At 43.3% G+C, this 144,179-nt stretch overlaps 1 protein-coding gene and 2 long non-coding RNA genes across 4 annotated transcripts; 1 reads left to right on the plus strand and 2 right to left on the minus strand.

Annotated features, from left to right (window-relative positions):
• Positions 1-45,944: 45,944 nt before the first annotated feature.
• snx21 (sorting nexin family member 21) lies at positions 45,945-110,600 on the plus strand. Of its 2 annotated transcripts, XM_063041537.1 has the most exons (4): positions 45,945-46,133; positions 46,677-46,930; positions 94,829-94,980; positions 107,923-110,592. In XM_063041537.1, exons 2-4 carry the CDS (start codon positions 46,687-46,689, stop codon positions 108,592-108,594), a joined length of 1,068 nt encoding a protein of 355 aa, XP_062897607.1. In that variant the 5' UTR covers positions 45,945-46,133; positions 46,677-46,686; the 3' UTR covers positions 108,595-110,592. The 2 variants fall into 2 exon arrangements, with proteins under 2 accessions (XP_062897607.1, XP_062897608.1); XM_063041538.1 differs by lacking the exon at positions 45,945-46,133 and having other exon boundaries at positions 46,171-46,930; positions 107,923-110,600.
• A 3,792-nt stretch (positions 110,601-114,392) lies between these two features.
• Positions 114,393-118,310, minus strand: LOC134342876 (uncharacterized). Its single transcript, XR_010017131.1, has 3 exons — positions 118,142-118,310; positions 117,238-117,287; positions 114,393-114,525 (listed from the first exon to the last, which is right to left on the minus strand). It is a non-coding gene; the product is annotated as an uncharacterized LOC134342876 (long non-coding RNA).
• A 6,322-nt stretch (positions 118,311-124,632) lies between these two features.
• LOC134342875 (uncharacterized) lies at positions 124,633-129,681 on the minus strand. The gene is made up of 3 exons (XR_010017130.1): positions 129,417-129,681; positions 126,843-126,999; positions 124,633-124,732 (listed from the first exon to the last, which is right to left on the minus strand). It is a non-coding gene; the product is annotated as an uncharacterized LOC134342875 (long non-coding RNA).
• Positions 129,682-144,179: the final 14,498 nt, after the last annotated feature.

Below are 144,179 nucleotides of genomic sequence, written 5' to 3' on the forward strand. Positions count from 1 at the left end.
CAAAGTAAATGGCAGGATATTTGGTAGTGTGGCGTGGCAGAGGGATCTGGGGGTACATGTCCAAAGATCCCTGAAAGTTGCCTCACAGGTAGATAGGGTAGTTAAGAAAGCTTATGGGGTGTTAGCTTTCATAAGTCGAGGGATAGAGCTTAAGAGTCGCGATGTAATGATGCAGCTCTATAAAACTCTGGTTAGGCCACACTTGGAGTACTGTGTCCAGTTCTGGTCGCCTCACTATAGGAAGGATGTGGAAGCATTGAAAAGGGTACAGAGGAGATTTACCAGGATGCTGCCTGGTTTAGAGAGTATGCATTATGATCAGAGATTAAGGGAGCTAGGACTTTACTCTTTGGAGAGAAGGAGGATGAAAGGAGACATGATAGAGGTATACAAGATATTAAGAGGGATAGATAGAGTAGATAGCCAGCGCCTCTTCCCCACTGCTCAATACAAGAGGACATGGCTTTAAGGTAAGGGGTAGGAAGTTCAAGGGGGATATCAGAGGAAGATTTTTTACTCTGAGAGTGGTTGGTGCGTGGAATGCACTGCCTGAGTCAGTGGTGAAGGCAGATACACTAGTGAAGTTTAAGAGACTACTAGACAAGTATATGGAGGAATTTAAGGTGGGGGGTTATATGGGAGGCAGGGCTTGAGGGTCGGCACAACATTGTGGGCTGAAGGGCCTGTACTGTGCTGTACTATTCTATGTTCTATGTTCTATATATTTTTTCGTAAAAAGGACATACTCTCATTCATAACTTTCCTTTTCTCCTGTTCTCTATGGCTCAGTCTACAAATACAAAAACAAAAACAAAATCCCCTTTGCTTTTGTAGCACATTCTCAAATTGCTCTGGCAAGTGCAGATATACTATTTACATATATCCCAGATCCATCTGTTTTTGTTCCAATATTTAAAAATTGTTCTTTTAATGTCGTCTGTATTCATTCCTCCTGCCAAAATGTAACGTGTAACATTTCTCAGCATTAAATTTCATCCCATTGAATTCCACAGCCTGCCTGCAACCCACGGTTTATTCCTCACAATTCCTTAGGCCGCCCAGTCTTAGTTCATCTGCAGGTTTGAAATCATCCTCTCATTTCCCCAAACCCTTATCATTAATTTGCACTAAAAATAGCAAAGCTATTACCAACCCCTGGAGACTTCCAGAGGACATATCCAGTCTGAAGAGCATCTTTTCACCACTGCTCTGTTTTCATTACCACTAAATCCCTATCTGTGCTGCTGTAATCCTTATTCCAAGGCTTTCAATTTTGACGATACACCGTTTACAGTAATAATCTAAAATGTTTAGGACATCGATGGTGCCAGATCTGCAAACTTTCAAAACTATTGATGCTATCCCAGCACATTGTAATCCCGCCCCCCCCTTTTTTTTAGATATTATGGTGTAGATAAATAAATTTCCCCGTTTAAAGGGAGTGGAAGTTGGGTCAGAAGGAAAGCATAGGAACCTAGTCCCAGTGAATTAAATGGGAGAATAGCAACGGGGTGCTGGTGAGTGGGAAGGGAGCAGCTGAGTAGAGGGGAGTGTGGGAACCTGGGCACGGTGAGTGGATGGGGAAACATAATGAACTGGCTGAGCCAGTTGCCACATCTTTGGGATTTCCAAATGGTTGGAAAACGGTTGATTGGAGTTTTACTGTGTATGGTGCCTTCTCAAATGCTCCCTGGTAGCCCATAAGCTCAATGGCAATTCCTGAAGGATTAAGGATAATGCCTATCAGGTTTGGTGGGTCACCAGATGAGTGGGGTGGCTGATTCTGGATGTACTTGTTCTCGATCAGTGGAGTACGGCAACAACAACCTTGCACTCAATGTCAGTCAGAGCAAGGAATGGATTGTTGTCTTCAGGAAGGGGAAGTCAAGGAACACACACCAGCCCTAATAGAGGAATCAGCAGTGGACAGGGTGAGCAATTTCAAGTTCTTGGGTGTCTAATCTCTGATGACCTATCCTATGCCCAATATACTGATGCAATACAAAGAAGACAAAGAAGACATGACAGATATGACAGACGGAGTTTGAGGAGATTTGGTAAGTTACAAAGACTTTAGCAAATCTCTACAGGTGTACCGTGGAAAGCATTCTAACTAGTTGCATCACTGTCTGGTATGGACAGGATCAGAAAAAGCTGCAGAAATTTGCAAAACTTTGCCAGTTCCATCATGGGCACTAGCCTCCCCAGCATCGAGGACATCTTCGAAAGATGATGTCTCAAGAAAAGGCAGCACCCATTATTAAGAGCCCTCATCACCCAGGACATACCCTCTGCTCATTGCTACCATCAAAGTGGAGGTACAGGAGCCTGAAAACACACACTCAATATTTTAGAAACAGCTTCTTCCCTTCCACCATCAGATTTCTGAATGGACACTACCTGTATAACCATATAACCATATAACAATTACAGCACAGAAACAGGCTATCTCGGCCCTTCTAATCCGTGCCGAACTCTTACACTCTCCTAGTCCCACCGACCTGCACTCAGCCCATAACCATCTATTCCTTTCCTGTCCATATAGCTGTCCAATTTAACTTTAAACGACAATATTGAACCTGCCTCAACCACTTCTGCTGGAAGCTCGTTCCACACAGCTACCACTCTCTGAGTAAAGAAGTTCCCCCCTCATGTTGCCCCTAAACTTTTGCCCTTTAACTCTCAACTCATGTCCTCTTGTTTGAATCTCCCCCACTCTCAATGGAAAAAGCCTATCCACGTCAACTCTATCTATCCCCCTCATAATTTTAAACACCTCGATCAAGTCCCCCCTCAACCTTCTACGCTCCAAAGAATGTGGTCTTGTGGTCTTATGTTCGTGGAATTGTAACATGTACGTAGGTACGAAAGCAAGTGCCTTATTAATAATAGCATCACATCGTGAAACCAGCTCCAAGCTGTTGCTGCACTAGGCTGCATGAGAACAAGTTATGTGGTCGGCAGGTAGCAATATGTTAAATTATTCCCAAGCTTCAACTTATCACCCAGCCTGTGAGTAGACATATAAAAATTTGGTTAGGTCACATTTGGAGTATTGTGTTCACTTCTGGTCACCCACATGTAGAAAGGATGGGGAAGCTTTGAAAGGAATGTAGAGGGGGTTCACCGGGATGTTGCCTGGACTACAGGGTATTAGCAATGAGGAGGGTGTGGACAGATTTGGATTGTTTTCTCTGGAGTGTTGGATGTTGAGGAGAGACCTCATCAGGACATAGATGGGATAGATGGTCAAAGTCTCTTTTCCATGGTGGAAATGTTAACTACTAGAGGGCATAGATTTAAGCTGAGGGAGACAAGGTCTAAGGGAGATGTGTGGGGCAAAGTTTTTACATGGAAGGTGGCGTGTGCCTAGAATGCACTGCCAGGGTGCTGGTGGAAGCAGACGCGATTGTGGGATTTAGTAGGATTTAGACAGGCACCTCAACAGGAAATGGTGGACTGTTGCATGGTACTGCCGCCGCAAAGCAACGAACTTCATGTCAGTAACAATAGAACTGATTCTGATTCTGATAGGGACCATGTGCAGCAGTAATTTAATCTGGCATCGTGGTCAGCACAGATCGAAGGGCCCATTTTTGTGCTATACTGTTCTATGTTCTGTGTACCTCCATCAGATCTGCATTGACTTTTGTTTCAACCTGAACTTTGGTTTCCCATTCCTCCTAGGATTCTGCATTGAGGGCAAGCTGACAATGGGAGAGGCAGATGCCATCGTAGTGGAAAAGGATGTGTTTTTATTCCTTTTTTATTTATTTTGAACTTTTGACCCTACTTTACGCACTTTAGAAATTTCTCCAACAGATTGGAGATGTCATGGAAGCTTTAGAGATTTTGAGGTCTGACCCTTACTTTGGAATTCAGATCAATCAGAACCGTATTTGTATTACAGGCTTCTGCTGTGTAATGTGAGAATACGACAACACCAGACCAGCTGTCCCCTGAGCTATAGCTAGAGAAGAAATAGCAGAGCAACAGAGGGGTGCAGTTCGCATTGGCATGCACGGTCTCTAAACAGTAGACAGGCAACTTAACATTTGCCTCAGGAAGTTCAGAGTCCTGCAGCAGGTGCTAGTGGACATGGGCTACCTGTCAGAAAGTAACTGGTTGCCCACTGGACCTGGTAGTCACATTTTGCCATTAACAGGCAAAGACACCAATGTCTACAACTGCCCTGGAATGATCTTCTCCAGGGCTCGCTAAGTACATTTGCAGACTCTTGCCATCACCACACAAAAATACACAGCCCTCGTGCTGGTGGAAGCCAGCTATATCAACTTTATTTTTGATGATGCCAGTTCAATTAGTAATTTCCCACAGCTGAGGCTTTGACTTCATTCCCATGACTACAGGGAATGATCAAGGACAATTAAGTTATGTACAGATTTATATTAATATTATCCAAGAGTGTTATTCAGCCACAAGAGCTTCCACATTATTGAAGATGATTCTGCAAAGTTAGTCCTGATGCGACTGGCCTGTGAATGCCAGCCTCCACAACATCTCTGTATTTATTAATACCACGCAGGAGAACAGTGTGCGTCTGCTCAGTGGGTGGTTCAAACTACCAGACACCAAATGGTTTGCAAGCCTTGCTTGATAGCCAACATCTCCCACCATCCAGACCACGCTCTCTTCTCAATGCTGCCATCGAAGAGGAGGTACAGGAGCCTTAGGAGCCACACTGTCAGGTTCAGGAACAATTATTACACTTCGTCCATCAGACTTCTGACCCAGCAGGGATAACTTCACTCACCACAACACTGAACTGATCACTGAACACAACCTATGGACTCACTTTCAAGGACTCTACGACTCATGTTCTCAGTATTATTCATTTACTTACTTAATAATTGTTATAATTATTGTGCTTGCACAGTTTGTCTTCTTTTGTCCGTTGGTTGCTTCTCAGTCTTTGTTTGTGTGTAGTTTTCATTGATTCTATTGTACTTCTTTGTATCTACTGTGAATGCCTGCAAGAAAACATATCTCAGGATCATATTTGGTGACATATACATACTTAGATAATAAACTTAATTTGAACTTTGAACTTTGAAAACCTGGCACTCCTTGGAGATGGATGGCTCTTCCTCGGCAGAAGAATTCAATGTCCCATGGCTGCTACTGCCCTGACTTATGGCAATTTCCTTCAGTCTCTCTCCAGTTACGCCATGTGCATTTGCAATGTTTGGCAGTGCTTGATGCACTCCCCTCCACTGCTCAGTCTAATCCCTTCATTCTTGAATCCTGGAAAATAAAGACCATTTAGTGAAGTTTAACTAGATGGTTACAGCTGTACATGCATCCAAATGGTTAAATACCAAAGAATAAGTGGATCCAAAATACCATATCATGAAGGTTTAGAATAATCGGAGCCCAAGATCAAATAAAAATAAAGATTAGCTTTATTTGCCACATGCACATCAAAATATCAGAACACACCGTGTTTTGTGTCAACGACCAACAGTCTGAGTATTGTGCTGGGGGCAGCCCGTAAGTGTTGCCACACTTCTAGCACCAGCATAACATGCCTGTAACTCACTAACCCCAACCGTAACCGTAGACCTTTGGTCTGTGGGAGGAAACCCACACGGTCACAGGACGAACATACAAACTCCTTACAGACAGCAGTGGGAATCAAACCCTGATTGGTCATCGCTGGCACTGTGAAGGGGTTGTGCCAACCACTACGGAATCTTGCCACCTCGCAAATTATCATAAGACAGCAAATGGAATGAAGGTGATGCGGGCAAAAGATACTAATCATGGTGAAAGCAAAACATAAACCTAGGTACAGTGTGCCTTTAATGTGAACTCACCACTACTGGGACATTCGAGGGTCTACAAAATTCGAGGTTAATCATTTGAGAAGATCAGTAGGAGGGTTAAGTGGGAGCCTTGCGCTACTCAGTGAAAGTGGAGCTTGGTCTACGCAGCTTCCATCAGCATCACTGGAGTGGCTGCACCGTGAATCAAGCCTCACTCAGCTCTACGGCGCCAGTCTGGGGGCCAAATTAAATCAATATGAGTACAGTATGTCATGTGGGGGTAAGTTATCGGTTGCCCGAGCACTGAGAGAAATGTTTAAATCTTGCTCATAGATATTTAAATATTTCAAAAAGCAAAGCGTTAGCTTTTTCTGATGTCCTGATGAAGGGTCTCGGCCTGAAACGTCAACTGTTCATTTCTGTCCGTGGATGCCGTCTGACCTGTTGAATTCATCCAGCATTCTGTGTTTGTTTCATTGGATTTCCAGCATCTGCAGAATCTCTTGTGTTGATTTACATCATTTTTTAAATGTTTTATAGCAAAAATTAAAATGACATGTTATTAAAATGTTTTAATTAATTAGAATGATAAAGTAACATAAACTGTTTCCTGCACATACCGTCCTCAGATTGATTTTTATAATTCTGTGGGTCGGTGGCTCCATTCAGACTACTGAGGATGTTTTTTACGTGCCAGTCCCCCTGGTGTAAAGCTGATGGGCTGGACGTGAAGTTCACCAGGACCCAGGGAAGGAGGTCATTTACACTGGCATCTGACCTCCAGTTGGTTTTGGGTTTCTGCATGTGGCCGAGCACGTGTCAAAGTCTGAATCAAACCGAAGTGTGAACAGCTGATGCCTGGCAGTTCTCCACGGAACCTAATTTAAGGCAAAAAAGCCTATTTATCGCAAAAGTTTGAAGGATTTAAAGAAGATCTCAGAAGCAGAGTACTCAGTGGAGCACTAAGTTTAGGATTCCACAGCGTAGATAGGTACGGGAAAGACCAGGAGCTTGGTCCCCATTGCTTCATGTTGCAGCCATACAGATGACATCAGATGAGAAACAGGCACAGAAAGAAAATCACAAGCAGATCCCAACCCCCCCCACTCCACCATTGAGGACATCTTCAAAAGGCAATGCCTCAGAAGGCCAGCCTCCATCATGAAGGACCACTACCATGCAGGACATGCCCTCTTCTCATTACTACCATCAGGGAGGAGGTACAGGACACATCCACTCAATATTTTAGGAACAACCTTTTCCCCTCCACCATCAGATTTCTGAACAAACAATGAACCCATGAACACTACCTCAGTATCTTTGCTCTCTTTTTGCACCTTGTTTACCTTGTTTTAATGGATATTTCTCGTTATAATTTAGAGTATATTTTATGTATTGCACTATACTGCTGCTGTAAAACAACAAGCCTGATGGCAGATATCACTGATGTGATATATATCAGATGTGAGCCTCAGTGAAGCTGGAACAGCACAAACCACTTCCAACCACTAGTAGCAATCAAAGTACCTCAGCAGCCCTGTAACAGCAGAGCCATCCCGATAGTGCGACAGACTACTCCCAGTATGCAAAGCCAAAACAGAGCAGGTCAAGTTCACTAGAAAGGTCCTTAGTCTAAATTGAGTTTATCTAACATCAGCTGTCAAAGTTCAAAATATAGCCTGTTATCATCAGGTATCTGTTTACTACAGACACCGTATCAGTTCTACTAATATCATCATAATCTGCCGATCAGATCAAAGTATGATGAATAAAATCAAGTAATTCAAGGAGGGAGAGATAAGTATGAGGATAAATAAAGATTAGAAGATAGTCTTTAACTGTATTTGTAAATGTCAAAGGGAACTAATAAATGTCCTCCGGAAAACAGTCCTTCCAAAATAACTTAGGACAATCCTAAAGTGTTGAAAAATTGCAAGATATATCTTTCAAGCCTTTATTTAATTAAAAATACACTCTTTATAATTGTTGAATGTTGTTCTTTTTTTGTTGCATGTCACACCACAATAAATTTCCAATACAAGTAAATGTACACTCAGTGGCCACTTTATTAGGTACACCTGTACACCTGCTGGTTAATGTATATACCTAATCAGCCCATCAGTGGTAGCATGCAAACATGGTCAAGAGGTTCGGTGGTCTTTCAGACCAAACATCTGAATGGGGAAGAAATGTGATCTAAGTGACTTTGACCATGGAATAATTGTCGGAAAAACGGGGTAGTTTCAGTATCTCAGAAAAGGCTGATCCTGGGATTTTTACCCACAATAGTCTCTAGAGCCCACAGAGAATGGTGTGAAAAACAAAAAAAAAACATCCAGTGAGTGGTAGTTCCATAGGTGAAAATGCCTTGTTAATGAGAGATGTCAGAGGAGAATGGCCAGACTAGTTCAAGCTGACAGGAAGGCAACAGTAACTCAAGTAACCACATGTTACAACAAATAGTCTCTGACAACCAAGTCCAGTTCCCGGCCTTCACGTGCAGCTTAGTTATTAAGCCTGGCGGAACCATTTCTACTGACGGGGAAGGGGCAAAGGCGGGTTACTGGCACTTTAAAACCGATTGCTTCGGGCAGATGGGGCTCGTCAGCCGTGGTTGACAGCTCATCTAGGAGAAGGAAAACCATGATCACAAATCTCCGCTGCCTTGCAGCGATACCCACTCAAGGGGAAGGCTTCGGGAGTAAACCCTGAAGGAAACATTGGAGCTGGAGTCTCTAAGGTAGTCTTATATTGAGTTCAATGCTGACTGGCAACTCCTGCGATGCTGCTGGTACCAAACTGTGTTGGTCTCTGCCGTTCCTCTGGGTTCATCAGATGCGTGGAGAGGGTGAACTTACTACATGGGCAACATCTTGCTCTCTATATCATACTGCCCAGGCTTGTGTATCTAGACAGTTAGGACACAATAATCACGGTCAACTCTGACTGACGAAGGCCCTCACCCCACAATAGTGGTGTGTAGAAGAGCACCTTTGAATGCATTATGTGTCGAAACTTGAAGCCAATGGGCTACAGAAGCAGAAGACCATGAACATACACTCAGTGGCCACTTTATTAGGTGTAGGAGGTACCTAATAAAGTGACCACTGAATATATGTATATGGCAATGCAGAATGGCTTTGCTGTATAGATTCGCATAACATGTAAGCTTGGGACAACCAAAGAATGAGGTCAGTTTTTTTTAGCAGAACGCAGGTCAAGCAATTTGGTGCACAAAGTGAACCAGATAAGGAAATTTTGTGCTTGCTGTATATAACAAATTCATATTTCTTGTAATATTCCAGGAAATGCAAGTGATGGATACCATTGCTCTGTAATAAATATGACTATTCTCATTTTAAGTTGCAGCAATGAAGCCAAACATCGCTCAGTCATTTAGAAAAAGTATGGTAAAATTTTATGGTTTACAGTTGAACTGGCAAACAGATGTGCAAGCTTCTAATGAAAGAAGAGATTCTATGGCAATTAATGTGACTTTTCTAAGTTTATAAAACCATAATAGGAGCAGAGTTAGACCATTCAGCCCATTGAATCTGCTCTGCCATTCTATCATTGCTGATCTATAATCACCCTCAACCCCATTCTCCAATCTTCTCCCTGTAACATTTGACTCCTTTACAAATCAAGAAGCTACAGACCCTATAAAAAGTATTCACCCCCCCCCTTGGAATTTTTCATGTTTTATTATTTTACAACATTGAATCACAGTGAATTTAATTTGGCTTTTTTGACACTAATCAACAGAAAAAGACTCTTTTGTGTCAAAGTGAAAACAGATCTCTACAAAGTGATCTAAATTAATTATACATATAAAACACAAAATAACTGATTGCATAAGTATTCAAGCCCTCTTTAAAATGACACACCAAATTATCACTGATGCAGCCAATTGGATTTAGAAGGAGATCTGCTTTTGGAGACCAGTGTGCAGTCAAGGCGTTTCAAATGATTGTAGTAAAAATACACCTCTGTCTGGAAGGTCCAACTGCTGGCAAGTTAGTATCCTGGTAAAAACAACACCATGAGAACACCAAAAGAACATTCAAAGCAACTCCGTTAAAATGTTATTGAAAATTTAAAGTCACTGAATATCCCAGTGAAGTCAATCATCAAGAAATGGAAAGAATATGGCACAGCTGTAAATCTGCCTAGAGTAGGCCGTCCTCAAAAACTGAGTGACCATGCAGGAAGGGGACTAGTGAGGGAGGCCGCCAAGAGACCTATGACAACTCTGGAAGAGTTGCAAGCTTCAGTGACTGAGATGAGAGAGACTGAGCATTCAACATCTGTTGTCCAGCTGCTTCACCAGTCATGGCTTTTTGGGAGAGTGGAAGAGAGAAAACCACTGTTGATAAAAACTCACATGAAATCTCAACTAGAGTTTGCCAGAAGACATGTGGGATACTCTGAAGTCAGCTGGAAGAGGGTTCAATGGTCTGATGAAACCAAAATTGAGCTTTTTGGCCATGAGACTAAACGTTATGTTTGGCATAAGCCAATTACCACACATAATCAAAAACACACCATCCCTACTATGAAACATAGTAGTAGTTGCATTATGCTGTTGGGATGCTTCACTGCAGCAGACCCTGGAAGGCTTATGAAGGTAGAGGGTAAAATGAATGCAGCAAAATACAAGGAAATTCTGGAGAAAAACCCAATACAGACTGCAAGAAAACTGTGACTTGGGAGAAGATTTGTTTTCCAGCAAGACTTTGACCGCAATCATAAAGCCAAAGCTAAGCAGGAGTGGTTTAAAAACAACAAAGTTAATGTCCTGGAGTGGCCAAGTCAGAGTCCAGACCTCAATCCAATTGAGAATTTGTGGCTGGTCTTGAAAAGGTCTATTCACTCACAATCCCCATGCAATCTGGCAGAACCTGAGCAATTTTGTAGATGAATGGGGAGAAATTGCAGTGTCCACATGTGCAAAGCTTATGGAGAACTATCACACAGACTCAAGGCTGTAATTGCTGACAAAGGTGCATTTACTAAGTACTGACTTGAAGGGCTGAATAATTATGCAATCAATTATTTTATGTTTTATATTTGCAATTGATTTAGATCACCTTGTAGAGATCTGCTTTCATTTTGACATGAAAGGGTCTTTTTCTGTTGATCAGTGTCAAAAAAGCCAAATTAAATCCATTGTGATTCAATGTTGTAAGACAATAAAACATGAAAACTTCCAAGGGTGGTGAATACTTTTTGTAGACACTGTATCAATCTCCACTTTAAATATACCAAATGATTTGGCCTTCACATCTGTCGGTGGCAATGATTTCCACAGATTCACCACTCTCTAGCTCAAGAAATTCATCCTTATCTGTTCTAAAGAGAAATCATTGTATTCTGAGGCAGTGCCCTCTGGTCCAAGATTCCTCACCACAGGAAATATCCTCTCCACTTCATTCAGACCTTTCAATATTTAATAGATTTCAATGAGACCCCCCCACCCCCATTCTAAGCTTCAGCGAGTACAGTCCCACAGCCATCAAACACTCCTTATACGTTAACCCTTTCATTCCTGGGATCATTCTTCTGAACCTTCTCGGAACCCTCTCCAATGCGAGGACATTCTTTCTTAGATAAGGGGCCCAAAACTGCTCACCACCATATTCTAAATGCAGTCTGACCAATACCTTATAAAGCATCATTCTAAGAGAGATTAAGAATCTTGCAACAATTCATTGGAAGGTATTCAGGAAAGTATTTATTGTACTCAAAGTTAAAAGTAAATTTATTTTCGAAGTACATATATGCATTTACAGGAAAAATAAATTGTATAGAATTTTTGAAAATCTACATAAACAAAGACTGACAAACAACCAATGTACAAAGGAAGATAAATTGTGCAAACAAACAAAAACACTGAGAATATGAGTTGTAAAGAGTCCTTGAAAGTGAGTTTGTAGGTCATAGAATCAGTCTGAGTAGTGGTGAGCGAAGTTATCCACACCGGTTCTGGAGCCGCATGGTTATAGGGTAATAACTGTTCCTGAAGCTGGTGGTCTGGAACCTAGGCTTCTGTACCTCCTGCCCAATGTTAGTAGTGGGAAGAGTGCATGGCCTGGATGGAGGGGGTCTTGGAGGATGGATGCTGCTTTCTTATGGCAGCACTCCATGTACTATAAATGTACTCAGTGGTGGGGAGGTGTTCTCCTGTAATGGACTGGGCTACGTCCATCACTTTCTGTAGCCGTTCTGCTCCTCGGCATTGGTGTTTCCATACCAGGAGGTGATGTAACTAGTTAGGACACTCTCCGCCATGCACCTATAGACTTTGTCAAAGTATTTGGTGACATACCGAACCCACGCAAACGTCTAAGAAAGCAGTTGTGCTGTTGTGCCTTCTTTGTAATGGCACTTACATGTGAGTCCCAGGACACATTAACTCCAAGTAACTTAAAGCTATTGGGCCCTTTCCACTTGCACTTCCCTAATGAGGACTGGCTCATGCACCTCTGGCTTCTTCCTCCTGTAGTCGATAAACCTTTCTTCGGTTTTGCCGACACTAAGCGAGAGGTTGTTGTGTGGCACCACTCAGTCAGATTTCCAGTCTCTCTCTCATATGCAGATTCATCACCACCGTCAACAACAGTGGTGTTGTCAGAAAACTTAAATGTGACATTGGCTCTGTACTTAACCCACTCAATTATTGGTATAAAGCGAGTAAAACAAGGGACTAAACACACAGTCCTGTTGTGTACCTGTGCTGGTGGTGAGTGAGGAGGAAATATTGTTGCCAATCCTTAATAGCTGGGGTCTGCCAATGTAGAAATCAAGGATCCAATTGCACAGGGAGGCACCGATACCCAGGCCTTAAAGCTTAGTGATGAGTTTCAAGGCAATTATATTGTCGGATGCTGAGCTGTAGTCAATGAAGAGCATCCTGATGTATGCACCTTCATTGTCCAGGCATTCCAGAGCTGTGTGAAGGAACAGTGAAATGGCATCTGCTTTTGACTTTTCATGACAGTAAGCAAATTAGAGTGAATCCAGGTCACTCCTCAGGGAGTGACCAAACTCTCAAAGCACTTCATCATAGTGGACGATAGTCATTGAGACAGGTTTCCACATTCTTCTTGGGCATCGGTACGGCTGAAACCGAATTAAAGCAAGTGGCTACCACAGACTGCTGAAGGGAGAGGTTGGAGATGTCCAGCCAGTTGATTAGCACAGGTCTTCAGTCCTCAGCCAGTATGCCGTCTGTGCCAAATGCCTTCCGTGGGTTCGCCCTCATGAAGGATGACCTCAGAGACTAAGATCACAGGGTCGTCAGGATCGGTGGACGTTCAAGAAGTGTACTGTTGGTCAAAGTGGGTGTTATGCTTTGGTCTGACCACCAAGGGGCGCCACAACCCTCCAGGCTCTGATGCTCCTCCTCCCTGATTATTTGTTGATTATTTTCATGTGTCTCATTTTAGTTCTCAATGTGCCTGTGCCTTGTTTCGTTTCTCTAAGTCCCTGCTGTTTTGCCTTTGCTCTGTCTTGAGTTTTCCTACCCTGTGTGTAGTGATTCTACAATCCACAAATAAAGATTCTTTGTTTAACTCCAAGCTGGTCTCTTCTGCACTGGGGTCCACCTGGTGTAAGTCTCCCCTGGATGAAGATATGGAACTTCACCATAATAATCCCTAACCAACCCCAGCATGGCAACCGTCCCCGTTACAGCGAGCATACTACTGAAGATGAATTTCAGTATTTGCTCTTGTTTATGGAATCTCAAGAGCGAAAAAGCTTCTATATAATTTGCTTTGCTAACTTAGGCTATAGTATGCAGCCTGGCAATGTCGTGAATTTTATCAGTTCACAGAAATAGATTAAAAATAATAGCACCTAGCACTATTTCCAGTACAAGGAAAACATATTTTTGTTCGCCACTATTCGAGATAGTTCACTCACAAACATTTCAGACAATAATGTATGCCTTTAAAAACTGACCTACAGATAACATGGCAGAGAGTATTATAAGTGTAAACTTACTGTATGTTTAATGATTTTACAAGTACAGTTTAATGATGTTAATTTGAAATAAGATCAGCTTGGCTAATTTTATTCTGTCAAATGTATTGCCCATACTTTATCTGCTTCATAATTAAAACCATGAAGATGTTTTCCATTCAATATTTTTAGCTTTGACTATGTGGAAAATGGAAACAGCCAGAGGAAACCCACGCAATCACAGGGAGAACATACAAACTCCTTATTGATAATGGTGGTATTGAACCCAGGTCTTTGGCACTGTAACAGCATTACGCAAATTGGTATGCCACCGTGCTGCCCATCCACCCGCAGTATTGTGAACTCTTTTTCATCAAATGATGTTTGCATATCAATAAAAATAATTTGGCCTGTATATTAATAATAAAACTAACCAACTCGAAAAGCAGGAAAAAGCAGGAAGATATGGTATACAAAGGTAAGCTAACCAATAAAATTAAAGGGGATACCAAAAGTTTCTTCAGATATATAAAGTGTAAAGGAGAGGTGAGAGTGGATATTGAACCCTTGGAAAAGGATAATGGAGTGGTAGCAATGGCGGACAACGAAATGGCGGACGAACTGAATAAATATTTTACATCAGTCTTCACTGTGGAAAACACTAGCAATATGGTGAAAAATCTAGACCATGAGGGGTCAGAAGTGTATGAAGTTGCCATTAACAGGGAGAAATTTCCTGGGAAACTGAAAGGTCTGAAGGTAGATAAATCACAGGACCAGATGGTGTACACCTCAGGGTTCTGAAAGAGGTGGCTGAAGAGATTGAGGAGGTATTAGTTGTGATCTTACAAGATTCAGTCGATTCAGAAATGGTTCCAGAACACTAGAAAATTAAAAATGTCACTCCACTCTTCAAGAAGGGAGAGAAGCAGAGGAAAGGAAATTATAGGCCAGTTAGTCTGCCCTCAGTGGTTGGAAAGATGTTGGAATGGATTATTAAGGATATAGTTCCGGGTACTTGGAGTACAGTTCGGGTACAGTGTCAGGAAGTGAATGGTCATGCACTTTGGTAGAGGAAATAAAAGGGTAGACTATTTTCAAAATGGAGAGAAAATTCAAAACTCAGAGGTGTAAAGGGACTTGGGGGTCCTTGTGCAGGATTCCCTAAAGATTAATTTGCTGGTGAGTCCATTGTGAGGAAGGCAAATGTGAAGTTAGCACTCATTTCAAGATGAATTGAATATAAAACTAAGGATGTAATGTTGAGGTTTTTTAAAGCACTGGTGAGGACTCACTATGTGAGCGGCTTCGGGCCCCTTATCTTAGAAGGGATGTGCTGACACCGGAGACAGTTCAAAGGAGGTTCACGAAAATGATTCCAGGATTGAATGACTTGTCTGAGGGCTCAGGGTCTGTATTCACTCTAATTCGGAAGAATGAGTGGTGACCTGATTGAAACCTATCAAACAGTGAAGGATCGGGATAAAGTAGATGTGCAGAGGATGTTTTCTATAGAATGGCGGACCAGACTGGATGGGCTGAATGGCCTAATTCTGCTCCTAAGTTTTATGGTCTTATGGTCCTACACCTCCTCCCTCACTACCATTCAAGGCCCCAAACAGTCCTTCCAGGTGAAGCGACACTTCACCTGAGAGTCTGTTTTGGTCATCTACTGTCTCTGGTGTTCCCGGTGTGACCTCCTGTATATCACTGAGACCTAACGCAGATTGGGAGACTACTTTGCCAAACACCTAAGCTCTGTTCGTCAGAACAAGCGGGATCTCCCAGTGGCCACCCACTTTAATTCCACTTCCCATTCTCATTCTGACATGTCAGTGCACGGTCTCCTCTACTGTCACAGTGAGGCCACACTCAGGTTGGAGGAATAACACCTTATATTCCGTCTGGATAGCTTCCAACCTGATGGCAAGAATATTTATTTCTCAAACTTCCGGTAATGCCCCCCACCCCTTCACCATTCCCCATTCCCATTTCCCTCTCTCACCTTATCTTCTTGCCTGCCCATCACCTCCCTCTGGTGCTCTTCCCCCCTTTTCTTTCTTCCATGGCCTTCTGTCCTCTCTTATCAGATTCCCCCTTCTCCAGCCCTGTACCTCTTTCACCAATCAACTTCCCAGCTCTTTACTTCACAACCTCCCCCCGCCCACCCCGGCTCCAGGTTTCATCTATCACCTTGTGTTTCTTCCTCAACTCCCCCAAATTCTAATTCTGATTCCTCATCTTTTTTTTCTCCAGTCCAGATGAAGGATCTTGGCCCGAAACGTAGAGGATAGGAAGGTGGGCAGAGGGGGTGGCGTGGCTCTGCTGGTAACGGTAAAAGAGCCCTGAAGGCAGTTATATACAGGCCTCACAACTGGGATGTGGATGACAGATAACAATGGGAATTGGAAAAGGTATGTCAAAAGGGCAATGTTATGATAGTCGTGGGAGATTTCAACATGCTCGTTGATTGGGAAAATCAAGTTGGTAATGGATCTCAAGAGAGTGAATTTGTTGAATGCCTACAAGGTAGCTTTTTTAGAGCAGTTGGTCATTGAGTCTACTGGGGGATCAGCTATACTGGATTGGGTGTTATGTAATGAACTGGAGGCGATTGGGAGCTTAAGGTAAAAAAACCCTTAGGAGGCAGCAATCACAATATGATTGAATTCAACTTGAAATTTGATAGGGAGAAAGTAAAGTCTGATGGGACAGTATTTCAGTAGACTAAAGGAAATCACAGTGGTATGAATGAGGAGTTGTCCAAAGTAATTGGAAGAAGATGCTGGCAGGGATGACAGCAGATCAACAATGGCATGAGTTTCTGGGGAAAATGAGGAAGGTGCAAGATAGACATATTCTAAAAACAAAGAAATAGTCACATGGCAAAATTGTACAACTGTTTCAAGGGAAGTCAAAGCTAATGTAAAAGCAAAAGAAAGGGCATACAGCAAAACAAAAATTAGTGCGAAGTCAGAGGATTGGGAAGCATTTAAAAACCTACAGAGAACAACTAAAAGAGTCATTAGGAGGGAAAAGATGAAATATGAAAGCAAGCTAGCAAACAATATCAAAGTCAATAGTAAAAGCTTTTTCAAGAATGTAAAAAATAAAAGAGAGATGAGAGTGGATAGAGAACCACTAGAAAATGAAGCCAGAGAAATAATAACAAGGACAAGGAGATGGCAGATGAACTAAATGAGTATTTTGCATCAGTCTTCACTGTGGAAGACACTAGCAGTGTGCCAGATGTTGAAGGGTATGAGAAAAGAGAAGTAAGTGCAGTTACTATTACAAGGGAGAAGGAGCTCAAAAAGCTGAAAGACCTAAGGGTACATAAGTCACCCAGACTAGATGAACTGCATCCTAGGTTCTGAAAGAGGTAGCGGAAGAGATTATGCAGGCATTAATAATGATCTTTCAAAAATCATTGGACTCTGGCATGGTGCCAGAGGACTGGAAAATTGCAAATGTCATTCCACTCTTTAAGAAAGGAGGAAGGCAGCAGAAAGAAAATTATAGACCAAATAGTCTGATCTCTGTGGTTGGGAAGATGTTGGAGTCAATTGTTAAGAATGAGGTTATGGAGTACTTGGTGACACAGGACAAGATAGGACAAAGTCAGCATGGTTTCCTTAAGGGAAAATCTTGCCTGACAAACCTGTTGGAATTCTTTGAGGAGATTACAAGTAGCGTAGATAAAGGGGATGCACTGGATGTTGTATATTTGAACCTCAGAAGGCCTTTGACAAGGTGCCACACATGAGGCTGCTTACCAAGTTAAGGGCCCATGGTATTACAAAAAAGTTACTAGCATGGTTACAGCATTGGCTGATTGGTAGGAGGCAGTGAGTGGGAATAAAATGATCCTTTTCTGGGGGACTGCCAGTGACTAGTGGTGTCCGTAGGGTTCGGTGTTGGAACCACTTCCTTTTATGCTGTGTATCAATTATTTAGATAATAGAATAGATGGCTTTGTTGCCAAGTTTGCAAATGATATGAAGATTGGTGGAGGGGCAGGTAGTCTTGAGGAACAGGTGGGCTGCAGAAGGACTTAGACAGATTAGGAGAACGGGCAAGGAAGTGGCAAATGAAATACAATGTTGGAAAATGTATAGTCATGCACTTTAGTAGAAGAAATAAATGTACAGACTATTTTCTAAATACGGAGAAAATCCAAAACTCTGATATGCAAGGAGACTTGGGAGTCCTTATGCAGAACAACCTAAAGGTTAACTTGCAGGTAGAGTCAGTGGGGGGGGGGGGGCGGTTCTAAGATGGCTCCTCTAAAATAACCCATACACCACGCACAAGAAATGTGAGTTCCATAAAGGCCAGGTGTAATTTTGGGGCTATATACTTACCCCATCCAGTGTTAAAATGGACCCTGGTAAAGTTCAGACAGTTACGGAGTGACCCAATCCATCTTCAGTCAAACCAGTGTGGCGCTTCATGGGATTTGCGAACTTTTATCACCGCTTCATTCAGAATTTCGGCTCTATCATGTCTCCCATAAATGCAATCACCAGGACCTGCAAGATTCAATTGGACAGACGATGCCAACCAAGCATTTTCGGAGTTAAAGCGACATTTCATCACTGCCCCATTGCTGCAACAGCCAGACCCATCTCAGCCATTCATTGCAAACACGAGGAATTCTGCTGTGGATGCATCCAATGTAGGCATTGGAGCTGTCCTCTCTTAGCGCTCGTCTGCGGATAGCCGGCTACCCCCTTGTGCCTTTCTTTCCCGTCACTTAACTCCAGCTGAGAGGGACTACGATGTTGGGAACCAGGAACTTCTGGCTGTCAAGGAGAACCTGGAGGAATAGCGACACTGGCTGGGGGGGGGGGGGTGGTGGTAGAGCATCCACTCTTGGTCTAGACAGATCACAAGAACCTCTCCTACATTCAGGATGCAAAGAGACTCAACTCTCATCAAGCCCATTGGGCTCTCTTCTTCACCCGGTTTAATTTCATCCTCGTCTATTGTCCCAGCAGCAAGAATACCAAGACCGATGCTCTCTCCCGGCAGTTCGATGGATCTGAGGACAATGCCAACCCAGAGCCCATTCTTTCTCAGTCAGGTATTGCTGCTCCGGTGATCTGGGCAATAGCGGCAGAGGTGAGGGCCGCCCAACAATCAGATCCAGGCCCGGATGGGGGACCTCCCAACCGGCTGTTTGTCCCTGCTGCGGTGCGTTCCAACGTTTGGAATGGGGTCACTCCTCCTGTCTGGCTGGACATCCGGGAACTCAATGGACCCAGGAGTTTATAAAGAGACTATTTTGATGGCTATCTACTGTATGTCTCAGGATGTCCACGACTTTGTATCTGCCTGTCCCACCTGCGCTCAGAACAAGACACCCCAGTGTCCAGCGGGTCTGTTATGTCCACTGCCTGTGTCTCACCACCCCTGGTCCCACCTCTCAGTAGAATTCATCACTGGGCTACCCCCGTGTAATGGAAACACTACCATTTTAGTTATTGTGCATCGATTTTCCAAGGCTGCCTGCTTCTTTGCCCTCTCTAAACTCCCATCAGCTCATGATATGGCCACACTCATGTTTCAACATTTGTTCAGTCTCCACTGCTTCCCTTAAGACATAGTGTCTGATCATGGACCCCAGTTCACTTCCCACTTTTGGCAGAGTTTCTGCTCTCTTGTAGGAGCCATGGCTACCCTCTCATCTGGCTTCCACCCCCAATCCAATGACCAGACTGAGACTGAATCAGTTGGAGACAACCCTGTGCCGTCTTGCCTCTTCCAACCCCACGTCATGGAGCTCCCAATGGGTTTGGGCAGAAATCGCCCACAATAACTCCAGTCATCCTCCAGAGGTATGTCCCCATTTGAATGTCAGAAGGGATTCCAGCCCCTCCTCTTCCCTGATCAGGAGATTGACGTAGGAGTTCCTGCTGCTGAACAGCTGATCTAGTGCTACGAGTGCACGTGGAGGTGAGCCAGGGCTTCTCTGCTGTGCACTCTGAGACAACATGCCCGGCAGACTGATATACCCCACTGACAGGTAAGGCCATTCAAGCCAGGAGAGGAGGTCCGGTTGTCATCAGGGGATCTTCCCCTGAAAGTCAAGACCTGCAAATTGGCTCCGCACTACCTGGGATCACTTGTAGTGGTAAAGTTTATCAACAAGGTCTTGTACTGTGAGATTATTTTTAAGAATGAGTCTTTCTTTGACTAAAAAAAGAGAGGATGGATTTATTTTTAATAATGGACTGCAAACTTGAGTGGATTCATCACTAAAATCATGAAGGATATTTACATTTCTAATATGTACTTTTCAACAAGCGTTTTATGTATCTCAATTCCCATGAAGATCTGGATATTCTGATTTGCACAACCCAGATGGCAATGTGGAATGCTCATAAGTTGAGGAAAGACATCGGTCAAAAAAGCTAATTAGTTTTTTAAAAAAATAAAGGTTACACTGCCCAGCTGTTCCTTGTCACTGTCTGCATAAATGATGCCAGTGAGAACAATATTAAAGTCAACACCCATTACCGTTTAATGCAAGATCAATGATTTGATTAGAATTAATTGAATTGCCTGTAAAATCTTTTCTATTCAGTTAAGGAAATACCAGCAGCCTGTTGAGTGCTTACCACTTGCGTCTATGTCTTTGCTAGTTGCTTGCTTTGTTCACAGTAGTCCCCTTAAGTTTTCATACAATTAGTGCCTACTTTAATAGATATCTCCTGTACCTAATAAAGTGGCCACTGAGTGTATGTTCATGTTCTTCTGCTGCTACAGACCAGCCACTTCATGGTTTGAAATGTTGTGCTTTCAGAGCTGCTTTTCTGCACGCCACTGCCGTAACATGTGGTTATCTGAGTTACTGTCGCCTTGAAACAGTCTGGCTATTCTCCTCTGACCTCTCTCTTTAAAAAGACATTATCACCCACAGAACTGCTGCTCGCCGGATGTTTCTTATTTCTTGGCACCGTTGTATATAAACCCTAGAGACTGTTATGCATGAAAATCCCAGGAGGGCAGCAGTTTCTGAGATACTCAAACTACCCCGTCTGGCACCAACAATCATTCCGCTGTCAAAGTCACCTAGATCACATTTCTTCCCCATTCTGATGTTTGGTTTGAACGACAACTGAGCCAAACGTATCAGGCACCCCAAACACGAGGAAATCTGCAGATGCTGGAAATTCAAGCAACACACACACACACACACACACACAAAAAGAAAGACACCCCAAATCCCTTCTCCCATACAAAAAAGTGAACCGAACGGATCAGGCACATCGACCCTCCCTGCATAAAAACAACGAGAAAATCGGGCATAAAAACATAGAATATACAATCTATAAGACTGAAAATAATATTTTATAGTCCAAGTCCACATCCAAATGGCTGAAGCTGGGCAAAACTCTCCACAGCGCCAGGCTCTCCCCTCTGGTAGCATAGCAGAGCGAGCAAAAGACAGGCAGCTGCTGCTCAACCTCCCACACTCTCTTTGAATCTCCCTCGTTGCTTTAGTCAGCAAACAGTGAAAGCTTTAATCGACGAAAAGGAGCCAAACATCAGCTTGCTCCTCGTCCTGCAGCCTGCCCGCTATGAGGTTTCCCCAAGATCTTTTCTCAATCCCTCAAAAGAAAGCATTTCTCCAGCATACCCAGTCTTTATCAAGCTTATGTCCTTGTCATACTACAGTCACCGTCCCCTATTTTCCTTTCTTTTATTTCACTTCTCCACTTTGACCCATTCTCCATTACCACATCCAGCAGAGAATGCCCTTTTATTGCATTTCTACTGATGGAATAAGTCTAAAGGTTTTACCTACTTTTTCTGATCAATTAATTTCTGGGTAGCTGATAGAATTCCGATGAGCATTGTTCTATGTGCAGTAGGTTACTCAGTTGTTTGGATATTTCCTCTACACCTCCCCTTTACTACTCTCTGGTCTGCCCTACTCTCCTAGTTGTTGTGGCTGACGCTTTTTAAATTTTTTTCTCTCTCTAACCACAGGGACTCCACTGTGCTGTTGACTGTGTAACCTCTCACCGTCATGCTGTTGCAAATAGGTAACATCATTCCTTCTTCCTTCTGTTCCCAGTTTGTTTTATATTCTATCATATATATTCCCTGCCATAATCTTTATGAGGGCACTGTATATAGATGTTCCCTATTCAAAGTCCAAAATCAAAATAAAGTTATTATCAAAGTATCCATCTGTCACCATATACGATCTTGAGCTTCATTTTCTTGCAGGCATTCATAGGTAAAGAAATACAATAAAATTTGTGGGAAAACATAGGTAAAGATTGACAAACAACCAATGTTCAAAAGAAGACATATTGTGCAAATCTAAATGAATAACTTAAATAAATAAATAAGCAAATAAGCAAATAAATAATAAATAGCTAAGTAGATAAATACTATTTTATTCTCACTATTATACAGTATAGTGTGGATTCCAGTTAATTTGGACACACCAGGACCAGTATGTTTTGGTCCAATTAAGCGGCTGCCCCAGTTAGCTGAAGTTTCATGCAAATAGTTAAAAAAAAATTTTTAAAAGACAAACTGAGTAACAAATTATTTATTTAAATTAAATACAGAACAAATTAGAACACTACCAATACTACTACAGTACTATAAAACTGTATTAGTTCCTAATAGTTAATGACAGGGGAATTCATCCAGTGTGTGCTGCCATGATCTTTTGTTTGACTGTAAATGCAAACAATCAGCGCAGACACTGAGTGTAGATAATGGACAGCCTTCATACAATGCTTTTAACAATTGCATCCTCCAAATCTTCACTTTCATTGGAACATTTAAGACGATTGACGATACCTTCAAATTCTTCATAGTTTATAGTTCCTAATTTGAAGCGGTGATGACACCAGCAGATGATACTACCACGGGCAGCATCCTCCAGATGATCCATGAAACTGTTACTTTCATTTTTTAAAATGTATTTTTCTCTTAAATGTGTGTCTGGTACGATTAAAGCCTGTGATCTACAGTTTGATGGAGTGTTTTTCAGGCCGATTGAGCAATCTGGCACTTTGCTATCTCCAAGAAAGTTCTGGGAAGTGAGCAGCCTTGAGACCAAGAAGTGAGCCCATGATCAACTCCACTTCTCACTGATCTCACTGATTAAAGCATCAAGGAAAATTGAAACCACCAAGGCAAGTGCAAAAGATGAGCAAGTGTTCAGCACTGTCTACCAGCCTCTTGCTCATTACTGCCAGAGGAAGGTGACTGAGTTTGATGGTCTTTCTCTCCCTCCCTCTCACTGCTCCCGAGGGAAGGTCCCTGCATTCGAAAGGGTTCCCTCTCCCTTGATATGTCGGAGGATGGTACTGAAGTTCTGGGTCTGTAGTTGGTGGAATGGACCATAGTTCCTGGTCACTCCTTTTTCTGTTGCTATTTTGGGCGCCTTTGAATTGGAGTGGCCTGCAGATAATTAGATTAGATTATGAGGACACGCAGTCCTCTTTTATTGTCATTTAGTAATGCATGCGTTAAGAAATGATACAATATTCCTCCGGTGTGATATCACAAAACACAGGACAGACAAAGACTGAAAAACTAACAAAAACCACATAATTATAAAATATAGTTACAACAGTGCAAACAATACCATAACTTGATGAAGAACAGGCCATGGACACAGTAAAAAAAAATTCAAAGTCTCTCGAAAGTCCCTCATCTCACACAAACGGGAGCAGGAAGAAAACTCTCCCTGCCATGCCTGACCACAGTCCGACTCTGAATCGTCGGAAAACTTCGAACCTCCAACCAGCCTTCCGACACTGAGTACCAAGCACCATCTCTGCCGAATGCTTCGACCTCAGCTCCAGTCGCCAGCAGCAGACAAAGCTGGGGATTTTGGGGCCTTCCCTCCGGAGATTCTTGATCGTACAGTGGCAGTGGCAGCGAACCGGGCATTTCAGAAATTTCTCCGGATGTTCCTCTGTGCTTCTCACGTCTGTCTCCATCAAATCAGAATTGTGCACGGCATCCTACTTACAAATACGATATCATTTCACTGGAGAGCTGCGCGCGCTGCATCGCACCGCCATCTTCTCCTCCTGCCAGCACCGAGCTGAGCAGAATATGAGCCCTTTAGGTTTTGTGTTTTATATTCTGTGTTTTCACTTGTTCTTTCTTGTTGCCGTTTGTGTGATTTGTTTTTTGCACATGGGGCTTGATGTTCTTGGTACAGTTTGCACGATTTGTTTTTTGCACATGGGGCTTGATGCTCTTGGTACAGTTTGCACGATTTGTTTTTTGCACATGGGGCTTGATGTTCTTGGTACAGTTTGCACGACTTGTTTTTTGTACTTGGGGCTTGATGTTCTTGGTACAGTTTGCACGATTTGTTTTTTGCACATGGGGCTTGATGTTCTTGGTACAGTTTGCACGATTTGTTTTTTGCACATGGGGCTTGATCTTCTTGGTACAGTTTGCACGATTTGTTTTTTGCACATGGGGCTTGATGTTCTTGGTACAGTTTGCACGATTTGTTTTTTGCACATGGGGCTTGATGTTCTTGGTACAGTTTGCACGACTTGTTTTTTGCACTTGGGGCTTGATGTTCTTGGTACAGTTTGCACGATTTGTTTTTTGCACTTGGGGCTTGATGTTCTTGGTACAGTTTGCACGACTTGTTTTTTGCACTTGGGGCTTGATGTTCTTGGTACAGTTTGCACGATTTGTTTTTTGCACATGGGGCTTGATGTTCTTGGTACAGTTTGCACGATTTGTTTTTTGCACATGGGGCTTGATGTTCTTGGTACAGTTTGCACGATTTGTTTTTTGCACTTGGGGCGTGCTGGATGGAGTTGGGGTTGATGTTCTTGTTGCCATTTGTGTGATTTGTTTTTTTGCACGTGGGGGGGTGTTGATGTTTTTCTTTGAATGAGTTCCATGGTTTTCTTTGTTTTGTGGCTGTCTGTGGAGAAGATGAATCTCAGGGTTGTATACTGCATATATATTTGAATAAATGTACTTTGAATCCTTTGAAATAATTTCATTTTTGCTCCCAGTCGTGTCTGGCATCTTCAAGCCTGAATGTTTGAAACCACAGTGAGCAAAGCAATTCTGAGTAGCCTTACTGCTTATTTCTCACCAACTATCAGTGGCAAAAATCACTGCTTTTTAAACACAAACACATGTGACTAAAGCCATCTAGAAACTGCTCGCTCTAATCACTGTGTGGTATCTAAAGGCCACACAAGTCCATGTGACCAATGCTTGTTAGAAACTGTTCAGCAATAGTTTCCTGTCCCAATTATGCGGTATAGTGTCCTAAATAAACGAATGGAATCCCGACAATTTTCTCGATTCACTTTTTGTTCTTTGTTATCCCAAATAAGCAGCTGTCTCTATTAACCAATAGCCTAATTAACCAGAATCCAGTGTGTATAATGCTGAGAGATGAGTTATAGGGTCCTTGAAAGGGAATCCATAAACTGTGGAATCAGTTCAGAGTTGAGGTGAGTGAAGTTATCCACATTGGTTCAGGAGCTTGATGGTTGAAGGGTCATAACTGTTCCTGAACTGGGTGGTGTAGGACACAAGGCTTCTGTACCTCATACTTGACAGTAGCTGTGAGAAAAGAGCATGACCTGGATGGTAGGGGTCCTTGATGTGGATCCTGCTTTCTTGTAAGTGTGTTCAATGATGGGGAGGGCTTTGCCTGTGGTGAACTGGGCTGTATCCACCACTCTCTGTAGACTTTTCCATTCCTGGGCATTGGTATTTCCATACCAGGCTGTGGTTCAACCAATCTCCACAGTGAATCTATCTATCTATCTATGTCTTCCACGATATATTAAGTGTCTCACTTCCCTGATGTATTATGGACACTGTGCCCATGTGTGTACAGAGTTTATTTAATTTTAACATCATTTGAAAACTTTTTGTTGTTTCCATTCTAACTCTAACCCAAATATTGCACTGTACTGCTGCCACAAAACAATGAATTTCACAACATATTAGATTAGATTAGATTAGATTATGAGGACACGCAGTCCTCTTTTATTGTCATTTAGTAATGCATGCGTTAAGAAATTATATAATGTTTCTCCAGAATGATATCACAGAAACACATTACAAACCGACTGAAAAACTGACAAAAACCACATAATTATAACATACAGTTACAACAGTGTAAAGCAATACCGTAATTTGATAGAGAACACACCATAGGCACAGTAAAAAGTCTCAAAGTCTCTCGAAAGTCCCATCATCTCAGGCAGATGGTGAACCTCCAGCGCCGCAAACTTGCCGATGCAGCATCCGACCACAGTACGACTCCGAGTCCGTCCAAAAACTCCGAGCCTCCGACACCGAGCACCGAGCACCATCTCTGCCGAGTGCTTCAACCCCGGCCCTGGCAACAGGCAATAGCCAAAGCCGAGGATTTGGGGCCTTCCCCTCCGGAGATTCTCGATCGCACAGTAGCAGCGGCAGCAAAGCAAGCATTTCAGAAGTTTCTCCAGGTGTTCCTCTGTGTTTCTCACGGCTGTCTCCATCAAATCAGGATTGTGCACGGCCCCTAGTTACACATACGATATCATTTGCAACAGCCGCGCACGCTGTGTCACGCCGCCATCTTCTCCTCCCTCCTCCTATCATTAACATATGCTAGTGATGTTAAACCTGATTCTGATTCCTCTTACTCTCTTGCTTTTGTTACCTTTAGTTTGGTCCGTCTCTGCTGTCCTTTTAGGGTTAATTAATTTTTAAGTTTGTATCCCTTCTTGTGGGTCATTTCACTGTTTAACAGGTTGGAAATCTTTGCCAGCTCCACATTCAGTCTCTCCATTAGGACATTCTGGTTCAGATGAAGTAAATCCCATTGGACACCGGTCCCTTGGACTGCCATTCTGGTGCCATCTGTCCTTCATCAGCCACGGTATAAATATATAAAGAACAACCTGTGACTGCCGGGATTTGTGCCTGCTCATTTAATAATTCAGGGATTATTAACCTACAGGTGCTTCTTCAAGAGATTAAAAAGTTAAAAAGTTCTTCAAGAGATTAAAGATTAGGACAACATTGTTATGTAGTGGTTACACAGTTGATTTACAGTGCAAATGATTGCTGATCATGGTTCAAATCCTCTGATTGCCTGTAAGGAATTTGTACTTTCTCCCCATGCCTGCGAACAGAAATGAGCACAAAATGCTTTTCCCAGAAAGTAGTGATTCTGTGGAATTTTCTGCCCAGGGAAACAGAGGTGAGCTCATTAAATCTAAGACACATTTAGATAGGTTTTTGCATAGCAGGGGAGTTAAGAGTTCCAGGGAAAAGGCAGGCAGGGAGCTGAGTCCACGGCCAGATCAGCCATGATCTAATTGAATGACAGGGCAGGATCAATGAGGCAGATAGCTGACTCCTGCTCCTATTTCTTATGTTCTTATCAAAGAGAAATGTGAAGAACCATCATCGCAGTACCGGGGAGTGAGAGAGAGCGAGAATATTGTTTTAGACCGAAATGAGAATTATTATCCTTTACACTGGAATCAGTTTTCTTGCACCAACTTGATTAAACAAATTAGGATGGCACGGTAGCATAGTGGTTAACCTAATTTCAGCGACAGTGACCAAGGTTCAATTCTGCTGCTGTCTGTGAGAAGTTTGTATGTTCTCCCTGAAGCAGCGCAGGTTTCCTGCAGGGCTTCATTTTCCTCCCACATTCCAAAGATGTACGGGTTAGTAGGTTAATTGGACACACGTAATTGGATGGCATGGAGTCGTTGGGCTGGAAGGACCTGTTATCTCTAAATGTTTTAAAATTAAATTGAATGCATGAAATAAATAACCTTTGGTGAATCTTCTAATATTTCTGTTCATTGTTGTTTAACAAGCAATGAACAAGCCAAATGAAAATGTCATTCTGTGTGTGTGTATATATACCTCTGTGTTTGTCTGGGTCTGTGCATGAGTGAGTGTGTGTGTGTGTGTGTGTGTGTGTGTGTATGTGTGTGTATACATGTGTGTGTGTGTATGTGTGTATGTGTATGTATGCGTGTGTGTGTGTACGTGTGTGTGTGTGTGTGTGTGTATGTGTGTGTATACATGTGTGTGTGTATATGTGTGTATGTGTATGTATGCGTGTGTGTGTGTACATGTGTGTGTGTGTGTGTGTGTGTGTGTGCGCGCGCGCGCGCACGCCTCTGTCTTTGTTTGTATGGGTGTGTGTGTGTGCACGCCTGTCTTTGTTTGTTTGTATGGGTGTGTGTGTGTGTGTGTGTGTGTGTGTGTGTGCGTGTGCGCACGCGCGCACATGTGTGTATATGTATGTACGTGTGTGCGTGGCGCCTCTGTCTTTATTTGTATGGGTTTCTGTGTGTGTGTGTGTGTGTGTGTGTGTGTGTATACACCTCTGTGCTTGTTGGAGTTTCTGTGTGTGTGTGTGTGTGTCTGTGTGTATACACCTCTGTGCTTGTCTGAGTTTCTGTGTGTGTGTGTGCGTGCCTCTATGTGTATGTGTATATATACCTCTGTGTTTGTCTGGGGGGGTGTGTGTGTGTGTGTGTGTGTGTGTGTGCACACATGCACCCATGCACCAACTGACTCTTTATTCAATTACAGTCTGTTTCTCACAAGGCAGAACAAGTATTTAAACAACACTGACAAGGACAGCACATCAATCTATGCACAAATGCATTTGAATTAAAACTTTAAGGTTGGCACAGTTGTGCAGCAAGGAGTGTTCCAGTCTAACAACTCCAACCACCAGGGTCTGTTCCAACCTCTGGTGCTGTCTGCGTCGAGCTTGAACATTCTCCCTGTGACTGAGCCCGTTCCTCCCGCCACTCCGGTTTTCTCCTGCATCCCAAAAGAAATGTAGATTGTTTGATTAACTGTCCACTAAAATTGTCATTATGGACCACCGACTGTAGAGTTTAGTGACAGAATCCAGGGAGAATCAATGGGAATGTGGAGAGGATAGGTTGTGAGGAGAATTAATCAGAGTGTGGGATTGCTCTGTGAGCTGACACAACTCAAAGGGCCTTTGAATAATAATGGAATGTGAAATGGAAATTAAACTAAATTTGTGAACCTTTTAATTATTGTGTAATGTAAGCTTCTAAATGTTGAATGTTTGAATATTTAAATTTAAATATTTATAGTACATGAAAAATTGGCATATCAAATGGCATTGTGGGCAATATTACATTCATAGCCCCAAGGCTAAAAGGCAAAAAGTCTTAAAAAAATGTAATTGTTTAGACACAGCAAGATGAATAAAGTTCCAGCTCTTTCTTCCTTTTAATACAAAGTTATTATTTTATTTTTCCATGCATTTTTAATAGATCATGCACTCATAAAAATGCATTATTCTGATAAAATAGAGGAAGGCCTCGGGGTCTGACTTGACAGGGATTAGCTGCCCTACTTTCAGTTATCGATTGCCTTCTGTGAGTCTTTTCACTTTGCCTGACTACAACTTAAAGCAAGCAGAGTATCATTTGTCACAGCACCAAATGTCTTTCATGGTGCAGCTGGAAATAGCTGTCTGATCATTCCTCAGTCTCACTGAAAGGCTCCCAGCTGTCAGCTAAATATTTTCCTAGCATCCGCAAGGATCAATGTGTCTTCGTTATGCAGTGTACTCAGCTGCCTATTACATTAATGTAGAGATTTGTGATTTTATTTTCCTTTCCGTTAATATTGTTCCATTAACAGTGAGCTGCCGCATCTGTGAAATCTGTTACTTTTCAATTAAACATTTGAACCTGGTCTCTGAATTAGACAAGAGAAGAACAGAGTCATTGTGTGCCATGCAGAGATTGAATCAAGCATATCTAAAGAGGAAATGGAGAGGATATAGAAGTTTTAAAAATATCTCTGTTTGCCCCTTGGCAAATTCCTGGGATGTGGTTTTATTAACAGCTACCAAGTGTTCATGTTAAATGACAGAGAGAAAAAAAAACAAGGGTGAACCACAGAATAGAAAGAATGAGGAGCTTGAGCTGGAACTGTACACAACTGTTCAGCTCATGGGGAATTCAGAACCAGATTCAGAATCAGAGCCTGGTTTATATTACTGTCTCACATGACGTGAAGTTTGTTGTTTTGAGGCAGCTGTAGGGTGCAATGACATAAAATTACTATAAATTACAGAATAAATAGTGCAAAGAAAGGAACAATGAGGTAGTGTTCTATAGTTCATGGACCGTTCAGAAACCTGATGACGGAGGGGAAGAAACTGTTCCTAAAACTTGGACGGTAGAAATGAGAAGCGGGCATGTCCTGGATGGTGAGGGTCCTTAATTAAGGACCCGCGTTATCTGGGGTATGCCTTCTTCTCATTACGACTGTTAGACTCCGGTACCTCCTTCCTGACATAGTAATGAGAAGAGGGCCTGTCCAGATGGCAGGGTCCTTAATGATGGCTGACATCTTCTTAAGGCACTGAGGCAAAAGTCCAACACTTAGGGGACAAGAATGAAGCCTCCCTGCCCTTTCAATACAGTGTGTATCCTTGGACATTAAGTTCCCAGCTATATTCTTCTTTCAGCCATGATTCAGTGATGCCTATATCATTGCCAATGCGTAACCGTGCTACGAGTTCATTGATGTTATTTCATATAGTGCGCGCATTCCGATACAACACCTTTAGTCCTGTATTCACCCTTATTTGATTTTGTCCACCTTTTACATTGCAAATCATCCTGTTGACTGCAATTTTGCCCTGTCAACAGCCTCTCCTCACTACACATTGCCCCTGTCTGTAAATCAACTAGCTCATTTTCAGCACTATCACTCTGGTCCCCATTCCCCTGCAGTTGAGATGTACTCTATATTAAGCTGGACTTTATAGCTAAGCAGGGAGGAGTGGTGTGTATTTAACATTTCAGTAATGTTTGAGTAATATTGTAAATACATTGTTTGATTAAGCATTCTTGTTCATTGAAAGAATTCATAATGGGTTATATGTAATACTATGTGAATGGCATACGTCATCACGCCATCACCTCACACGTGCACGCATCACTTACAGTAAAATCAAAACTAAGGTCTGTTGTCCTAGGCTCCCATCTCAGTCATTAGTCATTAGCCATACTTTACTGATCCCGGGGGAAATTGGTTTTCGTTACAGTTGCACCATAAATAATAAATAGATTTTTCTCGCAATTAGTTTTATGTTTTTGAGTTACAAAACGTAACAAGTGTGATGGATTTGAGGAAAGCATTGAAAGGCATGTGAAAGAGAATAGGTCACAGGGGAAGGGGACCGATGAAATTGCTCTGAGAGCTGGCATAGTCTCGTTGGTCCAAGTAGTCTTTTCAATGATGCAAGAAAACATGAAATAGTGATCAATGGACTTCAGGTGTGTTCACTTACATATCCAGTCTAAGTGTTGGGAGCCTTGCAGACTGCTCAACAGAATCCTCACTGATTTCACTTGATACAAAAGACACATTTCATTGTGTTTCAATGTATATGTGACAAATAAAGATAACCTTTTTAACCGAGGAAGTAAAACAAGCCAACACAATAATCATAAAGTGTTCACACATACTGCCCATTAATTATGTTCTTTAGCAAGACACACAAAATGCTGGAGGAACTCAGAGTTCAGGCAGCATCTATGGAGGGAAATGGACAGTGAATGCTTTGGGCCCAAATCCTTCATCAAGACTAGAAAGGAAAAGGGCAGAAGCCAGAATAAGAAGGTGGTGGGAGGGGGAGGAGTGCAAGCTGACAGACAATAGATGAGCAACATACACAAAATGCTGGAGGAACTCAGCAGGTCAGGCGGTATCCATGGAAACGAATAGATAGCCGACGTTTCAGGCCGAGACCCTTCTTCAGGAAGGGGGGAGGATGCCAGAATAAAAAAAAGGTGGGGGGAAGGGAAGGAGGCTAGCTGAAAGGTGAAACCAGGTGGGTGGGAAAGGTCAAGAGCAGGAGAAGAAGGAATCTGGTAGGAGAGGAGGACCATAGGAAGAAGGGGAGGAGGAGGGGACCCAGGGAGAAGTATTAGGCAGGTGAGAAGAGGTAAAAGATCAGAGAAGGGAACAGAGGATGGGACAGGGAACTTGTTAACCTTAAGGAGAAATTCATTGTCATGCCATCACGTTGGAGGCTAACCCAGACAGAATATAACGTGTTGCTCCTCCACCCTGAGAGTGGCCTCATCTTGGCACAAGAGGAGGCCACCAACCAACACGTTGGAATGGGAATGGAAATCGGAATTAGATTGTTTGGCCACTGGGAAGTTCCGCTTGTGGCAGCCAGTGCAGAGGGGCTTGACGAAGCAGTTCCCCAGTTTATGACGGGTCTCACCAATATAGAAAGGCTACATTGGGAACACTGAATGCCACAGATGATCCCAGGTGATTTGCAGTTGAACTGTTGCCTCACCTGGAAGGACAGCCTGGGGCCCTGAATGGAGGTGAGGAAAGATGTGAGTGGAGGTGCAGCACTTAGGCTGCCTGCTGAGCTAAGTGCCGGGAGGGAGATAAGAGGGGAGAGGCGACTGGACAAGGGAATCGCAAAGGGAGTGATTGCTGCAGAAAGCAGAGGTGGGGGGGGGTGAGGTAAGGATATGTTTAGGGGTAGGATCCCTTTGGAGATGGTGGAAGTTGCGGAGGATAATGTGTTGGATGCGGAGGCTCATGCGGTTGTCGGTCAAGAAGAACTCTATCACTATTAAGGCGGCTGGAAGACATGCAGGAAATGGAAGAGGTGCGGGTGAGGGCAGCATCAACAGTGGAGGGAGGGAAAGCCTGTTCTTTAAAGAAGGTGGACATCCCTGATATCCTGGAATTGAAAGCCGTGTCCTGGGCACAGGTGTGATGGAAGTGAAGAAGCTGAGAACAGGGAATAGCACTTTTCAGGAGGTAGGGTGGGAAACAGTCTCGTCATGGTAACGGTGGGAATCAGGTTTATAAAAGATGTTAGTTGACAATTTGTCTCCAGAAAGGGAGACTGAGAGATTGGGGGGCGGGACGGGGGGTGGGGGAGGTGTCAGAGATGAACCAAGTGAATTTAAGGGCAGCGTGGAAGTTAGAGGCAAAGTTGATGAAATTGACTAGCTCAGCATGGGTGCATGAAGCAGCACCAATGCAGTCATCAAAGTAGAGGAGGGAGAGTTGGGGAGTATAACCAGGGAGGGCTTCGAACATGAACTGTTCTACAAAGCCAGCGAAGAGGCAGGCATAGCTGGGACCTCTGCGAATGCCCATTGTGACCTCTTGAGTTTGGAGAAAGTGGGATAAAATTATTCAGGGTGAGAATCAGTTGTGTCAGATGGAAGAGGGTGATGGTGGAGGGGGATTAGTTGGTTCTTTTGTCAAGAAAGAAGCAGAGAGCTTTGAGCCTTCTTGATGGGGGATAGAAGTGTTTAGGGACTGAACATCCATGGTGAAGATGAGGAGCTCAGGTATCATGAGCCCAACTGAGAGGGAGAGTGTGGGCTGGTGGGGGAGCAAGGACAAAAGGAAATAATGTGGGAAGGTAATTGTAAACATTTTTCAGAAATACGATTACCCTAATATGGATTTCCAATTTTACCTACACTGCACTTTCTCTGTAGCTGTTATACTTTACACTGCATTGTTATTGTTTTACCTTATTCTGTCTCAATAAACTGTGTAGTGATCTGATCTGTATGAACAGTATGCAAGACAAGATCGTCACTGCATCTTGGTGCATGTGACAATACGAAACCAATACCAATGCGGTTAATATATTGCATAACGCTGAGATAACGCCACCCAAAAGTTATCCTTAAATATAAAAGCCAACACTAGATGGCAGCAAAGACAATTTTAGTTTCCAATCATGTCTTAGAACATCGAACATAGAATAGTCCAGCACAGTACAGGCCCTTCGGCCCACAATGTTGTGCCGACCCTTAAACCCTGCCTCCCATATAACCCCCACCTTAAAATCCTCCACATACCTGTCTAGTAGTCTCTTAAACTTCACTAGTGTATCTGCCTCCACCACTGACTCAGGCAGTGTATTCCACGCACCAACCACTCTCTGAGTAAAAAACCTTCCTCTAATATCCCCCTTGAACTTCCCACCCCTTACCTTAAAGCCATGTCCCCTTGTATTGAGCAGTGGTGCCCTGGGGAAGAGGCACTGGCTATCCACTCTGTCTATTCCTCTTAATATCTTGTATACCTCTATCATGTCTCCTCTCATCCTCCTTCTCGCCAAAGAGTAAAACCCTAGCTCCCTTAATCTCTGATCATACTGCATACTCTCTAAACCAGGCAGCATCCTGGTAAATCTCCTCTGTACCCTTTCCAATGCTTCCACATCCTTCCTATAGTGAGGCGACCAGAACTGGACACAGTACTCCAAGTGTGGCTGAACTAAAGTTTTATAGAGCTGCATCATTACATCGCGACTCTTAAACTCTATCCCTCGACTTATGAAGGCTAACACCCCATAAGCTTTCTTAACTACCCTACCTACCTGTGAGGCAACTTTCAGGGATCTGTGGACACGTACCCCCAGATCCCTCTGCTGCTCCACACTACCAAGTATCCTGCCATTTACTTTGTACTCTGCCTTGGAGTTTGTCCTTCCAAAGTGTACCACCTCACACTTCTCCGGGTGGAACTCCATCTGCCACTTCTCAGCCCACTCCTGCGTCCTATCAATGTCTCTCTGCAATCTTTGACAATGCTCTACACTATCTACAACACCACCAACCTTTGTGTCCTCTGCAAACTTGCCAACCCACCCTTCTACCTTCTGTATTCCTTATTACAGGGTCAGTACCAGAGTCAGAATCAAAATACGTCATGGAACTTGCTAACTTTGCAGCAGCAATACAATGCGATACATGATAAGTATAGAAAAACCTGAATTACAGTAAGTATATGCAACATATATACTGTATATTAAATATATAAATTAAGGTAAGTGCAAAAACAGAAATTTAAAAAAATATTGAGGTAGTGTTCCTGGGTTCAATGTCCATTCAGAATTTGGATGGTGGAGGGGAAGAAGCTGTTCCTGAATCGCTGAATGTGTGCCTTCAGGCTTCTGTACCTCCTTTCTCATGGTGACAATGAGAAAATGGCATTCCTGGGTGCTGGTGATCCTTGATGACGGAGGCTGGCTTTCTGAGATATCGCTCCGCGAAGATGTCTTGGATACTATGGTGGCTAGCACCCAGAATGGAGCTGACTAATTTTACAACTCTCTGTAGCTTACTATGTTCCTGTGCAATTGCCACCCTCCGCCCCATTCCAGATGGTGATGCAGCCATTCAGACTACTCTCTGCAGTACATCTGTAGAAATTTTTGAGTATTTTAGCTGACAAACCAAATCTCCCCAAACTCCTGATGAAATATAGCCACAGTCATCCCTTCTTTATAGCTGCTTTGATATGTTGGGACCAGGTTGGATCCTCTGAGATCTTGACACCCAGGAACTGGAAACTGATCATTCTCTCCCCTAAGGATTGGTTTGTGTTCACTCGTCCTATCCTTTCTGAAGTCCACAATCAACTCTTTCGACTTCCTCACTTTGAGTGCAAGGTTGTTGCTGCAACACCACTCAGCTAGCTGGTATATCTCGCTCCTGCACGCCTTCTCGTCACCATCTGAAATGGTTGTATCATCAGCAAATTTATAGATGGCATTTGAGCTGTGTCATGATTTTTTTTTTTGCAGCATCAGTACAGTGTAAGATGTAAAGATTACTAGAAGTCACATAAATAAATAAATATTGCAAAAACGGATTAACGAAGTGGTGTTCACGGATTCATGGACTGTTCAGAAATCTGATGGCAGAGGGGAAGAAGAAGCTGTTCCTAAAATGATGAGTTGGGGGGTGGGTTTCTGTACCTTCTCACTGATAGTAGTCCGTGATGAGAAGAGGACAGACCCCTTATGGTATGGGTCTTTAATGATGGATGTCATCTTTTTGAGGCACCTCCTCTTGAGGATGTTCTCCATGGTGAGGAGGGCTGTGCCTATGCTGAATCCACAACCATCTGTAGCCTCTTTTTATCCTGTGCACTGGAGCCCCCACAGGCTGTGAGGCAATCAGCTAGAAAGCTCTCCACTGTACATCTGTAGAAATGTGCAGGTCTTTGGTGACATAACAAATCTCCTCAGACTCCTACTAAAGTAAAGCCATTGGCATACCTTCTTCATCAATGTGTTGGGCCCACTCGAGACCCTCTGAGATGCTGATGCCTAGGAACCTGAAACTGCTTATCATTTCCACCACGGTCAGCTTCCTGGTCTATGATCATCATTATGTCTATCTATACTCATCTATTAATTTGCTCTACACCTTGTTCATTCAAGTACTGTCCAGATTCCTCTTAAATGTCATTCCCGTTCCTGCCTCCATCACCACCTCCAGCAGCTCATTCCAGATTCCAACTACCTTTTGGATGAAAAGTGTACTGCTCTGATCCCCTTTGAGCTGCCTGCCCTTTCCCGGAGCAGCATGCAGAAAATGCTGGAGGAACCCAGCAAGTCTGTCAGGAATAAAGAGCTGATGGTTTGGGCTGAGACCTTTCATCAGTATATTCAGACCCTTCAGAACTGATGAAAAGTCTTAGCCCAAAATGTTGACTCTTTTTTCTGGAAAAGCTGCTTGGCCTGCTGAGTTCCTCCAACATTTTGTGTGTGTGTATCTGAATTTCCAGCATCTACAGAATATCTTTCACCATAAACCTATGTCCTTGAGTTTTAACCACTCCTACCATTGCAAATAAACACTATAACCCTATCCATGTCTCTTATAATTTATGAGCCTCTGTAAGGTCTCCTCTCAGTCTCCTTCACTCTAAGGAAAACAGACCCAGTCTACCCAATCTCTCATTATATAAAAGTTTCGCAAACCAATGCAACAAATGAGGTACTGGTATTGTTACCAATTATATAATTATGTTGCCTCCATCCACTTGTATATGTTAAAGAAACGTTTGTTTCATCTTGTATGAATTATCTAGATCCATTTCATCTCAAATTACTTTGCATAATAATTAACATGAAGAGGTATCTTGGTCAGTACAGACAAGGCCTCATGGTGGCATTCCAACTAGCATGACACTATCGCCAGAGTTCGGAGTTCAATTCCGGTACCGACTCTAAGGCGCTTTTACATTCTCCCTGTAACCACATTGCTTTTCTCCAGGCTCTCTGGTTTTTTCCGACACTCCAAAGATGTGCCAGTTAGTAAGTTAATTGGTCAATGTAAATTGTCCTGTAATTAGGCTGGTGTTAGGTGGGTTGCTGAGTGGTGCAGCCTGTTGGTCCGGAAGGGCCTGTATCTCTAAATAAAATAAAATAAAGTTAAGCATAGTCTTGTTTCCATGTTGTATGGCCCTATGGCTCAGGGGCTCATTGTCAAGTCACTAAAGTGAGAGAATTTTTGACTTTAGTGAATGGTGTGAGGAAAATAACAACTTAAATTGACCAACAGGAATCAGCAGCCATAATGTGTTGTGCTGCACACATGAGGCAGCTAAACAAGACAAGAAACCATAGTATTACAGGAAAGAAATGAGCATGGATGGAAGATTGGTTGACTGGCAGAAGGTAAAGAGTGAGAATAAAGGGGTCCTTTTCTGGCTGACTGCCAATGATTAGTGATATTCCCTAGGGTTAGGTATTGTGTTTGCTACCTTTCACATAATATATTTAATGATCTGAATGATGGAATTGATGGCTTTGTGGCCAAGTCTGTAAGTTATACAAAGATAGGTGTCTGTGCTGATTTTGTACGTTTACAGCCAATCAAAAGAACATGGCAAATGAATTCCTCCTATTTGGAACTGATACACAGTTTTATAGAACTGTAGAGATATTGATGGTGTTCTAATGTATTCTGTATTTCATTCAGATACATAAATTGCTACTCGGTTAATCAGTAGTTTGTCTTTTTTATACCTTTTAACTATTTCCTACTTTTTATTAGTTATTAGATGAATTAATGTAAGACTGAAGCTGTAGTTTAATCCTTTGTACTTTTTAACAAATTCATGTAATTTTCACAGTATGTGGTGGTTTGTCCCCACTTACTGGCAGAAGGCATTATAACAGTTACATATGCCTTTTTATTTTTCATTGGCTAAATATTAGAATATTACGCATGTGATGTAATTATGCAACCAGCGATTGGTTTATTTTTATCTAAGGAATTTTGTCTTAACTCGATGATAGAGGTGACCAATTCTTCAGAGGTGCCATCTTTTCTTTTTCATCTTTTCATCTTCGTCTTCTTTGCTTGAATCTCTGCTTTGCTTCCCGGCTTTTCACTTAGTTGGCTTAGTCTTTGTATGTTTGTTTAAACTTTAAAATAAATAATTGTTCAGAATTAAGATTGCTCACCATTCTTAAACCCCAGAAGAACTTTAAGGATTAGAACAGAGATCCAACAATACTAGGTGTAATTAGTGGTCAAACTAAATTAGCATTTCAATTAGCTAACAGCATATTTAAGTGGCGAACAAAAAAATCATTTCCCATGGCTCACTCTTTCTGGCTAACAACAAAGTAACTGCAAGCATGGTTACTCATTTGCTTCTACCATGCCACAACCCAAATGACAGATTACTATAATAAACATGCCACAAAATATAACACAGACAGAAAATAGATCCATGGCTTCCACAGACCAGAAAATAGATATATGGCTGCTACATCCCAGCCCCAAATTATGACTCTATAATAATTACAACTACATACTACTAAAATATGAGACATGAATTCTTCAAGACAAACATCTTAACATTTATGCAAATATTTTTTCTTCATTCTTCTTCCAGTCAAGTCATGTAACAGTCATCTAGGCCAGAGGTTACCACCACTTAGCCTAGTGCAGAATGTAGTTTGTAATATATGGATTGATCTCTTTTAGAGCAATGACTCGCCTTAGCACTACTCATGGACTGATAACTTATCTATGCGCACTGATCTGTTGTCTATGCATGCACATTGATCTGTGCTCTGTCTGTCTGTCTCTCTCTCTACAATATGAGTACACAAGTTAACCTGATCTCCCACGCATGTGCTTTTATTTATTTGATATGTAGTTGTACAGACACAACAAATTGGTGACAAATACGAACCTAAAAGTCTGGACAGAGATACCGAGAGGAAAGAGTTAAACAGTATGGACATGGCACAGACACTAACAAAGGGATACACGAGTAACTGCACAGTACACAGTGAAAGACGACAACTAGAAAAGTTAAAGTAAAAAAACAGGAAATGATGGCCTTAGTCGCGAAAGTTGACGAAATTGATAGTGCTAATGAGGACTGGGAATCATATATTGAGACAGTGAACAGTATTGTAATGTGAACAACGTTGACTAGGAAAATAAAATCTCTGCACTTCTTAGCTTAATGGGTACTAAAACATACAGGCGCTTATGCAACTTAGTAACTCCTGAAAAGGCAGCAAGTAAGATGTTTGATGAAATTATTACAAATTTTTGCACCCAAAACTGCTGGTAATAACTGAGAGATTTAGATTTAACAAAAGGAACCAGTCAAAGAATGAAAACATTACTGAATACATTGCAGAACTGTGCAAATTTTCCCAGTACTGTGACTTTAGAGAAGGACTTTCTGACGTATTAAGGGTTAGGTTTGTATGCGGCATGCATAGTTAAAACACTCAAAAGAGGCCACTGTCAGAAAGAAACTTAACTCTAAACCAGCCATTGACCATTGCAATAGCAAAGGATGCAGCAGAACTACAGAAAAGGAGCTTAGAATATGAAATGCACAAAATGTCCCTGAATGGTGCGAAAAACCAAAAATGTTATCGATGTGGAAAATCCTTTGACTGTTGTTTCAAAGAAAAAGTCTGCAGGAAGTGTCACAGCCAAGGTCACATAGAGCCAGTGCGCAAGTCAGACAAAAACGACAAACAAAGAGAAAAACCATACAGAGTTAAAAGATTCAAACACAAAGCTAAACAAATGCATAAAGTGACTAAATGTGAAGCAGAATTGGACAACACAGAGTCTGACAAAGGTGAGCGGCCATGTCTAGAACTGCATAGCATCACTGAAGCAGATCACAAAATCATCTGGTTCAAATAGATGTATCCGGTGTAAAACTGTAAATGGAGCTGGATACAGAATCAGCTTTGGCTATAAATTTCAGAGGCTGACTACAACAGACTGTTTTCTAAGCTACCAGTAGAAAGGACCTCAGTGATGCTAAAGACCTACACCGATGAAGAAGTGTCTCCCACAGGCAAACAAAGAGTGCCGGTGATGTATGGAGGCCCAACACAGAAGTTAGAACTTCATGTATTGAAAAGTGTTGGGCCAGCACTTTTTGGACATGAATGGTTGAGAAAAATCCAACTAGACTGGAACACAATCAAAGCTCCCAGTATGACATCAACAGGCAACAAAAGCCCAAATGCTAGCACTAACCAGAGACTGGTACAGCCGCATAATGCTAGTGAGAAGCTGTTTGAGAAGGGTATTGGTACACTCAAAGGCATGAAGGTCAGAATTGAACTGGATGAAGCAGCTACACCAAGATTCCATAAAGCGCATCCAGAGCCTCACATACTATGTCCTGATGTAGATGCTGAACTGCAGAGCTTGGAGACATCTGGCATTCTCTCCAAGGCTGAGTGGAGTGATTGGGCTGTGCCCACTGTCCCGGTGATCAAGAAAGGGAAGGCAGGAGCTTCTCGCATATGCGGGGACTTCAAAGAGAGCATCAACCTGGTGCTGTGTACTGTGCAATAACCTTGCCACAAATAGGAGACATTTTTGCATCTTTAGCTGGTGGGGAGAGATTTTAAAAAAGACTGACTTGTCACAAATCTATCTGCAAATGGAGATTGAGGTGTCAAGCAGGAAGTTCCTCACAATCAACACTTACAAGGGGCTGTTCCAGTATAATTGTCTTGTCTGTGGCATCACATCAGCTCCAGCAATCTGACAAAGAGCAATGGAACAAGGCTCCAGGATATTCCAGGAACACAATGTTACCTTGATGATATCATTGTGACTGGCAAAAATGATGAAGAGCACCTCCAGAACCTTGGTAAAGTGTTTACCAGGCTGAGTGAGTATGGTCTGCGCGCAAAGAGCGTGAAATGCGAGTTTTTCAAGCATGAAATCTCATATTGTGGACATATCATTGACAAGTATGGCTTACATAAGTCACAAGAGAAGATTGAAGCAGTGCTACAGGCTCCTAAACCAGAAAATGTGTCACAACTCAGGTCATACTTGGGTCTTGTAAAATATTACCACCGGTTTCTCCCAAACATTGCTACTATGTTGCACCCACTGGTGAAAGTGTTGCAGAAAGGAGCAAAGTGGGAATGGTCAGAAAGATGTGAAAGAGCATTCAAGGAAACAAAGAGACTAATAACATCAGATGAACTGGTCACCCATTATGACCCACCTCTGCCCATCAGCCTGGAATGCAATTCATCCCCTTAAGGCATTGGGGCCATTTTGTCACACATTATGAAAGATGGATCTGAATGCCTGATTGCATTTGTTTCAAGATCACCGACAAGGCAGAATGCAACTACGTACAGATCGACCGAGAGGACCTTAGTCTAGCATGGGGAATAAAGAAGTTCCACCATAAACTCTACAGACAAAAGTTTACCCTAGTGACAGATTACAAGCCCCTTGTGTCCACTTTCAATTCCAGGAAGGGAATTCCAGTGATGACTGCTACCCAGTTACAATGTTGGATACTATTCCCGGGAGCACACACTTATAACATAGAGTTCAAAGGTACCAAACAACACAGCAATACTGATGGCTTGTCACGTCTACCACTGTTGGCAACAGAAGGAAAAAAGCCCTCATATTGTGACCCAGCAGAAGTGTTTCACACAGCATTGGTGGACCAGTTGTCGATAACAAATTCTGAGATACAAAGGGAAACAAGGAATGACCCGACGTTGACTAAAGTCTATGACATCACCATGCCAGGATAGCCAGCTCATGGTAATGCTATGTTTCCGAAGTTCTCGGTGAGGTGAGACCATCTGTCCATATGTGAAAGAATGCTGACGTGTGGATTTCACGTTGTGGTTCCCTCTAAACTGTGCACTAGAGTGTTAGAGAATCTGCATGAGGGACACCTGGACACAGTCAAGATGAAGAATCTCACCCGGAGCTACACGTGGTGGCTGGGAATAGATAGACTGATTGAAGACTTGACCAAAAGCTTTTCAGGATGCACAAAATTCAAAATGTATCCCTACAGGCACCATTACACCTGTGGGAGTGTCAGCCTTCATCATGGTAACGAGTATGTATTGACTTTGCTGGGTCATTGATGGACTCCACGTTTCTGATTGTTGTGGATGCACATTCAAAGTGGCCAGAGCTCATACCAATGAAGTCAACCACATCAGAAAAGACTGTTTCCACTCTGAGGATATCCTTGCCAGCAATGGCTTACCTAAACAAATTATGAGTGACAACGGACTGCAATACACTTCAGAAGAGTTCAGAAGATTCATGAAGAAAAATGGCATCAAACATTTCAAGTCAGCTCCTCACCATCCAGCAACGAATGGGTTAGCTGAAAAGTTTATCCCAAACTTCTAGAGGTCCATTAAAGCTATGGACAGGGAGGATATTTCTCAACAGCACAAGGACAATTTCCTTTTTGTGTAACAGAACTCTGTTCATGTGATGACAAATTAAACACCTGCTATGCTGTTCATGAGCAGGAATCTGAGATCTCACATGGAGCTCCTGAAACCAGATCTACAGAGGAAAGTACAGAATAAACAGTTCATCCAGTGAAGCTGCAAGGACTTCGAGGTTGGACGGGAAGCCCTAGTGTGTGATTACCGAGAAGACAAGTGGGCTTGTAGCTACAAGATCTGGACCACTGATGTACACAGTGGATGTTGGAGATCAGATGTGGAGACGTCATGTGGACCAGATAATGGATGCTCAGCCAAAGAACACAACTGAGTTGACTGCATCCAACAACAGACACAATGCAGCCACGGGACTTGCCTCTCAGTGATGATAAAGTCACTATCAGCAACATGACACCTGAGACAGAGAAATTTGTCTTTGACAAGACACCTGCCGAACCTGATGCCACTCCACAGGTCCAAAGGCTCTATCCTGAAAGAAACAAGACTGCCACCTGAAAGACTGAATCTTTAGTATAGTGAAGTTTGTTATGGACTATGGACTTTTTTATGAAGTTTGTGAAAGCATGTTTATCTGAATATGGGTTGTGAAAGTGAAGTTGAATATTTTATGACATCTACAGTTTTATGCCACATTAATCTAAAGGGGGAGGAAGTGTACTGTATGGATTGATTTATTTTAGAGCAATAACTCCCCTTAGCATTACTCATGGACTGATAACTTACCTACATGCATTGATCTGTTGTGTACACATGCACATTGATCTGTGTTCTCTCTCCCTTCCCCCCCTTGCTTCAATGTGAATACAAAAGTTAAAGCAATCTCCCTTGTGCATGCTTTTGTTTGATACGTAGTTGTACAGACACAACATATCTCCTTGAACCTCTGCCTCCTGTAGAAGACAGATCTTGGTTATAGGCCTGTCTAGGCAGCTGGTCTTGGTCTTGATGTGCACCTGCTGCACAACTCCTCTTCTATGAATGACTCTTCTGGCGATCCATGAGTTTTGAGGCATTATGTCATCAACAATAAGCGCAATAACTCATGGGACGAAATTGCGTTTCATACCTGACCATTTCAGACATTCCTGCAATTGTGGTAAATACTCATTGACCCACCATTTCCAAAACAAGTTTGACATGTATTGGACCTGCTTGTATCTACAATGAGCATAAATGTCTTCCTTTTGGAACTCTCCTGGTGGTAAGGATGATGAGATCTTCGGAAGCAGCACATGGTTGGGTGTTAATGCTTCCAAATCATTGGAATCGGGGGATGCTTTAGGAATTGGATGACTGTTGATAATAGCCTCAACTTCACAAAGCAATGAATGGAAACTCTCTTCGTCAAGACCCATACCTTCATAGTGGAATTAAGGACCTTTCACACAGACCTGATCAACTTCACCCATGTTCCTCCATGATGTGAACCAGCCGGGGGGGTTAAAAATCCACAATTCCTTTTTGAAGAAGGACATTACTAATCCATGAATGATTCCACTTCTCAATGGCTTCTCGCAACTGACACTCAGCTCCAACAAAGTTTGTCGCATTAGCAGAGTGCAGTTCACAAACCTGTATTTGTCTTGCTATAACGCAGTGACGTGAATTAACAAAGGAATCTGTGTCTAAAGAAGATGTCACTTCAATGTGAACAGCTCGTATAGCTAGACAGGTAAATATGACCCCATATCCCTTCAACATACTCCTTCTGCTCTTCACCTCAAAAGGTCCAAAGTAGTTCACTCCTACACGTGTAAACAAGGTTCATCCACAGAGACTCTGTCCAGAGGTGGATCTGCCACATACTGGCATCCTGTGGCTGCATACAACCATCAAAAAGTAATACACTCAGACAGGTTTCATCTTACAGCTGTACTCACACTAGCAATCCAGTATTTTTGGCACAACCTAGATAACACGTGGTTACGGCCACCATGTCCCACCTCTTGATGTACATGCCTCAGAATGAGATCTAAGATATGATCCTTTGACAGTATAACAGGATGCTACAACCCTTCAGACATGGTTACCCTACTAAGCCGTCCACCAACTCTCAAGACACCATCTTCAAGTACTGGATTGAGCTTGAAAATATGGCTGTTCCTTTTCACTCTTTCTCCCCTTTGCAAACTTGCAAATTCGTCTGGAAATCTCTTTCTTTGGAAAAATTCAGTGATCTCCATTTCAGCCTTTCTGATCTCCTCCGCTGAGAGACAACCTCGGCCGATCTGACCTTCGACTTTCTCAATCTCTCCTTCCAAAGAATACCATTGTTTTTCTTCATCTAAGACAGACTGAGCAAGAGCAGTGTACAATTGCTTCCTCTTCCAGCTGAAAAACTAGATGTTAGATGGTTCACAAAAGTTCTCACCATCTAAGCCAGTTGAAATGTTGACTATTTATTCTCTTCCATAGATGTTTCCTGGCCTGCTGAGTTCCTCCAGCATCTTGTGTGTGTTGCTTCACAGGAAAAGTCTTCCTCACAACAAGCCTTGCCACCATCCAGACCATGCCCTCTTCTTATTGATGCCATTGGGAAGGAGGTACAGGAGCCTTGGGTCCCACACCACCAGTCATTACCCTCCAACCACCAGGCTACTGAACCAGCATTGATAACTTCATTCACGTCAACTCTGAACTGATTCCACAACTTATTGACTCACTCTCAATGAATCTACAACTCACATTCACGATTAATATGTATATTTGCACATTTTTCCCTTCTTTTGCACATCAGTTATCTGTCTGCTTTTGTGTGCATTTTTAATCGATTCTATTGTTTCTTTGTACCTAATGTGAATACTGGCAAGAAAATGAACCTCACGATAACATACACCAAGTGTACATTGATAATAAATTAACTTTCAAAAGAGAAAATGTTGTAAATTCACATCAGGCAGCATCCATAGAGAAAGAAACAGCGTTGATATTTCTAGTTAAATGGGAGTTAACTCGCCAAGTTAAATTGCGTTCAAAATGTTCATTGTAGCTGACAGTGACAAACTTATCGGTCGATATGTTTGACCACAAACAGCGCCGAGACTTTGTGCCTCGAAGCTTTGAGCTCATATTATTTTTTGTTTATATTAATCAAACTGGGGAAGGATATGGAATGGACTTTGAAACAGATCTTTCTCAGAGACATTAGCAGACAAATCCAGCCACCCCCCTCGACCACACACACACACAACGGGAACTCTGCATACGTGGAAAGATTAATGCAAGGGACGGCGCACGTCCATTCAGCGATGGCGTCCCTGTTTGATCCTTTCCACAATCCTCGATTGGCAGTCGCAATCATTTTTTAGTCGAGAAACCCCCATCTACTCAGCAAAGCAGGGTTTCCGGTCAATACTCATGTTAAACCATTGCAAACTTTCACGTCAGGGTACCAGGCTGAGTGATGCTTTACTCTCAATGAACTTTCTGCGTCCAACTCATTCCCTGAGGTTTTGTTTACTGAAGTACTGTGTTTACTTTCCGTGTTAAATCACGGTCGCTACATTCCCCTCCTGCCCCGGCCTCGGCCTTCGGTGGCAGTCCCGCCTCTCTCGGCCGTCGCGGGATGGAGGGAGGGAGCGAGGGAGGATGGATGGGGGTTTGGGGGGTACACACCGGCGGCCGGCAGCAGCCGGGAGTTGGGCGGCTGCACCGAAATCCTGCCAACGCCAGCAGTGGGCGGTTCTTGTGTTGAGTCAGGCGAGAGGCGGGGAACGTTTCCCCGGCGGAGAGGGAGCGGAGCCGGCCATGAAACCTCGGTAGCTGTCCAGGTGAGTCCCAGGAAAGCAGCCGAGCTCGCGTCGCACGTTGGTAGCGGCGGACGCACGGTGCGAGGCCGGGCCTCTGACTTGCCCCGGCGAGGGGGATGGATGTGGAGGAAGGGGGGGGGGTTGTGAGCCGGGCGAGGCTGCCCGCTCCATTTGTGTGCTGACCAACAACCCTCCCTCCGCTCGACTCTAATTTATTTCTTGCTAAACCCGTATGCATTGGCTGAATGTCTTCCATAGACTGGTCGTTAAGCAGCAGCTTCCTGCCTCCCGTGGGCGGCTCCCGGCCAGCGCCTTCTGTTGTGGAGAGTAACTTGTTGCCTTGCCTCTCCAGTGGGGTTAAGCGCTGTGTGTTACTGCAATTCCACGAGTACTGGTAATACAATGTCGCAATACACTCTTTAACTGGAAACATTTAATGTTCATGCAAAATTCGACGTTCTGATAAAGTTCAATTGCTTTACCCCAGTGCATTGCATCTTCGAATGAGTGCTGCTTTAAGAGTGCACCACTCGGCTGTAAACAGTTACGTGCTCTTGCTTGCAGAGTGCAGGACATGGCCTCGAAACTTCTCCACAGGTTTCGGAGGAAAGCTGAGAAATGCGGTGTTGCTGATGAAACGGCGGAAGACTTTCCCGAGAGATCGGAACTTTACGACGAGACGGACGGGGTGTCCGCCCGCCTGAGCGGGACGCTGAGCTTCGGGGATTCGGATGTAGCGGAAGAAAACGGGGCCCAAGCTGTGGACAGTGACACTGATTTTTTATGCAGCTTTGAGAGTGATGAGCTTGAAAGGACAGGTAAAAGTGGTATCTTATTTCTTTTAAAGATTTGGAAATTCTTAAAGCTGGAATTGGTTTATTATTGTCACATGTAGCAAGATACAATGAAAAGCTTTCCTTGCATACTCATCATTCAGATCATTACACAGTGCATTGAAGTGGAACAAAGTAAAACAATAACAATGCAGAATAAAATGTAACAGCTAGAGAGAAAGTGCAGTACATGGAGACAATAAGATGCAAGATCATAACGAGGTAGATTGTGAGGTCGAGTCCAACTTATCATACCAGGAAACTTAAATAGTTTTATAACAGTGGGGTAGAAGCTGGTGTCTTGTGGTATCTCTGGAGGGGAAGGCCTCGAGTCCTCGGCTTTACTTGTTGCTCGGCAGCCGGGATGGGGTCGAAGTGCTGGGTGTCGAAGGGCTGGTGAGAGGCTTGGAAGTTTTCGGACGGACTCATAGTCGGCTGTGGTCGGGTGCTTCCAATGCATCGACAGTTGTCGGTGCCTGAAGGCTTATGGCAGAGAGAGTTTCTCCCTTCTGCCGCCTGCTATTGGGGACTCTCAGGAGTCGATCGGAAGTTTGAGACTTTTTTTAACCATTCCCATGGTCTGCTCTTTATCAAATTATGGTATTGCTTTGCACTGCTGTAACTATATGTTATAATTAGGTGGTCTTGTCAGTGTTATTCTTTGGTTTGTCCTGTTTTTCTTTGTGATATCACTCTGGAGGAACATTGTATTATTTCTTAATGCATGCATGCATTTCTAAATGACAATAAACGAGGACTGAGTGTCCTCATAATCTAATCTAATCTAATCTTCTGCCCCATGGAAGAGGGAAGAGAGAATGGCTGGGGTGAGTGGGGTCTGATTATGCAGACCGCTTTACTGAGGCAGAGGGAAGTGAAGACTGAATCCATGGAGGGGAAGTTAGTCTTCACGGTGTTTTGAGCTGTTTCTACAACTTTCGACAGTTCCATGAGTGACGTGCAGAGCAGTTGACAAGTCGTGATGCATGCAGACAGGATGTTTTCTATGGTGCATCAATTAAAAGGTGGTAAGGGGCGTCAGGAGCTAAATGTCTTTAGCCTCTGAAAGTGCGGGTGTTGGTGAGCTTTTTTTTGTTTGTGCTTGGATCAGGTTGGTGAGGTTCACTCCTAGAAACTTAAAGCTCTTAGTCCTCTGAACCTCAGCACTTTTGATGAAGACAGGAATGTGTCACCCTCCCTTCTCCCCCCCCCCCCCCGAAATCAATGACCAGCTCCTTTGTTTGCTGACATTGAAGGAAAGGTTGTTGTCTGGACACCATGTCACTAAGCTCAATATCTCCTTCCTGTAAATTGCAGATGACCGTACTGGTGCTGTCTATGTTAAAGAATTTACCATGTACAATTTCTGGCTTTGTGTACTAAAGTTAAGGAAAGCATTAGTTTCCTGATGAAGTTGTCGCTGACACTTGCTGCCAATAAAGTTCTCAGGTTCATGTGGGAAATAGCCGAAAGAGTGAAAAGCGTACTGTGTTATCCAATGGTATTCATCAATAGTTGATATCTCCTCTTGCTTACCCCTGGAAAAGGTCTCCACTCAGGCCCATCAGGCCATTATCTCCTGCACCATCACCAAACTCAAGATCTATGAAGATCTCCTATCCACTGCCACCAACTTCAGAGTTCTTAACCGCACACTGCTCATTTCTACCTCCTACCAAGATCCACAAACCTGACTGTCTGTAGGCCCATTATTACTGCCTGCTCCTACCCCACTGAACTTGTGTCCGCATACCTCAACTCTATTCTATCCTTCTTGGTTCAGTTCCTTCCAGTGTACACCTGTGACACTTCAATCACATGCTCTCAATCTTAAAAACAACTGTCAATTCCCTGGAGCTGATTACTTCATTTTCACCATGGATGTTTCTACCGCCCCCCCCCCCCACCAAGAAGGCCTCAAAACTCTCCGCTTCTTTCTTGACGACAGACCCAACCGGTTCCCTCTGCCACCACACTCCTCCATCTGGTGGAATTGTCTCTCACACTAAATAATTTCTCTTTCAGCTCCTGCCACTTTCTCAAAACCAAAGTGTAGCCATGGGCACCCACATGGCTGCCCACGCTCTTCCCCCCCCCCCAGCTATGCCTGCCTTTTTGTGGGCTGTGTGGAATGGTTCATGTTCTAAACTTCACTAGTAATGCCCCCCTAACTCTTTCTGCGCTATAACAATGACTGCATTGATACTGCTTCATGCACCCATACCGAGCTGGTCAATTTAATCAATTTTGCCTCCAACTTCCATCCTGCCCTTAAATTCACTTAGTTCATTTCTGACACTCCCCTCCTCTTTTCTTGATCTGTCTCCATCTCTGGAGCAAAACTTTTATAAACCTAACAACTCCCACAGCTATCTTAGCTATACTTCTTCCCACCCTATCACTTGTTTTAAAAAAAAATGCCACTCCATTTTCTCAGTCCCTTTGTCTTCACCACATTTGTTACCAGGATGAGGCTTTCCTTTCCAGAACATCGGTGATGCCCCCCCCCGCTTCAAAGTATGGGGTTTCCTTCCTCTTCCATTGATGTATCTCCTCCAGTTCCCATCTTTCTCCCACCTTAATACAGATAGAATTCCTCTTGTCCTTACCTACCACCCCAAGAGCTTCCATGTCCAACATGTCATTCTCTACAACTTCCATCATCTTCAATGGGATCCTACCACCAAAGAAATCTTTACCTTCCCCCTATCCGCCTTCCACAGGGATTGCTCTTTCTCCATTATTCCCTTGTCCATTCATCACCTTGCACTAATCTCTTTTCTGTCACTAATCTCTGCAAGCAGAAGAAGTGCTACACCTGCCCATTCACCTCCTCTGTCACCTCCACTCAGGTCCCCAAACTGTCCTTCCAGGTGAGGCAACACTTCACCTGCAAATCTGTTGGGGTCGTCTACTGTATCCAATGTTCCCAACGTGTCCTTCTCTACATTGTTGAGACCCAATGTACATTGAGGGGCCACTTGATCAATCACCTTTGTTCCATCCACAACAAGCAGGATTTCCCAGTCGCCAACATTTTAATTCCAAACCCCATTCCATCATTCTGTGGCTTCCTGTACTGCCTTGATGAGGCCACGCCCACAAAATGTTGGAAGAACTCAGCAGGCCAGGTAGCATCTATGGAAAAAGTACTTCTTGATGAAATATCGACTGTACTTTTTTCCATAGATGCTGCCTGGCCTGCTGAGTTCCTCCAGCATTTTGTGTTTGTTGCTCGGATTTCTAGCATCAGCAGATTTTCTTTTGCTTGCAATTTGATGAGGAGCAGCACCTCGTATTCTGTCTGGGTAGTCTTCATCCTGATGGCATGAGCATTGATTTCTCTAACTTGCTGGAATATTTACAACTCCCCTTTCCCTCTTCCATTCCCCACTCTGGTGCCCCTCTTAACTCTCTCATATGCCTGTCACCTCCCCTTGGTGCCCCTCCTCCTGTTTCTCCCATGGTCCACTCTCCTCACCCTGTCAAGATTCCTCCTTCAGCCCTTTACCTTTTCCACCCCTCACCTCCCAGCTTCTCACTTTCTTCCCCCCCCCCCACAACCCACCTGGCTTCACCTGTCACCTTCTAGTTTGTAATCGTTCCACTCCCCCCCCCCCACCTTCTCAGTCCGGTTTCTTCCCCCTTCCTTTCTTTCCAGTCCTAAACATTTGGCTGTTTATTCCTTTCTGTGGATGCTGCCCAACACGCTGAGTTCCTCCAGCATTTTGTGTGTGTTCACCAGTATTTGAGACTTCAATCCCATTTTTGCAGCATTTCCTTCTTAGGTAGTTCCTTAGGAGGACTTCAGTTTTGTAGATTCTCACGTGGCTGTTTCTACCTCCTGCAGGGCAGGTGTTGCTTGGCAGGGATGAGGTTCACCAGTTTGAGAGGAGGTATGCACCTCCTGCTATTTATACTGGGCCTCTTTGCTCGTATCAGTTCCCCATGTCATCACGCATGTTCCTGCTCCACTCTGAGTGGTCAGAGGACAGCGATTCTCAATAATTATTGGAAATGTTGTGTTTCTCCCAGAGGATCTGGGAACATCCTGAGTTTTTCTTTCCCCTCTGTCCACCCAACAGAGGGCAGAATAGAGAATCTGATTTGGAAGTCTCGTGCTGGGCATGTGAAAGCCATGACCTACCCAGTGGAACTGTCTGTGCATGATGAGAGCCTCAGTAACTGGGATGCTGGCCTGTGTGAGGACATTAACATGAGGTCACGTATTCTACCAGTAGCTTTTTGGTGATGACATGGAATCTGTTCAGTACTGGAAGCAGTCCACATCTCAGGTTCAGGAGACCAGCATGTGCCAAGAGGCTCCAGGCAGTCACTGATATAGAGTTAATCAGTTTACCACTTCCATTGTCTGTGTGCAGCCATAATAAGAATATTGTTGTCTGTTATATTATAATATTGAGTTGAGAGTTAAAGGACAAAAGTTTAGGGGTAACATGAGGGGGAAGTTCTTTACTCAGAGAGTGGTAGCTGTGTGGAACGAGCTTCCAGTAGAAGTGGTTGAGGCAGGTTCGATGTTGTCATTTAAAGTTAAATTGAATAGATATATGGACAGGAAAGGAATGGAGGGTTATGGGCTGAGTGCAGGTCAGTGGGACTAGGTGAGAGTAGCGTTCGGCACGGACTAGAAGGGCCGAGATGGCCTGTTTCCGTGCTGTAATTGTTATATGGTTATATGGTCTGAACCTCTGCACTGCTGGCTGAAAGATTTGGTACTGAAATAAGGGAAGGATAAGGCTTGATACCGTTTCACTTGGTTGTGTGGAGACAGGGACCATGACACCTTTCACCTCCCCATTTGTCTGTGACGGCTGTCTTCGCCGTGACCAGAAAATCGCCACACTAAATGGGAGAATATCCCAGTTTCATCAGATTAAGGATGGCAAGTAGTTTCTCAAGTCTGTAGTCACTATGGTTACCACAGCCACCGACAAAGGAGAGCCTGTCTCCACTGTCCCCTGGATTGGGCCCAATTCCACTGCTCCACGTGCAGAGGCTTCTCTAGCTGAGCCAAATGACCCTGGATTCAAATGGGAGCCAGGCCCAAGGCATCAACCAGCTCAACTTCCTGCTTAGTGGAGCCTTGGTCTGTTGTATTATCGCTCCACTCCTCCACAACAAGAAATCCAACTACAGAATAGATTCAACATCCTGGATAAGAAGAGTTTCCCGCACTGTCTCGTCTCAACCTCCAACTCCTGGGGTATCAGGAACTCAATCATGAGTGGCGAAATGCTCCAGATCGCCAGTAGGTACCCCTCAGCCTCCACTGCACCCTAACTGGGGTAGCTTTTGGGCTACCTCCCGGGTTGCAACGCTACTGCAGATTCCATTGTCTTCTCTCCCACTTCCAACAATGCTGATAATCATGACCCCATCACCAGGAAGATTAATTCAAAGCTGTTTGTTTTCGTGTTTGTCTGTGATATAACGTGCGAGCTCCCTTACCTGCTAACTGAGCACCCCTCTGTGAAGGGGATCGTTGACCATGTTGGTACAAATGACATTGGTCAGCAACAGTCTGAGCTGCTCAAGTCGTGACTTTAGTGGTGCCTTGAATTTCTAGATATCAGTGGCAAGGACATTTTTATCTCACACTGGGTCATGGCTCTGGGGGTTTTAGGAGGCTCCTCCTCTACATGATAGGCTTCAGATGCAATGCGGTGCAGTGAACTTGGGCTTCATTGGCAATTTTAATCTATTCTGGCTATGCGCCACATTTTTTAAACCCAATGGTCTTCACCCATGCAGTCTCGGTTCATGGATGCTGTCTGCAAACATACTCCACTGCACCCTGGTAAACCCACGTGGGTGACTGTTTACAGAATGGCGTGTGTGATCCTTCCCAAACTACTTTCTCCTCACCATCCAACTGTTCTGTTAATGTTACCCATTCTATTCAGACCATTGTCACTGCAAAGGCCTCCAGACTGGACTATCCTATTAAAGGTGTTAACAGAGATAATCTACTTTTTAAAATCTACCTCCCCTGTTCGTACCACTCCAGGTTACTCTGTTTAAGCTAGCTTTTCAAAATGTGAGATCCCTTTTAAATAGGACTTTTATTTGAAATGATTTTATTACCTCCAAAGGCCCTGATTTTATGTTCTTAACTGAGATCTGATTAAAGCCAAATGGGTACAGCCAGTTATCTGAACTGGGTCCCCTGACTATCACAGTTACTGTATACCAAGGCCCAGTGGCCCAGTGCCACGGTGTTCAAAAAGCATCTTAGATACAGTCGACTGTGTGTCAACAATTTTTCAAGACTGAAGTACATGCGTTTAAAATTTATGGCACCAGTCCTGTCCTTTGCGTTATCATTTATTGCCCTCCTAAATCTAATGCTTGCTTTCTCTCAGAATCAGGTTCAGCATTAATGCCAACAGGTCTCAGTTTTAATTCACCTAGATTTATGTGCTGCCTTTGACATAACTGACCATGACATTCTAGATATCCTTAAGCACTGGGTTGGTCTCTGGTAGTACATTCAATTGGTTTTGCTCATATCTTAGAGATTGTTTTCTGTCTTGGAGAGGAGCAGTTTTCTAAGAGAAACAATGTACTTTTTGGTGTTGCTCAGGGAAGTTGTCTGGATCCCCTGCTCTTCTCTTTACACCTGAGGAGACATCATTGCAGAGCTTAAACTTCTGTGTAGATGGCACACAATTGTATATCTCGGATGAGCCCGATGATGATAACACCCTGCCTTGTCTGACTTCCGGGATGGCTGCAACAGACAAATGTTGAGTGATAATTTCCTGAAACTCAATAGAGATAAAACCGGTTGGTCCCAAAGCTGGAAGAGATAAGCTTACTTATAAACTTGGCAACTTGGCCCACGTTAAGTAAGTGACCAGAGCAGCATTTCTACGTGATGAAAGGTATGTCTGTTTCTGTCATGTGAAACTAGTTCATGCCTTTATATTGCATAGACTGGATTAATGCAAAGCATTTTTTACTGGCCTTCTAGAACAATCTGTTGACAAACATCAACTCACTCAGAATACCACTGCTAGACTGTTAACTAAAACCAGAATGAGGGAGAGTATCACTCCTGGCACTGAGTTCCTGTATCTTGTAGAATTGATTTTAAAGTTCTCTTATTTATTTTTAAAGCTCTCAATGGTCTGGGACCAAAGTACATCACAGAATTGCTTTTATTTTGTAATCCTGCTTGAGTTCTCAGGTCTTCTTCCGTCAGCCTCTTAAATGTAAACAATCTTCCTTGAAGGTAGTGCAGGCACGTGGCCAAATGGTTAAGGCATTGGACTAGCGACTTGAAGGTTGTGAGTTCGAGCCCCAGCGGAGGACATGTGTTGTGTCCAGGCGCAGATCCATGGTCTTGCAAGACTAACGGATGCCTTCCTTGAAGGTTAATTTGCAAGTCAGCCTTTTGGAACTAAGCTTCTAAAATAATAAGGGATGCACAGTCCGTTGACACTTTTAAACTCCATCTCGAAACCTGTTGACTTAACCTTGCTTTTAATTAATGTCTTTTTGTCTTTTATTTTCTTGTTTGCACATTATCTCATTGTAAAGCACTTTGAACTACAATGTCTATATGAAAAGTGCTCTAGAAATGAGCATATTCTATTCTATATGTGGTTGATGTACACAGTCTGCAGAATGTTTACTGGTCAGTTTGTGATTCTGTTTTGTCGACTGGTCAGCGAGTCACCATTGCTGTCAAGTATCCCCTAAATCACTGTCTTATTTGTCATGTGTACACAAAAAAAAACAACAAACTACATCATTAGCATCTAATCAAATCAGCGTGGATTGTGCTGGGCATGCATCACCTCGCTTCAGCGCCAACATACCATGCCCATACAGTGCAACTCACTAACTCTAACTCGTAGTCTTTGGAAGGTGGGAGGGAACTTGAGCACCTAAAGAAACTTGAAAGCCGCATCGTCACAGGGAGAACGTATTAATTCCTTACAGATGGTAGTGGGATTTGTACCCCAATCTCTCAGCTGGCACTGTAATAGCATTACGCTAACTGCTACACTGTTGTGCCACCCCACCTTTGGAGTATTCTTTGCAGCTCTGATAATCCCACTAGGAAGGATGTGGAGGCTGTGGAGAGGGTGCAGAAGAGAGTCACCAAAATTTTTCTCTAACTGTAAGGAGAGGTTGGACAAAGGTGGATTGTTTTTTCTGGAATATTAAAGGCTAAGAAGTAACTTGATAAAAACATATAAAGTATGAGGCATAGATAGGATAGTTTTTCCTCGAGCAGAAATATTAACTGCTAGAGGGTTACATTTAAGGTGAGAAGAGAAAAGTTCAAAGAAGGTTGATTGATGTGACAAATTTTATTTACACAAACTGGTAGGTGGCTGGGTGCTTCTGATCAGAAGCAAAAGCCCTTGGGACTTGCCTCCCCGCCTCACTGGCTGAGTGGTAGGTGCTTGGAACAGGGGAGGTGGCAGAAGCAAAAATGAAAGAGGGCTTTAGACAAACACCTGGACTGACGGCAGTAGGAAGGTATGGATTGTGTGCAGGCAAATGGGATTTGTTTAATTTGCCATCATGGTCAGCATAGACATGATGGGCCAGAGGACCTGTTTCTGTGCTGTGGTTGTTCTGATTTTTGTTTTGTCTTTTTCACCATTAATCCTTCAATTGTAGTACTTCCTGTGCCAGGTGTGACATTGAATTCTTTAGCTCGTATTTTCTGCTTTAGTTTCTGTCTCAGGAAGGCATTGGTTGAAGATTCGGCGGGCTCCAGTTATTTTGTTCTGGGTGTGGGCCAAATACCATTCATTTCCATACCAAGATCCAATTACAGTCTATGTGCAAGTCTGAAAGTAGTGAAGAGAAAGCATTGTTTATTCACCACCGCCTACAATATCTGGGTTATGTTCTCAATCAAAAGCAAAACTTCTGTGGTTTCTAGCCCTAAAGCAATTGCCTTGAAATTGGCAGATCATTTAGTTCCATTTTCTGATGGTTTAACACACCATAGTTCAGTTTTAATTTGAGGAGTTGTCAATAACCACAGCATTCTAAAGGGTGAGGGTGAGCAGCCAGAAGTTATGATACTGAACATAATGGTACCAACAATGTTGGCAGGAAAAGGGATGAGGTCCTGAAGTTCAAAGTAAATTTATTATCAAAGTACATGTATGTCACCATATACAAACTCCGAGATACATTTTCTTGCAGGCATATTCAATAAATCCGATAACTCTAATAGAATCAGTGCCCACAAGAAGTGAGTCCATAGGTTGTGGGCACAGATCCGTGAAGTTGCAAGTGAAATTGAGTTAAGTTATCCCCTCTGGTTCAAGAGCCTGATGTTGAGGAATAATAACTGTTCTGGAACCTGGTGGTGTGAGTTCGGAGACTCCTGTATCACTTTCCTGATGACGGCAGTGAGAAAAAAGCATGATCTGGGTGGTGGGAATTCCTGATAATCGATGCTGCTGTCTGCGACAACACTCTGTGTAGATGTGCTCAATGGAGGGGAGAGCTTTACCCATGATAGACTGGGCTGTATTCACTACTTTTTGTAGGATTTTCCATTCAAGGGCATTGGTGTTTCCATACCAGGTAGTGATGTACCCAGTCAAAATACTCTGCACCACACATCTATAGAAGTTTGTCGAAGTTTCGGATGTTGTGCCGAATCTTTGCAAACTTCTAAGGAAGTAGAAGCGCCATGTGCTTTCTATGTAATTGCATTGCCCATTGGGCCCAAGATATGAAATGATAACACCAAGGAGTTTAAAATTGCTGACCCTTTCCACCTCTGATCTCCTGGTGTGGACTGGCTCATGGACTTCCAGTTTACTCCCCCTGAAGTCCATAATCAGCTCCTTGGTTTTGCTAACATTGAGGGAGATTTGGAAGGGTAAATTGGGAACAGATGTACTCATGGAAATGCACAACTGAAATGGGGAGATTGTTTAGGTAGCACGAAAACTGCTAGAGTAACTCTGCAGGTCGGTTGACGTATTGGGTCGAGACCCTTCAGGATTGGAAAGGAAGGGGGAAGAATCCAGAATAAGAAGGTGGGGGGAGGGGATGTTGTACAAGCTGGCAGATAATAGGTGTGTGGGGGAAGGGGGAGTGGAGTAAGACTTTGGTAGGTGATAGGTGGAGGAGGTAAAGTGATTGGCACCTTCCCAGTGCACAGGTTTAGATGGGACGGACTTTGTTAGCCATGTCCAGGAAGGTTTCCTGGCACAGAGAAGAAATGTGATAGAGGAGAGTAAACCATGGGAGTAAGGGAAGGAGGAGGGGCACCAGAGGGAGGTGATGGGTAGCAGAGAAGAGAAGGGGGTGAAAGAGGGGAACCGGGATGGTGAATGGAAAAAGAGAGAAGGATGGGGGAGAAATTACTGGAAGTTAGATAAATCAATGTTCATGCTGTCAGGTTGAAGGCTACCCCAACGGACTATAAGGTATTGCTCCTCCAACCTGAGAGTGGCCTCATCAAGGCAGTCAGAATGGGAAGTAGAATTAAAATGGGTGGTCACTGGGAAAACCTGCCTGTTGTGGCAGATGGAATGAAGGTGCTTGAAAAAGCAGGCCCCAGTCAGGTCTCACTGATGTCGAGGAGTCTGAACCAGGACAATTAGATACTGTATGGTAGACTCCCATTCTGACCTAAGACCATAAGATATAGGAGTAGGAGTAGAAGTAGCCACCTCCAACGGGATCCCACCACTAAGCATATCTTTCCCTCCCCCCCTCTCTCTGCATTCCGCAGGGATCGCTCCCTACACAACTCCCTTGTCCATTCGTCCCCCCCATCCCTCCCCACTGATCTCCCTCCTGGCACTTATCCGTGTAAGCGGAATAAGTGCTACACATGCCCTTACACTTCCTCCCTTACCACCATTCAGGGCCCCAAACAGTCCTTCCAGGTGAGGCATCACTTCACCTGTGAGTCGACTGGGGTGATATACTGCGTCCGGTGCTCCCGATGTGGCCTTTTATATATTGGTGAGACCCGACGCAGACTGGGAGACCGCTTTGCTGAACATCTACGCTCTGTCCGCCAGAGAAAGCAGGATCTCCCAGTGGCCACACGTTTTAATTCCACATCCCATTCCCATTCTGACATGTCTATCCACGGCCTCCTCTACTGTAAAGATGAAGCCACACTCAGGTTGGAGGAACAACACCTTATATTCCGTATGGGTAGCCTCCAACCTGATGGCATGAATATTGACTTCTCTAACTTCCGCTAGGCCCTACCTCCCCCTCGTACCCCATCTGTTACTCTTTTTTATGCACACATTCTTTCTCTCACTCTCCTTTTTCTCCCTCTGTCCCTCTGAATATACCTCTTGCCCATCCTCTGGGTCACCCCCGCCCCCGTCTTTCTTCCCGGACCTCCTGTCCCATGATCCTCTCGTATCCCCTTCTGCCTATCACCTGTCCAGCTCTCGGCTCCATCCCTCCCCCTCCTGTCTTCTCCTATCATTTTGGATCTCCCCCTCCCCCTCCAGCTTTCAAATCCCTTACTCACTCTTCCTTCAGTTAGTCCTGACGAAGGGTCTCGGCCTGAAACGTCGACTGCGCCTCTTCCTATAGATGCTGCCTGACCTGCTGCGTTCACCAGCAACTTTGATGTGTGTTGCTTGAATTTCCAGCATCTGCAGAATTCCTGTTGTTTGCGTAGAAGTAGGCTATTAGGCCCAGCGAGTCTACTCTGCCATTTCATCATAACTGATCAGCCCCAATTTCCTGCCTTCTCCCCATATCTCTTCATGGCCTGACTAATCAAGAATCTATGAGCCTCTGCCTTAAATATACATAAAGACTTGGCTCCACAGCTGTCTTTGTCTGTGGCAAAGAAATCCACAAATTCACCACACTGTGGTTAAAGAAATTCCTCCTCATCTCTGTTCTAAAAGGGCACCCCTCTATTCTGAGGCTGTTCCCTCTGGTCTTAGGCTCTCCCATCATAGGAAACATCCTCTCTACATCCACTCTATAAAGGCCTTTCACCATTTGATAGGTTTCAATGAGGTCACCTTTCATTCTTCTGAGCCATCAAATGCTCTTCATATGACAGGTCATTCAATCCTGGAATCATTTTTGTGATGTCAGCACATCCTTTGTAAGACAAGGGGCCCAAAACTGCTCACAATACTCCAAGTGAGGCCTCGCCAGTGCTTTATAAAGCCTCAATATTACATCCTTTCTCTTATATTTCAGTCTTCTTGAAATGAATGACATGCTGGTCTGTAGCCTTTCATAAGGCTCATTCAGAAAGCCTGGTGGAGGCTTGGGGTCCAGGGTAACTTTGCTGTGTGAATTCAGAACTGGGTTGTCTACAGAAAGAAGAGGGTGGTAGTAGAGGGAGTATTTTCTGCCTGAAGGTCAGTGACCAGTGCTGTTGTGCAGGGATCTCTCTGAGACCCTGCTCTTCGTGATTTTTGTGAATGGCTTTGATGACTTGGAAAGGAGGGAGGAGAAGATGGCGGCGCGTGCGGCCATTCCGAATGAATATCGATTATGTGTAACTAGGGGGCCGTGCACGATCCGGATTTGATGGAGACAGCCATGAGAAGTGCAGAGGAACATCTGGAGTAACTTCTGAAATGCCTGCTTCACTGCCGTTGCTACTGTGCGATCGAGAATCTCTGGAGACGAAGGCCCCAAATCCTCGGCTTTGCCTATTGCCGGGGCCGGAGTTGAAGCGCTCAGCAGAGATAGTGCTCGGTGTCGAAGAGGTGGTCAGAGGCTCGGAGTTTATGGACAGACTCGTAGTCGGATGCTTCCTGGATGCTGCATCGGCAAGTTGGCGGCACTGGACGTTTACCGTCTGCGTGAGATGATGGGACTTTCAAGAGACTTCTTGAGACTTTTACTGTGCCATGGTCTGTTCTTACCAAATTACGGTATTGCTTTGCACTGTTGTAACTATATGTTGTAATTATGTGGTTTTTGTTAGATTTTTAAGTCGGTTTGTCATGTGTTTTCGTGATATCATTCTGGAAAAACATTGTATCATTTCTTAATGCATGCATTACTAAATGACAATAAAAGGGGACTGCGTGTCCTCATAATCATAATCATCATAACGAGGAAGTGGAAAGGTGGGTTAGTAAGTATGAAGATGACACACAGAATGCTGCTGTTGTGGATAGAGTAGAAGATTGTTGTAGGTTACAACGGGACATCGATGGAATGCAGTGATAGATCAAGTCAGGTGAAGGGGGAGTGATGAAGTGAGAAGCTGGGTGGATGGGGTGGGGGTGATAGGTGGGAGAGGTGACCTATCAACTGCCGGCTTATACTCCTCCCCACCCCCACCGTACATTGGCTTCTTCTCCTTTCCAGTCCTGATGAAGGGTCTCACTCTAAAACCCTGACTGTTTTCCCTCTCCATAGATGCTGCCTGACCTGCTGAGTTCCTCCAGCATTTTGTGCGTGTTACTCTGGATTTCCAGCATCTGCAAAATCTCTTGTATTCTCTCAGCCCTTGAAAATTCCGGGGTTCACTGTAGTATTGCTTTGTAACATCTTTTGAAGAAAGAATTGGAGGTATATTAGAGTTGCAACAACTTCCAATAGTCTGGAAAATCTGCAAATGTTGAGTGTGCCAGATTAATGGAGTTTTACTGTAAAATGGTTTGTTATTTGGTACCTCAAGAATCTGGATGATCCTTAATTGTGTGCAATTTATGTTAATGAATTGAGCAAAGACACGGGATATATTATAGCCAGATTTGTTGAAGATGCAAAGACAGCAAGGAAAGAAGACTTGGTAGTAGTGTTATTGAGGACTTCCTTTCCAAAGCAAATAGCCTCTGCGTCTGACTGTCTTTATCACATCTTTTTATTCAATACTGAACTCATTAACAATGCAGCTTCCTTGATGCTTGGGGCATTGCATTTATCACTTTGACTCAAAACCTATCAGTATCTAATATGAAAGTGTTACAATGCTTGTGTGCCTTTCTAATTAACTTCAGTAATTGACTACTCTTGTAATGGATTGAAAGCAGTTTTAAATACGCAAGCAAAGGAGAAATCAGACATTTGTGAACTCACATCAGTTAGCTATGCCTCCATTAATCAGCCCTCATCAAGAGTATCTGAAGATGGTCACATGGAATCACAATCATGAGGGCAGAATGGGAACATAGTAGGTGTTTAGTGAGACAACAACATAAAGGATAAGTAGCAGACTCTAAAATTTCAAAGTCATTTGACAAGTTCCTTTTAACTAAATTCAAATATAAGCAATTGGCTCAAAGAGAAAGTAATTTAGAGATGGGAGAAATCAATTGGATGACAGACTGATTCAATGCAAACCAAAGATACTAATCTGTACTATTTAGAAATGATAGAATGAATTGGATAGACGTAGGGTAAGTTCAATGCAAGACCTACAGCACAATACAAGTCCTTCGGCCCACAATGCTGTGCCGAACATGTACTTACTTTAGAAATTACCGAGGGTTACACATAACCCTCTATTTTTCTAAGCTCCGTGTACCTATCCAGGAGTCTCTTAAAAAGACCCTATTGTATCCACCTCCACCACCCCCCAGCAGCCCATTGCATGCACCCGCCACTCTGTGTTTGGGAAAAAAAAAACAACTTACTCCTGACATCTCATCTCTACCTACTTCTAAGCGCCTTAAAACTGCCCTCTCATGTTAGCCATTTCAGCCCTGGGAATAAGCCTCTGCCTATCCACATGATCAATGCACTAACATCAATAATAAGTGATGCCGGGAATGAAATCTGTCGAAGAATGTTACAGCACAGAATGAGGCCATTCAGCCCATCATGCCTCTGCAGTAGGAAGTATGAATGATGTTGGAGAACAAGCTGCTGGTTGGTTTGATTCTGAAAATATATAACCATGAAACAAATTAACCATAAGAGCCAGAATTGCATGGACAATATATTAGAGTTTGGATCAGTGAAATGAAAATCCACAGGACTGTAGATTGCTCTAGCATTGTGCCAATTGGTAGGTGCTGATTCTGTTGTGTTGGACCCAAGGGACATGTTCAAGGATTGTGAGCAGTGCAGAGACAAACTGCATACGCGATCTCACTGCTTCATGTGCCATTTCACACTTTTCTACAACAGTCTGGAGTTTTGGGCTGTTGCGATACCTTTAGTACAGTTCCTCCTCGGGTTACAAATGCGTGACTTCTCCAGCCAATGCTTACAAGCAAGTATGTGGGAGATCAAAAAGATGAATTTGCAAGCACTGTGAGGTTGCAGGCATCTTCTGCTCTGCAAGAACATAGAACACAGAAATTTACAGCATATTACAGGCCTTTCGGCCCACAATGTTGTGCCAACCATGTGACCTACTCTAGAAACTGCCTAGAGTTTCCCTGGTGTATGGCCTTCTATATTTCTAAGCTGTGAACTCTCTGCACAGCCACATTTCTGATTTTGGAACTGTCCAGATTATGAACAGTTCACAGGAGTGGAACCGTCTTGTTACCTGGGACGACCTGTACCATCAGGCAGCCATTAAGGAGTTTCCACATTTGTATTTAAAGGTGGACATTGGTTTACTGTTGTCACATGTACCAAGATAGAGTGAAAAACTTGCATATAGTTTATACACATTGCAGTGAGGTAGAACAAGATAAAATAATACTAATGTGTAAAAACTACCAAAAATATGCAGTGCGGGTAATTGATTAAAGTGAAAGATCACAACAAGGTAGATTTTGGGGCCCAGAAACCATCTTATCATACAAGAGGTCCATTTAAGAATGATAACAGCAGGATAGAAGCTGTCCTTCAGCTTGGTGGTGCGTGCTTTCGTACTTTTGTATCTTCTGCCCAATGGGAGAAAAGAGAATGTCTGAAGTTGGTGTCAGTGATACTTTGTCCTCCACAGAGTGATAGAGTCCCCCCCCCCCGCAGGGAATTTTAATTTTGAACTTTTCAAAAGTCTTTGATTCAGAAGGGAGTTATCAGATTCGGTTGCTCGTTTAGAAATTCATCTACCATGGCTTGTAACATCTGCTGCAAGCCATGGTTAAAAACACATGAATTTACCACTGACCCAATCCATTAATCCAAGGTTGGGTTAATTGAAACTACATCATTGACACAGCGTGATTTCTCAGTTACTGTCAGTGCAATATTGCGCTAATCCAGAGGGGAACTCTTTAGAACGAATCTGCAGGATGAGTGATTTTCTGGTGTTAAGTCTTTCTAAATTGTAAAGTTATACCTCAAATATTAAACCGTGTCCAATTCATGTTGTTGCAGGTTAGGATAAAGACAAAGAAAGGCTCATAGAGGATAACACACAGAATGTTGGAGGAACTCAGCAAGTCAGGCAGCATCTATGGATAAACAGTTGAGGTTTTGGGCTGAGGCACTGAATCAGGAGAGGATGGAGTGTTTCAGTCACATGTAAGAATAAAAATGTGTATTTACATAAGCACCTTTCGACCCATATGGCCTCCATACCAGAACCAAAGCCATTCCAGATAGTAGTTATTTATGGCTGGAGACAGCTTCCGTCACCGTGGACTCATTCACTACGGTATGAGAGAAAATGGACCAAAAACAAAATATCCATAAAATAAAGAACCTCTACACAAAATCCCCACAACACAACTCCACGCCCAACAAAAAACTCAGCAGGAAGGTGTAGAAAGGGAGACCACTCCAGATCACATGCCTTTCCTGCTGTTCATAAGGCATTGGTCAGACCACATTTGGAGTGGTGCGAACAGTTTTGGTTCCCCTGTCCTTTATCTAGGATGAGTTAGCATTACAGAGAGTCCAGAGGAGGTTCACAAGAATGAAAGGGTTAACACAGGGAGCGTTTGACTCTGGGACTGTACTCACTACAATTTAGAAGATTGGGGTGTGGTGGGGTGTATTTAATTGAAACCTATTGAATTTTGAAAGGCCTAGATAAAATGGGTATAGAGAGGATGTTTCGTATTGTGCTGCCTACGACCAGAGGGCATAGCCTCAGAATGAAAGGATGTCCCTTTAGAACAGAGACAAGGAGGAAATTATTGCCAGAAAGTTGAATCTGTATAATTCATTGCCACAAATGGCTGGAGAGACCAAATCATTTAAAGCGGGGAGAAGGCAGAAGAATGGGGTTGAGAGAGAGAGGAAATCAGCCATGATGGGTTGGCATAGCAGACTCAATGGGCTGAATGGCCTAATTCTACTTGAATCTTCTGGTCTTATAGAAGTCATAGAAAAGTACAGCACAGAAACAGGCTATTCAGCCCATCCAGTCTGTGCCAAACTATTTAAACTACCTACGCCCATCCACCTGCACCAGGACCATAGCCTTCTCTACTCCTACCATCCATGTACCTATCCAAACCTGTCCTAAGCATTGAAATCAAACTTGCATGCACCACATGCTTGCAGCTCGTTCCACATTCTCATGATTCTCTGAGTGAAATGATGACTTGAGTGTTATTCCTGAATTCCTGCCAAGCCACAGTACCCTTTGACCTCCTTGCTTATCAAGTATCTGCTTGTCTGTGGTTTAAAAACCTTGCAAGATTTGCTTGCACTGCCCTTCTGAGTAAGGGGAGTTTCAAAGACATTAAGCTCCCTGAGAGAAGGAAATTCTGAATAGTGGGCCCTATGTTTAGATTCTCCCATGGCATGGAACATCCTCAGCACATCCATTCTGCCAGGATGCCTCAGGATCTTCTGTGTTTTTATCATCCTCTCTCACTCTTCTGAACTCCAATGGGTACAATCCAACCAGCCCAATCAGTCTTCATAAGGCAACTCGCCCAGTGTAGGTGAAAGTCTAGTCATTACCATCCTCGCTTAAGTGGCAGTAGTAGTGCAATCACTTGAGTCTAGCATGGTGGGGTCATACAAGGTTGTCTATTGTTGGGACCTCGGGCTGTGGAGGCCAGTCTGGAATCTACATAACCAGGATGTTAGGGTGGGTTTCCTTAATGGAGAATGCCTGTGTATGACTTTGCTTAATGTCGGCAGGCTGCTACATGGGCAGCCACCACACGGTCCTTAACAGATCGAGGTCAGGGTGCAGTGGCATTCAATGCAAGACAGCTGAGGGCCCTTCACTGCTGCAGCCTTCCAGTCCCTTCACTACCATTGTGATGTGTCACTATCTTCTGCCATCTCCACCGTTGAGACCTTGGTTGGATTACTCTTTGTCTGGAACCTCCCACTTGACCTTACCACCAAGGGTAACCCAGGAGCTAAGTACAAGGTGGCTAAACTCCAGATGGCGTCACTCTGGGGCCTCACGAACTCGCAAGCCTGTCCACTACAACAAGGTAACAAGCCTCAGAGAAATCCCTTCAATCAGGTGACCAACATAGTACACAATATCCCAAGTGAGCTGTAGCCATTGCCTAAAATAACTTCGGCGAAGCTTCCTTCTCTTATTCAGTTCCCTTTGCAATAAACAAGGTTTTTGAATCACTGTATCTGCCAGTTACTTCAGACGTATGTATTGAAATTCATTGTTTGGTGGCAGGGTACTGTGCCAGACACTTAAAATTGAATCAGAGTCAGGTTTTAGTATCACTGACATATGTCGTGAAATTCGTTGTTCTGCAGCAGCAGTGCAGTGCAATACAAAATAAAAAGATCCATAAATTACAACAAATAGAGAAATTAAATGTGCAAAAGAGAGCAAAAATAAAAAGTGAGGTAGTGTTCATTGTCTATTCAGAATTGCGATGGCGGTGGGGGAGAAGTTCCTGAAACATTGAGTGTGTGTCTTCAGTCTCCTACACCACCTCCGTGATGGTAGCAATGAGAAGAGAGCATGATAGATGGTGCCATTTTGAGTCATACCTTTTGAAGGTGTCCTCGATGCTGGGGAGGCTAGTACCATGATGGACCTGCCTGTTTGCAACTTTCTGCTGCTTTTTTCCAATCTTCTGAAGTGGCCCCTCTATACACTATGGTGATGCATCAGTTAGAATGCTTTCCACAGTACATCTGTAGAAATTTGCGAGTCTTTAGTAATGTACTGAATCTCCTCAAACTCCTAATGAAATATACCTACTGTCACGCCTTCTTTGTAATTGCATCAATATGTTGGGCCCAGGATAGATCCTCAGGGATATTGACAGCCAGGAACTCAAAACCACTCAGCTTTCCCACTGCTGTCTACCTGTCCCCGGTGAGGACTGGTGTGCCCCTTCCTGAAGTTCACAATCGACTCCTTGGTCTTACTGACATTGAGTGCAAGGTTGTTGTTTCAACACCACTCAACCAGCTGATCTGTCTCACTCCTGTACGCCTCCTCGTCACCATCTGAAACTCTGCCAACAATAGTTGTGTCATTGGCAAATTTATAGATGGCATTAGAGCTGTGCCTAGCAACATAGTTGTGGGTGTAGAGAGAGCAGAGCAGTAGGATAGCATGCAACCTTGTGGTGTACCGGTGTTGACTGTCAGTGAGGAAGAGATGTTATTTTCGAAATGCACTGACTGTGTCTCCCAATGGGGAAGTCGAGGATCCAGTTGCAGAAGCTCAGGTTTTGAAGGTTGTGGGTTTGCATTGAGGGAGTGATGGTATTGAACGTTGAGTTGCTGTCAATAAACAGCAGCCTGAAGGAGGTTTTGCTGTGGTCTAAGTGAGTCAGTGGCCGAGTGAGGTTGCATCTGCTGTAGACCTGTTGTGGCAATGAGCAAATTGCAGCTGGCCCAGGTCCTTGCTCAGGTAGGAGCCGGTTCATGACCAACCTCTCAAAGCACTTCATCACAGTAGATGTGAGTGGACGTGGGTGATAGTCATTGCGGTAGCTCACCCTGCTCTTGGGCACTGGTATGATTGTCATCCTATTGAACTGCAGCAATGAGAGACTAAAGGTGTCATTGCGAGGGTTCACCTTCTTGAGAAATGTTCTGACATCAGTGTCCACAACAGATTATAGGATCACCAGATGCTGCAGGTATTGGCATAGGTGTAGTTTTATTCTTATAACTAGAATGTTACAGTAACAATGAATATTGTTAAAGGGGAATAGTGAGGTAGTGTCCATGGGTCATGCAGAAATTTGATGGCAGAGGGAAGAAGCTCCACCTAAGATGTTTTTGTTTGTTTGTTTACACTGCTGATTCAGTAAGGGCAAAAGATGGGGTTGTGTGTATCATGATGAACTCACTGTGGTGGTTTTGTCATATTCGTGTTCCCCTGACCTGGAATGCTTAACGATCAAGTGCCGACCATTCTATTTTCCAAGAGAGTTCTCCTCTGTGATCTTGACCACAGTTTACATACCACCATCAACCAACTGTAATCAGGCATTTGAGATACTGCATGATGCCATCACCAAACAAGAACCAGTCCATCCTGATGCATTTCAAATCATAGAATTCAACCAGGCTTGTTTGAAGAAATCTCTGCCCAATTACCATCAGTATTTAACCTGTAGCACCAGGGGTCCCAACACATGAGACGACTGCTATACAATAATAAATGCCTACCATCCACACCCAGACAGAATTTCGGGAAATCTGGTCACTTTGCCGTCGTTCTTCTACCTGTATACAGGCAGAGGCTAAAGAGCAAGGCTCCAGAGATTAATACAACAAAGAGGTGGTCATGGGAGGCAGAGGAGCAGCAAATGAGATCACTTTGAGTCGGTGGACTAGGCCTTACCCAAGGACTCGTTAGTGGATCTGAATGAATACACCATGTTTGTCATGGAGTTTATAAAAACAGTCGTAGACAAGTGAGTCACCACAAAATCATTCAGAGTCTTCCCCAACCAGATACCCTGGGTGAACCAGGAGATCAGAAATCTGCTAAGGGCCAGATCAGTGGCACTCAAGTCTGGCGATCAAACAAGATACAAAAGGTCCGGGTGCAATCTTTGGAAAACCATCTCATGGGCGAAGTGGCAATTCCGGACTAAACTTGAATCAATGAGGGATGCTGGACAGCTGTGGCAGGGCTTGAATGCTATTACCTCTTACAAAGTGAAACCAAGTGACATAGATGACAACGGGGCTTCACTTCCAGATAAGCTCAATGCCTTCTAAGCTTATTTTGACTGTCAAAACATGGAGGAGCCTTCATGAACTCCCAGAGCCCCCAGTGGCCATGTGATTTCAGTCTCTGAGGTCAACATGAGAGCATCCTTCAGGAGAGTGAACCCAGGGAAAGCATCCAGCCCAGATGAGGTACTTGGTCAAGTACTAACAACCTGTGCTGATCACCTCACACATCGGCAGTCTGAGGTACCCACTTGCTTCAAGCAGGCCTCAATCATATTGGTGTCATATTGGTTTTATTACTATTTAATTATTTATGGTGCAACTGTAACGAAAACCAATTTCCCCCGGGATCAATAAAGTATGACTATGTCTAAAAAGAACGTGGTAACCTGCCTCGATGACTATCACCGTTAGCACTTTCATCACTGTGATGAAACACATCAACTCCTGCCTGAGAAGTGACTTGTATCCGCTCCAATTTCCCTACTGGCACAACAGGTCCACAGCTGATGCCATTTCATTGGCTTGTCACTCAACTCTGGACATCTGGACAGCAAAGATGCATGCATCAGATGCTCTTTATCAACTACAGCTGGCATTCAATACTATAATCCCTTCAGAACTAATCAATAGGCTTCAAAACCTTGGCCTCTATCTCCTTGTGCAATTGGATCCTCAATTTCCTCACTTGCAGGCTGCGGTCAGTTTGGTTTGGCAACAACATATCCTCCACAATCTCCATCGGCGGAGGTACACCACAAGGCTGTGTGCTTAGTCCCCTGCTCTACCTGCTTTACATTTATAATTGTGTGGTTAAGCACAGCTCTAATGTCATATTTTAAGTTTGTTGTTTGCCGATGTTTGTTGTTTGGTGATAAATCAGCATACAGAAGGGAGATTTAAAATCTGGCCACTACATCAACCTCTCGCTCAATGTCAGCAAGAGCAAGGAGCTAATTATTGGAGGAAGAAACCAGAGGTCCAGGAGCTCGTCCTCATTGGGGAATCGAAGGTGGAGAGAGAGTCAGCAACTTTAAATTCCTTGGTGTTATCATTTCAGAACATCTGTTCCGGGCCCAGCACATAGTGCAATTACAAAGAAAACACAGCCGTGCCTCTATTTCCTTAGAAGTTTGCAAAGGTTTGGCATGACATCTAAAACCTTGACAAACTTCAGTAGATGGCGAAGAGTATATTGACTGGTTGTATGGAAACACCAATGTCCTTGCACAGAAGATCCTACAAAAATTAGTGGATACAGCCCAGTCCGTCCTGGGTAAAGACCTCCTTTCCATCAAGTACACCTACATGGAGTACTGTGATAGGAAAGCAGCGTCCATCATTAAAGACACCCCCACCCGCATCCAGGCCCTGCTCTCTTCTTGCTGCAGCCATCAGGAAAAAGGTACAGGAGCCTCAGGACTCACAGCACCAGGTTCAGGAACAGTTATTACCCTTTAACCACCAGGCTCTTGAACCAGTGCAGATAACTTCACTTGTCCCAACACTGAACTGTTCCCACAACCAATGAACTCACTTTCAAGGACTCTTCTTCTCATGTTCTTGATATTTATTGCTTATTTAATTATTATTGTTTTCTCTTTTGTATTTGCACAGTCGGTTGCCTTTTGCACGCTGCTTGTTTGTCTGCCCTGTTGGGTGCGGTCTTTCATTGACTCTGTTATGGTTTTTGGATCTGCTGCATATGCCTGCAAGAAAACAAATCTCAGGGTTGTATATGGTGGCACACTGTATATGTAATTTAATAAATCTACTTAGAGCTTTGAACTATAGAGATACGGCACAGTACAGGCCCATTGAACCTGCAGTGCCCGGTTATCCTACTACCCTCTGTGTTTTTGGGTAGTGTGGGGAAACCTCCTTACGGACAGCGGCAGGAAATGAACACAGGCCGCGGGTGCTGGATCAGCATTACACTAACCCCTACGCCACTGTGCAGCCCTGAGCTGAGCTGAGCGTGAGCTTTCAGGCTTCTGGGCACATGTGGGTGTTGCATCTTTGAAGGGTGCTATATAAATGCAATTTTTAAATTAATTCTTTAATTATTTCTATAAAATTTAATCTGTAAAAATTAATTCACTGATTTTTATAGATGCGCTGTAGAAAGCATTCTTCTAGGGTGCATCACAACCTGGTATGGAAGTTGTCCTGCCCAAGACCGGAAGAAGCTGCAGAAGATCGTGAACACGGTGCAGCACATCACACAAACCAATCTTCCGTCTGTGGACTCACTTTACACCGCACGCTGTCGGAGCAGTGCTGCCAGGATAATCAAGGACACGACCCACCCAGCCAACACACTTTTCATCCCTCTTCCCTCCGGGAGAAGGCTTAGGAGCTTGAAGACTCGTACGGCCAGATTTGGGAACAGCTTCTTTCCAACTGTGATAAGACTGCTGAACGGATCCTGACCGGGATCTGGGCCGTACCCTCCAAATATCCGGACCTGCCTCTCGGTTTTTTTGCACTACCTTACTTCCCATTTTTCTATTTTCTATTTATGATTTATAATTTAAATTTTTAATATTTACTAATTTTTACTATTTTTAATATTTTATATTTGTAATCCAGAGAGTGTGAAGCACAGAATCAAATATCACTGTGATGATTGTACGTTCTAGTACCAATTGTTTGGCGACAATAAAGTATAAGGTATAAAGTATAGTGACTGTACCATTACATCCTCTCTGAGCTTTTGTCTTCCTTCCTAATTTGCAGCAACCTGAATTGCACATATTTGATGTTTAACCTTGAAATTTAGAAAAGCCTAACACCAAAAAAGCAGGGAAGTTATGTTCCAAAGTGATGAGGGATGTCAAATGAATTCATTCTTGAGTTCGGGTTTGTTAATCCAGCTTCATAATTGCACCTAAAGTGGTAAGTGATTTAATTTTAAACAGTAACTATGGATATGTCTTCTGTATGTCTGAGGATGGAGATATCAGAACCGGTATCTGACAATGTGGTGAAATTTGTAGTTTTTGTGGAAACTGCCTTATACCTAGCACTGCATATGAGTTGGGTCATTTACATCATTCTCCTGCTGTACTGAAGAATATTTAACCCACTGTGGTCACAAGTCCACTACTTGGCCTAACATCACCTAATGCTTTAATAAGTTATTTCATAAGAGCAGAGCATGACGATTGGGCCGTTGATTTATTTTTTTTTGGATGGTAGCTGATCTCTACCTCCACTCCATTGATTGGTCTTTGAGGATGTTATATCCAGTTGTGTAGGCTTCCACACTCAGTTGTAGGAAATGCATAGTGGGAAGTGGTGGTTAAGTCAGCAAAGTGCAAAATTCCGAATGTATTGTACAGTATTCCGGTCTGAGATGTCCATCTGGGGAAGGTCCACCCTGGGGAAATGCAGTTAGAATATTGATCCTGTTGTGCAGAAAGTTAGCTGCCATTAAACACTTTCTACATCTCTTTCCCCCTCCACTGCACCCCTTGCTTTCTGCAAGGATTGCTCCCTCCTTGATTCCCTTGTCCATTCATCCCTCTCCCGGAACGTATCCCTGCAAGCAGCCTAACTGCCACACCTGCCCATATACTACCTCCCTCGCCTCCATTCAGGGCCCCAAACAGCCCTTCCACCTGAGGCAACACTTGGCCTGTGAATCTGCTGGGGTCATCTGTTGTACCTGGTGCTTCTGATGCGGCCTACTCTACATTGTTGAGATGTGCCGTAAATTGGGGGACTGCTCCATCTACCAAAAGTGGAACTTCCCGGTGGCCAAACATTGTAATTCTGATTCCCATTCCCGTTCTGACGTGTCAGTCCATGGCCTCCTCTTGTGCCAAGATAAGGCTACCCTCAGGGAGGGGGACCAGCACCTTATATTCTGTCTGGGTAGCCTCCAACCTTATGGCATGAATATCAATTTCTCCCCTCCCCCTTCCTCTATACCCCAATTCAGCCTATTTACCTCTTCTCACCTGCCCTTGGGTCCCTTCCTCTTTCCCTTTCTCCTATGCTCCACTGTCCTCTCCTATCAGAATTCATCTTCTCCAGCCCTTTCCATTTCCAACACCTGACTTCAGCTATCACCTTCCAGCTAGCTACTTCCCCTCCCCCCACCTTTTTATTCAGGCATCTTCCCTCTCCCTTCTCAGTCTTGAAGGGCCTTGGCCTGAAATATTGAGTGTTTGTTTACCTCCATACATGCTGCCTGACCTAATGAGTTTCCCTAGCATGTTGCGTGTGTTGTTATTATGTTCTGCATTTATATAAGTATATTAGACAATTAGTATATATTCTGCAAATAATGTGGACAAACTGTTTCATCGATACAAAGTGAAATGGTGTTGTTTTATGGAGGAAAGAGGAGCAGAAGAACTGGACAAAATCATCCAGAGGATGGTTTTGAATCATAGTGGAGTTTGTGGTCATTTGCATAATACATGCTTACTCTGGTTCAATCAAAAACTTGCCAGATAATGGAGATCTGATGAGGCAGCAGCACCAATGGCGTGGAAGGGACGTGCCTGTAACGTACTGGGCACAGTCTGGCTTGAATGTGTACCAGACCACTGTGCAACCTGTGGAGATACTTTCAACAGTACATCCGTAGAAATTCAAACCTTAATCTCAAAGTGAAGGTCCCGGTTAATACACAGGAATTTAAAGCCACTGACTCTCTCCACCACTAGTTTTCTCCCCCTTGTAGATTGGCTCATGTTCAATCTCCTTCCCCTTTACTGAAGTCAGCAATCAGTTCTTTACTTTTGCTGACATTGAGCGAGGTTGTTAGCACCACTCATCCTGGTGATCTGTCTCATTCCTGTGCACTGACTCATCGCCACCTGTGATTTAGAGTTGGAGTCATAGAGGCCTGGCCTTCTGCCTAGACCCATCTACCGGCAGCCGGAACATATCCCTCCACACTCCCCTCATCCAGACTTCTCCAACAACGGAGGTGCTCTTGGTGAACTTGTACATTACACTGGAGCTGTGTTTAGCCACGCAGTCGTGTGAATAGAGAGTAGAGCAGGGGGCTAGTACACAGTCTGGTGGGGCACCTGTGCTGATGGTCAGTGAGGAGAAGGAGCTGTTGCCAGTCCTTACTGATGTCTGCTGATGAGGAAGCTGGGTATCCAGTTGCAGAGGAAGATGCAGAGGCTTGGGTCTTGAAGCTTGATGGAGTGCTTGGATGGGACAGCTCTGTTCAGCTCCAAGCTGTGGCCTGACATGCGAGCTCCTTTGTCCAGATGGTCCGGAGCAGAATGAAGAGACGGAAAAATCATCTATTACAGTTGTAGGCAAACTGTATGTGGAAGGCAAGTGGATCTAACTCATCTCTGATGTGGGGAGAATGGTGAGGAGGAATGTTTAGACGGATTTCTCAACAGTGCACCAGGGATTAGGATGGTAATGGGGTAGGTCAGAGAAATGAAGGTATCATCCAGCATGATTAGATACAAGGTATTCAGCCTCACACGGAACTCAGGGCACCAGAAAAGATAGCAGTAATGGCGAGTATAAAGGGTTTGGGGTGGAAGGGAGTGTATTTAGTAAAGTGTTGTGGGGTTTGGTGCTTGTCTTTGTGATGTTGTGAAGGGGAAGACTGCCCCACAGAATTTGTGCCAGATGCTGAAATATTTGGTGTCACTGGATGGAGGAACTGGAGATGAGTTGGTGATTAGAGCAGGAACAGTGTAAGTGCGCGAGCTTTGAGTGGGGGTTTCAGCAAGCGGGTTTGAAACGAAGGTCAATAATGTCTGTACAGAGGGAAACTTAATATCAGTGAGCATTGGGAGAACAAACAACTCTTGGGTTAGAAGCTTTGAAATGCGTTCATGCCCCAAGAATTTCAAGCCCTTATTTAGTGCCAAAGTCAGACGTGACTATGTATGTGATTAGAATCTATTGGATAAATGGAGAAGTTAGAAATTTCTAGAGCTTAGACAATAGGCCCCCAGCAGCGGAGATCAGCTGACTTTCTGTTCTCTGTGGATTCGAACAGGGCTGTGGGGAATGTTGCCTACTTCACTTCTCCAGTGAGACTTGATTGCAGACCTCAGAAACTGATTTCAGCCGTTCCCAGATGTCAGATTAGTTAAATCCAAACAGAGTGAAAGCAGACTGAGGAGAGGCAGACAAAGAGCAATAACACTAAGAAGAAAATAATTCCCTCTGCTTTTAGGGCTGTAACACTCTCATGTTCAAGGCCAAATAGACTGAAAGTATTTTTCACAACTTCCGGCTCTTGTTGTTTGATTGTAAACACTAATGGGTTCAGGAAGTCAGTTTTGCAACAGTGCTGGAGAGAGATAAAACCTTGGATACTGGGCAGAGGTCAACATTCAGAGTGAGTGGCCTATGTACAACAAGAATTACTTGCATCAGTATATCCAATACACTGCTGCACAGGCCACACTGCCTTCTACTAAGCTGTTGCCTCTCCCTTTTTTTCTAAGTTGAAGCTGTCGATATGAACCCTCCCCTCTGACTCACCGCTTCCCAACGCCCCCCCCCCCCCGGCAAGTTCTAAATCCTCCCGGGCATGAAGGTTTTTTTCCCTGAGTACTGGGCGGCATGGTAATGTAGTAGTTAGTCAGCTGTAAGGTTGGAGTTTGATATCTGTAAGGAGTTTAAACATTCTCCCTGTGACCCTGTGGATTTCCCATGGGTGCTCCAGTTTCCTGCCACCATTCAAAGATGTATAGGGTTAGTGAGTTGCGGACAGGCTGTGATAGTACCAGAAGCACAGTGACACTCTAGATTTGATGAAAAATGGCACATTTCACTGCGTTTTGATGTGCATGTGGGGGTGGGGGGAGAAAAAACTAATCTTCCTCTCTTCAATTCTGGATCACTGCACATTCAAGGTCACGTTCAAGTTTATTGTCATTCGACTGTACATATGTAGGCCTGTGACTAGTGGAGTGCCGCAGGGATTGTTGCAGCATGTCGTCTATACCAAAGATCTGGTTGATAATGCGGTTAACCGGATCAGCACATCTGCAGATGACATGAAGATTGGGGGTGTAGTGGACCGCGAGGAAGACTATCAGAACTTGCAGTGGGATCAGGACTAGATGGAAAAATGGGCAGAAAAATGGCAAATGGAATTTAATGCAGACAAATGTGAGGTGTTACACTTTGGAAGGATCAGCCAGGGAAGGTCCTGCACAGTGAGCAGTAGGGCACTGAGGAGTGCGATAGAACAGATGCATCTGGGAACACAGGTCCATAATTCATTGGAAAGTGGCATCACGGGTAGATAGGGTCATAAAGAAAGCTTTTAGCACATTAAACTTCATCGATCAAAGTATTGAGTACAGGAATTGGGACGTTATGTTGAAGTTGTATAAGACGTTGGTGAGGCCTAATTTGGAGTATAGTGGGCAGTTTTGGTCACCGACCTACCAGAAAGATGTAAACAAGGTTAAAAGAATGCGGAGAAAATTTACAAGGATGCTGCTTGGGACTGGAGGTTGTCAGTTATGAGGAAAAATTGAATAGTTTAGAACTTTATTCCCTAGAACATAGAAAGATTGAGGGGAGATTTGATTGAGGTATACAAAATTGAGGGTTATAGATAGTATAAATGCAAGCAGGCTTTTTCCACCGAGGTTGGGCAAGTCTACAAATAGAGGTCAGAGGTTAAGGGTGAAAGGTGAAATGTTTAAGGGGATCATGAGGGGAAACCTCTTCACTCAGAGGGTGGCAAGAGCGTGGAATGAGCTATCAACACACATGGTGGATGTGATTTTGATTTCAGTATTTGAGAAGTTTGGATAGGTATCAGGATGTGGAGGGCTATGGTCCATGTGCAGGTTGATGGTCACGCAGTCTAAGTAGTTTGGCATGGACTATATGGGTTGAGGGGACTGTTTCGGCACTAGTTTTCAATGACTCTATCTATGGTGGTTGTCCCTGGTAGAAAAAGCCATTGTACCAGGGCAGTTCTCCAGGACCAGTGGCACGACCAAGCGTCACAAGCTGGGGTCTTCCTTGGTTGCAGTGGATGACCATGACATCATCTATGTCTTGTCATGCCCTTCGATCTCCACGGAGCGTTGCTGTATCACCTTCCAGTCCATCGGATCTCACTGTAGATCTCATCGCCCAGTCCGCCAGAGCTGACTTAGGGTGCGAGGACAGACACATCCCTAACTCACCGGGATAGTGACTGCCTGTTGAAACAGTGTACCAGAGTATGGCCACTGTCACACGTGAATAGCTACTTGGAGTTACAAGTGAGAGCTAGGTGGTGTCCGGGGGACCAAAGTTGTGTAAGCTGCCCTGAAATGGACAAAGCAAACCCCTTCACCAGAGGTGTTCCCCCTCCCTGGTTACCCCATACATCCCACACATGTATATAGCCAAACAAAACAATGTTCCTCAGCTTCCAAGGTGCAAATCACTGTAAGTATATCACACACAGCATATTAACACAATAAATGGGTCCACGATAGCCTCACAGTTATCACAGCGCTATTTAGCTGGGGTGTCGGAGTTCAGAGTTCAATTCCAATGCCATCTGTAAGAGGTTTGTACATCCTTTGAGCGCTTGGGTTTCTCCAGGTACTCTAGTTTCCTCCCACATTCCAAAGACATACCAGTTAGTAGGTTAATTGGTCATAATAAATTGTCCTGTATTTAGGCTAGTGTTAAATGGGTGGCTTGCTGGGTGGTGCAGATTGTTGGACGGAAGGCCTGTTCCACACTGTATCTCTAAATAAATATAACTGATTTTTAAGAAGTACTCTGTTGACATAAAGTGCATATGCACTACTACTACTACTACTACGTCGACTCAGGCCTGGGGGCCGGCGTCGGCACGATGACGGACTCTCCACTTCTCGCTGTCTCTCATCAGTGTGTTCTGTTCATCTACATTAGCCGCACCGCTGTCTCCTAGGAGCGTGTTGACCATAGTCTTGGGAGGGCGCCCAGGGTTCATCCTCCCGTGCTTGGGCTCCCATGTGATGACTAGGCTGGCAGGTAGCTCGGGGTGGCGTAGACAGTGCCCCGCTAGTTGCAGTCTTCTCGCCTCGATTTTAGTGGAGAGCATCGGTAGGTTGTTATAGAGCTCAACGTTTGTCATGTGCTGTTGCCAATTCACGTCAAGAGCCATCCAGAGCATTCGTGTATAGCAACCATCTAGAGACTTCCACATCGTCTTGGTGAGTGTCTACGTCTCGCATCCGTACATGAGAATGGACTCTATGACTGCCATGAAAATCCTCTCTTTAAGCCCTCTGGTCAGGTTCGACTTCCAGATTTCCTTCATGTCATTCATAGCCCTCCACGCCAGGGCCTTCCGTATCTTTATGTCCTTCTCCAAACTCAGCATTCTTGACACGAGGTACTTGTGGTCAAAGACTTTCTTAATGGTATCATTCTCTATGGTCTTGAGAGTACCTTTGTCGCAGTTAAATGCCATGTATTCTGTCTTTCTAGCGTTTAGGTGAAGTCCAACTTTATTGCATTATATTTCCACTTTTGCCAATAGTTGCTGTGCTTCTCCATCTGGTCAGAGAGCAGGACTCTGTCATCTGCAAAATCACAATATATGCAACATATAGTTAAATATAGAACAGTATACTGCTGCTGGCGCTGTCATAATTAATCTGCACTGAATGGTAGCAAGGTGTTGAGAAGTCTCTCAGCCTGGTGGAAGGAGCTGTTACACAGCCTAACAGTCCTTGATCTTGTACTGAGGTGTCTTCTGCTGATGGTACAGGTCAGAGATTGTGAGCTGGATGGGAGAGATCCTTGATAATGCTGAGTGCCTTGCAAAATGAAATTCGTCCGGTGTGTGTCATGGATGGGGAGGGAGAAAGGGAGACCCTAATGATTCACTTAGCAGTCTTCACAACCTTGTGTTCACTCACAATTGAAACCTTTCGTCACGTGACTTACAGAGCATGGCTGAGGGAGGCCTTTTTGTTGATGCAATGCTAAGCTGAGATCCTCATTCAGATAAATGCAAAAGATTCCACCATGAAGCATGAATGTATTTTGGATCAAAATTACTCCTAACTGACAAAACTGGAAACACTTTCAGTAATGCACTGTTTTTGGGATTTGCTTTGTACAAGTGGGCTGCTACCTTTGTTTTAACATAGAAACATAGAAAATAGGTGCAGGAGTAGGCCATTCAGCCCTTTGAGCCTGCACCGCCATTCAGTATGATCATGGCTGATCATCCAACTCAGAACCCTGCACCAGCCTTCCCTCCATACCCTCTGATCCCCCTAGCCACAAGGGCTATATCTGACTCCCTCTTAAATATAGCCAATGAACTGGCCTCAACTGTTTCCTGTGGCAGAGAATTCCACAGATTCACCACTCTCTGTGTGAAGAAGTTTTTCCTAATCTCAGTCCTAAAAGGCTTCGCCTTTATCCTCAAACTGTGACCCCTCGTTCTGGACTTCCCCAACATCGGGAACAATCTTCCTGCATCTAGCCTGTCCAATCCCTTTAGGATTTTATACGTTTCAATCAGATCCCCCCTCAATCTTCTAAATTCCAACGAGTACAAGCCTAGTTCATCCAGCCTTTCTTCATATGAAAGTCCTGCCATCCCAGGAATCAATCTGGTGAACCTTCTTTGTACTCCCTCTATGGCAAGGATGTCTTTCCTCAGATTAGGGGACCAAAACTGCACACAATACTCCAGGTGTGGTCTCACCAAGGCCTTGTACAACTGCAGTAGTACCTCCCTGCTCCTGTACTCGAATCCTCTTGCTATAAATGCCAGCATACCATTCGCCTTTTTCACCGCCTGCTGTACCTGCATGCCCACTTTCAATGACTGGTGTATAATGACGCCCAGGTCTCGTTGCACCTCCCCTTTTCCTAATCGGCCACCATTCAGATAATAGTCTGTTTTCCTATTTTTGCCACCAAAGTGGATAACTTCACATTTATCCACATTAAATTGCATCCGCCATGAATTTACCCACTCACCCAACCTATCCAAGTCACCCTGCATCCTCTTAGCATCCTCCTCACAGCTAACACTGCCGCCCAGCTTCATGTCATCCGCAAACTTGGAGATGCTGCATTTAATTCCCTCATCCAAGTCATTAATATGTATTGTAAACAACTGGGGTCCCAGCACTGAGCCTTGCGGTACCCCATTAGTCACCGCCTGCCATTCTGAAAAGGTCCCGTTTATTCCAACGCTTTGCTTCCTGTCTGCTAACCAATTCTCTATCCACATCAATACCTTACCCCCAGTACCATGTGCTTTAAGTTTGCACACTAATCTCCTGTGTGGGACCTTGTCAAAAGCCTTTTGAAAATCCAAATATACCACATCCACTGGTTCTCCCCTATCCACTTTACTAGTTACATCCTCAAAAAATTCTATGAGATTCGTCAGACATGATTTTCCTTTCACAAATCCATGCTGACTTTGTCCGATGATTTCACCGCTTTCCAAATGTGCTGTTATCACATCTTTGATAACTGACTCCAGTAGTTTCCCCACCACCGACGTTAGGCTAACCGGTCTATAATTCCCCGGTTTCTCTCTCCCTCCTTTTTTAAAAAGTGGGGTTACATTAGCCACCCTCCAATCCTCAGGAAATAGTCCAGAATCTACGAGTTTTGAAAAATTATCACTAATGCATCCACTATTTCTTGGGCTACTTCCTTAAGCACTCTGGGATGCAGACCATCTGGCCCTGGGGATTTATGTGCCTTTAATCCCTTCAATTTACCTAACACCACTTCCCTACTAACATGTATTTCGCTCAGTTCCTCCATCTCACTGGACCCTCTGTCCCCTACTATTTCCGGAAGATTATTTATGTCCTCCTTAGTGAAGACAGAACCAAAGTAATTATTCAGTTGGTCTGCCATGTCCTTGCTCCCCATAATCAATTCACCATGATAGAACATACTTTATCCAGGCAGAGTAGTATTATGCTCACTGCATCTGCAACAGACAGGATTTCCCGGTGGCTGATCATTTTAATTCCGATCCCCATTCCTACCTGTTGGTCCACGGCCTCCTCTACTGCCATGATGAGGCCACTCTCAGGTTGAAGGAGCAACACCTCATATTCCCTCTGGGTAGCCTCCAACCTGACAGCATGAATATCAATTTCTCTTAACTTCTGGTAATTTCTTCCCCCTCTCCTCCTCTCTTTTCCCATTCCCACTTTGGCCCCACTCTTCCCTTTACTCTCTTCACCTGCCTATCACCTCCTTCCTCCTTCTCCCTTCTCTTTCCCCCATGGTCCACTCTCCTCTCCTTTCAGATTCTTCTTCAACTCTACATTTTTCATCTATCACCCCCCCCCATTTCTCACTTCATCCCCCCCACCCATCATCTTCCCCCTCTTGTGGCTTCACCTATCACCTTTTAGCTTGTGCTCCTCGCCCTTCCCCCACCTTATGGCTTCTTCCCCCTTTTCCAGTCCCGATGAAAGGTCTCGGCCCAAAACGTCGACTTTTTATTCATTGACATAGATGTACTGAGTTCATCCAGCCTACTACGGGTGCTACTATACGTCCCAAATGTTGAAAAATTAGATAAGGTGGATGTGGAGAGGATGTGTCCTATGGTGGGGGTATCCAGAACTGGAGGCACAGCCTCAAAATCGAGGGGCGACCTTTTTAGAACAGAAGTAAGGAGGAATTTTTTTTAGCCAGAGAGTAGTGAATGATTGGAATGCTCTGCCGCAGACTGTGGTGGAGGCCAAGTCCATGAGTATATTTAAAGCGGAAGTTGATAGTTTCCTGATTGCTCAGGGCATCAAAGGTAATGGCAAAGGCAGGTGATTGGGGTTGAATGGGATCTGGGTCAGCCATGATGGAATGACAGAGCAGACTCAATGGACTGAATCGCCTAATTCTGCTCCTATGCCTTACGGTCATATGCATTAATGAAGAGGTCATTGGCTGAAATATTCTAGTGAAGTGCCAGGCTCTACCACTGAACAGTTTCCTCACTGACTTTGAATGAACGGAAAAGGAGAGTGTTTTCTAAAGTTATCCCGTTACTCCATCAAATTCAGCAATGTTTGCTGGTAAAAAACACGTGAAATTAATGGCTGCCTGTTGTACCTCCTAAACACACACAATTCTACTGACCTCAGTGGAGTCAATTCTTCCATTTCCCATCAGATTTGATTCTCTGCACCATACTGCAGAATGAAGCCCACATTGTGGTTTAACAAAACAGGAATTAATGTGGAGCTCTGAATAATATTAAAACCATGATATTCCTCTTTTATTTAAGTGTGATGAGCTGTAAAGGACACTGCAATGTTGGCATTTCTCATACGCTCGCTCTCCCATTCGCAGACTGACATTCCCATTGCAATAAAACATTCCGTCAATTGTTCCCGCTGTATTGAATTTTTCTGCATAAACTAGAGTATACAGTATTTCGAATCTTTATGTGTCCTGTGCAGACTGAAACCTTACTTCTTCCAGAGGTGTATAAGCATAGATAGAGTGGACAACCGTGCCTTTATCCATGAGACTTGCGAGCAGAATTAGGCCATTTGGCCAATTCAGACTTCTGTGCCATTCAATTGTGGCTGATTTATTATCCTTGTCACATTCTCCTGCCTTCACCCCATAACCTTTGACGCCCTTAATAATCAAGGACCAATCCACCTCCACTTTAAATATAGCCAATGACTTGGCCCCCACAGGTGTCTGTCCTTTTCCCAGAGTGGCAATGGCTAGTACCAAAGGATATCCTTTTAAGGTGAGTGGAGGAAACTTCAGGGAGGATGTTAGAGGTCGTGTTTTTTTTTACACAGAATGGTGGGTGTCTGGAATACACTGCCAGTGGACGAGGCTGATACATTAGGGATACTTAAACATAGAATAGTACAGCACAGTACAGGCTCTTCGGCCCACAATGTTGTGCCGACCCTCAAACCCTGCCTCCCATATAAGCCCCCACCTTAAATTCCTCCATATACCTGTCTAGTAGTCTCTTAAACTTCACTAGTGTATCTGCCTCCACCACTGACTCAGGCAGTGCATTCCACGCACCAACCACTCTCTGAGTAAAAAACCTTCCTCTAATATCCCCCTTGAACTTCCCACCCCTTACCTTAAAGCCATCTCCTCTTGTATTGAGCAGTGGTGCCCTGGGGAAGAGGCGCTGGCTATCCACTCTATCTATTCCTCTTATTATCTTGTACACCTCTATCATGTCTCCTCTCATCCTCCTTCTCTCCAAAGAGTAAAGCCCTAGCTCCCTTAATCTCTGATCGTAATGCATACTCTCTAAACCAGGCAGCATCCTGGTAAATCTCCTCTGTACCCTTTCCAATACTTCCACATCCTTCCTATAGTGAGGTGACCAGAACTGGACACAGTACTCCAAGTGTGGCCTAACCAGAGTTTTATGGAGCTGCAACATTATCTCGTGACTTTTAAACTCTATCCCTCGACTTATGAAAGCTAACACCCCATAAGCTTTCTTAACTACCCTATCCACCTGTGAGGCAACTTTCAGGGATCTGTGGACGTGTACCCCGAGATCCCTCTGCTCCTCCACACTACCAAGTATCCTGCCATTTACTTTGTACTCTGCCTTGGAGTTTGTCCTTCCAAAGTGTACCACCTCACACTTCTCCGGGTTGAACTCCATCTGCCACTTCTCAGCCCACTTCTGCATCCTATCGATGTCTCTCTGCAATCTTTGACAATCCTCTATCCTATTTAAGAGACTCTTCGATTAGTTAGGCAGATTTTGAAAGAAAATGGAGGGAAGGGTTAGATTAAGGGATAGTTCAAAAGGTTGGCACAATGTTGTAGACTAAAGGCCCCGTTCTGTACTGCTCGGTGTTGTACATGCAAACATTATTACATATACTGTGGTAAAGGTAGTGGTTGCTAACATTAGGAACCTTTTGAATATGTGTAAATACTTTCCAGGACCAAAGGATATCCCAAAAGCCGATGAAATAATTTTGTTGAAGTATTGCAGATGGTGGCTGTCCAACCTGATGAGGGTAACTGGTGGAAAACCTCAAGTGGTCAGTAGGTGGAGAGGACTGTGTAAAGCGAGATGGGGCTGCAAGAGTTCAAGATGAACAACCTCCATCCAGAACTGAAAAATATTCAAGGTTTAACCGTATGCCCAAGAGAGTCCGTGTAATGGAGGGTAAAGAGAAAAGAAAAGAGCTCGTGCAGGGTGAAGGTTAGGAGTGAGTTAGAAGCAAGAATGAGGACAATATATTGTACTTATAGCAGCCTGTACAATACCAATTCCTCGGAGAAGGCTTAGTGAACAAACGTACAAATTAGCGTTGCATGTTGGCTCCTCAGCCTCTTGCACTTAGCCCACCATGTAATAAGATCATGGCTGATCTCCTCTTTTTACCAGCCACTGGTCACCTACTAAGCTCTTGCTCTTCAAGAATATGTCTACCTCTACCTTATTTATTCAAAAGCTCTCCTTTGAGGGAGACAGTTTCAAAAACTCAATAATCTCCTTATAAAAATAAGGAATCTGATATTTAAGGATGGCGAGGTGATTTATTTTTCTTTTCGGGGCCCCTGGTTGCAAAGTCTTACACAGGTGGATGTATCCTTTCTCTATCCACCCAGCTGAGACCTGTTAGGGTCTATTATGTTTCAATCAAGGCTGCTGTCAATCATCTAAAACTGCAGAGGATGCAAGACAAACTTGTCCAACATTTCCACAGTTGCTGCTTGACCTGTTGTGTACCTCCAACAACTTGTTTTAAACTAAGTCTGTTAGAAGAGGTATAGATAGGGTAAATCCAAGCAGGCCTTTTCTATTGAGGTTTGATGAGACTAGAACTAGAGGATAGATAGTTTTGGCTGAAAGGTGAAATATTTAAGGGAACATGGGGGGGAGCAACTTCACTCAGGGTGAGTGTGGAATGAGCTGCCAGCAGAACTGCTGGATGCCTCTTTGCTCAACATTTAAGAGAAGTTTGGGTAAGTACATTGATGGGAAGGTTGTGGAGGGCTCTGGCCCAGGTCCGGGTCGATGGGACGAGGCGCAATGATGGTTCAGCATCGACTAGATGGGCCAAAGGACCTGTTTCAGTGCTGTAGTGATCTGTGACTCTATGACTACTGGGCAAAAAGTCCAAGCACGCAAGCCATGAGGCGTAGCCCCAGCCCCAGGTGTAGTAAATCTTTGAATTGTTTTTAATGCATTAATGTCCCTTTTTAAATGGGGGGAGGAATATGGCACAATACTCCACAAATGATCTCACCATTGCCCTTTAAAATTGCAGCATAACATGCTGTGCTTATCTTCGATATCCCTAGCAACAAACAGTAACATTCAGTAGCTTTCCTTCTCAGTCACTTGTTCGTTTTCTGCCACTCACGTATTGCCTACATTCTTGCATCCCAGAGCTCTGTAATCTCTCACTATTTGGACAATATGCCTCCTGATAATAAATGGAGCCATTTGATATTTATCCCCTCCTAAAATAGACCTGTTTACATTTTCCCACCTTGGCAGATTTGGCTCCTCACTTAACAAATGTCTATTGCTGTAGTTCATAATTGAAGAACAGTTAAGAAGCTGAATGTCAAATTCCCATCAAGATGAATGAAAGTCTTGGAGAGTCTCATGGGGTAAAGAAGGGAGATGATGCTTTCCTTGACAAAGTTGTCTGGATCAAGCGGTTACACTATCTATGAGTCTGAGCACTCAGTGCTGAGTTGGGGGGGGTTTCTTCATTCGGGAGGTTGTGAATCTTAGTAATAGTGTGCTCAAAGTGCTGTGAAGGGTGTCACCCTCAAAATAAAGATAGATATTTGGATATTAAGGGATGTGGGGTACCGAAGGAAAGGGGCACCAAAGTAACAGATAATTAAATTATTGAATAAATTGGCATAAGGGTCAAATGGACTCGTCCTATTTTCTTACGAAGATACCAGATGTTTGCTGGAAAAGACACGGAAGGCTATGATCCAAGTGCTAGTAAATGGGATTAATATAGATGGGGACACAGTGGTCAGCATGGGTGTGATGGGCCGAAGGGCCTACTTCTGTGCTGTATGACTATCTGGAATTGATACAATGAAAAGCTTGTCTTGCATATTGTTCATACAGGTCAAATCATTCCAGAGTGCATTGAGGATAGGGCAAGGGAAATCAGTAACGGAATGCAGAATAAAGTGGTACAGAAGTACAATGCAGGTAAACAGTAAGGTTCAAAATCATAGTGATGTGGATTGTGAGGTCAAAAGTCCATCTTATCATACTAGGGAACCATTCAGTAATTTCCTGATGAGGAAGCTGTCCTTGAGCCTGGTGGTAAATGTTTTTTTTTTGGATTTTTGTATCTTCTGCCCAATGGAAGAGAGGAGAAGAGAGAACATTCAGGGTTGGTGGGGTTTTTCTACTAGCTGCTTTGCTGAGGGAGCAAGAAGTGTAGCCAGAGTTGATGGAAGGGAGGCTGGTTTCTGTGCTGTGCTGAGCTGTTTCTTGTGGTCACGATCAAAGCGTTTGCCATATCAAGCCGTGATGTAGCCAGACAGGATGCATTCCAAGGTGCATTGATTAAAAATTGGTTAAGAGTCTGCAGGACATGCCGAATTTCTTTAACCTCCTGAGGAAATAGAGGTGTGCTTTCTTGGCGTCTAATGTATCTATGGAATTTATGGATGGTTGATTGCAAAGGCCTGAAAGTACAGGCTGAAGGACAGCTTCTACCCCGTTGTTAAAGGATGATTTCTGCCTTGTTGTTATAAGACCTAGTACAATAAGATGGACTCTCCATCTCAGTCCACTTCATTATGATTTTGCACCTTATTGTCTACCTGTACTGCACATTCTGTGTACTGTAACACTTTATTCTGCATTGCTATTGTACCTCAGTGTACTGGACGATGAATTGATCTGCATGAACAGTATGCAAGGCAAGCTTTTAAGTACCTCAGTACATGTGACAATAATAAACCAATTTATCAGAAGGGAGAAACATGTGGAGAGGCCAAAGGAAGTACAAATGACCCAGGCAGTATGAATGGTACAATGAATTACTGCAGAATACGAGTGTACAGGTTTGCTCTTGTACTGTATGTCACTTACACCTGAAGTTTGCATGCTCATGGATTCAGGGAATAGTGCTTGCCTGGCGAATTGCTGGAATATGGCTCAGACAGAGGACTGTTTCCTGCATTAAGCTATCGAGATTTCTTGAGTGACCACAGTCAAGAAAATGGGACACTGTAATTGTTATATGGTCAGCATGGACTTGATGGGCCAAAGGGCCTGTTTTCTTGCTGTATAATTCTATTACGAAATAACTTGTGATTCACACAAAGAATCCACACCATGTATGCAATTTCCCTCACTGGGAGGGTGGTCACTGTTGTTGACAATCCAGGGTCTGCATTGCCCGCTGATAGTTACCTGAGGTGATGACAGTGTACGAGACGTAAGACTTGGGAGCAGAATTAGGCCATTTGGTTCATTGAGTCTGTTCCGCCATTCCTCTATGGCTGACTTTATTTTCCCCCTCAACCCCATTCTCCTTGCTTCTGCCACTTTGATGCCCTTACTAATCAAAAAGCTATCAACCTCCGTTTTAAATCCTGTTTTTAAGTGGAACATATTGGGACCAGCACATTTTGGCTCAATTAAGCAGCTGCCCAATTAGGTTAAGTTTCATGGAAATAGTTAAAAAGGTACATTTTTTAAAAAAGGATGAATTGAGTAATAAATTGTGTATTTAAATGAACTACAGAACAAATTATAACACTATTAACAGTACTATAATACCAAAAAACCGTATTAGTTCCTAATATTTATCAACAGATAAGTTTATCTTGTGTACATCATGAACAAAGTCAGTGCAGACACCTAATGTAGATAATGGACTGCCTTCATACAATGCTGTTGACAATTGCATCCTCCAAATCTTCAGTTTCTTTGGAACATTCAAGATGATTGTTGATACCTTCAAATTCTTCGTAGTCCCTCGTTGAAGTAGTGAATTCATTTTATTTTCACTCCTGGCTGCATCTGGCATCTCCAAGCTTGAATGCTTAAAACCGCAGTGAGCAAAACAGTTCAGAATTGTCTTATGGCCTATTTCTCACCAACTAACAGTGCCAAAAGTCACTGCTTTTTGAACATAAACACACACGACGGACACTTTTTGAAAACTGTTCTCTCTAAACGTGCTGTCATGACTAATGGCCACCCAAGTGCACGTGATTGACACTGTTAGAACCTGTTTGGCAACAGTTTCCTGCTCCAATTGAGTGGCATTGTGTCCCTAATAAATGAGGGGAATCCTGGCACGTTTCTCAATTAGATTCCCGTTAATTGGGCCAGTGACTTGGTTTCCACAGCTGTCTGTCGAAATGAATTCCGCTGATTTCACTGCCCGCTGATTAAATGGGGCCCAAAACTGCTCAGCATGCTCCAAGTGCAGTCTGACCAATGCCTTATAAAGCCTCAGCATTATATCCTTGCTTTTACATTCTAGTCCTCTCGAAATGAATACATCCCCCCAGTGGTTATGTGCTTTGACAATCTTTGCCGCTGGGCACGTTGCTCTTTGGAGATATGGTATAAGATACTTTAAAAACGCAAACAACAGGAATTCTGCAGATGCTGGAAATTCAAGCAACACATATCAAAGTTGCTGGTGAACGCAGCAGGCCAGGCAGCATCTCTAGGAAGAGGTACAGTCGACGTTTCAGGCCGAGACCCTTCGTCAGGACTAAATGAAGGAAGAGTTAGTAAGAGATTTGAAAGCTGGAGGGGGAGGGGGAGATCCAAAATGATAGGAGAAGACAGGAGGGGGAGGGATGGAGCCAAGAGCTGGACAGGTGATTGGCAAAAGGAATACGAGAGGATCATGGGGCAAGAGGTCCGGGAAGAAAGACAAGGGGTGGGGGGGGGACCCAGAGGATGGGCAAGGGGTATATTCAGAGGGACAGAGGGAGAAAAAGGAGAGTGAGAGAAAGAATGTATGTATAAAAATAAATAACGGATGGGGTACTAGGGGGAGGTGGGGCACTAGCGGAAGTTAGAGAAGTCGATGTTCATGCCATCAGGTTGGAGGTTACCCAGACGGAATGTAAGATGTTGTTCCTCCAACCTGAGTGTGGCTTCATCTTTACAGTAGAGGAGGCCGTGGATAGACATGTCAGAATGGGAATAGAATGTGGAATTAAAATGTGTGGCCACCGGGAGATCCTGCTTTCTCTGGCGGACAGAGCGTAGGTGTTCAGCAAAGCGGTCTCCCAGTCTGCGTCGGGTCTCGCCAATATATAGAAGGCCACATCGGGAGCACCGGACGCAGTATATCACCCCAGTCGACTCACAGGTGAAGTGATGCCTCACCTGGAAGGACTGTTTGGGGCCCTGAATGGTGGTAAGGGAGGAAGTGTAAGGGCATGTGTAGCACTTGTTCCGCTTACAAGGATAAGTGCCAGGAGGGAGATCAGTGGGGAGGGATGGGGGGTACGAATGGACAAGGGAGTCGCGTAGGGAGCGATCCCTGCGGAAAGCGGGGGGGGGGAGGGAAAGATGTGCTTAGTGGTGGGAACCCGTTGGAGGTGGCGGAAGTTGCAGAGAATAATATGTTGGACCCGGAGGCTGGTGGGGTTGTAGGTGAGGACCAGGGGAACCCTATTGTTAGTGGGGCGGCAGGAGGGTGGAGTGAGAGCAGATGTGCCTGAAATGGGGGAGATGCGTTTGAGAGCAGAGTTTATAGTGGAAGAAGGGAAGCCCCTTTCTTTAAAAAAGGAGGACATCTTCCTCATCCTGGAATGAAAAGCCTCATCCTGAGAGCAGATGCGGCGGAGACGGAGGAATTGCGAGAAGGGGATGGCATTTTTGCAAGAGATAGGGTGAGAAGAGGAATAGTCCAGATAGCTGTGAGAGTCAGTAGGCTTATAGTAGACATCAGTGGATAAACTGTCTCCAGAGATAGAGACAGAAAGATCTAGAAAGCGGAGGCAGGTGTCGGAAATGGACCAGGTAAACTTGAGGGCAGGGTGAAAGTTGGAGGCAAAGTTAATAAAGTCAACGAGCTCAGCATGCGTGCAGGAAGCAGCGCCAATGCAGTCGTCGATGTAGCGAAGGAAAAGTGGGGGACAGATACCAGAATAGGCACGGAACATAGATTGTTCCACAAAGCCAACAAAAAGGCAGGCATAGCTAGGACCCATATGGGTGCCCATAGCTACACCTTTAGTTTGGAGGAAGTGGGAGGAGCCAAAGGAGAAATTACTAAGAGTAAGGACTAATTCCGCTAGACGGAGCAGAGTGGTGGTAGAGGGGAACTAGTTGGGTCTGGAATCCAAAAAGAAGCGGAGAGCTTTGAGACCTTCCTGATGGGGGATGGAAGTATACAGGGACTCCATGTCTCTTGGAATACTTGGAATACTCCAAGTATTCCACGTCCCATTCACATTCTGACATGTCTATCCATGGCCTCCTCTACTGTAAAGATGAAGCCACACTCAGGTTGGAGGAACAACATCTTATATTCCATCTGGGTAGCCTCCAACCTGATGGCATGAACATCTACTTCTCTAACTTCTGCTAGTGCCCCACCTCCCCCTCGTACCCCATCCGTTATTTATTTTTATACACACGTTCTTTCTCTCACTCTCCTTTTTCTCCTTCTGTCCCTCTGACTATACCCCTTGCCCATCCTCTGTTCCCCCCCCCCCGTCTTTCTTCCCGGGCCTCCTGTCCCATGATCCTCTCATATCCCCTTTGCCAATCACCTGTCCAGCTCTTGGCTCCATCCCTCCCCCTCCTGTCTTCTCCTAAAATTTTGGGTCTCCCCCTCCCCCTCTCACTTTCAAATCTCTTACTAACTCTTCCTTCAGTTAGTCCTGACGAAGGATCTCGGCCTGAAACGTCGACTGAAACACTTCCAATAGATGCTACCTGGCCTGCTGCGTTCACCAGCAAATTTGATGTGTGTTGCTCTAGATAATCCCTTTTAGAAGTTCAGAAATGAGGCTCCTTCCTGCTGTCCAGCTTGAATTTCTTACGTATGACTTATGCAGTGCTTTACTGATGTGAAGGCCCTTAGTGTGTGAAGTGAAAATCAAGTGGGAATTGGTTGTATCACTGTGTGCACTGTGTACCTCAGGTGTATGCATTTGATGTGCATCAAACTACCCCATAAAATATTGCAAGCGCTCAAACGCACAGGGCAGTGTACAAAGGTGATACCAAGAAACCGCACGAGATAAAGGAATCCCCATGTCCTGCACCATGGCGCCATAGCAGTTAACGTAACTATTACCGCACCAGCCACCCAGGTTCGATCCTGCTGCTATCTGTACGTTCTCTCTGGGACATACGTAGGTTTTCTCCTGGTGCTCCAGTTTCCTCCCACATTCCAAAGACATGGATTAATTGGTCACATGGTTGTAATCAGGCAGTGGGGGCTCAATGGACCAGAAGGACCTGTTACCGTGCTGTAGGTCGAAATAAATAAAATCCTGTTGAGCGACTGAGGCCCGACATCCCTGTGGAGCATAAACACAGTTACATAAAAGGAGCTGCAGACTACAGTGTGTGAATCTCTCTGGATGGACTGAGGAAGGCCACTGTCAGGAGAAAACTCGGGGTTTGCGTTGCATGCTAAAAGAGAAAGGGAAGCATTCCCCACTCTTTGAACGGAGCAGCTCTTTGAGAATAAGTGAGGCAGTGAGTTGTAAACTGACAGGTCCAAACTTGTATAAATGGGACGAGCTTCGATTGGAATCTTAGTTGGCACAGACTGGTTTGGCCAAAGTGCCTGTTCTATGCTGTATGGGTCTGTATCAACCACACCACCACCAGGTTCAGGAATAGTCGTTACCCTTCAAACAGCAGACTCCTGAACCAGCGTGGATAACCTCACTCACCTCAACACTGAACTGATTCACTTTTAAGACTCTACAACTGGTGTTCTCAGTGTTGTTTGACACTGCCTGGCCTGCTGAGTTCCTCCAGCATTCTGTGTGTGTTGGTCAGTATTGTTTGTTCATTTCGTCTTCTGCACACTGCCAGTCTTTGTTGTTGTTTTGCCATTGATTTTGTTGCATTTCTTTGTTCTACCTTGAATGTCTGCAAAAAATGAATCTCAAGGTAGTGTATATGATTACATATACGTACTTTGATTATAAACCTACTTTGAACTTTGCCGCATCCTGAGAAAATAGGGCTGCTCTGACCTTTGTCTCCACAGTCAAACCAGTCTAATATTTAAAAAAAGTTTGGAATAAATTTGACAAATGACAGATCTTTCTAACTCCTTAAACAAATTGTAATGTACTGTGCACAAACTTGGTATTACACAGAACACTTACACATGCTAATTGAGATAGTCATACTTTATTGATCCCGGGGGAAATTGGTTTTTGTTACAGTTGCACCATAAATAATAAATAGTAATAAAACCATAAATAGTTAAATAGTAAAATGTAAATTATGCCAGGAAATAAGTCCAGGACCAGCCTATTGGCTCAGGGTGTCTGACCCTCCAAGGGAGGAGTTGTAAAGTTTGATGGTCACAGGCAGGAATGACTTCCTATGACGCTCTGTGTTGCATCTCGGTGGAATGAGTCTCTGGCTGAATGTACTCCTGTGCCCAACCAGTACATTATGTAGTGGATGGGAGACATTGTCCAAGATGGCATGCAACTTGGACAGCATCCTCTTTCCAGACACCACCGTCAGAGAGTCCAGTTCCATCCCCACAACATCGCTGACCTTACGAATGAGTTTGTTGATTCTGTTGGTGTCTGCTACCCTCAGCCTGCTGCCCCAGCACACAACAGCGATAAGAGCACTGAAGATCAATGTTTGAATTTCCAGTTACCATTTAAAAAGTTAATTTTAAAAAAAAGACTTAAGCTCCCTTGCAACACACACAAAATGCTGGAGGAACTTGGCTGGTCAGGCAGCCTCTAAGGAGAGGAATAAACAGTCGACATTTCAGGCCAAGACCCTTCTTCAGGACTGGAAAGGATGGGGAATATGACAGAATACGGTGTGGGTTAGGAGCACAAGCTGGGAGGTGATAGGTGAATCCAGGTGGGTGGGGGAGGATAGATGAAGTAAGAAGCTAGAAGGTGATAGGTGGAAAAGACAAAAGACTGGAGATGAAGCAATCTGATGGGAAAGTGTGGACCATGGAAGAAAGGGTAGGAGGAGGGGCACCAGGGGAGCTGACAGGTAGGTCAGAGGGCTTACTTGCTTTGTTTTAATCTACATTCTTGTTAATGAAGTAAAACACTCAGTCTCAATTATAGTATTATGCCAGTTCAGTATTCCGGTAAGAAAGTGATCAATGCAATCAGCACTGAGGTTAAATTGTCAATGTTAGCAATACAACTGTACTATAAGACTTTAAATTAATTTTTATTTCTGCCATTAATCCAGAAGAGGTTCACAAAAATTATCCTGGAAATGAAAAAGTTAATATATGAGGAGCATTTAATAGCTTTGGGTCTGTACTCAATGGTGTATGGAAGAATGGGCGGCGGGGGGGGGGGGTTCTACCAATTATTGTAAAGCCTTGATAAAGTGGACATGGAGAGGATGTTTCCAATATTGGGGTAGTCTAGATAAAGTGGACATGGAGAGTGGACAAAGTTGATAAAGTGGACATGGAGAGGATGTTTCCAATATTGGGGTAGTCTAGATAAAGTGGACATGGAGAGTGGACAAAGTTGATAAAGTGGACATGGAGAGGATGTTTCCAATATTGGGGTAGTCTAGATAAAGTGGACATGGAGAGTGGACAAAGTTGATAAAGTGGACATGGAGAGGATGTTTCCAATATTGGGGTAGTCTAGGACCAGAGGGTACAACCTCAGAATAGAGGAGCATCCATTTAGAACAGAGATGAAGAGGAAATTCTTTAGCCAGATAGTGATGAATCTGTGGAATTCATTGTAACAGATGGCTATTGAGGTCAAAGTCATTAGCTATACTTAAAGTGACATTAGTAAAGTTCTTGATTTAGTAAGGGCATCAAAGTTTACTGGGAGAAGACAGGAGAATGGAGTAGAAAGGGGAAATAAATTAACTTTGGAATAGCAGAGCAGAATAAATGGGCCAAGTGGCTTAATTTTGCTCCTACAGTATGTCTTGTAATCTCTTGTGTTTTATGTCCTTTCAAGAGTGGAGAATTTAAGGACAGGGTCACACTTTTTGTGTCTATGTTTGAACCTTCTCTGGACCTAGTAATGTGGATGTCAGGAAGGTAGAATAGATAACCGGCTCCCAGGCCATTGCAACTCTTTATCTGCTTTTAAGAGGCACAGCAATGGTTAGCTGCAGTCATACATAGAGATTTTCTGTATCTACTGGCACTGTGGCCTCAGTTCAAGGATGCAGTGAGTCAGCCTCTGAATCATCAGCAGTCTGGAAGTTTTGGACACATTCAAAAGGCTTTCTGGATTGTTTGTGCTTTTTCATAGACAAATAGTTAGCTGATGTCAATGTTGCAAAACACAGCAGCCAATTGGTGTATGGTAAACACCCACAAACTGAGTTCTGGGGCATTGTTTTTGATAAGTTTGGGTAGACGATATTGGGCAGAACACTGGCAGTAACTTAGCAAAATAGTGCCATGGGCATTGTTTAGTATAGCTCCTGCCTTACAACTTCAGAGACCCAGCTTCAGTCCTGATCTCTGGTGTAGTCTGTGGACAGTTTATAAGTTGTCCCTGTAACAGGGTGAGTTTCTTCCAACAATGGTTGTAAACTGTCCCAAGAGTGGTGGAATCTCATTGAAGGGGAGATGACTTGGGGAGAATGAGAAAAGGGGAGTGCAAATGAGTGGTTGGTGTGGTGCTAATGGGCTGAAGGAATCGTCTTCATGCCGTGCGAGTCTATGAGATATGCCTCAATCTTTGCCTATACTCCAATGTGGTACTAAAGTTAATTTTGCATTTTTTTTTACTGGTGCTACTTTCCAAGTGAAGAATTGGGCAGAGATTCTGCTTTTGTAGATTCTATAAAATGTACCATGGAAATACTTTCACTGACAGCTGAGAGTTAAGACCATAAGACATGGGAGCAGAATTAGGCTATCGAGTCCATTCTATCATTTCTTCATGGCTGCTCCCAGATTCCATTTAACCCCATACACATGCCCTCTCACCATATCCCTTGATGCCCAATCAGGAATCCGTCAACTTCCTCTTAAAATATACCCACAGACTTGACCTGCTGCAGTCTGTGGCAGAGCATTCCACAGGTTCACCACTCTTTGGCTGGGGGAAAAAATGCCTCCTTACTTCTGTTCAAAAAGGTCACCCCTCAATTTTGAGTTCTGGATACCCCCACCAGAGGGAACATCCTCTCCACATCCTCCTCATCTCGTCCTTTCAACGTTCAGTAGGCTTCAATGAGATCCCCATGCATTCTTCTAAATTCCAGTGAGTATAGGCTCAAAGCTGCCAAATGCTCCTTGTATGTTAACCCCTTCATTCCTGGAATCACTCTCGTGAACCTGCTCTGGGCTCTCTCCAGTGACAATTCATCCTTTCTGAGATAGGGGGCCCAAAACTTGACAATACTCCAAGAGGGGCCTGACTCATGTCTTATAAAGCTTCAGCATTATCTCCTTGTTTTTATATTCTATTCCCCTTGAAATAAATGCCAACATTGCATTTGCCACCTTTACCACAGACTCAACTTGTAAATTAACCTTCTGGGAGTCTTGCACGAGGACTCTTAAATCCCTTTGCACTGGTTAACACCAGTCTCCTGGCTAATATTTATCCTTCCATCAAAGATGTTGGCTGCACCTGTTACAATTGTGATCACAAATCAACATTTGAACTGCAAAGTACATTTGGAATTTCTTCAGATTGTGAAATGCTTCAATGTTTCCTTTCTTTCACAGATGGTAAATGCCCAGGAAAGTACGTGATTGAGGTGCTCCAGTTTCAAATATTGTTAAGACATGCAACATACAATTCACCTCTTTTGTTTTGTAGAAAATCCCTTGGGTGAGCTTAAACACTGCAATCTGCTTACAAAGCACCTTCAGGAAAGTTGGAAGAAGGCCAAGGTGAAGTTTATTGAAGAGAAGTTGATTTTTGAGGTCACAAGCGCTAATGTCATCCAGGACTCGTCTTCCAAATATGTGGTGAGAGTTGTTTCTGTTGAGTGGATTGTACTGATTTCTGATTAGAGATGCCCTGCATGCATGTGAGTGAATTGTACTCTGAGCCCCGTACTGCCAACCCCTAACTGATCCAACATGGTGCTGGGCAGACAGCTGAAACTGGGAGGTGTAGCAACAGCTATGTCAGACCCATCACAAGAGCAGGGTCTCCTTTTCTCCGAATGCAGAAACGATAAGAGTACAGGGGACTAAATACGATGGCACAGTAGCATAGTGCTTACTCCATTGCTGTTACAGGGCCAGCAATCTGTGATTGGGGATTCAGTTCCACTGCTGTCTGTATGGTGTGGGTTCCCTCCCACATTCTAAAGACATGCATACGGTTAAGGATAGTGAATTGTGGGCATGTTGTGTTTGTGCCAGACATCTAGCGATACCTACAGGCTGCCTCAGCACGATCCTTGCTGATTAGATTTGACACACACACACATTTCACTGTATGTTTTGAGGTATTGGTATACAGGTGACAAATAAAGCTAATCTTTATATTTTAAAAGATGCTGGGTAATCCGCACTTTTAAAAATTGCTGTCACGATTCCCCATAATTAATGTTCTGGATGCCAGATTGGTCAGAAACCCAGCTTGACTGATGAGTGAAGTGTTGTGTCTACAAAGTCAATTCTGAGAATTGTGTGATATCTCTCATCCTCTGATTCTTCAGCCCTTCCACTGTCTGCAACCCACCTAGCAAGAGTGCAGTGGAACAGTCTCTGTGCACTTGGATGAGTAAAGCAATAGCACTCAGCTATCATTGATTCCATAATAGAAAATGCAGCCAGCCTGTCTAACAGCCCAGCTGCATTCAGTCACTACACACAGATAGTGTTTCCCATCTACATAGATGTTATTCCCTCCAAACTAGTTTTACAACACCTCCCAACACATGATTTGCAACAGTACAAACAAAATTCCTGCAAGGGAACAAGTTATGATTGATAGTTCCAAATCTTTTAATGAATTAGATTTTCTTATGAAATCTAACTCCAGTCTTCATAAGGACGTGTCTAAATTTGTATATGTTTCTGGCATTGAATTTCTCTTGATTTCCAGCATCTACAGAATCTCTTGTGTTTCTTTTAATGAATTGATTACATGTATTTTACCTGGTTTTGTCCTTTAGCTGTTTAGTATTTGATTATTGTTTTGAAAAAAATCTTTTCAATCTTTTAATGACTTGGAACAGAAAGATTGAATTTTTGACAGGCTTGACAGTCAGCTAAAGCAGGATAGTGGCTTAGTAGCACCCCTCACCCAACTGCAGCAAAATGGTGATACTTTCCCTCGTGTAAGTTCCTTGGTCACAAAGGGACTGCAATTGAGGATCAGTTGGGACTTTACTGTAACTTGATATTGGAGTTACACTCAGTTATTTTGCCCTGGTCTTTGTGGTAAATATTATAAACCTATTTAAAGAAACAAGACAAATTTAAGGGAGAAAGGAGTAAAGGGTTATGTGGGGTGAGGGAGATGAGTCAGAAGGGGAAGTTATGGCCTCTTAGTGTTGTAGAAACAAATCCTTGTAACTATATTTCCTCTTCTGTCCTTCTCCAAAAAAAGACAACATCCCATATCTCCTGACTTTATATGGAATAAAGCAAAGCAGTTCTGAAGAGGGCATCCTGTTATTTTAGTAGTTAATGAACCACACCCTTGCATACACCACAAACCGGCCCTGCAGACATACCATGCCTGGTAAGTTGTGTAACACCAATCATTTTTAGAATTCCAGCTTTTGCAGCTGCTCTGCTGCGAATGAAATGTAGCACACAATAAGACACTGACTTTTCCTTATAGCTTCACTTTATTAATCATGATTAGTTCAAACAACTTGGATTCCCTTTGTAGCTGAAACAATAAATCTTTCGTTTTACATCAGTTTACTTTCACAACCTCTAAAACTCACTCCTTGTATTCAGATATTCCCTGCTTTAAATGAACCTGGCTGGGGTTGCACTTGGGAAGTACCCCTCTGAGTCTCTAACTCAGGATTATCTTCATTGGTGGGTGTCTGGGTCACTGCCATCAGCTTTCCTATCGGATATCTTTTTAAACCCTTCTCCACATCACGTCTGGACACTTGCTTGATGCTGATGCCTTCAGTTTAATATCACTGTAGCTACCTGGTCTTCAAATATCAATTCAGAACATAGAACTGTACAGCACACTGCAGGCACTTTGGCCCACAATGTTGTGCCAACTTAAATTTGCCAAGTTGTCAACCTGTCTCTTTCACAAGATATTACTTCCCAGAACATCCCATTTGTTGGTTCTGTTCTGGTGATAGTTCACAGTGGGATGTAAAGTTATCTCAGTGATGTTGATAATGTGACCCTCCTTCCCTTTAATGTACTGTTTTAGAACATAGAATAGTCCAGCACAATACAGGCCCTTTGGCCACATTGTTGTGCTGACCCTCAAACTCTGCCTCCCATATAACCCCCCACCTTAAATTCCTCCATACACCTGTCTAGTAGTCTCATAAATTTCATTAGTGTATCTGCCTCCACCACTGACTCAGGCAGTGCATTCCACGCACCAACCACTCTCTGAGTAAAAAACCTTCCTCTGATATCCTCCTTGAACTTCCCACCCCTTACCTTAAAGCCAGGTCCCCTTGTATTGAGCAGTGGTGCCCTTGTTTTGATTCTCAACATCTCCTCCCAGACTTGTCATCTCATCTCTGTTAATACCTTTGCTGCTTAAGGAACAATAGTTTGACTGAATGAATTCCATAAATTTTCATAGTGGAATTTTTTTTTAATCAATTTGACAACTTGCCAGAAAATGAATTGGTCTGTCTGTTGCCGGCAACATCTGGATAACATTCATTCATTGGCTGAAAAGTGACAAGTAGCATTATGGGTAGATAGGGTGGTAATGAGAGCTTTTGGTACATAGGCCTTCATAATTCAGAGCAATCATTATAGGAGTTGGGGTGTTATGTTGAAGTTGTATAGGAGATTGGTGAGACCAAATTTGGGGTATTATCTGCAGTTCTAGTCACCTGCCTACAGGAAACTTATCAATAGGCTAGAAAAATGCAGAGAAAATTTACAAAGATGTTGCCCGCACTTGAGGACCTAAGTCATAGGGGAAGGTTGAATAAGTTCGGACCTTATTCCCTGGAGAGCAGGAGAATGAGGGGAGATCTTGTAGAGCTATACAAAGTTATGAAGGGTATGGATAGATTGAATGGTTGCAAGCTCTTCCCCCTCAGCTCCAGTGAGACTAGAACTAGAGGCTGTAGGTTTAAGATGAAAGGTGAACTATTTAAGGGGAACTTCTTTGCTGGGGGTGGTGTGAGTCTGGACAAGCTGCCAGTGTAAGTGGTATGTGTGGGTTCAGTTGTAAATTTAAGAGAAGTCTGCATAGGTACATGGATTAAAGGGGTATGGAGAGCTATGGTCCTTGTGCAAGTAGATGGGACAAGGTGCATAGGGGTTGTTTCTATCACATGATACAAGAGCAGCAGATGCACATGAAAGCCATCTCCAGTAAGTTCTGTTCTAAGGTCATTCTGACTTGGAAATATTCTGCATATCCTTTGTGTTGAAATCCTGGAGCCACTAACATTACTGTTCAGAGTCCTTCCATGCATGGACTCCCCTGGGATTATTAAAATAAACCATAAACAGATTTGCATAAACACGAGAGATTCTGCAGATGTTAGAAATCTTGAGCAAAGCACACAAAAAGCTGGAGGAACTTGGCAGGCCACGAAGTATTAGCCTGAAACATCGACTGTTTATTCTCCTCTATAGATGCTACCTGACTTGCTAAGTTCCTCCAGCATTTTGTATGTGTTGCTCAGGATTTCGAGATTGGACATTTTCTAAGAATTCTCATTTTTACCTTATTCATTGAAACAAATGGAAGATTAGCTACTTGCATCTTTTACAAAGGCTTTTCATTTCTGATCACATTTCCAAACAGACTTGCTCTATAACAACCTCTGCTTGTTCCTCAATTGCAAAAACTAAAGCCAATCAGATTTTAGAAGTTCATCTTGACTGTCCATAAGTCAAATTTTATTTGTAGACAACTTAATGATGTTTTCCAAACAAACTACTTTGATTTATTCCTTTTTTTAACAGAAGGGATGTCTTTAAAAGAGAGTTTTAGAAATCTAGAGCTGTATGTATAAAATGCTGAAGACATGGTTGTAGGTAATGGAGCAAAAATGGTTGGGGTGAGAGGTCAGAATTGGGCTAGATTGTAGGTCTAGAGGGCAAGGTACCCTTGCAAATTAATTTAAATACTATATTCTGTTCTTTTGGTAGATTTAATAAATTTTAAGTGATGCATGCTGAGAAATTCACTTGCAAGTTGTTACATTCTTCAGTATCACACAATTTATTTCTCTGGTTTTGACAATGTAGTTAACTATTCCATTGGCTTTGTTAATTGATACTATGACATTTTTGTATGTGGAATCTATTGAATCCTTGGTTTGCCTGTTTTACCACCTTCCCTATTTGCCATTCACTTTTTTTCCTTACAAGGAATATTTTATATTTCTTGCATTTAATTTCCTGCTGTTTTAGCCTGTATTTTGGGAAACTCATTCTGAACCTCCTGAACTAATTTCATCCACTGACTCCTATTTTATACCCTTTCTAAACTGTAATAATTTTCATTGGAATTTCTTCATCAAAGTTACCAATGTAAATTCAAAGCAGTACCGGATCCATTTGAACACTGAGACATTCCACTTAGCCCTGACCATGCCAGCCCAGAATTCCTAAATCAAACATTTAAAAAATTACCATCACATTCTATTTCTCACCATTTTTTTTAGTTGAACTAAATGTTTCTTAGGGATGTTCTCAGTGGTGGAATGTATAATCTTTACTGTGGTTGATTTGGGTTTCACTTCCTCAAACTGGACAAAATTCTTATAAAGCATTTTTGCTAGTTGTCTGCTTATGCCTTGTAACTGATTCTGCTATTTTGCATAGAATGGAAGTAAGACAAATTGATTTTTGATTTTGGATCTGTGATGTTTCACAATTTCTGTGTAATTATATTTTGTCTAAAAGTGGAAATGTTCAGACTGTCTGGATTGCACGAGCTCCTTTTTATTTCAGAACATAGAACACTAAAGCACAGAACAGACCTGTTGGGTCAAGCAACACATACAAAATGCTGGAGGAACTCAGCAGGCCATGCAGCATCTATGAAAAAGGATATTGCTGACGTTTCATGAGATTGAGAAAGGGGAGGGAGGTGTCGGAAATGGACACCCTGCCCTCAAATTTACCTGGTCCATTTCCAATACCTCCCTCCCCTTTCTCAATCTCAACGTCTCTATCTCTGGAGACAGCTTATCCACTGATGTCTATTATAAACCCACAGATTCTCACAGCTCCCTGGACTATACCTCTTCCCACCCTGTTACTTGTAAAAATGCCCTCCCCTTCTCTCAATTCCTCCGCCTCTGCCACGTCTGCTCTCAGGATGAGGCTTTTCATTCCAGAACTAAGGAGATGTCCTCCTTTTTCAAAGAAAGGGGCTTCCCTTCCTCCACCGTTATTGCTGCCCTCAACAACATCTCTTCCATTTCATACATGTGTGTTCTTACCCCATCCTTCCACCACCCTATTAGGAATAGGGTTCTTCTTCTTGTACTCACCTACCACCCCACCAGCCTTCACATCCAGCACATAATTCTTTGAAACTTCCGCCATCTCCAACGGAATCCCGCCACCAAGCATGTCTTTCCCTCTTTCCCCCACCCCCTCCTCACATTCTGCTTTCTGCCGGGATCGTTCCCTACATGACTCTGGTCCATTCATCCGTCCCCACTGATCTTCCTCCTGGCACTTTTCCTTGCAAGAGGAGCAAGTGCTACACCTGCCCCTACACCTCCTTCCTCACTACCATTCAGAGCCCTAAACAGTCCGTCCAGGTGAGGTGACACTTCACCTGTGAGTCTGTTGGGGTCATATACTGTGTCTTTTGCTCCCGGTATGGCCTCCTGTATATTGGTGAGACCCTACACTCTGTCCACCAGAAAAGCGGGATCTCCCAGTGGCTACTCGTTTTAATACCACTTCCCATTCCCATTCCAATATGTTTATCCATGGCCTCCTCTGTTGTCGTGATGAGGCCACACGTAGGTTGGAGGAACAGCACTTTATATTCCGTCTGGGTAGCCTTCAACCTGATGATATGCACATCGATTTCTCAAACTTCCAGTAATGCCCCATTTCCCATCCCCTTTTCCCTTCTCACCTTGTCTCCTTGCCCATCCATCAACCTCCTCTGGTGCTCCTCCCCCCCTTTTCCCACTTTTCTTTCTTCCATGGCTTTCTGTCTCTTTCACCTATCTACTTCCAAGCGCTTTACTTTATCCCTCCCCCTTCAAGTTTCACCTATCACCTTGTGTTTCTCCCTCTCCTCCCTCCACTTTTTAAAACTACACCTCAGCTTTTTTTCCCCTCCAGTCCTGCTGAAGGGTTTCAGCCCGAAATGTCAACAGTGCTCTTCCTGGATGCTGCCTGGCCTGCTGAGTTCCTCCAGTATTTTGTGTGTGTTGCTTGGATTTCCAGCATCTGCAGATTTTCTCTTGTTTGCCTTTGACCCATGATGTTGTGCCAACTTTTTAACCTACCCTAAAATCAATCTAACTCTTCTATCCTACATAACTCTCCAATTTCTATCCTCCATGTCTTTTCCAAGAGTTTCTTAAAAGTCCCTAAAATATCTGGAGCTGCCACCACCTCTAGCAAGGTGTTCCACACGCCCACCACTCTCTGTGTAAAGTTCTTGCCTCTGACAACCCCCATACTTTCCTCCAATCTCCTTAAAATTATGCACCCTTGTATTAGCCATTTTTGCCCTGGCAAAAAGCCTTACAATCCACTTGCTTTATGCCTCTTATCATCTTGTACACCTCCATCAAATCACCTCTCATCTCTCTTTGCCCCAAAGGGAAAAGCCCTAGCTTGCTCAACCTTTCTTCATAAGATAATTTCGTAAGTTGAAAGACTGATAGCACTCCAGAACCCATGTGTGTTTAATCACATTTGAAGTAAAATGTAATTGTATGTAAATGATATTTCAGTAGGTTTCAATAGGTACACGTAATGTCAGAGAAATGTATACAATATACATTTTGAAATTCTTTTTCTTGGCAAACATCCACGAAAACAGAGGAGTGCCCCAAAAAATGAATGACAATTAAACATTAGAACCCTAAAGCCCCCCCCAGCTCCCCCTCCCATGCACAAGCAGCAGCAAAGCAACAACCCCCCTCCCCACCAGCAAAAAGCATCAGCACCCCCCACAAAGCACTCAAGCGTGCAGCACAGATCAATGAAGATACAGACTTGCAGTACCCCCAAAAATGACACGTTCACGGGTCCTCTGGTTGAGATTCTAAATTGGAAAAAAGGCCAATTTTGAGGATATCAGAAAGGATCTGGCAAGTGCGGATATGGACAGGCTGTTTTCTGGCAAAGGTGTACGAGGTAAGTGGGAGGCCTTCAAAAGTGACATTTTGAGAGTACAAAGCTTGTTTGTGCCTGTCAGAATAAAAGGCAAGAATAACGGGTTTAGGGAACCTTGGTTTTTGAGAAATATTGAGGCCCAGGTTAAGGGGGGGAGGAAAAGGAGGTGCATTGCAGATATAGGCAGGTAGGAACAAATGAGGTACTTGAGTATAAGAAATGCAAGAGAACACTTAAGAAGGAAACTTCAGTGATAGTGCACTAGAAGTGTCCACTTTTATATTCATTCCTTTTCAATTTAAATGTAGCATTCCAGTGTCACCTTTTTATTGGCTCTGGTTCAGGGCCACAATCCATATTATTCTATGGTTTTTGCCTCCCAGCCTTGTGTATTTGTTCCTTTCAACTGTGGTCCCTTTCTAACTAGATGACCCAGACATCAAAGGCTGATTTATACTTGTGCATCAAATGTACGCCGTAACTACAGCGTAGCCTCGAACCCTACACCGTATCTACGCTGAACCCTACGCTGTAAACTAACGCGCACCTCTCCCAAAATGTAATTGCACGTCGCGGTGTCGCAGACCACAACAACCGTGATTGGTCTGCTTGGTAGCATCGCATTTCCTCCTGCGCTGCACTAGCTTGCCATTGGGTGACTGAAGGGCAGGGAAGGAGCTCTGGCTGCAATACTTTACAGACCTCCGAAATTATGGAGGTCCCTGTGCTTGATGCCAGTTTGTAGCTAGCTGCTACAGCCTATTGACTTCCACCTGAAGCTAAAACTTGAATGGTGATTGCCAGTCTCTGAGTACAGGTGTTCCCTGCTTTCCGAACGTTCTCTTTACGACATTTCACTTTTACGAAAGACCTGCATTAGTACCTGTTTTCGTTAACCGAAAGAGGATTTTCACTTTTATGAAAAAGACGCTCGCTTTAAACTTGTGTTTACACCAAGAAAGACTACCATGACCATGAAGCCTTCCGCGTACAGTGTGTGCGCATGTGTGACGTGCCAATTTTTTTTTGACAAATTGATTTTGGCTCAAACTTCCCAATTCTGTTAAGTGACACTACACTGTACATACAGAAAATTCACCCTCCTTCAGTTTCAGTCACCATTGTTTGAAGTTTGAGTTTCTTCGTGTTGAGTTTCAACACGAAGAAACTCAACACATTGGCATAGATACCCCACCGCCAACTAGCGTTTTGGCAGTGAATTGCAGAGCGACGCAGACACGCCAACACACAAGTATAAATGCTCACAACAGCGTAGCCCACTTGCGTAGGCTATGGCATAAGCTAGTACGCACAAGTATAAATCAGCCTTTAGGCTACGTCCACACTAGACCGGATAATTTTGAAAACGCTGGTTTCGCGTAAAAACAATAGGCCTCCACACCAGGCATTTTTGAAAATATCTCCGTCCACATCAAAATGGGTATTTGGGCGAATCTCCTCCTACTGGGCATGTGCAGGGCACATCTACAGAAAACAAGCAAAGAGGAAATGGTATACTTGGTGCGTGTTTGTCCAGTTACAGACTGGAAAAACTTAAAAGGAAATTGCCAAACAACGGACCGCTGTTGGCTCTCGCTCAGGAGGACTTAGAACATAGAATAGTACGGCACAGTACAGGCTCTTCAGCCCACAATGTTGTGCCGACCCTTAAACCCTGCCTCCCATATAACCCCCCACCTTAAATTCCTCCATATACCTGTCTAGTAGTCTCTTAAATTTCACTAGTGTATCTGCCTCCACCACTGACTCAGGCAGTGTATTCCACACACCAACCACTCTCCGCATGAAAAAACCTTCCTCTAATATCCCCCTTGAACTTCCCACCCCTTACCTTAAAGCCATGTCCTCTTATATTGAGCAGTGGTGCCCTTGGGAAGAGGCGCTGGCTATTCACTCTACCTATTCCTCTTAATATCTTGTATACCTCTATCATGTCTCCTCTCATCCTCCCTCTCTCCAAAGAGTAAAGCCCTAGCTCCCTTAATCTTTGATCATAATGTATACTCTCTAAATCAGGCAGCATCCTGGCAAATCTCCTCTGTACCCTTTCCAATGCTTCCACATCCTTCCTATAGTGAGGCGACCAGAACTGGACACAGTACTCCAAGTGTGGCCTAACCAGAGTTTTATAGAGCTGCATCATTACCTCGCGACTCTTAAACTCTATCCCTTGACTTATGAAAGCTAACACCCCATAAGCTTTCTTAACTACCCTATCTACCTGTGAGGCAACTTTCAGGGATCTGTGGACATGTATCCCCAGATCCTTCTGCTCCTCCACACTACCAAGTATCCTGCCATTTACTTTGTACTCTGCCTTGGAGTTTGTCCTTCCAAAGTGTACCACCTCACACTTCTCCAGGTTGAACTCCATCTGCCACTTCTCAGCCCACTTCTGCATCCTATCAATGTCTCTCTGCAATCTTCGACAATCATCTACACTATCCACAACACCACTAACTTTTGTGTTGTCTGCAAACTTGCCAACCCACCCTTCTATCCCCACATCTGTGTCATTAATAAAAATCATGAAAAGTAGAGGTCCCAGAACCGATCCTTGTGGGACACCAATTCACAACCCTCCAATTCGATTGTACTCCCTCCACGACCCTTTGCTTTCTGCAGGCAAGCCAATTCTGAATCCACCCGGCCAAACTTCCCTGGATCCCATGCCTTCTGACTTTCTGAATAAGCCTACCGTGTGGAACCTTGTCAAATGCCTTACTAAAATCCATAAAGATCACATCCACTGCACTACCCTCATCTATATGCCTGGTCACATCCTCAAAGAACTCTATCAGGCTTGTTAGACACGATCTGCTCTTCACAAAGCCATGCTGACTGTCTCTATCAGACGATGTTTCTCTAAATGCCCATAGATCCTATCTCTAAGAATATTTTCCAACACCTTTCCCAGCACAGACGTAGAGCTCACTGGTCTATAATTACCCGGACCATCCCTACTACCTTAACAACTGAAAAAACAAATACTGGAGCGTATGGAGGCAACCGACAGGGAGTTCACGGACAGTATGACCCGGCTGATGATGAACATTGAAAAACTGACTAACTCTGTTGCAGAGGGATTTGCAATGATGAGGAATATGACGGCACCCCCCCCCCCAAGTATTTTTCACCGCCACAATACCAGCCTCGCAGCCACTACAATCGCTACACATACGGACACACAGACCTCCGGGTGGCCCCACCAATATCTTCCCCACTCCCACAGAGGGGTCACCCTGGAAACATTTCCTACAGCCGTAATCTCTTCACCGATGAAAGGGATGACAGCTACAACTAAATGCAATAAGGCTTGTTACTGGGCAAAAGTGAAATTTGCTGTTACCTCATTTGTTTGCCTTTACTTTTGCCATGTCTTTCTGTATTATTTTGCTGTATTTAACATGTGCAATAAAACGAGTTACTGGGTAAAAGTGATTTTATTTTTACCTGAGTAAAAGTGAAACTTACATTTTCTTTTTTTGGCCTTAACATTTTCACGTCTATGCCAAACATAAGCTACTACTTAAAAATGACATTTTGGAAGTAGTGACAATTGCATCTATTGAATGTTTGCACAAGCAATACATTAATAAAACACCTTGTTAAATGAATAAAACGTGTCTGCATCAGTGTTATCTTGTATTTCCATACAATGTTACATTAGGCTGTTACACATCTATCGGCAGATATTGTTGTTGTGGTGTTGGAGGTTGCGTTCAAGAAAACAATGAAATGCCGCGCTGTCGCCACCATTTGTTCCGGCACGTCATGACAACGTTTTTTAAAAAGCTCTGGTTACCCCATACACACTACACCGCCCAACCGGCGTTTTCAGATTTAAACACTCTGAAGACCGTTTTAGAAAAGTTTGGTTTTCAGGGGAAGAAAACACCATTTCATTATGGACGGAGGGTCAAAACGAAGAGAAAAAGCTTCGGTTACGGATTTATCTGGTCTAGTGTGGACATAGTTTTACATTAGATTAGATTTTTTCCTTCGGTAGGTCTGGCAATTTACATAATAAATAGCTACTTATCTGAGAATTGTCCCAAGTTTCGCAGGTCATTACCTGAAGCTCCTTATGTCAACATTCAATTGCTCTGATTAGATTATCTCAGAGCAAGAATAATTACACAGTGCACAAGATGGTGGGGCAGCGGGGTGGGGCGGGGGTGGAATTGCAAAGACAGTCTCAAAAAATGGATGTCTCCTTTCACTGTCCTTGGCCCATTCAAATTCAGTGTTTAAGGAGAACAATAGGGAAAGCTTCACTCAGCAGGTAGTAAAAGTGTGGAGTCATCTGTCAGTGCAAGTGGTCGATGCAATTTCAATTTCAACGTTTAACTGAAGTTTGGATATGTACTTGGACGGGAGGGGTACGGAAGGCGATGGTCTGGATGCAGGTTGATGGGACTGAGCAGTTTAAGTGATTCAGCATGTTGTTTTCTGTGACTCTATGCTCGAGGAAATTAAATAGAGTCCAACCTTATAATGAAAAAAATGGACCTTTTGTACCCTTCTAAATTGCTGCACACCCAATTAAGTGTTTCTGAGATCAGGTCACGTTGCAGTGTAAACAGTAGCCAATTGAGCGAAGCACACAATCAATAATGCAATATTGACCAGATAATTTGATTTCAGTGTTGGTTGAGTAGTAACTATTGAGAACCTCTCTATGCTTTAAGATAATACCAGAGGATCTTTTAAGTTTGTCAATAGGGTTTTAGTTTACCTTCATCAGAATAGTTCACTAAAGACGCCCCTCAGCCTTCTGATTCAGAAGCAGAATTGGTAGTCAAAGTAAATTTATTATTAAAGTACATGTATGTCACCACATACTACCCTACGATTCATTTTTTTGCAGACATTTGTAGGAAAATAAAGAATACAGTAGAATTTATGGAAAAAACTATACATGTACATGAAAACTGACGAATAACCAAAGTGCAAAAGAAGGCAAATTGTGCAAACCTATTTAATATTGAGAGGCCTGGATATGGTGGATGTGGAGAGGATGTTTTCCATAGTGGGGGGGCCTAGGACCAGAACAGAAGAATACCTCCCTTTAGAACAGGTGAGGAGGAATTTCTTTAGCTGGAGGGCGGTGAATTTGTGGAATTCACTGCCACAGACAGCTGTGGAGGCCAAGACATTGGGTATATTTACAGCAGAAGTTAGTAGGTTCCTGATTAGTAAGGGCATCAAAGGTTACAGGGAGAAGGCAGATGATTGGGGTTGAGAGGGATAATAAATCACTCATGATGGAATATGAATATATAATACTAGTAGCAGGGAACCATGACTGTGTTTAGTGGATCATATTCTTAGTGCTGACAGTTATTGCAAATACTGTATATCATGTTCAAAAAGACTGCAACAAATGTTTTTGAATAGTTTTTGATATGTATTTTATCTTTTCCAAAGGCCTACACCATACATGTGATTAGGTCGGGATGTTTCGATGAAGACAAGGCTCTGATTGTTCGGCGTTACACCGATTTTGCAAAGTTGAATGAAACACTCCACAAGCATTTCAGAGAAGATATGGGGAAGGTCATCTTTCCAAAGAAGAAAATCCGGAAAAACTATACACATGAAACCATTGCAAAACGCAGTCGGGCTTTTGAACAATATCTCCAGCATATCTATTCAATTGCAGACATTCGCAGGTCCAGAATTTTTCTGGAATTCTTTTACCTTCGAGATTTAATAGTGGGTCAAGGATTACTACGGGGCGGCATGTGTGAGGATGCTATGGAGACATTAATCAATGCTCTACACTTGCAGCAGAAGTTGTGCGCCTGTGACACAAGCCATTTACTCTTCACTCTGGCTTCTATTTGTGTGTGTTACCAAGAGCAAGATCACCTTGAAGAGGCCCAAGCTTACTGTGAGCGGGCCTTGCAAGGTATCGAAGACCAAGAAAATCATCCTTTACTTGTGCCTTTACTTCATTCCAATATCAGGCTCTCCTGGAAGATAGCTAAAGACAAACGCCAATCTGAAGCAAGACTCCAACAGGTCCAAGAGTCTGGAGTCGATGTTTTAAACCAACCTACTCTCAAAGAACACCTTATTAAATATTTCTTAGAATGAATTAGACACTATTCTATAAAAGGACAGAGGAAGAAAGGGTAAGCAAAAATAAAAAAAAATACATTTAACTGTAGTGCCTTTCATTACTTCAGGACACTTTAAAGCACTTTACAGACAATGAAAAGTTTCTGAAACGTAAAACACAAAAACCGATGTTGACCAGCTAATATACTTTCACATGTTTAATTGTAGAATTAAACCAGGACAGAAGGGAATTCTTTGTCTTCAGTAAAATAGTGTAGGATATTTTACAGCACCAGAGAAAGCACACAGAACCATGCATTACAGTTCATTGGTCTGGTTGGTGAATTCATCAACAGTTATGGAGGGTAAATCCAGAATCTACTAAACCTGTTGGGAAAGAAGTCAAACAGGGGGTGGCTTTTTCCCCCATTTGTTCATTTAGTATAGATCTTTTGTTATGAACTTTAGATGAAGAAAATTGTGTATTTTATTTCAGCAGGGACAACCAGAAGATGTAGGCATTGTAAATTTGCTAACAAGCAGTTGGTTTATGTCTCTGTTGTTTAATTTAAACTTTTCAATTTCCATCCTGTCAGGGGGCAATAGAGCCAAAGATACCAGGAGATAATTAAATTCTGTGGAATACAAGGATCAGAACTATGGTTGGGATATTGCTTAAGTGAGTAACAAAATCCGTCTTGGCTGAGAAATTTGGAATTGACTTGGTTTAAGCAACTTTTTCTGGGGAAAGAATGAACTGATTTCCAGAACCCTAGGTAATTGTTTCCTGATATCATATTTAAGCATGAATTTTAGGTTTATATTCTTTTATAGATTTACTTTCAGAAAGCACTTCAATCTAGCCAATCATATCTTTTGATACTTTTCTCCTCGTAATCAGTCTGGGAGCATGTTGGATGATGGATTAGTCCATTGTTCACAAATGGGACCGACAGAAGATTCATGAATCATAGATGATTGCTTTCTCATTGTGAGTACCTGTAGTATCCTTATCAGAGAAATTATTAGTTATTCTGAATGAAATGTATTAATTTGCATGGACCCAAAGCTGCCAAACTACCAATTTTCTGTTTTGGGTTTTTATGGTGATTTCTTAATTCAGGGAGTATATTGTCCTGTTCAGGATGGAGTTAATACACACCTTCAGTGAAGACTATTCTTAACAACAACACTGCAACAGATTATAAAATTATGTGGAGCAGTCACAGCAGGAGGTGATTCATATATTTTCGTATAATGATTATGTAGCCATAGCTACTGAAGCTGTTCCCAGTATATTCAATTTAAAATTGTGAGCAAAGGATAAATTTCATCCCTGTATTGCTGTAATTCTACCACGTCAAACAAAAGTACAAACCTCAGAGATTTATTACTTACAGCTAGAGGTGGAGATAAATTGTACAATTCCATTATTCAAAGATTGACCAAAGTGGCCTGCTCTCAATTATTGTTTATCTCTCAGTCAAGAAAACTGTTTGACTTGATCGCATATTATCTTTTTGGGATCTTGCTGTCATAAATTCTTTTACATTTTCCTAAAATTACAAAATGTTTTAGACTTCCTTGGAATACAAATGGTATTATGTAAATGAAGGTTCCTTCTAAACACATACTCTTTAGGTAATCTGATGACTAACTTCCAACATTATCTGAATAACATTTTAAGAGTGGATTATAATTTTAAAATGGTGTAGTAATATCTCATGAGAATACATTATTCTGACTATTTTTGAAGAACATATGGATAGAAGTTTAAACTTTATAGAGTACAGAGGCAGATTTAAATCTTATGAAAAGGATAGCAAAATATATTTTGAATATTGGATAATCTCAATATTGAATAATCTTGTTTTAAGCACTTATGTGAACTGTAATTGACAAGTTATGGAATAAAATGGATTCATCTTAACAAATCGCCTAAAAAACTTGAGTGCAAGCAGAGTGATCCAATATATTTATCTGTATGCGCCTCAAAAATGAGCAAACCTTGATTTATCTGAGTGTTTAAACAATTTTCTAGGACTAAGTACCATGATCTTGTGCACAATAACGATGGTATTTTAAATACACAATTATGTTGGTAACACATTTCCTAAAATTGAAAGAAGGTCTTCAGTGCATGTCATATACACAGTCCACTGGACATGTGCAGTAAAATCAGATAGTGCAAGTAACATTGAAATATGTATTCTTTTGCTTTCTTATTTCACATACATTCAGGCTACCTGTAAGTTTAAACATACTCTGGATTTATTTGATGGACAGCATGGAAGTGTACAGATTACCACAACGCCGTACACTACAGGCAACCCGGGTTCAATTCCTGTCGCTATCTGTTAAGGAGTTTGTATGTTCTTTCCATGACCATGTAGGTTTCCTCTGGGTGCTCCAGTTCCCTCCCGTGGTCCAAGGACGTACCGGTTGGTAGGTTAATTTGTCATTGTAATTGTCCGTGATTTAGACTAGGGTTAAATTGGGGATTACTAGGCAGCCCACCTTGAAGGACCAGAAGGGCCTGTTACACACTGTATGTCAATAAATAAATAACATGGACAGCTACCATGCAATCCAAATGCACGCATCTTCTTCCAAAGAAGTTGCTTTAATTACCAAACACCTTGCCTCAATAGATTCTATTAAATACACTGCCTTGTTAAAGTATTCAGCCCCAACCCTTTGGTTACATGAGTTTTACAACCGGGGATTTTAATCCATTTAACTGGGTATTTTTATTTGTGAATCACATGCTCCTTTTTTCATAGGAGAGCCCAAAAAAAACCAGCAAAAATTGTAAAGCATGAAAAACTAAAAATTTAAAACAAATGTCAGCAGTTCAGAAGTATTCATACCCCTTTGCTCATTACTTAGTTGAACCATCTCTAGCAGCAGTTCAGCCAGTAGTCTTTTTGGATAAGTCACAATGTGATGGAGCAAGATTTGCTTTTCGTACTTGCAAATTTCTTCAAGCTGTGCCAGGGTAGTTGGCGAGTGGTGGTGGACAGAAATCTTGAGGTCTTGCTGGAGATGTTCAATCGGGTTAAAGTCAGGACTCTGACTGGGCCACTCAAGGACATTAATTATCTTTATTTGAAGCTACTTCAGGGTTGCTCTGGTAGTGTGCTATGAATCATTGTCCTTCTAAAAGATGAACTTCCTCCCCAGTTTAAGCTTTCTGACAGGAACTAGCAAGTTCGTATTCAGGTTCTCTGCATTTAGCAGCTTTTAGCTTCTCATCAATCAATGACCAGATTTCCCCACCCTATTACTGAAAAGCTCCCCGTAACATGAATGCTCCCTCCACCATACTTTACAATAGAATGGTGTTACCTTGCTGAGGCCAGAAAAGTTCCACTTTAGTCACATCTGACCATAAGACCTTCTTCCTCATCTTTACAGCATCTTCTAAGACTCTTAAGTGATGCTTTGCAAAGTCTTTACCATAAGAGCATAGGACATGGGAGCAAATTAGGCTATTTGGCCAATCGAATCTGCACTGTCATTTCATCATGGCTGATCCATTTCCCTCTTAATCCCATTCTCCTGCCTTCTCCCCCGAACCTTTTATACCTTGACTAATCAAGAAACAATCAACCTCTGTATAAAATACACCCAATGACCTGGCCTCCACAGCCACATGTGGCAACAAGTTCCACAGATTCACCACCCTCTGTCTAAAGAAATTCCTCCTCATCTCTTTTCAAAATGGACTTCCTTCTATGCTGAGGCTGTGCCCTCTGGTCCTAGACTCCCCCACCATAGAAACATCCTCCCCATATCCAGTCTATCTAGGCCTTTCAATAAGATATTGACAGATTTCAATAAGATCCCTCTCTTCTAACTTCTAGCAAATACAAGCCCAGAGCCATTAATCACCCTTCATATGATAAGCCTCTCATTCCTGGAATCATTTTTGTGAATTTTCTGTGACCCCTCTCCAATATCAGCACATCTATTGTTAGATTAGGGACCAAAATTGCTCACAATACTCCAAGTGAGGTCTCCCCCTTGACTGCCTTGTTTTCACGTTCTAGTCGACTTGAAATGAATGCTAACATTGCATTTGCCTACCTCACCACTGCTCAACCTGCAAATTAACCTTTAGGGAGTCCTGCATAAATGCCCTTTGCACTTTGGATTTTTAAACATAGAAACATAGAAAACCTACAGCACAATACAGGCCCTTCGGCCCACAAAGCTGTGCCCAAGATGTCCCTACCTTAGAAATTACTAGGCTTGCCTATAGCCCTCTATTTTTCTAAGCTCCATTTAGAAAATAGACTGTGCTTTTATTCCTTCTACCGAAGTGCAGGACCATACACTTCCCCACGCTGTATTCCGTTTTCCACTTCTTTGCCCATTCTCCTAATCTGTTTAAGTCCTTCTATAGCCTCCCCGCTTTCTCAACACAACCTGCCCCTCCACCTATGTATCATCAATTCTGTCATCCAAATCATTGATATACAACGTAAAAAGAAGCAGTCCCAACTAAGACTTCTGTGGAACACCACGAGTCACTGGCAGCCAATCAGAAAAGCCTCTCTTTATTCTCGTACTTCACTTCCTGTCAATCTGCCAATGCTCTGTCCATGTTAGTTTTTTTTCCCCCTGTAGTACCATGTTAAGCAGCCTCAGGTGAAGCACCTTGTCAAAAGCCATCTGAAAATCCAAGTAAACAATATCCACTGACTCTCCTTTGTCTATCCTGCTTGTTATTTGCTCAAAAAATTTTAACAGATTTGTCAGGCAAGATTTGTCATGCTGACTTTGGCCTATTTATCAAGTACCTCCATTTCCCTCAAAACCACATCCTTAACGATTGACTCTTCAAAGATTTAATGTGCCTTCATGTAGAAGTGCTAAAGTCAGAAAACTGATTCTTACCCAGAACAAAAATAATACAATGTATAATATTTTTATGAATTCTGGTGAGTTTGGAAGCAGCTGTTTTTGCTGTTTATTTTCATAGTTTGGCAAATTGGTGACAAGGATGTAGTTTATGGATAAGAAAACAAAAGTGAATAACGAATCAACTATTCTTTAAAATATAGGAAAAATATTAAAATAATTAAGTGGTTTTAGTTAAATAGCACCCACAATCTTGTAATTTAAAAGTTAGCTTTAAAACAGAAGCAATGCTCTTGGCTCCAAGAATGTATCAAGTTCTATTAATTTGTATATATATTTTACTTACATTTTTCAGAGTTTATGTTGAAAGCAAATACTGTAGTAATAGTCAATTAGCTTAATCTATTGGAAACTGGATATATTTTGAACACAAATCCTGCAGTGTACTAATCATTTACAAAAGCAATAAAACCATAAAAGCAATCAAGGGCTCAGATTGAAGAGAATTTTTTCTTGCATTTGGATACTTTGTATTCCTTCAATAGCCAAATCATTTAACAAGACTAAATCACTACATATTCGAATTTTATTAAAGAAAAATGTATTTCACCATTAGTATACGTGTCCCAATTAAAACAAATGGGTAATATTCCTAAAGAGACCTGCATTAAGCAGATTAAATTCTACACAGAAGATTCAGTTTGGTATTTAGTACTGAGAGTGGTGGAGGTGGAGGAAGAGTCATGCTCACCAGTAGGTTTTATCACAGATCTGTTCATTGATTAATGACTGCTGGTCAGTTTCAGAGTGAGTGCAGTTCATTGACTTGGTTCTGCTCTTCCAGTCTGTCAGAGGGGGAGCTTGCTGCTCTCTACACCGTGTCATTATTGCCAAGTAGCCCAATGATACGTAGGCTTTCGCTCAAGAGGCACCAAACCAATGCAGGTGGTGACATACTTCTTAATTCGGTCCAGTCGTATCACAAGAAGTGAAATGGATTCCTCTCCCTTCATTGTACACAGTTAGTGAAGAATGCAGCTGAATGAAACACAAGTTTAAAAAATGCTAACTGCTGGAAAAACTCAGCCCACCAGCCAGCATCTGTGGAAAGAAAAGCAGTTAGTTTCAGGTCAGGAATTATTTATCAGAACTTGGAACAATAACAAGTTCGACTAGAACATGGTGATCTGCCTCAATGACTATTGACCAATAGCACTTACATTCATTGTGATGAATTGCTTTGAGAACATAAGAAATAGGAGCAGGAGTAGGCCATCCGGCCCATCGAGCCTGCCCTGCCATTCAATAAGATCATAGCTAATCTGTCTGTAAACTCAGCTCCATCTACCTGCCTTTTCCCCATAACCCTTAATTTTCTTACTATGTAAAAACCTGTCCAACTGTTTCTTTAATATATTTAGTGAGGAAGCCTCAACTACTTCCCTGAGAGAGAATTCCACAGATTCACCACTCTCTAGGAGAAACAGTTTCTCATCTCCGAACTAAATCTTCTCCCCATCTCCGAACTAAATCTTCTCCCCTGAATCTTGAGGCAATGTCCCCTAGTTCTAGTCTCACCTACCAATGGAAACAACTTTCCTACTTCTATCTTATCTAACCCTTTCAAAATTTTGTATGTTTCTATAAGATCCCTTCTCATTCTTCTGAACTCCAGAGTACAGTCCCAGGTGACTCAATCTCTCCTCATAGGTTAACCCCTTCATCCCTGGAATCAACCTGGTGATCCTCCTCTGCACTGCCTCCAAAGCCAGTATATCCTTCTTCAAGTATGGAGCAGGTTGGTGAAAACATAATGAGTTTGTATATTCTCCCTGTGACCGTGGGGGTTTCCTCCTATATTCCAAAGATATACGGGTTGGTAGGTTAGGGTATTATTGGGCATTGTGGGCTCATTGGGCCGGAAGGGCCTGTTACTGTGCTGTATCTCTAAATCAACTCCTGCTTGAGGAGTGACTTGGATTGACTCCAATTTGCCTACCATTGCAACAGGTCAAAAGCAGATGCCATTTCATTGGCTCTTCACTCAACAGTGGAACATCTGTACAGTGAAATGCATACATCAGGATGCTCTTCATTGACAACTCCGCATTCAATATTATCATCCCCTTAAAACTATTAAATAAGCTCCAAGACCTTGACCTCAATACCTCCTTGTACAATTGGGCCCTCAATTTCCTCACTTGCAGACCCGAGTCAGTTCAAATTGGCAACATCATCTCCTCCACAATCATCATCAACAAAGGGATGTGTGCTTAGTTCCCCGCTCTACTCATTTTACACTTATGACTGTGGGGCTGTGCACAGCTCCAATGCCATATTTAAGTTTGCTGATGTTGGTCAAATCAGAGATGGTGACAAATCAGCATATAGGAGGGAGATTGAAAACCTGGTTGAAAGGTGCCACAACAACAACCTCTCACTCAATGTCAGCAAGACCAAGAAGCATTTATTAAATACAGGAGGAGGAAACCAGAGTCCTCACTGGGGGAATCAGAGGTGGAGAGGGTCAGCAATTTTATATTCTTTAGTGTAATTATTTCAGAGGATATGTAAGTGTCATTCAAAAGAAAGCACGACTGTGCCTCTACGTTAAAGTTTGTTAAGGTTTGGCATGTCATCTAAAACTTTGATCAACTTCTGTAGATGTGCAGTGGAGAGAATATTGACTGGTTCCTTATTAGGAAACACCAATCCCCAACACTGTACTGTTCTCACAACCTATGGATTTCACTTCCAAGGACTTTTCATCTTATATTCTCGGTATTAGTTGCTTATTTACTTATTAATTTTTTATTTACAGTTGTCTTTTGCACATGGGTTGCTTGTCCATCTGTGCGTTTTTCATTGATCCTATGGCGTTTCTTTGTATCTACTGTTAATGCTCGCAAGAAAATGAATCTCAGGGTCATATATGGTTCTTTGATAATAAATTTACTTTGACCTTTGAGGTACTAGAAAAGGTGGGGGGGGGCAATAGGTAGAACAAACAGTTCTCTGAAAGGGTCAAATAATCAGCACTTTAAGATTCTTTGTCTATAATGTATTCTTCCTCCTTCCCCTCCACCATCAGATTTCTGAACAGTCCACGACTCATGAATGCTGCCTCACTATTTCCTTTTTGCTGTTCTGTTACTGTAACATTTTTATGGCTCTCACTGTACTGCTGTGACAGAATGACAAATTTCGAAATGTGTTTGTGATACAAACCTAATTCCGATTCTGTTGCTAATATAAAATATGTGAAGTTCAACAGTCTCACCATCCGGGCTATGCCTGATTATGCAAATAGAAGAAATAAGGGTAAAAAGGATGGGAGGCAAAAACGGTGTGTCACAGAACATGGAACAGTGCAGCACAGGAACAATCCCTTTGGTTCAAAACATCTGTGCCAACCATGATGCCAATGTAAACTACACATCTGCCTGTATGTGGCCTATATCACTCAATTCCATCCCTGCCTCTTAAATGACTCTTAAATATTGCTATTATTTCTGCTTCCATCACTTGCCTTGGCAGTGTGTTCCAGGCACCTACCACTCTGGGCAACAAAGAAGATTTGCCATTTAAATCTCCCTTAAACACTCTCACCGCACTTAAAAGCTGTGCTCTCCAGTATTTGTATTTCCATAAATCAACCATGAATGAATGGCCTAATTATGCTCCTATATCTAAAGAAAAAAGACACTACTTAACCTCTCTATAGCTCTCAGACTTTTAATGTATTTCTGTCAGGTTGCCTCTGAAAGAAAATAATAGTAGTTTGTTTAACATTTGCTTATAGCTAATACCCACCGAATCCAGGCAGCATCCAGGTGAACCTCTCCAAAGCCCCCATATTCTTCCTGTAAAGGGGCAAGCAGAACGGTAACCAGTATTTCAAACATGGCCTAAACGGAGTTTTATACAGCTGCAACATGACTTCCTTATTCTTAAACTCAAACTCCAATCAATGAATGCAACTACACCTCATTTTAACAGTGCAAGAGGCCACAGAGAGATCAGATTCGGATTGGGATAGTAAAATAAAGTGACAGACAACTGAAAGTTTAAGGTCATTCCCACAAAGAGATCATTCAATTTGCATTTGTTTCTCTGATGTTTCACAATGCATTCGGTTTAGTCACACTGTACTCTGGGTGAAGAAATCTCATCTCAGTCATTGAAAAGCTGGCCTCATTATTCTGAGACTCTGACCATGATTCCAAACAACCCTGCTAGCAGTACTGCAATACAGAAAATGCTGGAGGAACTCAGTGAGTCAGACAGCATCTCTGGAGGGAAATAAACAATCAACATTTCAAGTCAAGACCCTTCATCAGGACTGGAAAGGAAGGGAGAAAAAGCCACAATAAGAACATAGATGGTAAGAACAAGATTTTGCAGATGCTGGAAATTCAGATTAACACACAGATAATGCTGGAGGAGCTCGGCAAGTCAGGCAGGGTCTATGGAGAGGATGTCCTGATGCCCAAAATGTTTATTGTCTACTCTTGACTGGCTGTGTTCCTCTAGCATTTTGTCTGTGTTAGCCAGAATAAAAAGGTGGGGGAGGGTGTAGAGGAGAAACATTACAACATATCATTAGCAAATTCAGTTGTGGATAGGAATTAATAACAGAACTTTTACAGGATGTGCATATACTTGTAATATTTAGTACTTTGTGATAGTTATTAAGCTAGTTGATGAAGTTTCGTACATTGTATTGAAGGTAAACTATTAACAAACAAGGTGGGTTAAATGGGAAATAGTTTTTCTTCATGGTTTGCTTTCAGTAGGATTTGGTTTTGCATAAAAGACTCCTTGAGCACAGGAAACAGCTGCAACTCCGTTTTGTTTCCAGAGGCGACCCTGTACCAGATCTCCTGCAGCCACCTACAGAAGGGAGAGTGAAAAGATCATGAGCAAGAGAAAACGCACCCATTACAGGAAATGAGCACCAAGAAATTAATCTCCCATTGTTCAGAGCCTTGCCACCATTCTTGCTGTTTAAAATCTGGAAACTCTACCTGGGGGAAGCAACAGTGGCTGCATCTCTGGCACAGAGTCTGGCCCTGTGGCTCAGAAGGGTAGAGAAAGGAAGAAGGCAGCAGTAATAGGGGATTCTATAGTTAGGGGGTCAGACAGGCGATTCTGTGGACGCAGGAAAGAAACATGGATGGTAGTTTGCCTCCCAGGTGCCAGGGTCTGGGATGTTTCTAATCACGTCCATGATATCCTGAAGTGGGAAGGAGAACAGCCAGAGGTCGTGGTACATATTGGTACCAATGACATAGGTAGGAAAAGGGAGGAGGTCCTGAAAACAGACTACAGGGAGTCAGGAAGGAAGTTGAGAAGCAAGACCTCAAAGGTAGTAATCTCAGGATTACTGCCTGTGCCACATGACAGTGAGTATAGGAATAGAGTTAGGTGGAGGATAAATGCATGGGTGAGGGAATGGAGCGGGGGGCAGGGATTCAGATTTCTGGATCATTGGGACCTCTTTTGGGGCAGGTGTGACCTGTACAAAAAGGACGGGTTGCACTTGAATCCCAGAGGAACCAATATCCTGGCAGGGAGGTTTGCTAAGGCTATTGGGGAGAATTTAAACTAGAATTCCTGAGGGGTGGGAACGGAACTGAAGAGACAGAGGAAGGAGCGGTTGGCTCACAAATAGAAAAGGCTTGTAGGCAGTGTGAGAGGGAGGATAGGCAGGTGATAGAGAAGGGATGTGCTCAGACTGATGGATTGAGATGTGTCTATTTAATGTAAGAAGCATCATGAACAAAGCGGATGAGCTTAGAGTGTGGATCAGTACTTGGAGCTATGATGTTGTGGCCATTACAGAGACTTGGATGTCTCAGGCAGGAATGGCTGCTGAGTGTGCCAGGCTTTTGATGTTTCAGAAAGGACATGGAGGGAGGTGAAAGAGGTGGGGGCATGGCACTGCTGATCAGAGATAGTGTCACAGCTGCAGAAAAGGAGGAAGTCATGAGGGATTGTCTGAGTCTCTGTGGGTGGAAATCAGGAACAGCAAGGGGTCAATAACTCTACTGGGTGTTTTTTATAGACCACCCAATAGTAACAGGGACATCAAGGAGCAGATGGGAAGACTGATTCTGGAAAGGTGTAATAATAACAGGGTTGTCGTGGTGGGAGGTTTTAATTTCCCAAATATTGACTGGCATCTCCCTAGAGCAAGGGGTTTAAATGGGGTGGAGTTTGTTAGGTGTGTTCAGGAAGGTTTCCTGACACAATATTTAGATAAGCCTACAACAGGAGAGGCTGTACATGATCTGGTATTGGGAAATGAACCTGGTCAGGTGTCAGATCTCTCAGAGGGAGAGCATTTTGGAGATCATAATCACAATTCTATCTTCTTTACCAAAGCATTGGATAGGGATAGGAACAGACAAGTTAGGAAAGCATTTAACTGGAGTCAGGGGAAATATGAAGCTCTCAGACTGGAACCTGGAAGCATAAATTGGGAACAGATGTTCTCAGGGAAATGTACAGCAGAAATGTGGCAAATGTTCAGGGGATATTTGTGTTGTGTTCTGCATAGGTACGTTTCAATGAGACAGGGAAAGGATGATAGGGTACAGGAACCGTGGTGTACAAAGGCTGTCAAGAAAAAAGAAAAGCTTACGAAAGGTTCAAAACAATAGGTAAAGATAGAGATCTAGAAAATTATACGGCTAGCAGGAAAGAGCTTAAGAATGAAATTAGGAGAGCCAGAAGGGGCCATGAGAAGGCCTTGGTGAGCAGGATTATGGAAAACCCCAAGGCATTCTACAAGTATGTGAAGAGCAAGAGGATAAGGTGTGAGAGAATAGGACCAATCAAGTGTGACAGTGGAAAAGTGTGTATGGATCCGGAGGAGATAACGGAAGTACTTAATGAATACTCTGCTTCAGTATTCACTACCAAAAAGGACTTTGCCGATTGTAGGGATGACTTACAGCAGACTGAAAAACTTGAGCATGTAGACATTAAGAAAGATGATGTGCTGGAGCTTCTGGAAAGCATCAAGTTGGATAAGTCACCAGGACCAGACGAGATGTACCCCAGGCTACTGTGGGAGGCGAGGGTGAAGATTGCTGATCATCTGGTAATGATATTTGCATCATCAATGGGGACGGGAGAGGTTCTGGAGGATTGGAAGGTTGCAGATGTTGTTCCCTTATTCAAGAAAGGGAGTAGAGATAGCCCAGGAAATCATAGACCAGTGAGTCTTACTTCAGTCATTGGTAAGCTGATGGAGAATATCCTGAGAGGCAGGATTTATGAACATATGCATTATATGATTAGGAATAGTCAGCATGGCTTTGTCAAAGGCAGGTCGTGCCTTTCGAGCCTGATTGAATTTTTTGAGCGTGTGACTAAACACATTGATGAAGGTAGAGTAGTAGATGTAATGTATATAGATTTCAGCAAGGCATGTGACAAGGTACCCCATGCAAGGCTTATTGAGAAAGCAAGGAGGCATGGGATCCAAGGGGACATTGCTTTATGGATCCAGAACTGACTTGGCCACAGAAGGCAAAGAGTGGTTGTAGACGGGTCATATTCTGCATGGAGGTCGGTGACCAGTGGTGTGCCTCAGGGATCTGTTCTGGGACCCCTTCTCTTCATGATTTTTATAAATGACCTGGATGAGGAAGTGGAGGGATGGGTTATTAAATTTGCTGATGACACAAAGGTTGGGGGTGTTGTGGATAGTGTGGAGAGCTGTCAGAGGTTACAATGGGATATCAGTAGGATAGATACAAAACTGGGTTGAGAAGTGGCAGATGGAGTTCAACCTAGGTAAGTGTGAGGTGGTTCATTTTGGTAGGTCAAATAGGATGGCAGAATATAGTATTAATGGTAAGACTAGAGTGTGGCTGTGTGGAGGATCAGAGGGATCTTGGAGTCCGAGTCCCAAGGACACTCAAAGCTGCTGCGCAGGTTGACTCTGCGGTTAAGAAGGCATACGGTGTATTGGCCTTCATCAACCATGGGATTGAGTTTAAGAGCTGAGAAGTAATGTTGCAGCTATATCGGACTCTGGTCAGACCCCACTTGGAGTACTGTGCTCAGTTCTGGTCACCTCACAACAGGAAGGATGTGGAAACTATAGAAAGGGTGCAGAAGAGATTTACAAGGATGTTGCCTGGATTGGGGAGCATGCCTTATGAGAATAGGTCGAGTGAACTTTGCCTTTTCTCTTTGGAGTGATGGAGGATGAGAGGTGACCTGATAGAGCTGTATAAGATGATGAGAGGCATTGATCCTGTGACTAGTCAGAAGCTTTTTCCCAGGGCTGAAATGGCTAACACAAGAGAGCACAGTTTTAAGGTACTTGGAAGTAGGTACACAGGAGATATCAGGGGTAAATTTTTTTGTGCAGAGAGCGGTGACTGCATGGAATGGGCTGCCAGCGACGGTGGTGGAGGCGGATACGATAGGGTCTTTTAAGAGACTCCTACATAGGTACATGGAGCTTAAAAAAACAAGAAGACTATGGGTAACCCTAGGTAATTTCTAAAGTATGTACATGTTCGGCACAGCATCGTGGGCTGAAGGGCCTGTATTGTACTGTAGGATTTTTATGTTTCTAAACTCCAATGCATAGCACTGGCAGTTAAACATCCATCGAGCTTTCATATTCTCATGTAGAGGGACCTCTTTTTCCTTTTCTGTATCTTTGCAACATAGGAAAAGTGTGTACCCAGGGTTGAGGGTCAGAAAGGTAATCGATGTGCATCTAGAGCTGGCTTCCAAAAATAAAGCCAGATACGTCAAGTCAAGTTTATTGTAATTTAACTATATACATGTGTATGATGTATATAACCATATAATGTATATAGAAATGAGCCAATGTTTCTTCGAACCAGGATGTAAAGCACAATAATACACATAACACACAATGACATGAAGGAGAGGATAGAATCTACAGATGCATCACACATAAATAACAAACTGAAGTGCATTAACATTAATTATTGTAAGGTATGGAACAGATTAATCAGTGACACTACATAGACTGGAGACTGCGGCGTAGACAGGAATAAAAACCATGGAATATAGAACACTAAAGCAGAGTGCAGGCCCTTTGGCTCATGATTTTGTGCCAGCCTTTTAACCTACTCCAAGATCAATCTAAACCTTCCATAGCCTTCCATTTTCCTTTCATCCATGTTCCTATTTAAGAGTCCCTTAAATGTCTTTAATCTGTCTCTACCACTACCAGTGGTTTGTCTTACACACCCACTACTCTCTCTGTAAAATACCTACCTCTGACATCTTTACGAAATTTTCCTCACCTTAAACAGATGTCCTCAGAAATTGGCGATTCCCGTCCAGGGATAAAGGCACTGGCTGTCCACTCCATCAATGCCTTTTATCATCTTGTACATTTCTATCAAATTGCATCAAATCCTCCTTTGCTCTTAAGCCTTTACTTGCTCAACTTTTCCACCTAAGACATGCTTTCTAACTCTGGCAGCATCCTGGCACTCTCCCTAAAGCTCCCACATCCTTCCTATAATGAGGCGACCAGAACTAACCACGATACTCCCAAGTGTGGTCGAACCAGTTTTATAGAGCTGCAACATTATTCACACTTGCCCTTTCTTAAGGCTGATCTATACTTGTGCGTACGGGCTACGCCGTAGGCCTGATTTATACTTTTGCATAGCCCTACGCCGAAGCAACCGTGCATAGTTGTGTCTGCGTCGCTCTGCAATTCACCGCCAAAACGCTAGTTGGCGGTGGGGTTTCTATGCCACTGTGTTGAGTTTCTTTGTGAGAGACATGGACGAGGAAATGCATTTCAAATATTTTCGGATGTTGGCAGGTAGATTTGATGATTTGGTTCATCGTCTCCAACCATTTATTTCGCATCAGTGTACAGACACGGCGGAGAAAAGCAACCGGAAATGCGTAGGAGGAAATGCGATGCTACCAAGCAGACCAATCACAGTTGTTGCGGTCTGTATCGCCACGACGCGAGTTACATTTTTGGGAAGGTGCACGTCACCCTACAGCGTAAGGTACTGCGTAGGGTACATGGTACCTATGGCGTACATTTGACACACAGGTATAAATCAGCCTTTAGCGTCAACATGTTCTAGTGTATTGGGAAATGGGTGAACAGTAGCTATTCACGTGTCCACCTTTTCTATGGAGTTATAAAGCATTACAGCACAGAAACAGGCCCATCTAGTCTGGTCATAGTCTTGACCATGACTCCAATACCCCTCCAATCCATATACTTATCCAAATTTCTCTTAAATGTTGAAATCGAACTTAAATCCACTACTTCCATTGGCAGCTTGTTCCACACTCATACCAACCTCTGAGTGAATGTTCCCCTCAGGTTCTCCTTAAATCAGGGTTTCCCAACCTGCAGTCCGCAGACCCTTGAGTTAATGGAAGGGGTCCGTCACATTCAAAGGCTGGGAACCCCTACCTTAAATATTTTATCTTTTACTCAATATGTAGGACCTCTAGTTCTGGTCTCAACTACAGACCCAGCACTACTGCAGCAGACCACTGGTCACATGCCTCCAGTCAGAGGCAACCATCCACTACCACTCTCTGGCTTCTCCCACGAAGCCAATGTCAAATCCAATTTACTAACTTATCCTGAACGCCAAGCAACTTAATCTTGACCAGCCTCCTATATGGGACCTTGTCAGAGGCCTTGCTATGTAAACACCATCCACTGTTCTTCCTTCATCAACTTTCCTGGTAACCTCCTAGAAAAACTCTATAAAATTGGTTAGACAGATTGTATAATATGTTCTACATTGACAATTATTAGTTGATTCTGATATTGTCAGACATGTTAAATGCTTCTTGGATGGATCTTCATAATTACAGATCTATAATTGCAAAAGCTGGAAAAGTGAAGTCAGCCATATTCTGCTCTGGAATATGATGGGCAGGCATCTACCTCTGATTAGACAATGCAGTGCAATTAGTAGCTAAGGGTGTTTGACATCCAACTTTCAACCATGTGGCAGAGGTTGGTCTAGTCTCCATTTAGCAGTTTTCTGAATGACATGGCCGAGAGTAAGCACTCATCATAAGGGAACAGTGTGCCAAGAAGGAACCTGCCACTCACTGATGCACTTTTACAAAGGGTACATTAATCAGTATTAAATAGTAAATAATGCAAAGCCTGTTTTGTGCAAATGGAAATAAAACTTTTAAAATCACTTGCCTATGGACTCTCGCACTCATACAATATCCATTCACCTGCCTGGAATGGAGCATAGAATCACATCGAGTGGTCCAAGGATGCCATGGAGTTTAACTTGTACTGGACATAAGGTAGTAATGCAGTGTCAGGAAGTAGTAGTACAAGTTATACACAGCAACACAGTAATGCAGCTTCATGTTCCCCTCCCCTTCAAACCCCTTCAGTGTCTACCACATCATAACACAAGAAATAGGAGCAGAAGTAGGCCATCTGGCCCGTTGAGCATGTTCCACCTTTCAGTATGATCATGACTGATCTGACCATGGACTCATCTCCACCAACCTGCCTTTTCCCCATAACCCTTAATTCCTCTACTATGCAAAAATCTATCCAACCTTGTCTTAAATATATATTTACTGGGGTAGCCTCCATTGCTTCATTGGGCAGAGAATTCCACAGATTCACCACCCTCTGGGAAAAGCAGTTCCTCCTCACCTCCGTCCCAAATCTACTCCCCTGAATCTTCAAGCTATGTCCCTAGTTCTAGTCTTACCTACAGTGGAAACAACTTTCCTGCCTCTACCTTATCGATCACTTTCATAATTTTATATGTTTTTATAAGATCTCCTCTCATTCTTCTGAATTCCAGTGAGTACAGTTCCAGGCAACTCAATCTCTTCTCATTGTCTAACCCCCTCATTTCTGGAATCAACCTGGTTTACCTCCTCTGCACCGCCTCCAAAGCCTGTACCTTCCTCCTCAAGTAAGGAGACCAGAACTGCACGCAGTACTCCAGATGCGGCCTCACCAGTACCCTGTACAGTTACAGCGGAACCTCCCTGCTCTTAAATTCAATCCCTCTAGCAATGAAGGCCAATATTCCATTTGCCGCCTTGATAGCCTGCTGCACCTACAAACCAACTTTTTGCGATTCATGCACAAGTACTCCCAAGTCTTTCTGCACAGCAGCATGCTGCAATTCTTTTTTTACCATTTAAATAATCTGCTCTTTCAGTTTTCCTTCCTTCCAAAGTGGATGACCTCACATTTACCAACATCGCACACCATCTGTCAGACCCTTCCCTACTCACTTAACCTATCTATGTCTCTGCAAACTCTCCGTATCCTGTACCCTACTGTCCTTTCCCTGTCTCATTGGAACATAAACGTCACACAAATATCCCCTGAACATTTGCCACATTTCTGCCGTACATTTCCTTGAGAACATCTGTTCCCAATTTATGCTTCCAAGTTCCTGCCTGATAGCTTCACATTTCCCCTTACTCCAATTAAACCCTTTGCTAACTGGTCTGCTCCTATCCCTCTCCAATGCTATCCCCTCTCCAAAGGAGAGGGAATTATGATCACTATCTCCAAAATGCTCTTCCACCAAGACACCTGACACCTGACCAGGTTCATTTCCCAATACCAGATCAAGTACAGCCTCTCCTCTTGTAGGCTTATCTACATATTGTGTCAGGAGTGCTTTGCACTCAATTTAGTATCATCAGCAAACTTGGATACACTACACTCGGTCCCCTCTTCTAGATCATTAACATTTATTGTGAACAGTTGTGGGCCCAGCACCAACCACCACAGCACACTGCTCACCACTGATTGCCAACCAGAGTAATATCCATGTATCCCAACTCTCTGCTTTCTATTAGTTAACCAATCCTCTATCCATGCTAATACATCACCTCCAACTCTATGCATCCTTATGAATCAGTCTTTTATGCAGCACCTTATCAAACACCTTTGGAAAATCCAAGTAAATAATGTCCATCTGTTCCCCTCTATCTGCTGCGCTTGTTATTTCCTCAAAGAACTCCAGTAAGTTTGTCAAACAGGATCTGCCTTTGCTGAATCCATGCGACATCTGCCTGATGGATCCATTTCTTTCCAGATGCCTCGCTATTTCTTCTTTAATGATGGCTTCAAGCATTTTCCCAACTATAGATGTTAAACTAACTGGCCCATGGTTACTGCCTTTTGCCCACATCCTTTTTTGAACAGTGGCGTGACATTTGCCATTTTCCAATCCACCGGGACCTGTCCAGAGTCCAGAGAATTTTGGTAAATTATCACCAAAGCCTCTACTATAACGTCTGCAATTTCTTTCACTACTTTGGGATGCATCTATCTGCACCGGGTGACTTATCTATCTTCAGGCCCACAAGTTTACTCAGCACTACCTCTTCAGTGATAGCTGTTCTATCAACGTCCTTACCTCCCATCGTATCCATAACATTTCTCCTTGTCATGTTGGACATGTCCTCCACCATGAAGACCGAATTCTTTGTGAGAGCACTTTCATCACAAACACTGCAATGCTTGAATAAAGGGGTTCATCAGAACCATGTCAATGGTAATGTGGAATGAAATACCTGAAACCAGAAAAAGAATAAATATCGTGCATTAATTCTACCAATACGTTCAGTATCACATCAGTACATTACTTGTTAATCTCAATTATTCCAATGTACTCCACAGCACCTCGTAATTTCTAAAAAAATGAACTTCATCTCATTGAAAATTCTACTCCACTAACCCATTCCTGTAGTTCACCTGCCAGCCTTGTGGTCATTGACTACACTGGAGAATTCTCATCAATAACACTAACGTTAAAACTCCGATCATGAAAACACTTCTTAGCCACGTTACACTAATAATCTTGACAGTGACAATGTGCATTTTTTGAATTCTGGAGTCTGTTTGCTTCCTGTACATAGTTCACAAGACTCTATTTGGCTTGACAATGACAAATTATGTATTGCAGAGAACAAAAATTAATTTACAGCAGATGGGATCAAAATACACATTTCAGACAAATCTGACTATGTGTGCTTCACCAACCTGACCTGCCTGGAATGACGTAACACAGAAGGACATAAAATACGTTCTGATGTTTGATCTAGACAACTGAACCATGTCAGCATGCTCTTATACAGTGAACTGCTGCCATGTGATTGATTAGATATTTACATTAACAAGCTGGTGTACAGTGTACCTGATAAAGTGGCCAATGAGTGTATATGCAAATTAAAGTCATCCATGAAATTAGAGATCTGACAGAGAGCAGAGCTGGCAAATTAATATTCCATACTACAGTATGTTCAGACATAATCATGTGGAGGGGCAGAGGAATGTAAAACATGGTAGATTTGCAATTGTGAATGAGGAGTCCACTGCTGTAGTTATGAGGCAGGATATGCTAAGATCAGGTGCGAATTGAAATGGGGGCAGTCTCTTTACTTCTATTTCCTGCTGGCCTTCTAAGAGCCAGCAGGAAATAGAAGAGCAGTTATGCAGCCAAATCATAGAGAAATGCAAGGTTGTACTACAAGGGGATTTCAACTTTCCCATTATTCACTGGGACCATTTTAGCAGTAAGGCTCAAAGAGGATGGAACTATTAGAGAATATTTTTCGGTACATACTCCGTTCTACTAGAGAAGGGACAGTACTGAACATGACCTTATGGAATGTAGTCAGGTTAGTAGTTGAAGTGTTAGTGAGAGAGCAATCTGCAGATGTTGATAATGATTCTGGAAACTTCAAGGGATTATAGAAAGGGGCAAGATGGTTCAGAAATGAAGGCCTCGAATTGGAGGAAGGTTGATTTCAAAATCTTAAAGACAGACGCTGGCAAATTTAGACTAAGTGCAGTTAAATTGGAGGTAAATCATCTATCCATCAAATGGGAGTCCTTTAAAAGTAAATATTAACTCAGGGCCAATGTGCTTCTACAAGGGTGATAGATAAACCAGGAATTCCAAGAAAACCCTGGGTATCAATGGATACTGAAAGCTGGATAAAGGAAAAAAATCAGAGAGGACTGAAAATAGGGGAGACTCTTCAGGAGTACTGAATGTTACAAGGGTTGGGGAAGATATTTATAAAAGGTAGGAAGGAATAAAAAAAATAACACTGGCAAACAAAACTTTCAAAACCCCTAAACTGTTTTAATAAGGATATTAAGAACAAGTGAAAGAGTAAGGTCTATTAGGAACCAAAGTCGCAATTTACTGGTGAAGCCAAAGAATGAAGGTGAGGTCTTAAATGACTAATTCTCACTAAAGAGGTACATTGTTGTAGGGAAAATTCAGGGAGAGGGAGCAGTGAAATTGTAGAATATGTGAAAATTAAAAATAAAGCATAAGATGTCTTAATGGACTTGAAGGTGGATAAATCCCAAGAGCCTGACGAGATCTATGACAGGCTGCTTTGGAATAAAAGAGAGAAGATTGCTGAGCCATTGACAAAGATTAAATCCATGAGCACAAGTCAGATGCTGGACATCTAGAAAGTCAGCGCATGTGTAAACTTTATTCACAAAGGATAACCGTCACAAGCCAGGTATACGCAGGCCTGAAAATCAAAACATTTAACCCTGGAAATCTGAAATTTAAAAAAAACCCACAAGAATGCTGGAAACACTCAGCAGAGCAGGCCCAGGGCTTTTCTCTGACTGGGAAAGAATAAACTTTCAAATAATGCCGTGTTTACCATAGTCTGTCAATACATTGTTAAAAAACCACATTGAGCCCTGGGGAATATTATTGCTCACTCTGAAAATTTAACATGCATCACTGTTTTTGGTTTTCTATCTCTTGGCCAATTTAATCTTCATGCGATCGCTATCCCTTAAATGTCACAGGCATTCGTTTTATTAAGCGGTTTAGAATTGAAAACTGGAAAAAAAGATCATGCCATTTCACTTGGTACATTTAAACTAACACAATTAATTTTTAAAAACGCAAACAACAGGAATTCTGCAGATGCTGGAAATTCAAGCAACACACATAAAAATAGCTGGTGAACGCAGCAGACCAGGCAGCATCTCCAGGAAGAGGTGCAGTCGATGTTTCAGGCCGAGACCCTTCATCAGGAATTAATTTTTACTACTGTCCATCCAGCCCGCTGGGGTTCCGGTTACTAAGGCTGGCCTGCCCGTCTAGTCCCTGGGGACTGCGGCTGAACTGTCCATCTGCTTCCTCATGGCGGAAGTGCTGGGACCCGCAGCCCGAACGCGGGCCACCGAAAGTGCACACACCAAACCGCCCCCCCCCCGCCCCCAGAGCTGCCGTTCCCCGGGACCACGGACCAGCCGAGCGAGCGCAGACTTGTGAATTTGACTGACAATATTCTGCACAAATCAGAGAGGGGTTACTGCCCCGCGTCGACATCGACTACAATCAATGACAGAAAAGTGAAGACGGGCATGGAGGTCTGCCTACAAAGTCAAAAGGTAGTGAGCCAATGGTTCGGGAGCTGCAGTCTGATTGATGAATGGATGATTACCAGACAGACTGGAGAGTGATTGGTTGTGGTCATGCTACTTATTTTGATTGACAAGCGACCCTGACGGGTTTCCAAATTACTGCTTGGTGATATGGAGATAGAGTTACAATCAAACTACATGACGATTTTATTGAATGGCCAGCGGCCTTGATTAACTTTATGACCTAATCCTGCTCCCATTCGTTATGCAACTCGTACCCTTTGAGGAACCTCCAAGAAAAAAGGGGTTAACCTCACCCCCGCTTTAAATATGCACTCCCTTGTTTCAATCAAAAACATTCTTATCCTTCTAAACAGCAGTCTAACTTGTCCAACATAAGCCAACCAGCTCATTGCAGGCAGTTGTCTTGTTTTTAAATCTGTTCTGAATAGTTTTCAATGTTTGAACCATCCAAGACTTCAAATGTGGCCTTCACCATGTAGGTGAAGCATAAACTTACTTCAATGGTTGATTAAGTGATTTGAAGTCCCTCTACACTAACCTTTTGCGAATTATAAACTTGGACCCAGATTTCCTTATACCCCTCATGATTTTATACAGCTTTATAAAGTAACCCCTTGGTCTTCACTGTAAGAGGCTGGTCTGACATGATGATGTAATTATTTACAGGGTTTTTAACATGCTTAGTTTACAGGTTTTGGAGTTCAATAGAATGTGTTACAGTTTTTCTTAAATATAAAACACCTCACTTTGTTTTATTTGCAGAAACTATTTGTGACCCTGATGCTCTAGGATGATTCCAGAGTTACTGAACATGTCAGCCAATGCAGTTGCTTTGAAACAGCTGGAGGTTTCGGAGCAAAATGCTGTTGTTTTGTTTGTACAAGCCAAGGCCCAATTTGTGCTGCAAGAAGACACCACCAGCACCACCGAATATTTCTATGTGATAGCATTACTTTTATACTATTGGTGTTTGATTGCACAAACCAGTCGCTCTCCTTACCAGCCTCAGCAATGCTGGATCTTCAGAGCTAATGGACCACATGCTGTCTCTCCTGGGAAGTCACCATCCTTGTTTTATTTTTAAAGAACTCTTCATGCAGCAAATGCCTGATCCAGTTCACATAGCCCTCGCTAATGCACCCATGGTGGACTATACGGAGCTTGCTAAAATAGCTGATAGTCCACATTCAGCCAGGCAGGGGTGCATGATTTCTCCTCATTTCCCAGCCTCAATAAGCCTGGTCAGCAAGATCTCCAACATAAGCATGTGAAACTAACTAACGCTCTGAAACAAATACGCCTGATCTGTGTTTTTAACACACTTGCTTTGGTACAAACACTAGGAAGTGCCAACCGCCTTGCATCATTGACAGTGCCAGCGCATTGGGACATCAGAGGTCTGTGATCGTGAACACTGTGGGTTCCAGCTGCCAGGGTCGTCTACTGTTCATTATGGACACCCTTTCAGGGTGACGCTTTCTGTGTGACACAGGTGCTGCCAGCATTGCCTATTGATGAGAAGGCAAAGAGCGACGAAACCTCGCTGGAGGTGGCCAATGGTGATGGGATGTAGACTTACAGGATAGGACGGGTGACACTCTGCCTCGGTGGGTGACGTTACACACAGGACTTTATCCTGGCTAAAGTGGCTAGACCTCTGCTTGGTGCAAATTTCCCGTATGTCCAAGGACTGTTAGTCAATCTTAAGAACGGTGGAAGTCAAGGACTTTGGATCATTACCCTGCTCCCCAGTAAGTTCCCAACAACGATTCTGCAAGTGCATGCACCACTGCATGTGACTGCTGGGCAAACTTCCAAACCTCACCAAGCCCTTATTCTCCACTACAGTCACAAAACATGGGGCCGAGCACCACATTGCCACAACTGACCCACCAGCCCATGCCCATGCCCATGCACATAGACTGGAACCAGAAAAGATGGCAACTGCAAAGGCTGAGTTTACCAACATGGAAAGATTTGGCATTATACACCGGTGGAATAGCCCCTGGGCTTCACCCCTCCATATGGTCCCTAAGTCTGATGGCGTTTGCCGCCCACGTGATTACCGATGCCTTATCGAGGCCACCTTGTCCCAAGACTTTTCAGCATGTTTAGCCGGAAAGTTAATTTTTTCCAACAACAATTTAGTTAGGGGCTACCATCAGGTGCTTCTGTGTTCAGAGGACATTTCACAAACAGCCATGATAACCCCATTTGGCCTCTTAGAGTTTCTTTACATGCCGTTTGGGCTGAAAAATGCAGCGCAGGCTTTCCAATGGCTGATAGGACTCTGAATTAAAAGAATCAGGTTTTACTTTTGTTTACCTGGATGACATACTTGTTGCCAGTGAACCTGAACACGTATCCCATCTCCGCACATTTTTTGAGTGTTTAAGCCAACAAGAGTTGATTATTAATCCTGCTAAGTGCCAGTTTGGTTGTCAACCATTAACTTTCCCAGCCATCGCATCTCCGCAGAAGCTGCAAAACCCCTCCCATCAGAAGTAGCCACTGTTGTGAATCTCCCACCGCCCTGCACTCCTAAAAAACTGCAGGAGTTTTTTAGGTATGGTTAATTTTTATCACCGCTTCATTCTACCAGCAGCTGAAATTATACTTCCCCTGTATAGTGTGCTTAAAGCAATACCTCTAATCACAAGCTTGATTCGTGAGCAGACGTGAGGACATTTGATGATACCAAATGAACTCTTTCTAACACAACCCTACCAGGGCACCCACTCCCCAATGCACCTAGGGACATTACTACTGATGCTTCAGACTATGCAGTGGGTACCGTGCATGAACAGTTGATCGGAGGTGTGTAGCTCACCTTTTTCAGCCAGCAGCTCAGCCTCCCCCCCCACCCCCAGAAAGAAAGTACAGCATGTTTGACTGTGAGCTTTTCAGTCTCTATCTGGCTGTCCACCATTTTCGCTTTCTTCTAGAGGATTTGTTGACCTCAAACCCCTCATGCATAGGATGGCCAAAATACCAGACCCTTGGTCTACACGGCAGCAGCACCACCTGGCCTACATATCTGAGTTCACAACTGATATAGAACATATCGAGAGAAAAAAGAATGCCGTAGCTGATTGCCTCTCACAGCCAACCATTGAGGCCATACACATAGGAGGTGACTATGTCAGCATGGCAACTGACCAAGAGGTCCAGGCTTACCAAATAACAGTCATGGGCCTGCAGATGACTGACAATAAATTCAGGGAAGCTGGGGTTTCTCTCCTGTGCGATGTCTCAACTGGTCACTTTCACTCCATCGTGCCCACAGACTGGAGGCAGACTGTTTTTTGACTCCATACATGACCTCTTGCATCCAAGAAACTGATTGCACTAAAGTTAGTGTGGCATGGCCTTCGAAAGGACGTGTGTAATTGGCCTGCAGCCTTTGTGGTGTGCCAGCGGGCAAAAATTAACCTTCATGTTCTGGCGCTATTGGCACCTTTTGAAGTCCCTGAGTGATGGTTTGACCATGAAAATGTGGACCTTGTCGGTCCTCTTCCCACCTCCCATGGTTTCATGCACCTCCTTACCTTGAGGGATTGTACCACCAGGTGGCAGGAGGTCGTCTCTCTAGCATTGACGATGGCCGCAGATACATTTATCAGCACCTGGGTTGCTAGGTTTTGCACCCCATCTGATACTTTATACTTTATTGTCGCCAAACAATTGATATTAGAACATACAATCATCACAGCGATATTTGATTCTGCGCTTCCCACTCCCTGGTTTACAAATATTAAATATTAAAAATAGTAAAAATTAGTAAATATTAAAAATTTAAATTATAAATCATAAATAGAAAATAGAAAAATGGAAAGTAAGGTAGTACAAAAAAACCGAGAGGCAGGTCGGATATTTGGAGGGTACGGCCCAGATCCAGGTCAGGATCCGTTCAGCAGTCTTATCACAGTTGGAAAGAAGCTGTTCCCAAATCTGGCCATACGAGTCTTCAAGCTCCTGAGCCTTCTCCTGGAGGGAAGAGGGATGAAAAGTGTGTTGGCTGGGTGGGTCGTGTCCTTAATTATCCTGGCAGCACTGCTCCGACAGCATGCGGTGTAAAGTGAGTCCACGGACGGAAGATTGGTTTGAGTGATGTGCTGTGCCGTGTTCACGATCTTCTGCTGCTTCTTTTGGTCTTGGACAGGACAACTTCCATACCAGGTTGTGATGCACCCTAGAAGAATGCTTTCTACGGTGCATCTATAAAAATTAGTGAGGGTTTCAGGGGACAGGCCAAATTTCTTTAGTTTTCTCAGGAAGTAAAGGCGCTGGTGGGCCTTCTTGGCAGTGAACTCTGCTTGGTTGGACCAAGTCAGGTCATTTGTGTTATTGACCCCGAGGAACTTAAAGCTTTTGACCTGTTCCACTTGCGCACCACTGATGTAAATTGGGTCGTGTGGTCCGCTACTCCTTCTGAATTCAACAACCAATTCCTTCGTCTTGCTGACGTTGAGGGATAGGTTATTGTCTTCGCACCATGCCACCAGGTTCTTAATTTCCTCTCTGTACTCAAACTCATCATTACCCGAGATACAGCCTACAATTGTTGTGTCATCAGCAAACTTATATATTGAGTTTGATGGAAACTTGGCTACACAATCATGGGTGTACAGTGAGTACAGCAGGGGGCTGAGTACACAGCCTTGTGGGGCACCGGTGCTCAGAGTGATTGTAGAGGAGAGATTGTCCCCTATTTTTACAGCCTGGGTCCTGTCTGTGAGGAAGTTGAAGATCCAGCTGCAGATCTGAGTGCTAAGGCCCAGGTTCCGGAGCTTAGGAATCAGTTTATTTGGAATGATGGTATTAAAGGCAGAGCTGTAGTCGATGAAAAGGAGCCTTACGTATATGTCTTTATTCTCCAGGTGTTCTAAGGAGGAATGTAGGGCCAGAGAGATGGCATCTGCCGTTGACCTGTTGCTCTGGTAGACGACTTGCAAAGTGTTGAGGTTGACCAGTAGGCTGTGGTTGATGTGTGCCATAACCAATCTCTCGAAGCACTTCATAGCAATTGATGTCAGAGCCACAGGTCAATAGTCATTCAGGCATGCCACCTTGCTCTTCTTCGGCACTGGGATTATCGTTGCCTTCTTAAAACACGAGGGGATCTTAGACTGAAGCAAGGAGCAGTTGAAGATGTCAGCAAACACTCCAGCTAGCTCACTTGCACAGGCCCAGAGAACCCGTCCTGGGAGGCCATCTGGGCCCGTCGCCTTCCTTGGATTTATCTTCAGGAAGGCCCTTCTAACGTCCTCCTCAGTGACGATGAATCTTGATGCCACCAGGTCCAGTTCATCCGGAGGGAGCGGGATGCTCCTTTTCTGTTTGAATCTTGCGTAGAATACGTTAAGTTCGTCAGGAAGAGAAGCGCCACAGTTATTGATATTCCCAGCCTTTTCTTGCGCCCAATGATCTCATTTAGACCCTTCCATAGTCTACTGGCATCCCTCTGGTTAGCCTGGGCTTCCAACTTGGCTCAATATTGCCTCTTGGCGCCCTTAATGGCTTTCCGGAGTTCACGCCTGGATTCCCTGTAGCGACTGGTATCCCCAGACCTAAAAGCCGCAGCTCTAGCCTTTAAAAGGGACTTGACCTCGTAATTCATCCAAAGTTTCGGGTTAGGGTATACCCAGATCGTCTTGCAAGACACACAGTCCTCCGTGCATTTCCAAATAAAGTCCGTGACAGCTGAGGCATACTCATGGAGGTTAGCTGCTGAGTCCTTGAATACTAACCAGTCCACCGATTCAAAGCAGTCACGGAAGACCTCATCCGTTTCCTCTGTCCAATGTGACACTACTTTTGACACCGTGACCTCCCGCTTCAGTTTCTGTTTGTAAGCCAGGAGGAGGAGTAAGGCCTGATGGTCCGATTTTCCGAAGTGAGGTCGTGGGACGGAATGGTAGGCATCCTTGACTGCTGTGTAGCAGTAGTCAAGTATATTCGGGCCCCTAGTGGGGCAGGAGACATGTTGGTATAACTTAGGCAGCACCTTTCTGAGGTTGGCCTGGTTAAAGTCCCCGGCTGTAATGAGCAAAGCCTCCGGATACCTGTCTCAAGTTCACTGATGTTGGCATACGGTATGTTCAGAGCACACTCCACGTCTGCTTGGGGGGGAATGATACTTAGGCTGACTGCAGTCCCTAATTCATTTCAGACCTCTGGGCTGCAATGACCCAGAACCTCGGCATTAGGCTACATCACTGTTATGAAAAACAACCTTCTATCATCACTCATTGCTTCCTACCATCAAGCCAATCTTATATCCACTCAGCCAGTTCTGCCTGGATCCCATACGAACTAATCTTCCAGACTAAGCTTCCTTGTGGAACCTTGTCAAAGGCCTTGCTAAATCCATAGAGACAGCTTTCACCATCCTGCCTTCATCAATCCTTTTGGTTACCTCTTCAAAATCTCGATTAATTTTGTGCTGCATGATTTCCAAAAGACATGCTGACCATCTCTAACTGCTGACTATTTCTAATCAAGCCTTGTCTATCCATCTGACCATCGCCATGAAGTGCATGTTTTCCCAAGTGCAAGTAAATCCTGCATTTTTTTCTAATAATCCTAACAGTAGTAGTGAGGTCGGAGATGGTATTAAACAGGAAATTAGAAATGTGTGCAATAAAGGAACAGCAATTATAATGGGTGACTTCAATCTACATGTAGACTGGGTGAACCAAATTGGTAAAGGTGCTGAGGAAGAGGATTTCTTGGAATGTATGCGGGATGGTTTTTTGAACCAACATGTCGAGGAACCAACTAGAGAGCAGGCTATTCTGGACTGGGTTTTGAGCAATGAGGAAGGGTTAATTAGCGATCTTGTCGTGAGAGGCCCCTTGGGTAAGAGTGACCATAATATGGTGGAATTCTTCATTAACATGGAGAGTGACGTAGTTAATTCAGAAACAAAGGTTCTGAACTTAAAGAGGGGTAACTTTGAAGGTATGAGACATGAATTAGCTAAGATAGACTGGCAAATGACACTTCAAGGATTGACGGTGGATATGCAATGGCAGGCATTTAAAGGTTGCATGGATGAACTACAACAATTGTTCATCCCAGTTTGGCAAAAGAATAAATCAAGGAAGGTAGTGCACCCGTGGCTGACAAGAGAAATTAGGGATAGTATCAATTCCAAAGAAGTAGCATACAAATTAGCCAGAGAAAGTGGCTCACCTGAGGACTGGGAGAAATTCAGAGTTCAGCAGAGGAGGACAAAGGGCTTAATTAGGAAGGGGAAAAAAGATTATGAGAGAAAACTGGCAGAGAACATAAAAACGGACTGTAAAAGCTTTTATAGATATGTAAAAAGGAAAAGACTGATAAAGACAAATGTAGGTCCCCTGCAAACAGAAACAGGTGAATTGATTATGGGGAGCAAGGACATGGCAGACCAATTGAATAATTACTTTGGTTCTGTCTTCACTAAGGAGGACATAAATAATCTTCCAGAAATAGTAAGGGACAGAGGGTCCAGTGAGATGGAGGAACTGAGCGAAATACATGTTAGTAGGGAAGTGGTGTTAGGTAAATTGAAGGGATTGAAGGCAGATAAATCCCCAGGGCCAGATGGTCTGCATCCCAGAGTGCTTAAGGAAGTGGCCCAAGAAATAGTGGATGCATTAGTGATAATTTTTCAAAACTCGTTAGATTCTGGACTAGTTCCTGAGGATTGGAGGGTGGCTAATGTAACCCCACTTTTTAAAAAAGGAGGGAGAGAGAAACCGGGGAATTATAGGCCGGTTAGCCTAACGTCGGTGGTGGGGAAACTGCTGGAGTCAGTTATCAAGGATGTGATAACAGCACATTTGGAAAGCGGTGAAATGATCGGACAAAGTCAGCATGGATTTGTGAAAGGAAAATCATGTCTGACGAATCTCATAGAATTTTTTGAGGATGTAACTAGTAGAGTGGATAGGGGAGAACCAGTGGATGTGGTATATTTGGATTTTCAAAAGGCTTTTGACAAGGTCCCACATAGGAGATTAGTGTGCAAACTTAAAGCACACGGTATTGGGGGTAAGGTATTGGTGTGGGTGGAGAATTGGTTAGCAGACAGGAAGCAAAGAGTGGGAATAAACGGGACCTTTTCAGAATGGCAGGCGGTGACTAGTGGGGTACCGCAAGGCTCAGTGCTGGGACCCCAGTTGTTTACAATATATATTAATGACTTGGATGAGGGAATTAAATGCAGCATCTCCAAGTTTGCGGATGACACAAAGCTGGGTGGCAGTGTTAGCAGTGAGGAGGATGCTAAGAGGATGCAGGGTGACTTGGATAGGTTGGGTGAGTGGGCAAACTCATGGCAGATGCAATTTAATGTGGATAAATGTGAAGTTATCCACTTTGGTGGCAAAAATAGGAAAACAGATTATTATCTGAATGGTGGCCGATTAGGAAAAGGGGAGGTGCAACGAGACCTGGGTGTCATTATACACCAGTCATTGAAAGTGGGCATGCAGGTACAGCAGGCGGTGAAAAAGGCGAACGGTATGCTGGCATTTATAGCGAGAGGATTCGAGTACAGGAGCAGGGAGGTACTACTGCAGTTGTACAAGGCCTTGGTGAGACCACACCTGGAGTATTGTGTGCAGTTTTGGTCCCCTAATCTGAGGAAAGACATCTTTGCCATAGAGGGAGTACAAAGAAGGTTCACCAGATTGATTCCTGGGATGGCAGGTCTTTCATATGAAGAAAGACTGGATGAACTGGGCTTGTACTCGTTGGAATTTAGAAGATTGAGGGGGGATCTGATTGAAACGTATAAGATCCTAAAGGGATTGGACAGGCTAGATGCGGGAAGATTGTTCCCGATGTTGGGGAGGTCTAGAACGAGGGGTCACAGTTTGAGGATAGAGGGGAAGCCTTTTAGGACCGAGGTTAGGAAAAACTTCTTCACACAGAGAGTGGTGAATCTGTGGAATTCTCTGCCACAGCAAACTGTTGAGGCCAGTTCATTAGCTATGTTTAAAAGGAAGTTAGATATGGCCCTTGTGGCTACAGGGGTCAGGGGGTATGGAGGGAAGGCTGGGTTCTGAGTTGGATGATCAGCCATGATCATAATAAATGGTGGTGCAGGCTCGAAGGGCCGAATGGCCTACTCCTGCACCTATTTTCTATGTTTCTATGTTTCTATGTTTCTAATTTGCCTAACACTGATGTACGACTCTCAGCAGCCTATAATTTCCTGGTTTGTCCATGTTGCCTTTCTTACACAAAGGGATGACATAGGCTAGTCTCCTGTCTCCGGGCATCTCACCTGTGGCTAAAGAGGATAAAAAGATCTCTGTCAAGGCCTCAACAATCTTCTCCCTTGCTTTCCCAGTGTCTTGGAATAGAATTCATCAGACACTGGGGACTTATGCACCTTAATGTTGTTTTCAGTGCAACCAGTAACTTATCCATGATCTAGAAACATAGAAACATAGAAAATAGGTGCAGGAGTAGGCCATTCGGCCCTTCGAGCCTGCACCACCATTTATTATGATCATTTCTGATCATCCAACTCAGAACCCCAGCCCAGCCTTCCCTCCATATCCCCTGACCCCCGTAGCCACAGGGTCATATCTAACTCCCTCTTAAATATAGCCAATGAACTGGCCTCAACTGTTTCCTGTGGCAGAGAATTCCACAGATTCACCACTCTCTGTGTGAAGAAGTTTTTCCTAATCTCGGTCCTAAAAGGCTTCCCCTCTATCCTCAAACTGTGGCCCCTCGTTCTGGACTTCCCCAACATCGGGAACAATCTTCCTGCATCTGGCCTGTCCAATCCCTTCAGGATTTTATACGTTTCAATCAGATCCCCCCTCAATCTTCTAAATTCCAACGAGTACAAGCCTAGTTCATCCAGCCTTTCTTCATATGAAAGTCCTGCCATCCCAGGAATCAATCTGGTGAACCTTCTTTGTACTCCCTCTATGGCAAGGATGTCTTTCCTCAGATTAGGGGACCAAAACTGCACACAATACTCCAGATGTGGTCTCACCAAGGCCTTGTACAACTGCAGTAGTACCTCCCTGCTCCTGTACTCGAATCCTCTCGCTATAAATGCCAGCATACCATTCGCCTTTTTCACCGCCTGCTGTACCTGCATGCCCACTTTCAATGACTGGTGTATAATGACACCCAGGTCTCGTTGCACCTCCCCTTTTCCTAATCGGCCACCATTCAGATAATAATCTGTTTTCCTATTTTTGCCACCAAAGTGGATAACTTCACATTTATCCACATTAAATTGCATCTGCCATGAATTTGTCCACTCACCCAACCTATCCAAGTCACCCTGCATCCTCTTAGCATCCTCCTCACAGTTAACACTGCCGCCCAGCTTCGTGTCATCCGCAAACTTGGAGATGCTGCATTTAATTCCCTCATCCAAGTCATTAATATATATTGTAAACAACTGGGGTCCCAGCACTGAGCCTTGCGGTACCCCACTAGTCACCGCCTGACATTCTGAAAAGGTCCCGTTTATTCCCACTCTTTGCTTCCTGTCTGCTAACCAATTCTCCACCCACACCAATACCTTACCCCCAATACCGTGTGCTTTAAGTTTGCACACTGATCTCCTGTGTGGGACCTTGTCAAAAGCCTTTTTAAATCCAAATATACTACATCCACTGGTTCTCCCCTATCCACTCTACTAGTTACATCCTCAAAAAATTCTATGAGATTCGTCAGACATGATTTTCCTTTCACAAATCCATGCTGACTTTGTCCGATGATTTCACCGCTTTCCAAATGTGCTGTTATCACATCCTTGATAACTGACTCCAGCAGTTTCCCCACCACCGACGTTAGGCTAACCGGTCTATAATTCCCCGGTTTCTCTCTCCCTCCTTTTTTAAAAAGTGGATCTAGAATATTAACATACATTCTCCCCTGTGCCTTTTTCGTTAGCCAAAACCAAAGCAAATTACTTAGTAAGGACCTCATCTGCTTCTTCTGGTTCTACGCATAAATTGCCCCCTTTGTTCTTGAATGGACCTACCCTTTAAATGAGCCACTATTTTGTTCCTGATATATGTATAAACTTAAACCTAAGCGCCAAGAACATTTCATCATATGCCACAGATTTCCCATTATACATAGCACATCTACTTCCTCAAGAGCTATGTTGACTTTGAACATTCTGGGAGCCCTTCAAAATCTTTAATTTGGCTTTAATTTCTCTGTGACAGATGTTAAACAAACTGATCTGAAATAAATAGAACATCTGAAGAGGGCCCTTACTTTGCACAATTGTAACTAAATTCAAAAACAAATAATCATCAGCTTCTTATTGAGATCAATGGTACAGTTAAAACTGCATATTGCACATCAGTCATGGATGACTTTCCCTAGAAGAGATCATGGGGAGATCAATCTTTCTTGTAGATGATCATGATTACATTGCCTCTAAGATATATCTCCAAGACGTTGAAGATAAAGTTGCGGATTTGGTCTGGAATTTGTCACTGCTGGATATTAGAATTTCACGGACATTATAGCCTGCAATTATTCAACTTTGTTGGGGCGGTGGATGGTTTACAATGTAGCTCAGAGGGATGGTGTGTTAGGAACAGGGGAGAAAGGCCAAGTGGATCCCTAAGCCTGTTTCTCGATAGCATATGAACTGAACCTGGTTGTGAAACCTGGTTCCCAATTCTTTACTGCTCGTTTTCCATAACAATTCAGAACAACTCCAGACTTAGTTTTAGGAAATGAAGTTGGGCATTTGCAAGGAATATCAGTGTTTCTTGTGGTAGTGATCATAATACAGTACAGTGAAACTTAATAGTGCTATAGAATTAAACAAAGTCAAAGGCAAGTTCATTGTCATTATACACCAGTATATTTGTACAGGTGAAATGAAAAATATCAGCAGCATTACAAGCACATAACAGCTGATAACAACATTTACAAAAATACCTAAATTAACATAAATTATACACTATTTTAAAAAGAGATAACACAACTTAATCAAAAAAGGCAATTTTTTGGAAAACTGCCTTTTCCAAATGCTCCCTTCTGGAAAGGACTATAAAACTTCATACCATCTTAAAAGCTTCTTCTCCCAGACAGTTGATATGATCAACCAATCTAGTTAGCCCCTCCCCCACCCCTCATTCTATCTATTACTTCAGTCTCTGTACTGCCCTGTAAACACTTTAAACCACTTTTTATAATGCTGTTTACATTGTAAATACATGCTGGTATTTATGTACTTATGTACTTTTTTTCCATATTCATACTTCTAACATTTTTATATAATGTTTATTCTTTATAATTGCTGAATGTTATTATTTTTGTTGCAAGTAGCACCAACACACCACAGCAAATTCTGAATATGTATAATGTATAAAGTTGAATAATTAATCCTGTAGTGCAATGTGGTTAAACTGGTTATAGTGTTGCGATACTAAGGAATTGATTAGGATTATGCAGGTTAGTTCAAGAAGCAAGTGACTGATGGGAGTTAGTTGTTCTGGAACCTGGTGGTATGGCTCTTCAGGCTTCCATACCTTCTGTCCAATGGTAACTGCAAGGAAATGACATGGCCAGAAGGGGGGATCTTTGATGGTGGATATTGCCTTCTTGAGAGAGCATCTTGTGTAGGTACTACCGACGGTGGTTGGGGGGGGGGTGTGGCCATGATGTATTGGGCAGAGCCCACCTCTTCCTGCAGCCTCTTTTCTTCCTGCACATTTGAATTGTCCTAAGCAGAGCATGATGCAATCAAAATAACCAGAAGCAGAAGCTCTAAACTTGGATAAGGGTAAATTTGAGAAGGAACTTAGCAAGTGTACACAAGGAAAGGGAAATTAGGAAATAAAATCCAAATATGTTTTAAAATTATATGAAGAGCTGAAGGAAAACCCAGGAAAGAGTAGAGCCTGTGTATGGAGACGAACAAGACTTAGTGAATACCTTGCAATGATCTATAGAAGCTAGGGGGAAAAAACAGGTTAAGCACAGTAAACAAAACATGAAGAAAAATGTTTTTTTAATGCCACAAATTATTAAATTCCAGAGTTCATGTGTAAAGGCAGGGGTGAAGGTAAGATTAAATCAAAGGGGAGATAGATTGGAACTTGCAAGAGCAAGGGGAGATGAGAAAGACTATCCGGATTGCTCTGATATAGAGTCAGTAGATACAACTGACAAATTACCTCCTTCATCTATGGAACCATTTTGTGAAATTAATTAGAGATTTAGCATCATCAATTGGAATTACTAAACTCTAATGAAATATATTCCAAGTTGTTAAAAACAAACAAACAAGGAAACTATGGAGGCTCTGACTATATTATTTTGAACTATACATGGCTAAAGTAGTAATGCTGAAGAATTAGAGAACTGTTACTTTTATACCATTGTTAGAGAACAAGGAATGGATACACCAAGTACTGGAATTGTACACCAAAAATACAAACTGCTGGAAGAACTCAGCAGATCAAGTTGTACCGGTGGAGGCAAAGGGATGGTCAACGTATTTGATTGAGAAACTTAGACAGGTACAGAGATAGGAAAAGTTTAGTGTGATATGGCTCAAACACAGGCAAGGTGGGAAGATAGCTTAGATGGGAATCTTAGTTGGCATGTCTCAGATGGGCTGAAGGGTGTATTTCCATGTTGTATGAATCAATGACTCATTGTGGACTGAAAGTGCAGAGGGGGAGACAGGCAGGTTATAGAAGTGAGAGAGAGGGGTGAGAAAGAGGCTGCTAGGAGATAGATGGAACCAAATGCATGCGCACCTCTTCCAACCCAGTCCATTGCATTTGGTGTCCACTACACTGCTGAGACCAAACATAGACAAACTAACCATTGTTCAGAATACCCGCATGCCACCCCTAAGGGCCATAAGACCATAAAACATTGGAGCAGAATTAGGCCATTCAGCCCATCAGGTCTGCTCTGCCATTCCATCATGGCTGATGCTGGATCCCACTCAACCCCATACACCTGCCTTCTTGCCATATCGTTTGATGCCTTGACTGATCAGAAAATGAAGAAGAAGAAGAAGAAGTTTCTTCTTCTTCTTCTACTAGGATATGGCAAGAAGGCAGTTGTATGTCTCCATTAAATCAGGATTGTGCACGGCACCCTACTTGACAGATAACAGACAGCACCACCGGAGTGGCCATTGTGAGCTGCGTCGCGCCACCATCTTCTCCTCCTGCCGCGATTATTTAAACTAATTGATAGAAGAATTGGAGAAAATGTGAGCTTTTTTCTTCAGCAAAAGGATGTTAGGAGTGTGTAACTCACTGCTTGAAAGCATGGTAGAAACAGAAATCTTCACTTCATTTAATAA

Source organism: Mobula hypostoma, chromosome 2 (genome assembly GCF_963921235.1).
Source record: "Mobula hypostoma chromosome 2, sMobHyp1.1, whole genome shotgun sequence".
Classification (NCBI taxonomy): domain Eukaryota; kingdom Metazoa; phylum Chordata; class Chondrichthyes; order Myliobatiformes; family Myliobatidae; genus Mobula; species Mobula hypostoma.

Excerpts from the sequence above, each read along its gene's own strand:
- snx21 (XM_063041537.1), top strand. The coding sequence starts at position 46,687 with ATGGCCTCGAAACTTCTCCACAGGTTTCGGAGGAAAGCTGAGAAATGC. Across the intron at positions 46,931-94,828 it reads TGATGAGCTTGAAAGGACAG|AAAATCCCTTGGGTGAGCTT; the intron begins GTAAAAGTGGTA and ends TTTGTTTTGTAG. Across the intron at positions 94,981-107,922 it reads ACTCGTCTTCCAAATATGTG|GCCTACACCATACATGTGAT; the intron begins GTGAGAGTTGTT and ends TCTTTTCCAAAG.